At 46.1% G+C, this 142168-nt stretch overlaps 5 protein-coding genes, 1 long non-coding RNA gene and 2 pseudogenes across 10 annotated transcripts; 5 read left to right on the top strand and 3 right to left on the bottom strand.

The window, feature by feature from the left end:
* Nucleotides 1-6235: 6235 nt before the first annotated feature.
* On the top strand, nucleotides 6236-12023 carry PDZK1IP1 (PDZK1 interacting protein 1). Its single transcript, XM_033113965.1, has 5 exons — nucleotides 6236-6260; nucleotides 6412-6587; nucleotides 8976-9084; nucleotides 10976-11071; nucleotides 11621-12023. The coding sequence occupies exons 2-5, from the start codon at nucleotides 6521-6523 to the stop codon at nucleotides 11691-11693; spliced, it is 345 nt and encodes a 114-aa protein (XP_032969856.1). The 5' UTR covers nucleotides 6236-6260; nucleotides 6412-6520; the 3' UTR covers nucleotides 11694-12023.
* Nucleotides 12024-24723: 12700 nt separating this feature from the next.
* LOC117026837 (cytochrome P450 4X1) lies at nucleotides 24724-63401 on the bottom strand. Its single transcript, XM_033113962.1, is given in 12 exon segments — nucleotides 24724-25463; nucleotides 26287-26369; nucleotides 27793-27857; nucleotides 30019-30152; nucleotides 33134-33324; nucleotides 34628-34731; nucleotides 55771-55925; nucleotides 56006-56133; nucleotides 58113-58240; nucleotides 59625-59669; nucleotides 60807-60948; nucleotides 63071-63401. Coding segments are annotated over 12 exon segments (1518 nt in total). The 5' UTR covers nucleotides 63245-63401; the 3' UTR covers nucleotides 24724-25294.
* Nucleotides 63402-64348: 947 nt separating this feature from the next.
* On the top strand, nucleotides 64349-64522 carry LOC117027899 (uncharacterized; annotated as a pseudogene).
* Nucleotides 64523-70320: 5798 nt separating this feature from the next.
* LOC117027066 (cytochrome P450 4A11-like) lies at nucleotides 70321-77229 on the top strand (annotated as a pseudogene).
* Nucleotides 77230-78888: 1659 nt separating this feature from the next.
* LOC117026841 (uncharacterized) lies at nucleotides 78889-80029 on the top strand. The gene is made up of 2 exons (XR_004423829.1): nucleotides 78889-79334; nucleotides 79592-80029. It is a non-coding gene; the product is annotated as an uncharacterized LOC117026841 (long non-coding RNA).
* Nucleotides 80030-82543: 2514 nt separating this feature from the next.
* On the bottom strand, nucleotides 82544-90774 carry LOC117026838 (cytochrome P450 4B1-like). Its single transcript, XM_033113964.1, has 11 exons — nucleotides 90486-90774; nucleotides 90258-90302; nucleotides 89582-89709; nucleotides 88658-88782; nucleotides 88207-88358; nucleotides 87948-88054; nucleotides 86970-87160; nucleotides 85115-85248; nucleotides 83545-83609; nucleotides 83362-83444; nucleotides 82544-82931 (listed from the first exon to the last, which is right to left on the bottom strand). The coding sequence occupies exons 1-11, from the start codon at nucleotides 90625-90627 to the stop codon at nucleotides 82748-82750; spliced, it is 1356 nt and encodes a 451-aa protein (XP_032969855.1). The 5' UTR covers nucleotides 90628-90774; the 3' UTR covers nucleotides 82544-82747.
* Nucleotides 90775-94508: 3734 nt separating this feature from the next.
* Nucleotides 94509-108263, top strand: LOC117026835 (cytochrome P450 4A11-like). 5 transcript variants are annotated; one of them, XM_033113960.1, is made up of 13 exons: nucleotides 94509-94774; nucleotides 99067-99208; nucleotides 99909-99953; nucleotides 100433-100560; nucleotides 101543-101667; nucleotides 101990-102144; nucleotides 102609-102715; nucleotides 102800-102987; nucleotides 103086-103219; nucleotides 104504-104568; nucleotides 104713-104789; nucleotides 107247-107436; nucleotides 108243-108263. In XM_033113960.1, the coding sequence occupies exons 1-12, from the start codon at nucleotides 94580-94582 to the stop codon at nucleotides 107422-107424; spliced, it is 1539 nt and encodes a 512-aa protein (XP_032969851.1). In that variant the 5' UTR covers nucleotides 94509-94579; the 3' UTR covers nucleotides 107425-107436; nucleotides 108243-108263. The 5 variants fall into 5 exon arrangements, with proteins under 5 accessions (XP_032969851.1, XP_032969850.1, XP_032969849.1 ...); XM_033113959.1 differs by lacking the exon at nucleotides 108243-108263 and adding an exon at nucleotides 107681-108131; XM_033113958.1 differs by lacking the exon at nucleotides 108243-108263 and adding an exon at nucleotides 107694-108131 and having other exon boundaries at nucleotides 94510-94774.
* A 2379-nt stretch (nucleotides 108264-110642) lies between these two features.
* On the bottom strand, nucleotides 110643-128101 carry LOC117026840 (cytochrome P450 4B1). Its single transcript, XM_033113966.1, has 12 exons — nucleotides 127867-128101; nucleotides 118617-118758; nucleotides 118389-118433; nucleotides 117713-117840; nucleotides 116789-116913; nucleotides 116339-116490; nucleotides 116079-116185; nucleotides 115092-115282; nucleotides 113215-113348; nucleotides 111645-111709; nucleotides 111462-111544; nucleotides 110643-111030 (listed from the first exon to the last, which is right to left on the bottom strand). The coding sequence occupies exons 1-12, from the start codon at nucleotides 128044-128046 to the stop codon at nucleotides 110847-110849; spliced, it is 1536 nt and encodes a 511-aa protein (XP_032969857.1). The 5' UTR covers nucleotides 128047-128101; the 3' UTR covers nucleotides 110643-110846.
* Between the last annotated feature and the right edge of the window lie 14067 nt (nucleotides 128102-142168).

Below are 142168 nucleotides of genomic sequence, written 5' to 3'. Positions count from 1 at the left end.
AGACCATGAATCCCCAGTTCCACGGCTGCCACCCGGACCTGAGCCATGGTCACTTCTTACTGGGACTATTGCAGTAGCCTCCTAACCAGTCCCCCGCTTCTGCTCTTCTTGCTCTCTGTGGTCTCCTCGCAACACAGCAGCCAGATCATGGCTTTTGTGCTCCAAGCCCTCCAATAGTTTCTCTTCTCAGTCTGATTAGAAGCCAAAGTCCTTACAGTCGCTCACAAGGCCTGAAATGAGTGGGCCTCACACAGCGTTTCAAACCTCCTCTCCTGCCCTCTGTCTCTGCCTCACTGACACTCCCGCCAGGCTCCTTCCTCAGGGTCTTTGCACTTACTCTTTGTTCTCCTTGCCCATGATCCTCTCCTCTCTGACAGTTGAACATGTTGATTCCTTACTTTCAGCTCTCTGCTGCCCAGATGTTGCCTCTTAGAGGAGCCTTCACTGACATATCTATGTAAAACAGCACGCCCTGGCCTGCCAACACCCCATTCTCCCGATCCTGTCTTGTCCTTCCCATATCGCCACATGACCTATTTCATCTATTTATGTGTTTGTTTCCTGGCTGAGCCCTCTAGAATGTAAGTTCTGTGATGGCAGCGGCTTTGTTTTGTTCATTGCGGTACCCCTAGCATCTCAAACTGTGCCTGGTCCACAGGAGGCATTTAATAAATATTTGTTGAATGATTTAATAAATATTTGTTGAACTTTGACTATTACCTTTTCTGGATTTCCTAGACTAGATGGCATCTCCATTCATATACTTTCAGCACCCTTCCATCTCCTTTGAAACATTTGGTACAATTAGGTAATTGTACAACGTAAGCTTCGTGTTGTTCACTCCTGTATTTCCAGTCCCTTGGTAGACACCAAACATGTGTTGAATAAATGAATGAAAGCAAGCCAGAATGCTATTTGGGTAACTGCCAACAAGTAGGTGCTTGTCCGAGGGACTGAGCCCTTGGCTAGACATAGAGATGCCTGGGGTTTAGCTTTATCTCTCCTACTAACTTATTGTATGACCTTCAGTTAGTGACAGTCTCTTTTTGGGTCACAGTTCCCCTGGCTGGAAAATGAGGAGCAAGATACTGTAGTCAGGATGAGCCTTTAGGCCAGGAGACACTGTGATTCTAGAAACCAGCACCCCAGCGGGCCTGTAGTCCTGGGCAGAGAGCAGGACTGTGCTGGAACCATTAGAAGATGTGGGACTTCTGCTGGCAGGTTATGCCCTTGGTACAGGGCCAGCCCTTTAGTTCCTTGGCTGAGTGAGTGGGCAGCAGGAGGAGGTGACTGATCTTCCTCCACTGAGCGGTCCTGGCCATAAATCTCACCACCTAGTGGGGTCGCCCAGGACCTAGGAGTCAGAGCCTGTACATTCCTTGGTTTGGCTGGCTCTGAGGGGTACTTTCTGCCCTTTCCAGTGCCCAGGCACAGGGCTCCCTATGAGGGTAAGCCCTCATTCCATCTGAGCATAGCTCCCGGCTCTGAGTCCCAGAAAACCTCTGTTCAGAGAGTGCCCATCTTTCTTCAGGTCTGACCTTGCAATCACGTGGCATTGCTTTCAGCAGACCTGCCAGGCTCCCGGTGAGTCAGGACTTCTAAACCCTTTTTGTGATTTGGGCAGTCTGGGGAAGCCTATGGACCCTTTCTAATGTTTTTAAATGCACACAATAAGATGTGTAGCATTGCAAAGGAAACCAATTATATTGAAATACAGTTATCAAAATATTAAAAACATAAGTTTGCAATATAGTAAGTTATGTGTATCTTTATAAGGTATTAAGTATCAAGATCTAGTGGAAGGTCCAGTGACTGTCATGCTTCCGTAATGATGAGCATAAATGACATCTCCAGGTATCTGCCACAATTGTATGTTGACATGAAAATATCAGAGGCACTATGGTTTGTTGCCTTCATACCTAAGGGAAGAAAACGGTAAATTTCAGTTAGTGGTTAGTGAGATACAGATGTAATGTATTCCCCATACAAGTTCGTGAACCCCTGAGCTTTGCCCATGGACCCTTGTGAAGGGAATGCTGAGTGAAGAGGAGTCAGGTGAGTGAAATCCTCAGCCTGAGAAGAGACACAGTCCTCACCAGTCTATTTCCTCAGAACCTGATGAAAATATGAAAATCTATTATCATTTGCTAACAGAGTCACAGAATCACAGGCTTCTAGAGCTGTAAGGGCCGGAACCCCTTCCGCAGACTCCCATGTTGAATGACCTGGCTCTTGACTTCTGCTTGCACACCTCTACGGATGGGGAGCTCACTCTCATTCCAGGGCTGGACAGCTCCCACCACTCTGAGGCGTGGTGACTCACAGAGGTGAATCAGACCCAGGCTCTGTCTCCACAGCTAGAAGATAGAGAAAGAGAAGGACCCAACTAGAGCTAAAATGCTTTATCGATTTACAATCATTTTCTGAGCTTCTGCTCTCTAGCAGGCCCAGTTTGGCACTGGATATACTGAGACCTACTTTCATAAAATATTTGCTGGGTATGTGCTCAGCCATGGTGCTCAGTACTAGGTGCTATGGGTGACAGGACATGATGCTTTCCCTCTGGGAGAGACAGGCATTAAATGAGTAAACACATAAATCAATATGTAGTTGAAATTTGTGATAATGGCTGTGAAGAGAAGGGGTGTGGGGGGGACTCACAGAAGGAGTGACTTCAGATGGAGGAGAGGGGAGGTGAAAGAAAGCCCCATAGACAATGTGACATTTAAGGCAAGACTTAGAGAATCTGTTAACATCCTCCAGATAAATGGGACAGGAAGAGCAGTTTGGGCAGAGGAAAGAGCAAGTGTGGAGGAGGGCCTGATGTGGGCAAGAGCTTAGCTACTGGTAGGGTTGGCAGGTGGCCCTGGGGCCAGATGAGGCTGGAGAGGAGGGTAAGGGCATATGGTGGGGTCTTCAAGACCATGCTGAGAAGTCTGCATATTGTCTTAAGAGCTACTGGAAGCCCTGAAGGGGTTTAAACAGGATCTGTTTGAATGAATACAACAAAGTTTCCAGGAGCTCTTAGGCTTGCAGCAAAGATATTAACGAGATGAAATATTGTAAGAAGGGTAAAAAAAGCTTTTATTTCTGTGCTCTAAATACCCTTCTTGAGTCTATCTCTCTGCTTTTCCTCAGGCTGAGCTCTCTGCCTGGATGGGTTCCCGGAGCTGTCTTTCTGCTCCACTGGTCAGTCCAACAGTTCAGCTAAATTTTTCCTTAGCATCACCTCCTCCAGGATGCCTTCCTTAACAATTTAGTCGTCCATGCTTCCCTACAGTGCAGCCCTGAGCATGCCATGTGCACTGAGTGCTTACTTGTCGGTGCCTACTCTCCCTTCTTCCAAACCACCCCTGGAAGCGGGCGGAAGTAGGGGGCTGAAGGGAGGGGAAGTTGCAGAATCTTTAGCTGTAAACTGGCCTCCTCTCTGCCCTCTCCAACCAATCTGGGATTGGAGCTGTACTCTGCCACCTGTTGGCAATAACTGGAATGGCAGGTGGGATGGAGTTGGGAGAAAGACTCCTGGAGAGAGTGCAAGCTCACTTGTGCTTTGCTGAAGGGTAATCACACAAGGTCTAGCTAAAAGGAAGGCCAATTTAAGGGAGCCCAATGATTCAGGGTGGCAGAGCTGGACTGGGAAGTAGAGGCAGGAACTGAGCATTGATGGAATAGGGACTTAGAAATGAGGACACAGGGTCCAGCCCCTGGGGCTGCTGAGGCCTGAGTCCAGATCTTGGGTCCAAGCCAGACCTTCAGGGGGCCCACCTTGTTGCCATGGAGACCCAGGGTTGTGTCCATACAGCTGGGGAGATGACCCCCTCAGCTGGATGAGGACACCCAGAGAGCAGGGACCAGCCTCAAAGTCAGTGTCCACCCACACCCCCCTTTTCCTGAACAACTTGTTTTTCTCTAAAGCTTGGGACTTTGACCTGGGAGGTGTGTTTCCCTCCTGTTGGTCACCTGATGTCCTTCCTGCTCATCCCCCTCCCCCACCACCCCCAAAGCATGGCCCAGGGAGCCCTTGTCCTTCCCCAGGTTCTTTAGGAAAGGTGGTAGTGGCGGGGTGAGGGGAGCTGTTTGAATGGGGGAGGCAAGACCTGGAACTTAGGGACTGATAGGAGAGGCTGGGGTGCTCTTGGGGGGGTCACTGGCTCGAGGGGAGGTCACATCAGTGACTTCTCTGTCCATGTCTTCTTGGGTCTCTACTTCCTGGGTTTCTGGGACACCCCCTCTTCTGGAGTTTCTTTCTCCAGCTCCATCCTGACTCTTTTTCTGTGAAAGATGCAGGGCTATGTCCTGGCCCCTGCCTGCTTCTCTCCTTTCCCCTGCTCTCCTCTCAACACACACACACACACACACACACACACACACACACGTCCTGGGGGGGGACCATGTGCTCTCATGCCTCAGTTACCAATGCTGTGCCACAGATGGCTCCTAGATCTAGATCTCTACACCAGGGGTCCTGCTGCCTTCTGGATGTTTCCCTCTGGCAGGTCCACAAGCACCACAAGCACAATACGTCTAAGCCTGTAGCTCACTGTTTCTCCTCACATCCTGAAACTTGCTCCAGCCCCTTCTTAGACACTACCGTCCACTAGCTGCCGAAGCCAGAAACCGTGAGTCACCCTCACTCCTCCCCGTCCCTCAGCACCCACTCCCAGCTAGTGACTGTGTTCTAGCAATCACGTCCTGTCTAGTCTACCCCTAAATCGGGCTCACATGCATTCCTACTGCCACCCCTCTGGTGCAGGCTGCAGCCCTGTTTCTGTGGCTATTGTAGTAGCTTCCCCATGGTCTCCCTTTCTCCAGCCTTTGCACTCCTCTTTCATTCTCCACTCTCTGTCCAGAGATGTTTTCTCCAATGCCAATCTGACCATGTGACTCCCTGCTTAAAACCCTTGAAGAAGGTATTATGGATGTTTGTTAAATTCAACCCGTTCCTTGCATTCCAGTTAGTAATTCTGTGGCTATTCATTAACACGCATAATGTCTACTCTAGCTAAACTTTGTGCCAGAAGATTCTGAGAACACTGAGTTGGGAGAGGGAGGGAAAACAGGACATACATGTATGGGAGGTGCCACTCGACTCCAAGCCAATTTCCCCTAGATCACCTTGAAACACCCCATCTTTGGATGATAATGGGCCCACTGCACTGGCATATGCACACACGTGCGCGCGCACACACGAAACAGGGATGAGGTGTGACGTCAGAATACTGCTCCTGGAAGGCCTGTCCTGCAGTATAAAGAGCTGCCCAGGAGGTCCTGTGAGCAGCAATTTGGTGGCTTCTGGCCAGGGAGGCTGTGGAGGGGCTTCCAGCTCACACCCTAGCTTCTGGGAACCCTCCATCTCTGAGACTTTGCCTTGGTCTTCTGTCTTCTTTCTTGGTGTCTATGGAGCTGTACTGTCAGCATCTCTGGCTTCCTGTACTGCTGGGGAGGAGTGGGGCAAGGAGAACCAGCATGACCCTTTGCCCCCGGCCTCAACAGGTATTTGGGTCATTCTCAGTTCCTGAGCTGGAGGGCCCAGTGGAGTCCATGTGATCCTGGGGGTTGTGGGCCCAGGGGTTCAGGGTCCCACATAGGACCTTGCCACCTGAGGGTGTCTTCCTTTGCCCTGCGCAGCAAGGCTGTGTCCCTCCCACTTCTCTTCCTGTAATGGGTGGAGATAGATCAGAGGTATGTGTAGAGACTTCTGACCAAGCCCAGATCTTGCTCTAGGAACCATATCTGAGGGCAAGGGGAAGAGCTGAACTAAACCAGCTCAGCCGGGGTGGGTAGGGAAGGCTGGAGACTGGGAACCTCAGGATTCTGACCCCCATGGGAGAGGGTGGATTAGAGAGCTACTGAGCTGGGCTGAGAGTAAAGGAACAGAAGCCAGGGCTGTGTCCCAGGGCTGTGTCCCACAACTGGGACTTGGCTGAGGAGGGACACGTGAAGGGAGAACAGGAAATAGGCTAGGATTTGTGGGAGGGGGCAGCTTTGACCTTTCCCTAGCCCCTGGGGTTTTCCCCACTCTCCCCCAAGCCAGCCAGTAAATTTGTTAATCTCACTGTCAGCCTTCCAAGAGGTCCTGCCTATTCGAGACAGGAACAATAATGCGTCACTTCACTCCACTTCCCAGAGCCCAGCCCCACTGCCAGGAAGGGGGAGCTGAAGGAAAACCTTTGGGGAGGCCTGGGCCTTACAGGTGAAGCCCCAACACTCCCTACATCCACCTGGTCCAAAGACCCACTTCCTTAGACAGCGTCTGAAAGGTGACCTTAAATACCAACTCGAGGGCGCTGGGCACCGGCCAGGGAGGCCAGTCCTGGCAGCTCATTACCATGGGAGGGAGGGCAGTTTCTCTCCACCTTCCCTCCTCCTTCCTCCCTCGCCTTCTTCCTTACTGGCTCCTTTCCTCCACAGCCAGGCTGAGCTCGGGCTGATCTCAGCACACACCACACACCAACAGACCTCACAGCTGCTTCAGGAGCCGAGAGCAGCCAGAGGGAAGGTCCAGAAGCTGCTTCCAGCCATGCCACCTCTCATGCTGGTCCTTCTGGGTGTGCTCATGGCAGCGCCACCTGCCAGCTGTCAACAAGGTAGCATAGAAATAGGCCTGCAAGGCTGAGGTGAGGAGGGTGGGCTGGGTGCTGGCAACCCAGGCGTGGGTGGGTGGCTGTCTCCTCGCCTCCCTCACCACCCTTTGTGGGGGGGGGTGTCAGGGACTTGGGAGGAACAACCAAAGGCAGAGACCTCAGTCTGTGATTTGTTTTCCACGAGTGAGAAATGGGGACAGCAGGGGAAACGTGGTGCCTAGGCTTGGGGAGAGGAGTTGAGACCCAAGCTGTAGGAGCAGGAATTTCCCTGGAGATAGGTGGGTCCTGAGAATAGGGGTCGAGGGCTACAAGGAGGGTGGGAGTGGGGCTTGAACCACTTGCGCCGGGGGAGAGGCAGAGCTGTCACTGGTTTACCTATGGCTTTGGCTTAAATCCTTGTTTCAGTTTCCTGGGTTTTGGTAGGGGACAATGCCCCCGTGTGGCCCTTACCACGTACCTGAGCTCTTTGTCCAATTCTGCCTCTGTCATGCTGTGTGGCCTTGAGCAAATCACTACCCCTCTTTGAGACTCAGTTTTCTCATCCATAAAATGAGGACAATGAACCTGCCCTGCCTGCCTCCCAGGACGGCTGCCATGTCAAGGGTGTGGAAGGGCTTGACACCACACCCTAAAATCTGGTATCTGCCCTGCATTGTGAGGCCACATCTGCAGCCAAAGTCTGGGGACTCTGCAGGAGGGATTTGGGTTCAGAGGGGGCTGGAAAAGATGCTTCTAGAGCACCCCCTCCTTTGCAGGTGTCCTGAGCTCTCATGCACAGCTCTCATCAGCTTCAACTCTGTTTCCCAGGTCTTGGAAGCCTTCTTGGAAACTGAAGATCAGAGGGGTTGAGTAACTTGTGTGGGTCACACAGCAGAGCATTAAGTGACAAGGCTCAGATCACCTCTCTTCTACTCCACACTCTGTCCCTTGCATTGTGTGCTCTCCCTAGAGCCACATGGAAGGAGAGGGACCGTGGTCACTGGTGTCTTTGGAGGGAGTTGGCTGCAGGGTTTGGAGGAAGCAGGGAGGGATCTCCCAGGGCTTGAGCCCTAACTCCTGATCCTTGAGCAATCACTGACGTGAGGAAACAATGGGTCTGAACCATTGTTTCTTGGGAAAACGGTGAGTCAAAACATTGCTTTTGGGCAAGCATGGAACTCAGGGTAACCACAATGTGTATCTTCTGTTACCCAAGGAGAGAAGCAAGATCTGACCTGGCCATAGGCCAGAGAGTTCTGAGATCCCTCCCTCCTTCCCAATACCTGCTAGGCTCAGAGAGAGCTCAGAGAAAAGGCAGGGCCTTCACTGCAGCAGGAGAGCTTTAGGGTAGACTCAAGGACTTCTGAGTGGGAGTGAGGCAGAATGAGGTTTTTGATGCCTAGCTGGGCCCCTCAAAATACAGATAGCACTAGGGATGCAGGTGTATTCACCTGGAGGCAGGACTTCTCTGAAGTTTCCTGTTGGCCTCTGTTCCCTCCTGAGACCTGTACTTGCTGCTGCTTGCATGTCCTCTGTAGGGCTGAGCTCTCGGGCTCATGGGGGCACAGTGATACCCTGGGAAAGAAGAGTGCTTTGGGGCTGTCAGTGGCTGAGGGCAGAGACATCTGGGAAACTGAGGGTTAGAGGTGGCATCAAGGGTTAAGTGTCAAAAGGCAGAGACGGTGCATGAATGGGGCCTCTCCCTCTAGGGTCTCTGGCCTAGCCCCCTGGCACCCAGCTGGAGGAGCCGAAAGGGCCCACGTTTTGAAACTTCCTTTCTGGCCCCCAAGACCCAGAGTAGAATCCCTCTGTGTTGCCTTTCAAAGAAGTCCTGTCCCATCCTTCTCTGTGGGCACCCTGGCACCCCTAGCTGAGCAGCCCAACCTACTCTACCTGTCACCAGAGAAACCTCTTGTTACAGAACAGGATCTTCCAGATGCCAATCCAGTCAGATCAGCTCTGCGCTGCCCCAGCTTGCTGAGCGCCAGAGAGGAGGGGAACCACCCCCTGTTGGCAGGACCTAGGCCGGCTGTCCAGGGGGCTGCCCTTTGCCCAGACACTCCCTGTGGGGCCCTGCAGTGACCCATGATGAGATGGGGGTGAGAGCTCAGGCTGTTTGGACCTCAGACACAGCATTCTGAGGCTTGTCCCTTCCTCTGTTCCTCATTCCTTATTTGAATGCCTGTCTTCTTTCCTCCAAACCATCATCCCTTTCTTGAGCTCAGTGGGGTTCCGATGGGTCGTCCTTCCCACCCCTGCCACCCCAGAATGTCTCCTCTGGTTCTGGCAGCTGGCTGACGGCCTCTAACACAGTGCCAGCCCTTGGGGTTTGAGGCCGTCCTTCTCCTTTCTGTGCTTGCCGCCCCCACTCTGGCCCAGCCCGCTGTAGTACTCCCTTGCTCCCCTTTCCAGGCCTGGGGAACCTGCAGCCCTGGATGCAAGGCCTTATCGCCATGGCCGTGTTCCTGGTCCTCGTTGCAATTGTCTTTGCTGTCAACCGCTTCTGGTGCCAAGAAGAGCCGTGAGTACTACCTGGGGCCCTGGGGGCTGGGCCAGCACTGGGGGCCCCAGGGCAGGGCAGCCCCAGGACCACTGCTGCTGCTACAGCAGCAGTGAGGAGAGTCTAAGGAGGAGAGTCTAAGAAACCCTGAGTCCAGTCCTCTCACTGTGTGGAAGGGACACTGAGGCCTGATGTCTTGGAGACTAGGGTGCCAGCTTGTTGGCTCCCAGGGCTGCCTCTGATGGCCCTATAGCTCTGGTGCTCACTCACTGTGAGGTTGGGGAAATGTCTTCTCTTCTTGGAGTCTCAGTGTTTCTATCTGCATAGTTGGGACAGCTGCCAAGTCTGTGATGGGGGCTGTGAAAACCTCTGTGAAAATGACAGTCCCCATCCTTCCTCTGGGTCAGCTGCTGTGCCACATGTAGGGGTCCAGAGGGGGACAGACACAATCCCTGCACTTATACACGACCTCCCAGACCAGAAGGGAAGGCTGACATGGAGGCAGCCATCCCAAGTGCAAGCACTTACGCTAAAGGGGAGTACAGAATACAGTGCAGGCCTGATCCGCTGGGGCCGTGGTGCTGTGGGTGGCTGCGGTCTGAGAAGGCCTCCCATTGTACTTTTTTCCTGAGGCCTGAAGAATGAGGAGGAGCCAGTCTCAGGATAGGATGGTGCTGGAAGGGCACTGCAGTCAGGGAAGAGCACACCTGAGTTAGGGGTCCTGAGTTAGGGGCAGGGCACTGAGGTACGAGAGGGGGTGGGCTGAAATCTGGCCCACTCTGCACTTGCCGACCCTGGGGCAAGGCTGCAGCTGCCCCCAGATCTTACACAGGTAGCCTGGTGCCTAGGTGCAAGTAGCAGCCCTGCATGGCCCACTGAGGGGACACGAGCATCTCATAGGTGGAGAGAGGGATGGAGAAGTCCCAGATAAGCTGATGAGGAAGGCAGGTCCTAGGCCAAGCAGACCCTTGTGCACCGATGCCCCAAACTGTGGGCTTTTTCCTTAGTGCAGGAGGAATCCAGTGAAACTCTGTAAGCGGGAATGAGGTGCACCTAGCAGAATCATGCTGGCGGCCCCATGGCAGATGTGTGGGTTAGGGGACAGTCTGCAAGTGAGGACAGCGATGAGGAGGCTGAGCGTGAGGTCAGCAGAGAGTCTGGACAGTGGAGGCAGCAGAGGGGATGGAAAGAGGGGACAGATCTAAGCTGTGTAGGAGGCCGACCCCCTGAGAGTTGGGGGAGGGGGCAGCAGAGGGCAGGAGGGACAAGGACAGAGAAATGTCCAGGCTTCTGACGGGGCACTCCCTGAGACACAGAACACAAGAGGCAGATCTGGGACAACTGCTGAGTTTAACTTGGGACAGATTAAGTCTGAGAAGCTTGTGGGATGTGCAAGGAAAGATGAGGAGCCATAAGGGTCCCTGTGTTTTCCAGGGAGGTGGCGGCAGAGGCCACGCTCAGTGGGTTTAAACCTAAATAAGAGGTCAGGAGCTTTTTGTTGGAAATGCTTCCTTTCTCCACTGACCCCAGCTTTGTCTTCAGTGGCTGTTGACCACAGCTGCTCCTACTGCGTGGTAAAAGCCCTGTGGAAATCTGAGGCACACACTGAGTCCTGCTGGGTTCGCGCCGGAGACTGAGCTGAGGGCAGAAAGAAAACAGCAGAGGGTGGCTGGGAGGTTCCCAGTGTAAGGCCTCGGATGGGCCTTGAGGTCCCCACTTTGGAGCAGGGAGAAGCCTGTGAGGGCCCATGGGGAGGGGCCGGAATGAGGTTCTAACAGGGGCCCTGCAAGGGAGAGGGGCTTCTGACTTGTGAGAACCAGAGCCCAGAACAGGGCCTGACTGGACGATGGGGAGGAGGGGGAGCAAAAGGGGAGGGGACCCAGAGAGCCCTCCTGATGAGACCTGTCCACAGGGAGCCTATGAACACGGTGGTGACCATGGGAAACAAGGCAGATGGGATCCTAGCAGGAACAGAAGGAAAGTACTCCTCGATGGCTGCCAGCTTCAGGTGAGGTGCTGGTCAGTACAGGACTGACTGCCATGTGCTTCAGGGACCCATGGGGACCTCAGGACCAGGTGCTTCTGAGGGGGGTGAGGGTGGGGAAGGGCTCAGTGAAGAGAGAGGGTCTATTGAGGGAGGGGCTGGTGAGTGACGGGGGATTTGTGAGGACTGCAGGGCTCTATGAGGACATGAAGCCTCAGTTTGGGGAGAGGACCCAGGAACGGGATGGGGACATGGTGGGGGGAGTGGCTCAGTGGGTGGATTGGGACTCACAGGGAGGGGTGCTGTGGGGAAAAAGGGCTTAAGGAGGGAAGGGGACTCTGATGGGATGAGAGGAGGGACTCAGTAGGAGGAGAGGGATCGGTGGGGGGAGAGAGGTGGGATTTGGGGGGGTGGTGCTGAGAGGCCTCCAGTCTCAGGTGCACAAGACCAGATGTGGTCGGGAATCCCCTTCTGGGATTCAAGTTTATTCTGAAAGATACTGTCCTCACAAGTATGGGGCAGAGAGAAGGGGATGTGATAGAAGGTGCCAGGACCGCTGTCATCCTCTTTCAGGTCCAATGAGCATGAGAACGCCTATGAGAATGTTGCCGAGGAGGAGGGCAAGGTCCGGAGCACCCCCATGTAACCCCCCTTGCCTGTGGCCTGCAGTGTCGATCCAGGGCACTTGTGATCAATGCTACTCCTTCTCTGTGCAAGAATCTTCAGTAAGGGGCCAACTCCTCCAACTCCACACTACCCTACCCTCACTTGAATTGTCCCAGCCAAGGTCAGAACTCAAGCTCTGTCTAGGTTGGGGTTCGGCTGTGGCCCTGGGGTCTCCCACCTAATTCAATTCAGAAGGCCCTTCTGAAGGAGACAGTCAGAGCAGCACCTCCCATCCTGCCTCACATTTCCTCCCCCCAACTGTGGAAATGGCCCTTATTTCTGTGAAATAAAGACGTTTTATACTTCTGTGGCTGAGGCTCCTGGGGCTCAGACACAGGCCCCCAGGCTCCCATGCAGCCCCGCCTTGCTTTCTGAATCAGGAGAATCACCTTCCAAAGCTGTTGTCATGGTGGCTTTGGAGGCTTGTCCAAGAAGCCCTCTCTGGGAGTCCCTAGGGGCCAGGGACTCTCACCCACTCCACCCTTCTTGCAGGCAGCACCCACCTCCTCTCCTCTTGCCTCCATACTGCTTGGCACTGCGGTAGGTTCATTCAGTTCTTATCCATCCAGGGCGATCACCCTCCCATTGGCTTCTCTGGGCTTTTGGGCACAGGAAGCACCAGGAGAGGCTCTTGGGCTAGGATTCAGGAAGCCCAGATTTGACTTGCTGTGTGACTTTGGTAGAGTCACCATCCTCTCTGAGTTCAGCTCACCCCAGAGCTGGTGTAGGATCGTCCTCACCAACACCACTGACTCCCAGTCCTGCGTGGGGGTGGAGTCAGTGAACTGGGTCCCAGGGGGAATGAAGCAGGAAGGAGAGGAGAGAAGAAGCATGACTTAGGGGCTGGCTGACCCTGGAGGCCCGTCACCTCTGTGACTATTGTTCTTACAGGTACAGCTTCTGTCTCAGGGGTGACAACAGAGCACTGCCAGATGCAGAGGAGTGGGGTAGAGGGTAGGAGGCCGTCCACCTTGCCCCCAACATCTTCTGCCACCTATTCCAGCCTGTCACAGCACTCCCACTTCATTACAACCATTCTTTTGCTGTTCTAAGGCTTTTTACTAAAATACCCCTCGGGGAGACCGATCAGCAATCCCAATAATCCCTTCCCTCCTCCCTGGGTCTAGTGAGCAGTCTGCAGCGGGGGAAGAGCCCTGAGCAGAGGGATGGCAGGCTCTTTGCTTCAGGCCGACCCCGGCCTTGCTGTGTGACATGGGGCAAGTGTCCTCCCCTCTCTGAGCTTCAGCTCAGTGCATGGTGGCTGTAGCTCTTGTGATTGCCACTGTAGGCCGTTGCTCACATGGGCTGATGCCTTCCTTCTCACCCACCTCTGCTAGTTTAAACTCTGCAAACTTCTTTTTCTTGGCCCAGCCAAGGTTCCTCTTCCTCTAGAAAGTCCTCCTTGATTAGACGAGAGGGCAGAGCCAGGGGACCGGCCAGCCCAGCCTCTCACTTATTGAAGGAAAGATGGAGGTTCCTAAAGGGCCTCTGCTAAAGTACAAATACCCCTTTCTTCCTCTCCAGCCTCCTGGTCTGGACCTTTTGGCTTCCTGGCTCTAGTTCTTCTTGCACCAAGCTGTATTCCTTCCTACTGCTGCCCCCATCTGTCCCTGAGGCGTGGGGGCAGGTTCGGGTCCGGCCCCTCGTCAGCCTGCCTGCTTGATGGCAGAGCCACCCCCGTCCCTCTGTCTTCCTGCAGCGAGTGAAGCCAGTCCTCCTCACCTGTGAGGTTTCCCCAGGAGGCGCCGGCAGCAGCTGCTGTCCTACCCTGGGTCCTGGGGCCGGTCCCCCAGCACCCTGCCTGGGCCTCCTCAGCCCCCACCCCATGCTGTCAGGACCAAGATGGTGGGAACTCTGGGGGATCCTGGCAGGTGCTGGGCTGGCACTGACCTTCCTCCCCCCACCATGTTCCTGCCCCGACTGGGGGCAGGGGGCATGAAGCTGCCGGCCCCAGAATCGCCCAAGCCCGCAATCCTTATCGCTAGTTCCCACCTGCCGGTCTGGTCAGATGAGGGAGGGAAAGGAGGCTGGGCCAGGGCCAGGGCCAGGGCGGCGCTTAATGACCCACCCGGGGCCTAATCTCAGACTGGCAGCCGCTGAGTGGCTTAGGTTCTCTGCTGGAGGAGGCTGATAACGCACCAGCTGGACCCCTCACCATCTATCGGGGCTGCACAGCCAGTCCCGAGGGGGCGGCTCTCGAGTGCCTGGGGAGCCGGAGCCTCTGGGCTGGGGCCGCGCGGGAGGTGAGCTCTCCACCCGCGGCCGGGATGGGGTGGGGGCAGGGGCGACTCTGAGCTCCTAGAGTGACAGATGAGGGGGAGGGCCCCGGCCCGGGGCGAGGGGAGCTGGGCCCGCAGGAACTCCCAAATGGTCGGTGCTCCTTCACGCCTTCCGGCTCCCTCCCCACACTTTGTCCCCATTTAGGACCTCCCAGCCCAATCCTGGTCTGCTCTCAGGCTCTCCCATCCATCTCCGACCTCAGTCACTCTTTCTGTCTCCGAGTGCCTCTCTTGGCCTCTGCTTTTATCTCCATCTCCTTGTCTCTGTCCCCGCTCCCTCTTTTCTCCACGTGAGCCGAGTTTTCACCGTCCCCTTTCATCTTACATCCTTTCTCTATTTCCACCTGGTTCTCCCCGCTGGCCTTTCACCTGCTCTCCGCACCTGTCCAAACTGCCCTGACGCCAGCCTTGGCCAGGAAAGTCCGCATCCCTCCACCTGCTCAGGTTGCCCAGGCCTTGGCTCTAGGACCAAGAGGTTTTCTTACTGCTATAGGACATGCGTGCTCCTTTTTTCCCCCTCTCCTACGCAAAACGTGTGAATTTCACAGGGTTACATCGCAGGTCACACCCAAACTCAGGGACTAAAGGCTCCACCCAGGAACTGCAGAGCCGAAGACAGTTTGTAGTACAACTTACTTCAGTTAGACTTGAAGAGGAACTTCCAGCCTGGAGTTGATTTCAAAAAAAGGCTGTGGAGTTCTATCTTGAGTGTCACCTGTTAAAGGACAGAGTGTCAGGTGATCAAGATGATTTTCATGATTACTTCACTCATTCTCAGTATTATGAGCAGAAATGCTGCTTACTTATTGTGCTTCAAGGAGCCATCAGATAGCGACTACTGCTGGGCAGAATTTCCTCCAGCTCAGGGTAGAGGTGGGGTGGAGGGTGCAGAATGTCATTGGGACGGGGGTGTGACCCAAGTCACACACACTTTGCCCTGTCCCCGTCACAGGTGAGTCAGATGGCTGGAGCCATCAGATTTGCTGAGACTAGGACAGGAGGCAACTGCCTCCCTTCCAGATCTGGCCCAGGGCCTGAATCCCTCAGCTCAGCTCTCCTCCCAGTTTTCAGTTCCTGGAAGTACACACATTGGCCAAGAATTTGATCTTGAGAATCGTGCAAACTGGTTCAAATTCTAGCTGTGTTCCTCATTGTTTGTGGGACCATTCAGATACTCCATTCGCTTGTCAGTAAAATTGGTTGTCGTGTCTTCCCTGTAGGGCTGCTGGGAGGAAAGAGGTAATATATGTTATAATTGCACCTGGCCGGAAGGCCCTGTAGGCTCAACTTAGATGTCACTCCCTCCTGGAAACTCCTCCCCTGGGAAGCTCCTCCCCCACCGGGTTAGGTGCTTCTCTGAGCTAGTCTAGTCATTTCTGCATTCATCTCACCTTGTTGTCTGTTTACTTGTCTGTGTCCAGCTCCAGCCCAGGCCTGGAAACTCCTCAAGGGCAGGCGTGGGGCCACTTCCCTCTCTGTGTCACCGGCCCACAGGAGAGGGTGGACTCAGGGGAAGGGACACCCTCGAGGTGGTGAAGAGACCTAAGGGAAGGGACTTAACTTCAGTCACCTGTCCAGCTGTAAGTCTGTCTTCACCCTTCAGCCCCACACAGGCAGACGCACACATGGGCATATCTACATACATGCACTCAGATTCTCTCGCTGGTTGACGGTCCTGGGATCAGTGACAAACCCTCCTGAACATCACTGCCCACAGCATGTGGCCTTCAGTTTTTGTTTTGTTGTTGTTTTTGAAGGGTGGGACATGGGAGGGGAGGGTGCTGCTCTCCCTCTGCCTATAACATTGGCTGCCATTTGGTGGCTGCACACCCAGCAGGAGGAGCAGATTCACTAGAGACTTTGAACTTGAGTGTTAAGTGTGGTTCTTGCTCCTTAAGTACTGGGACCAGAGGCCTTCCCATGGCATGTCCCTTGGGACCCCCACAGGTTGTGCCAGCTCCTTGCTCAGAGTTCCTGTGGGCTTCAAGGGCAGCCAGGCCTCCCGTGCCCCCTCCTTGTGGCCCCAGAGGCCAAGGCCATGAACATCTCAGGTTCCATGCATGGTGGGGCCAGGCTCTTGGGCGTTTAGTCATCCTGGTCCTGATGACACACCTCCTTTCTCTCAGAAATGGTCTGGGAACCCAGTGGCTTTTACCCTGGGGCATTATTTCAGAGGATTAGGAATGACCATTTCTGGGACCATGTTCTCTGGAGAACTTAGCCCCCTGGAGAAGTGAGAGAGAGAGAGAGAGAGAGGTCAAGGATGAGTCCCAGTGTGGTCCTGAGCAATGTGGAGGATGGTGGACTCAGGGACACTGCACTAGGCTGTGCAGACGGCGCCTCCCCCAGGCCCTACCAGCTGGCGTGGGCCTGTGACGGCCTGCAGGGAAGGGCACGTTTTTCTGATTCTTACATAGCCGAGTGAGTGGCATTGAGAATGGCAGTTGCCAGGGGACAAACAGGGGTATGTGTGGGATGATGATGCATCTATGTAGACATGTGGCATTTAGGAGCCTGTGGGACATCTACAGGGGGTGGAGGAGGACATTTGGGTGCACAGTTCAGGTCTGAAGTTCAGTTGGGCTGTTAGTAGTGGAGCCAGGTTTTTTTGCCTTCAGGTTGGATGCACATTGGGAGGTTAAGAGCCCAGGTCTGGATCAGGCAGCCCAGATACAGCACCACTCTGCCCTGATACTTAGTATCTGTGACCTTGGATATATCAACTCCACTCGAGTAACTCCGGTTTACTCATCTGTAAATTGAGGGAAGTAAAGGTATCTAATAAAAGATGTTAAGATTAAAAGAAGCAATACACATAACACACAGCCCAGTGCCTAGCACACAGTGTACAATAAATTTAGCTATTTTTAAAATTCCTATTATTATTATAGGATAAATTGAATTGGATGCCAGACCACAGTGTGTCAGAGCTAGCAAAATCCTTAAGCCCAGTTTACTAATATGGCATTGTGGAATCTGAATCCCAAGCAGGAGATGGCACCTGACCAAGTCATGTAACAATTTGGGGTGAGAGGCAGGCTAAATGCTCTGCACGGCTGGTGGGCACAGAACATGCTAGACCCTACTGCTCTCCTGGACCTCTAGAGGCACCACCACAATGGGGCTAGTTACACAGGTTCCTTCTGCATTACTGAGGCAGGTACAATTCTGTACGTGGATTTTGCATCTGAATAACTTGGCTCTTGACTGGTTTTAGCTGTGAGCTTGGGGCTGAGGACAGGTGATGGCAAAGGGGGGAGGGCAAAGGGAGCTCCAGTGAGAAGAGAGGAAAGAGAGAAAGAGGGGTGGGAGAAACTGATGGAAGAATCTTCCAGGACCCAAGGGCTAAATAGCTGAAACAAGAGACTGGGGAGGGCTTTTCCTCAAACCCAAGCACAGTGACGGTGGTGGTAGTAGGTTTTACACGTAAGCTGGTATGGTTTATGGGATGCTTTCTGATTCAAGTCTCATTCTGTAGCTCCTGTCAGGTTGTATAACTGGGCCCATTGTCTTGAGGAGAAAATGCAAACTCAGAGGGAGGTGACTTGCTCAAACTCACATAGCCAGTTAGTGGCACTGGACACTGGTCTTTTGACTTTAAATCCATGGCTGATTACACTCCAGCACAGGGTTTTCTGGAGGGGGGGAGGTGGGGGAGAGAGAGAGAGAGAAATGGGAAGAAGAATAGAGAAAGCTTGCCATTGCAGTCAAGTGCCTACAGTCCATTTGGAAAGATACGTGTGGGAAAGTGGAGAGGGGTCCCTTCAGGTATCTAAGAGAAGTGGTTGATATTTGCTGTGTCTGCCACCATCCTTCCCATTCACCCCTCAATGTTTTTCAACCCCAGTACTCTGCAGACACTGCTCCATAGTCCCAACTTCGTGTGTCAAGATACAATGGCTTATGTGATCCTTCTGCTCTCTACATAATGGGTAATAGCTGTTTTCTTTGAGGAGCGGTTCCTGACCACCTACCCTCAGCTCACCAGGCTTGCGTGGTGGTCATGGCATTGCTCTCTGAACAACCCTGTGACTTGGAACTCCGTGAGACGCAGACCACATCTGTCTTGTTTATCGTAGAGTGTCTTGCACAAGTCAGGAATACGGGAGGTCCCCAGTAAATGTTTGTTGAAGGAATGGCATGGGCACTTTATCCACTCCATTCTTTACATCACTTCCTTTGAAGTATCAACTTCCAAATCAGCACCTTCAGCTCCATTCCCTGAAGTTGCCTCTTGCACAAACCCTCACACACCTTGGGTCCATAATGGACTTCCCGATCTTTCACCAACCTGAGTCCCTTGTTCCTGTTAGTGGCACCACCACCCATCCACCCAGGCCAGAGGTGGGGTTCATACTGAATCAGCCTCCGTTACCCCCACTCCCAGGTCCCTTGCTTCGGGTCTCCATCTTACATGGAGATGTTTTATTTTCACTCTTGCTGCACACTCAAACCATCCTCCACACTGCCACTAGACAGACCTTTCCCAAACACAGACCCAACCAGGATCCAGCCCTTCACACCTGCAAGGCAAACCTCACTCCTCCAGGCAAGTGTAGCTTAGTGGCTGTGGGCAGGGGCTTGAAGCTAGACTTCCCCGGGGAAATCCCGCCTTGCCAATTTCATATTAGTGTAATGTCGGGTAAGTTAGTAACAAAGGTGCTTCAGCGCCTGAGTCTGAAAACTAAGGGTGAAATGATGCCAGTCATCTAAGTTTGTGGTGAAGAGTAAGTGAGTTAATGTATGTACAGAAAGCATATAGTATGTGCTCAGTTAGTGTTAGCGAGAGCCACCATACTTTGCCTTTCTGCTTTGCCTGCAATATCTTGAGCAGCCACTAGACCGCCGCCACACTGGAGGCTTTCTGCGACTCTGTGCCTACTCCCACCTCCCCTCCCTCGCCTCCCACGCTGTTTCACATCTCAGTGCTGTTCTTGTTCAGGGCCCAGAATGTTTCCTCTGCCAGACACACCTCCTTCAGGATGGCTCTCTGCCTCCTCTTTCCCTCCATGTGCTCACTGGGTGGGCTATGCTCTATGTCTGGAAACTTCTGGAGGGCAGAACATCCCCAGGACGTCTGGCATAGTCCCTGCACAGAATAAGTTCTTGGTGTTTGTTGAATGAATACATATGTGTCAGCCAGTCCCAGCTCAGCCACTTAAATCAGTTGTGTGACCTTGAGCAAATCACTTAACTTCTCTGGGTCTCGGTTTTGTTTTCCTTAAATGAACATTAAAAAGAGGGTCTACTTCATATTTGTGGTAAGAGTCCAGGGTAAAGCCCTGGCATGAGACCTGGCATACTGCAGACCCGAGGCCACCATACACAGCCACCTGCCTAGCAACAATGGCCCATTCCCAGTGTTCGCCGCTATTGCCCACCGTAGACCCGCTCCTGTCACCTGGCCCCGTCGAGGGTATTAAAAATGGTTTCATTTCTTCCCGAAGTTCCTTCTTTACCAAGTAGGGTCTGGAATTAGTCTGCAAGCCAGCTGGGCTGGGTGACACTAGGCTTGCTTGATGGATCAGCTAAGCCCCGTGGGCTCCCATTCGCCTGGAAGGCACTGCCTCAGCCTCCATCCCTGAAGCCCTCCTGGGTGACTACACTCCTGATGCTTCTTTTCTCCATACACCGCAGTTCCTGATGTCCCAGCTCAGTCTGGGGTCAGGGTGAAGGTCTGTGTAAATTGTGTGTGTATGTGTGTGCGCACGTATGTGTGTGTGTGGGCGTGTCAGTGGATTCCTATTTGTTTCGAGGCCAAACACTTTCTAAAAGGTCATTCATGAAGTATAGGGTTATCTTTTTTTGACAACCGTCTGTGCCTATTCTTTACCCTTTCTCTCTATTGCTTGCAATATCTTGAATGTCCACCAGATGACAGATCTTGCACAGTTCTGGGAAGATCCATGCAGGACCAGCAGCAACTCCGTTTCCAGGGCAGAGAGGAGAGACTGTCCAGGTTGGGAGTCTGAGTGTAGTGGCCATATTTGAGATCCCTGGGGAGATGGGGGAGGTGACCTTTGTAGAGAGAGCCCTGGCTGGAAGTTAGGTGTGTGGCATTCTAAAACTGGTCCTGCTCGGTCTCCTTTTAATATAATATAAGACCGGGTCTTAATATAATATGATATATGATATGATATGATATGATATATGATATGATATAATATAATATACCGGGTCTTATATTAATTTTTGCTCCAAAAGATGCATTAGAGCTGATGGTCTGGCTAGATCTTATTCTTGGGGAAATACGGTAACATTTATTTCTTGAGGACAACTTGTATGCTACATTTTGTCCAACCACCACAGAGGACTCATCCATCACCAGGGTTTGTATCTTAGGCAACTGGTTGTTTTACGGACGTCTCAGGCAATGCAAAACCCAAGACAAACCTGGGTGCTCATGGGCCACCAGGCAATATTTATTAAAATGGATGTTCTGATGGCTAAGTTTGTAAACCAGATCATCGTGATGCAGGAAAGTGTGCTGACCAGGGAGGATGAGTTTGGTTTTGTTAAACTCTGCTTCCAGGCAGGATGTGGAGGTATCAGAAGACAAGAAGTGGAACAGCACTCTCATGGATGAAATGGCTCAGGGTGAATGACTTTACTCCTTGTCCTTTAGTCACTGTCCTGTTCACCTGGGCACTACCCTGGTGACTGAAGGCACACTTCTTAATGGTGTCCAAGGTCATTGGGAAAAGTGTTCAAAGAATTTCAGATATGGGTTCTGGGTAATACGTCTCTCCCATTTGTCTTGGAAAGAAAACTGAGGATCACATCCTACATACGCTCATCTCTATTGGTCCCTTTCTCTACATGTCCCTGACCCTCAAACCTTTGTAGGTGCCTTTAGAGCTTTTTGGGCTCCATAGTAGGGAGCAATGGTTCAAAATACTTGGACATTATTATTATAACTACTATAAAGCAAAGCAACCTGCAAACCCCTGAAAGGAAATGCTGTGTCTAAATTGCCTACTTCCCCTCAATTGTCTCACGAGGCTCTGCCAGTATTCCACGTGACTGCCAGAAGATAAATCAACCCTCTTTAAGATAACACAGACACAGTTAGCTTAGTTGGTTAGAGCGCGGTGCTCTTAACAACAAGGTTGCCGGTTCGATCCCCACGTGTGCCACTGTGAGCTGCGCCCTCCACAACTAGATTGAAACAACTGCTTGACTTGGAGCTGATGGGTCCTGGAAAGACACTTAAAATAAATAAAAGCTAAAGAAAAAAAAAAGATAACACAAACTAGAGCCTCTACAACTTATTAAACACCACTTTCACCATTTAATAAAAACTCAGCCGACATGCCAAGAAACAGTCCAATTGACCAAAAAGCAAAAGAAAACAAGAAAAAGACAATAGAAATAATCCTGCAGGTGATCCAAATTTGAGAAGCCAGGCAGAGACACTAAAATAACTATAATTAGTGTGTTTTAGAATATAGAGAAAAACTTGGAAAATTTCATCAAATAGTTTGATCTATAAAAAAGAGAGAAATGGGAGTTATAGAATTATTTAGCAAAGTTTTATAGTTTGGGTCTATAGGCTTGAACATGTTTCTGTAAACTTTATTCCTACATATTTTATGCATTTGGGGGCTATTGTAAATGGAGTTGTGTTTATAATTTTATTACAACGAAGTCATTAGGCACAGCCCTTACCTAAGGAGTGGAGAGTTATATTTCCCTTCCTTGAGGACAGAGTATCTACATAAATTATTTGGAATTCTTCTGCAAGGGAGATCTGTCTCTTTCTCCCATTTATTAATTTATTCACCCATTTATGTATGTCAGTATGCACTCATTTGGAATTTATTTTATACTTTGGGTTATAATGCAATACAACCTTATTTATCTTGTTCAACTTGTTCTGGCTTTGGCTATTGAGAACTCTTTCAGCTGTCTCATGTGTTACTTTGATATGAGTCTGTCAGTGCTTGTTTTGTTTTTGTTTAACTTATTTTCTGGCACAAGATATACCAGGCTTATCTCGTATATTTTCTGCCCCAATTCTGGAGTCAGCCATTTCTTCAGGGATCTTTGGTTCCATTTATTGGAGAAGGGTATTGGAAAGCAATATCTGAGCACTAGGTGTGATCATTGCTACTGGGATGTCATTTCTTTTGGGCCCCATTAGCTGACAGAGCAAAGATATATATGTCTGTATGCTAACCTAGGTATATACTCATATCTATAAATTCCTATATGTAACTGTCTATATTAAATTAAACATGAGTTCATACTGGTATTTCCAACTCTACCCCATTATTATATGGATCACGCCATGTAATATATAACACATGGTATATATAGAGAGAACATTTTGTTTATCCATTTATCCATTGAAGGACATTTGGGTTGTTTCCACCTCTTGGCTACGGTTAATAAAATTTCTATAAATATGGATGTGCAAATATCTACTTTCAAGTCTTTCAGATATGTACCCAGAAGTGGGATTGCTGGGACATATGGTAATTCTATTTTTAATTTTTTGAGGAAACATCATTCTGTTTTCCATAGTGGCTGTACCATTTTACATTCCCACCAACAGTGCACAAGTGTTCCAATTTCTCCACATCCTCATTAACACTTGTTCTTTTCTGTTTGATGTTTGTTTGTTTTTATAGTAACTATGCCAATGGGTGTGAGGTATCCTTATGATAGTTAATGGTACATTTTGCATGTGTCAAAAGTAGAGTTACATGCTCCTTTCATTCCTTTTCTCTTTTGACCTATAGTGAAGCTCCTTGAAATATTAGCTGAAAAAAATGTGTCCATTGGAGATCAATGAGGGTCTAGCTGGAGATCAGTGAGGGTCTAGCTGGGGTTGTCATATACGGATTGCTAATCCAGGAGAGTTGCTGGCGTGCTGGACCTGGTTGTTGGGATTGTTCATTGTATAAACTGTAATTTAGGACTGCAGTTGCACGGACGAATAGGGTCTGGACACACAATACCTTTTGCTATTGATTTCTGACTTAACTGCACTGTTGTCTGAATATGGTTTGTAATAAATTAATTCTTTCAAATACTTTGAGAATTATTATATGGTGTTGTATGTGCTCAATTTTTGTAAATGTCCATTGTATTTTCATAAGTATGAATTCTTTCTAATGTTTAGATGCTGAGTTCTGTATATTCATTAAATCAAAAATGCTAGTTAGAATCTTCTATGTCTTTACTATATTACAATTATAAATATTATAAGTCTATTAATATTTGAGCTAGTATATTGAGAGGTCCCATCAAAATTATGGGTTTGTTAATATGTCCCTGTAGTTTTATAAATTTTTTGACATATATGTTGAGGTTTTTAAATTTTGCTTCCATGTTTAGACTTGTTATAGCTTCCTATTGTGTTGAATATTTTTCTTTTTAGTATAATGCCTCTTTTATTCCCAGATAATGGTTTTATTTTACTTAATCTATTTTGTAATATTAATATAGCCACTCCAATTTCCTGGCTTATATACACCATCCTTTTATTTTCAATAATTCTGTGGCATAATGATTTAGGAATGTCTTATATTCTAAAAATCTACTCTGACAACCTCTGTCTTTACTCATGAGTTCCTTCTATTCACACTCATTGATTATTGATATATTTGCACATGTTCCTATCATCTTACTTTGTGGTTTCAGTTTATCCCTCCTTTCCTATGCTTTTTCCTCCTTTCTTGTATTTTTTTTGGGGGGAAATATGTTGAATTTTTTTATATTCTATTTTTTTTCCTGTTCCATACTTTCTTCTACAGATTTAGAATTTATACATTTTATTTCTGTTGTTTAGTGTCTAAGTTTGAAATTTTTATCTTGCATGCTTAAAAGTCTAAAATTATTTGGTATTTTAATCCTCCTGCCCTCAAAAAATACATATATTTTAGCACACTTTAAGCCCAATCACTTCCTCCTGGCTTTAATAATGACAGTTTTTGTTCTTCCTTTCAAATATGTGTGTCTCTTCATTTTCTTTTCTTAAAATCTTTGATGGTATCCAGAACAGCCTTGCCACAGTCTGGATGGACTATTGGGGGCATGCTTTGAAGTAGTCACTGATAACTACAAAGGCCACAGGTTTCTAGGGTTCTAAATTATAAAACTTAGAAAAATTATTACAATCACCAGCTCCTAAAGTATTTTGAAATCAAGATTAAATGTTGATTCTTATCCAGTGTGTTCCAGCATATATTAATATCATCTTTTGTGTTTTATGTGTCAATCTGCTAATTAATTTTGAACAATTATTGCATTCCTGGGATAAAATATAATTCATAATGATGTATGTGTCTGTGTGTGTGTGTATACATGTGTGGGTGTATACATGTGTGGGTGTATCTGTGTGTATATACATCTGTATCCATAAATGAAATAGGCATATTGGTATGTAATAATCTACATCTGTAATTACAAGTGAAATTGGTATAAAAGACATTGTTTAAAGCAAACAAAATGTTTAACAATATATGGTAAGATAGGATACCATTCAGTTATTTAAATATTTTAATGAATAATTAGTAGCTCCCAGTTGATTCGGGTGTTGTGGAAATTAAGAAAAAGACAACTCCATAGAAAAGAAAAATAGATGATGTGCAAGTCATAGAGAACAAAACAAAGATAAACACAAATAGCCAATAAGCATGTTTTTAAAACTACAAATAACTTAAATATCCCATAATGGCAAACGAATTAAGTTATAGTACATCCATGTTACAGAATATCATTCGGAATGAGATGTATTTTTATTGAGTGAAAAAGGCAAGAACAATATGGATTTGATCCCATCTATAAGAATACATACATACATATGAAGTGTACAGGAAAAAGTCTGAAAGAATGCACACCAAACTATTCTGTGTTTAGGAAAAGCCGTAGGATTGGTCAGGGAAGTAGGGGTATACTACCTGAAATGAGATTTTTACTTTTTATTCTACATGTTTTTCTACTGTTGGAAATACATTCATCTATTACTGCGTAATTCTGAAAAGTTATTTTTAAAAACAACAGAACATATATGAATGTCATCTAGCAAACTTCTTGGTATATAGCATTAATAGTAGCCGAAATCAAACAGAAAAGTCCTGAAAATCTCCCAAAGTCACACAGAAACAGATCTAGGTGATACAGAGTGTCACCCAAAAATGTTTTCGAATAATATGCAGGTCCACAGAGACCCCCCATACCACCTACCCCTAACCTTCCCACCATACTTTGATTCCTCTCCATTTTCTTGGACCATTAGTTGTAAATTTAACATTAAAACAAAATATATATAACCATTGTACCCTGGGCTCTAACATTAAGAAAGTTTTTTCAGGTATAAGTGGACCCCATTCTTGGATCGGAGAACAACCTGGGGCACGACAGAAAGAGGCCTGGTGGGATCTGGAGTCAACTGGAAGCACAGCAGAATCAAAGCAACGGCCACTTTTAACTCCATTATGGCAAACTGTTGCCCGACGCAGTTCCTGTAGACACCAAGAGAAAATAAGAGACACTTGAAGAAATGGTGTTCCTTCTGAGTCTTTTACAAGATACCAGAATAACAAATCTAATGTTCACAGTAAAGCAACATTTTCTTTCTCTGTGCCATACAAGCTTTTGTATTTTGGGTTTACATTGTTCCCTGCAAGAATGTGAGCTGGAAGTCCCCAATGTGATGCCCTTGCTAAACAAGGTGGCACCTGGAGTCGCTCATAGAATTGTTTCTCCCGTGAGGACCTGAGGTAAAACCCATGACTATGTTGATAACACTGTATTGTATAATTGTAATTTGCTAAGGAAGTAGAACTTAAATCTCTCACAAAAACAAAGACAAATGTGTGAGGGGAAGGATGTGTTAATTAACTTTGGGGAGAAATTTGTTTACAATGTACATGTATATCAGACCATCACGATGTATACTTTAAAGATCTTAACAATTTTACTTGTCAATTATACCTCAATAAAGCTGAAATTTAAAAACATAATAATTTTTTTCCTAGTTTTAGAGAACAAATAAATGCAGCCGGCCTGTGTTGGGGAGGACTGCATTGAGCCTAGGAGCAACAGCCTGCATCATGGGATAGTATTCTGAGGCATGGCTACACAGAATGTGATAGAGAAGGACACTGTCCTTTGTGAAACTAACTGGCCCTCTCAGAGGCTCGGATAAGCAGTAAGTTCTACCTCATGGTCACGTGAGAAGGTGGGGTTCCATGGAAGACTTTATAGAATTGAGGGGCTAAAGGAAAAGAGCTGTCCCCAAGTACACATTTTCGTGTATTTTCAACAAGTTCAAGTTGTCCTCACCTCGGTCCAGCTGAGAATGGTAAGAAGGAGTGGGAGTGTCTCTGATTACAATTCTCCGGAGAGAACCTCAAGGGGTCAAAGACCTGAAATGAGAGGGCAATACCCCCAAACACCATTAATACATTTCTTAAGCCACTGCTTAGCACCGATCAACAGATAAACATTGTGAACCATACATGTAATTTTAAATGTTCTGGTAATCACATTTTTAAAAGGTGAAATGAATTTTAATAATACAATTTATTTAATTGAAAATATCATTCCAATATCTACCAAATATAAATGATAGTTAAGAAAATATTTCATTTTTTTACTACATCTTCAAAACCCAGTGTGTATTTTATATTTCTAGTACATCTCAATTCTGACTAGCCACATCTCAAGGGCTCAATAGTCACATGTGACTAATGGCTGCCATCTTGGGCCGTGCAACTCTACACCTGTGACCTTGGCTGGATTCTCAATTGACTAATCCGTTATCCAGACTAAGTAAAAGGAAGCAGAAATACTATGGCCAGTGGTACTATTTTCACTTTGGAGGTAAGAGTGCACCTATTTAGAAGTCAAGCCCAAATGATTCCATGATCAGTTGTTACTGAGACATGCAGTCCAACTTCCTTTTACAAGTTACAGATGTTAAACCCTAGCAGCTCATGTAAAAGGAAGCATTTGTACATGTTGTGTTTAGAGTTTAGAGGACACTGAATCAAGGAACTCAGGTATGTTCCGTAACTTCTTTGTGCCTCTCCAGATCCTCTTTCCTCCCTTCTAAATCGCTCTGCTCTGGACTCCAAGAAGCTGACCCACATGTTGTTCTGTTGGGTTTGACCAAGAAAAGGCATTGATAGGAGATCTGGAGGGTGGGAGGAGAGAGCATTTGGGGTATTTATTCCCTGAGCCCCTCCCTACCAGGCCATCTCAGGTTGGCTGCATGTTCTACTAATGGTCACAATTCCTGTCTCATGGCCTTTCCTGGAAGCTCTCTCTCCAGGTTTCTAGCCCTCTCTCCATTGTCCCATCAGGCCTAGAAGTGGTACGCACTTCCATAGTGATTTGCTCCATGTTGCTTTTCCAAAACCCTAACCCATACTTTTGTCAATAGTTCCTTCATAACATCTCAAATTGCTTGACTCCCGTGTGTCATTGACTTCCCGCCAGAACGCTGATTGTTACATCCAGCAGAAGGGAGTTTGAGTTACCTGAATTACTACTGACATTCTACAATCTTGCAGATATCTAGGTAGTGCTTGGTAGAGCTTCTTAAGTAAATGACTATGGCAATTTAGAGCAGATTGTGTGGCATTATGCCAGTTTATTCATTCAAACAAAGATAAAGTAGGAATAGGGGCAAAGGACAGTTTTTCGTTAGTGGAAAAGTCCTACATTTTTGGTTTCTATATTTATTTTTGTTGGCTGTATCATTTGCTACTTCCAAGCACAGCTAAAAAAAAAAGTAAATTGCACAGCATTAGTTCTTTTAAGTATTTCTGTGTAAGACAGTCATACCTTTGGGTTTTCCCAGACAGCAGGATTGTGATGAAGACCCCAAATACTGAGAACCACTGTTATTCCTGAGAAAGGAAAGAAACATAGGAGATTGCAGGAGAAAGAACAAGCAGTAGGCTACTGTGATACCACTATTCAGAAAGATTTCTCTTCTGAAGGGAAAGAGCTAGCTGCTGGCAGACCTCTGTGTGCTGTAGCTGAAGACAGCAGTGAAGGACCCATGGGAGGATGCAGTCTGATGTCTCCTTAGTTTTCAAAGCAGTGATCTATTGAATCCATGATTCTATCATAAAGAGCTATTGGTATCGTGTCAAAATGATAACCCATGCTTATGTTTTCTGCTACCTCTGGAAATTATTTATACAGTAGTCCCTCCTTATCCATAAAGGATACATTCCAAGACCTCTAGTGGATGCCTGAAACCATGCATAGTACCAAACCATATATCTACTATGTTTTTTCCTGTACATACATACCTATGATAAAGTTCAATTTATAAATTAGGCACAGTAAGAGATTAACACCAGCTAATAATAAAATAGAACAATTATATAATAATATACTGTAATAAAAGTTACGTGACTGTAGTCTCTCAAAATATCTTATTGTACTGTGCTCACACTTCTTGTGATGATGTGAGATCATAAAATACCAAACTTATTCCTGAATCTGTATAACCATTCCTGACTGCAGTAAATGCCTTGGTGTAACTCATTTTAGGGGATCCCTAGCTGAAGTCTTCATGTAGGCTCAATGCTTTCTGGTACAACATGTTGCTGTCCGTCAGAATGTGTTTTCTGTTCATGTCTTCTACCCACAAATTTAATGTCTTTTTTCCATCTTAAGTAAGCACTTATCACGCATTGTGGTGATAACTTTCGCAGTTTGAGGTGTGAAATGAGCACAAATTTCTTTTCCTTCTTCATAATTTCACGGATAGAAGATTCATTCTTACCACAGATCTTAGCAAACTCAGCATAAGATTTTTTTCTCTTTCCTTCTAAGTTGAGAACTTCTACCTTTTCTCTTTTAGAAAGCTCTTCACAGCTTCTTGTTGGCACATCCAAATCGCCAGCATGACTACTCTTGTGCTTTGAGGTCATTATTAAGTAAAAAAAGGACTTTGGACCTCGGGTGACTATGGGTAACAGAAAGCATAGAAAGCAAAACCGTGGATAAGGGGGGCACTACTCTACATCTATTAATTCACTATGAAGCACCCACTCCAAATAGTTTGGGTGCATAAGAACAGAACCATAAGTCCATTGTGTAAATTGAATGACAAGTTTCTGCTGGTGCTGTTTATTCATAGAGGGCAGGGAATTTTGGTAAATAGCCATGTAGTTTGGGGATTTTTAAAAAAGACAGAGGAGAGACAATTTGAAATGATTTGTTTACCAGAAATAATTCTTGGTCTGTCAACAAAGTCCCAGTAAGAGACATGTTGTTGGTATTTGCCACAAGCAATCCTGTCAGCTTGTTTCCAATGGCAAGAGTTAATAGAACACTGAAGCAGATAAGTGAAGGTGTCTCACGTGACCCCTCTGCATCCCACTCACCCTGCTCAGAAACCTGTGTTGTTCTGAAGAGCACTGGGTTCCGGCATGGGACCTCCGAGTGAGGTCTAGCTCTGCTCACTGCACACTGCATACTGGAGTCCCCCACGTGGGTTTTTGGCTACACCAAAAGTATTTGAAAGTGTTTTGTAAACTGCAAAGCACTATATAAGTATCTGCTAAAATCATGTTGCAGGGGGAAAATTGAGCTCATATGTTGGAAGGCTCTGTGTAAACTATTACGTGCTGCACACTTATTAGGGTGATATTATTATGATAATGAAGCCAAAGACATTCCTGGGTCTTCTAGATAAACATAATAGTGCTTACCTCCCATGAAGTCTCACATGAGTTTGACACTCAGGCAAACAAAGATTATCTTAGAAATAATGTCCCACACGGGAAGAAACCCTGTATTCTGATTCCGGCGACACAGGTTCTGGGGATAGCTTTGCTGCAAATGGCTATGTGCCTTTAGGAAAGTCTCTGAAACCCAGATCCGATCAAGGCATCACCTACTGAGCTTTTACTTAATAGGTACCCACTCTTAAGCCCGATGTCCTAAGGATTGCCTTTTGACTTCTCCAAGACTTGAGAAATCCCCTGGCCTTTTTACTCTCCCCAGGATCCCACAGTCTCTAGAAACTGCTTAGCAAAAGAAATCAAAGACCTGCAGGCAAGGAGCGTCCATCTGGGAAGGTAATGGGCTTGCTGAGTTCTCTGGAAACAGAAAAGGCGGTAGGCATCAATCGGAGAGACTCCTTGATACACATTGTGGCGTATGACATCTCTCTCAGCTGGTCCCTGTAAGCACAAGAGAGAGAGGACAGGGAACTAAGCTCCATATCCAGTCTGCAAACATTGATATGTGTTTTTTTTTTTTTTCTATTTGATGTTTGTTCCTGGTAGGTATCATCCTCAGGTTAAAGCTATTTTTCCAATTGGTTTATGTAACAGAACATTCCAATGGGACTCTTTCTGCCTCGGGCTCAGCTGAGGTCTCAAAGGAAGAGGACCCAAACAGGTGCCAAAACCCTCATTATAAAGTAAGGTGCTACAGTAAAGGATTTGCTAAGAAGATTTCTGAAAACCAATTTTGCAACCCTTAGCTCATCACTTAAATCAAGAAAAAACACGGAATGTCTAAGGATTGAAGAAAGGAGGCTTAAGAGTTTTGAGAGAGAGAAAAAAAAAATCCTTTAAAGAGCATTGCTGGAATGCTATGGAGAATGGAGGAAGGTGCCCCCTGCCATGTTAAGCAAAGAGGGGCTTCAAGAGGATCATGTAGGTGATCTGACATGTGCTCCCTGGGGTTTGGGAAGCATAGGACTGATAAGAAAAACTGTGAATCAGAACAGTCGGAGAGGCAGGAAAGAGCAACAGGGACAAGGCAAGAATGGTCCCGTGTGTCCTATGGGCCAATGAACCAGAAAGAGAGAGAGCTCTGAACCAGCTTGAAGGGAACTCTAAGGACAAGAATTCCCTTGCCTCATGAATCACCACTGCAAAGTCCCAGTGAGGGAATCTCCAAGAAACCCACAGATGTACCCACTGAAAGTAAAAGGAAGCATTGAATAACTGCCAAGGTCAGTGGGCAAGATCATAATAGTACCAACGGCTTCTTTCTCCTTATCCTTTGTCCCGCCTGGGACCATTTTTGGAAAGTCAAAAACAGCACGGTAGGGGAGAAACTGGTCAGCAGGAAGAAGCCAACCACAGCCCTTTACCTACCATGGGCTTCCAGACCAAAGAAGTACTGAGCTGGGATGGAGGGAGATGTTCCAAGTGAATAAGAATTGGAAGTTTTGAATATTACACTGGATCATACAGTTTAATTACTGAAATGAAACTGCTCTTGTAATTTAAATGGATGGGAACACTGTGGGATTCACTCAAGATCTCAGCCCCACATAGCAAGTTTGAAGTGTTGGCAGGAAAAGAATAAGGTTTTCATTTGCATCCCAGCTAGTCAGGTTGATTCAATAAAATGATTGCGCATAGTATTTAGTCTATTTGCTTTATTGTATTTCTATTTGCTTTTCTGAGTATTTATTTTGAATGCAGACTTTGGCCATTCAGTAATGTGAAATTTTAATTTTGAGCCCAGAATAAAAAGACTCATTGTGCTTAGTCTGGCACTTTGCATATTTAAGAAAAACAGTGTTGTCCATCTCAGCCCTGGTGCAGAAAGATGAGAGGAATTTTAAACCAATGGAGAAATGGGCTGACAAGGAGCTAAATGGAGACACTGAACAACTTTCCAGGTTTTCCAGAAATTGCTCTTTGCAGTATAGTTTTATTATCTGTCTAAAAATATTATCAATTCTCAGACTGCTATATACAAATATTATTAAATGTAACTACACGGCCATATTATAGAATAAAAACATATTTTATTCCCTACAACATGATTGCCATTTCTCTCATTAAAATAAACGAGTAGTTAAGAGATCCTCTGGACTTTGTTTTCTCACCTGGCAAAGATTTCTTTTTTGTTCTCACATTTCACATAAGCCAAACAAGAACAAGAAAGGTTAATATTTGAGTTATATATATATATCTACCCTAATCAAGGTTAAAATATCAAATTAATTTGGAGAGGTAGTATACAGTGTTTCCAAATTCAATTAATGAATAAAAAATGACCAATCAACACTGCATTTTGTGCTGTATTGATTAGACACTTAATTTATGGTAGGAAGTGACTATTATTTTCTTATAAAAAGTGAGATCTCTACTACACCCATATAAATTTAAATTTTCCTTTGCAAATGTTCTAATTGAGTTGCCCTATGCATTTGAAATATGATGTTTTCCCCCTAGACATGGGATTGGGTTGCCCTTAGCATTTTTACCTTTCTGTCCACTTTGACCAGCAAAACAATGATATGTGAAATATCTAGCTAGGGTGAGGAGTGTGGTTTATATCAAGGATATGTGTGGTCTTTCCAAATAGCATGTCTAAGGGGAAAATTCATAACCTGGCCTTCAGTAACAGCAAGATAGGCTCAAAGTCTAGCAAAATGGAGTTGAAGTTTCCTACCTGGCTAACTCCTACATATCCTATAAGGAGCAGCTTAGGCGTATAATATCCCAGGAAGTCTCCTTGAAGCCCCCATGCCAGGTTAGGCACCTGTCGTTTAGTCTCTGTGGTAGCCAGTACATATCTCTCCCTTAGCATGTTATTCTCTAATTATCTGTATGGGGACCTATCTCCTGTACAAGGGGCGAAGTCGTTGAGGGCAAAATCCACACATAATCTTGCATATATATTTAGTGCCTTATTACTTAAAATGTCCTCAGCTATATTTGTTAAACTCAACTTCAGTGTGTATCCTTTTGTACTATGTTCAAAGTCCAAAGCCAATCCTGAAGAGTGAACACGGGGATGGGAGAGAATGTCTATAAGGAGGCTTACATGATGCAGATGCTCTCTCAGAAGAAGAGTCCCACTTGAGCACTACCATTCAAGCTCTAAATGCAAGTCTAGGGAGCAAGTCCCCATTTCCAATGCATTAGAGCCTGGGTGAAAGAAAGAGATAGGACAATTTACACACCACTGATTAGAAAAACAACGAAACATAATTTATGGATGAGTGAACTTCTTTTGCAAAAGGCAAAGGGATAATTTTGGGCCCTCTAGAAAAAGAGCAGAATGGTAGCCTGCCTCTTCTGCTTCCATATATACATATCTTGAAGCACTATAGTCACCAAGGTACCAGAAGAAAGAATAAAGCAAAATCCCATGAGAAGTAGGATGAAATGTTTCGGGATGCAGATCTTACCAGGTGATAGATGACCCATCTCCCAGGACGCCTCTGATCTCTTCCCGGCATCTCTCCTGATGCTCAGGGTTCTGAGCCAGGTGGTAGAGGATCCAGGAAATGCTCCCTCCCACAGTGTCTTGCCCTGTCACCAGGAAACTGTTCACCTCGGACCGTAGGTCAGTATCTGAGAAGTTGTTACCATTTTCGTCCTAGAAAGCACAGTAGAGATATTTTTAGGCAATGTCAGTTTATAGACATTTGCAGCCCCAACGAAATAATGGTTTTAGGGAAGAAATTAGAGTTTTCAATGAGAGGTTCAATTTTTAATTCAGTTCAACAAATGTGTACTCTGAGCCACATTTTGCCCAAATCATTAAGGAGGACTAAAGTTCAATAAGGAAATCAAGCCTTGTAAAGACTGCCTCCAATCATCCTGCCAGCTTTGTCCAGATTTTTCTAGCACTGTCTCAACATCATCTCATCAGCTTACCCTATGACCCATTCTCCTGTGTTTTCCTGAACTACCATATATCTTTATGATAGTCACCGATGCTGTCAAATCAGTAAAAAATTTAGCCTTATCTGACTCTCTAGTGACAGAGTTGCAGAGTTTTATCTTTACTTCAAAACCTATGCAGCCACACAGAAACTGTGGTACCTTTATACAATGGAGTATTAGCCATAAAGAAGAATGAAATCTTACCATTTGCAACAACATGGATGGACCTAGAGAACATTATGTTAAGTGAAATAAGTCAGACAGAGAAAGACAAATACCATATGATCCCACTTATATGTGGAATCTAAAAAACAGAATAAATGAGCAGACTAAACAGAAATAGTCTCAGAGATACAGAAAAAAAAACTGATGGTTGCTAGATGGGAGGGTGGGTGGGGATGAGGGAGAAGGTGAAGGGATTAGAAAACACAAATTGGTAGCGACAATATTGTCACAGGGATATGAAAGACATTTGGGGGAATATAATCAGTAATGTTGTAAAGATTTTGTAGGATGTCAGATAGGCACTGGTCTTATTAGGGAGACCACTTCATGGATGGTGTACATGCCTGACCACTGAGCTATACACCTGAAGCTGAAGCTGAATAATATTGAATGTCAACTGTAATATTACATATATATATATATATATATATATATATATATATATATATATATATATATATATAAAACAACAGGATGTGGAGTACAACATAGGGAATAGAGTCAATGGAATTGTAACAGCTATACATGATGTCAGAGGGGTAGTAGATTGTGGGAGGGGGGTTATCACTATATGAGGGGTGTAAATGTCTATTACATTGTTGTGTACACCTGAAACTAAAAAAAATAAATAAACAAAAACAAAAACAAATCTATGAAGCCAACCCATTAATTCAAAAATATAGTTAAATGTAGTTGACCAATACTGCTTTTATCTCCTATCCTGCCCACTCACCCACCTACCTTCACGATTAGATATATGAGCAGGTTCAGAAACTTAAAAGATTTACCTGGGCAGAAAGAACAATATCCAGAAAATCCTGGTACTTCTTTTGAGTGTTACCCTGCTTCCTCTCAGTCTTGAGGGACTTCTTTCTTTCCTGGATTATCTGGTCTAGGGTAGAATAATAATTCCCCATTACCAAAGTGACAGCAAAGTAAACTAATTACAGAGAAAGCCATGGCCCATAAATAGCTTTAAATCTTGCCTAATTTCCTGAGATCAAAGTAAGTATATCATGTTTAAACAGATTTAATTTTTGGAGACATTTATTTTCCCATCCAATGACAACCTTTGATCAAAGTTCCAAAGACAAACACAACAGCCCAAAAATATGCTTTATATAATTAGGCAGATAATATAATTAAGATGATTTCAAATATATGTGCAAGTGACCAATCATTCTTTTCTTCCTCAGGCTAATATCATATTTCCATGGAAAAATTAACAAATGAAATGGAAGACAAGGAAAGAAATGTCAACATGTGTGTAACTGAAGGGTCTAAAAAAAAAAATGAAACAGAATACTTAAAATCATAATCCAAGAAAACTTTCAGGAAATAAGAGAAAATTTAAATTTACATATTGAAGGGCCCACCCTATGCCTGGAAAAATTGGAACAGAATAACCAATTCCAATATATAGCTTAGTAAAACTATTCAACATAAAAGACAGAGAAAAGAAAATACTCAGAGAATCCAGACAAAAAGCCCAAATGACTTTTAAAGGTAAGAAAATTAGGCCAGCATCATACTTCTCTAGAACAATAATGAAATCAAGGGAAGTTTAGAGCATTTTTAAGAAACTCAGGGAAACAAAGTGTGAGATAAATATGTTTTTTTCCCCAGGGGAAATAGAACTAGCCGGGTTTTACTTAACTTGAGAACCAAGAAAGAAACCGTAAAAATGACCTCTTAAAAAGAAGTGGAACTCTGATTCACTTTCTCACTGCATTAAAGACAGAGACCCAGTTAGGGTGCTTGCACTGTTTGCTGTGGATCCTTGCATCTCTTCAGGAGGGGCACAGAAGACACTTGAGCTCATGAGAGAAAGCAGCTGGTTGCTGGTGAGACTGGAGGAGGACCTGAAGCAGCTCCTTTGTCACTAGAAATCTGACCCTTGAGATAAAGATTTTATATTCAGCAAAATTGTCCTTCAAGTCTATGAAAAAAGTTACAAACCTGCACGAACTCAGAAAATACTGTGCCCGTGAGCCCAGTTTGAGGAATCTATAGTAGATGAGCTTCATCCAACCAAGAGATGACTGGGAAAACGTCATTTAAAGAACTGAGGTGGACATTTCATAGAGTTAATTCTAGATCTCAGACTAAAATAAGGATAGGGACATGGGCAGAAGAATAACACATAAACCTTAAAAGTGAAAATAATGCAACTAAAAATAGAAGGAGTAGGGAGAGAGAAAGGAGAAAGTACAATAAGATCACTGATAGTTGTATAGGTAATAAATAAAAGCCAAAGGAAACCATGAAATACTGACAAAACATACCCAGTCACAAGAGGACAAATACTGTATGATTCCACATATGAGGTACCTAGAGCAGTCAGATTCCTAGAGACAAAAAGTAGAATGATGGCTGCCAGGGGCTGAGGAAGACATGAAATGAGGAGTTCTTATTTAATGGGTAAGGAGTCTCAGTATTTTAAGCTGAAAAGAGTCCTGGAGATGGACGGTGCTGATGATTGCACAACAATAATAGCACTGAACTGTGCTTTAAAAAGGTGAAGATGACAAATGTTATGTTGTGTGTATTTTCCCACAATGAAAAATACTGACAGACCAGTTAGCAGACATTTGAATAAGGGAAAGGAGATTAAGCATCTATGAAAGAACTAAATACTGTGGTAGCCATAGAACAAAAAATATAAACCTTCTTAAATATAAAAAGATTTATATTTTAAAAAAGCAAAGAAGACATACTACAGAGGAAAAAAACCCAGTATACTGGGTTGAATGATGTCCCCCCAAAATTCATGTCTACCCAGAACCAGTGTATTTAGCCTTATTTGGAAATAAGGTCTTTACAGATGTAATCAAGTTGAGACATCCTATCGAATTAGGGTGGGCTCTAATACAATGACTGGTATGCTTATAAGAAGAGGGAAATTTGGACACAGATTCTGCTATAGACTGAATGTTTGTGTACCCCCCAAATTCATACGTTGAAACCTAATCTCCGATGTGATGGTGTTTGGAATTGGGAACTTTGGGAGGTGATTAGGTTACAGGGGTGAAGCCCTCATAAATAGGATTAGTGCCTTCTTTGGACCCAAGAGAGCCCCTTCATCCCTTCTACCATGTGAAAATACAGTGAGATGACAGCCATCTATGAACTGGAAGCAGGCCCTCAACAGACACAAAATCTACTGACCACTTGATCCTGGACTTCCCAGCCTCCAGAACTGTGAGAAAGAAATGTCTGTTGTTTATTAACCACCCAGTCTATGGGATTCTGTTATAGCAGCTCAACAGGAACAAGATTGATATGCAGAGGAAAGACAACCATGTGAAGACAGACAGAAATTAGAATGATATAGTTGTAAGCCAGGGAATGCCAAGGATTACTGGCAACAACCAGAAAGGAGGAAGAAGCAAGGAAGGATTCTTCCCTAGAAGAAGGCTTGAAGAAGTTTTCGAGAGGGATCATGGACCTGCCAACACGTTGACTTTGGACTTCTAGACTCCAGAGAGAGTAAATTTGTGTTGTTTTAAGTCTCCCAGTCTGTGACTATTTGTTATTGCAACCCTAGGAAACTAATACACACAGTAATTCTAATATGCACAGTAAAACAATAATATGACAGTATTGAGACCAAACATATCTGTCATTTCAATAAATAAGAATGGGAATGACTTGCTTATTAAAATAAAAGAGATTTTTTAGATTAGTTCATTAACCAAACTCAACTATGTGCTGCATGAAAGAAAAACACATAAAACAAAGTAATTCAAAATGGCTAAAAATAAAGGGATGGACAAGAATATACCAGACAAATGGAAATGATAAGAAATCAATCCAGACACCAGATAAAGTATATTTGATAAAAAATTCTGGAAGTTATGATATCACAAGATATAAGAGTTATACACATATACACACACCAAATAACACAGCAGCACACATTTAAAGCAGAAACTACAGGAGATGCAAGGAAAAATAGGCAGAATCACATTAGTAATAGGAGTCTTTAGCATGACATTCTCAGTATAGGACAGATCCAGTAGACAAATATAAGATATAGAAGATCTAAACATAATAGTAAGGTAAAACATATAAAGGGAAATATCAAGCACCACACCTAAAAATAGAGAATGTATCTTCCTTTCAAGAGCACATGGAACATTTATAAAAATTGAGCATATATTAAATGAAAGAAAACATTAAGTTCCATAAAGTAGAAATATTAATCTCTAATATGCCAATACAAGAAAACTAGAATTTAAAAAATCAAATTAAAAACCCTTTCCACCTATAAATTTATGAACCTTCTATTAAACAGATTTTGGATGAAAGGGAAATACAAACAGAAATTACAGAATTTCTGGAAAAAAAAGATAATGAAAGCATTACTTATCAAAATACTTGAGATATATTTAATCAGTGAACAAAGGAAAATCTATAGCCTTAAAAACAAATAGCAATAAGAAATAGAAAAATCCATTCTAAAATTTATATGGTATCTCAAGGGACGCTAAAGAGCCAAAACAATCTTGAAGAAGAAAATCAAAACGGGAAGACTCACACCCTCTAATTTCAAACTTACTACAAAGCTACAGAAATCAAAACAGTGTGGTATTGGCACAGAGATAGATATATTATATATGAATAGAATAGACACCCGGAAATAAACCCTCACATATATGGTCAAATGACTTTTGAACAAGGGTGCCAAGATCATTTAATGGGGAAAGGACAGTCTTTTCAACAAACAGTACTGGGAAGCTAGACATCCACATGCAAAAGAATGATGTTGGACCTTACCTAATACCATACACAAAAATTTACTAAAAATGGATCAAGGACCTAAATGTAAGACCTAAAACGATAAACATCTTAGAAGAAAACATACGATAAAAGCTTCATGACGTTGGATTTGCCAAGGATTTCTTGACTATGACACCTAAGGCACACATAACAAAAGAAAAAGCAGACAAATTGAACTTCATGAAAATTTAAAAACTTTCTGCATCCAAAGAGTAAAAAGGCAACCCACAGAATGGGAGAAAATATTTGCAAATCATATATCTGATAAGAGATCAATACCCAGAATATATAGAAAACTCTTAAAACTCAAGAAAAAATGAATAATCCAATTCAAAAATGGGCAAAGGACTTAGACATTTTTCCAAAGAAGATATACAAATGGCTAGTAAGCACATGAAAAGATGCTCAACATCACTGATCATTAGGGAAATGCAAATCAAAACTATGAAATACCACCTCATACCCGTTAGGATGGCTACTATCAAAAACCCTGAAAATAATAAGCATTGGCAAGGATGTGGAGAAATTAGAACCCTTGCGCACTGTCAGTGAAAATGTGAAATGGTAGAGCTGCTGTGGAAAACAGAATGGTGGGTCCTCAAAAAATTAAAATTATCATATGATCCAGCAATTCTACCTTTGGGTATATACCCAAAAGAATTGAAAGCAGGATCTCAAGAAATATTTGTACACCAAGTTGATAGCAGCATTATTCACAATAGCTAAAATATGGAAGCAACCCAAGTGTCCACTGATGGATGAATAGATAAACAAAATGCGGTATACACATACAATGGAATATATTCAGACTTAAAAAGGGAAGGAAGTTCTGACATATGCTACAACATGGAGAAAACTTGAGGACATGCTAAGGGAATTCAGCCAGGCAAAAAAAGACAACTACTGTATAATTCCATTTATATGAAGTACTTAGAATAGCCCAAATAATAAAGACAGAAAGTATAATGGTGGTTGCCAGGGACCAAGGGGAGGGGAGAATGGGAAGTTATTGTTTAATAGACATAGAATTTCAGCTTTGCAAGATGAAAAAACACATGGGAATTGATGGTGGTGATGGTGGCACAACAATGTGAAAGTATTTAACACCACTGAATAGTACTCTTAAAAATAGCTAAGAGGGTAAATTATATGTTATGTGTATTTTATGTCAATTAAAAAAACCCTAAACAATTTCCAGTCAAGATGGCAGAGTGCTCACCTCTTCAGACCACATCAATTACAACTAAAGTACAGAACAACCATCATTGAGAATCACCTGAAGTCTAACTGAACCAAAACCTACAACTACAGATATACAGAAGAAGCCACCTCAAGACTGGTAGGAGGGTCAGAGACATGAAACAGGCTGGTCTCACGCCTGCATGTGACCATTAAAAATTGGGAGGGATATCTCGGCTGTGGAGGTCCTCTCTGGAGGAGTGAGGGGTCCCAGCCCAACACCAGGCTCCCCATTCCAAGGTTTCAGTGCCACAGAGAGAAGTCCCCATAACTTCTGGCTGTGAAAACCAGCGGAGATTGAGCTGAGCAAGCTGGAGAGTGGCTGAAGTAGTAGGTGCTCCTTTTAAAGGACCTGTGCATGGACTTAATTGCGGATGGACTCACTGGCTCTGAGCTCCAGCACTTGGGCAGCAGCTCAGAAGGCACCAGGGGCTAATGCAGAGGAACTGAATTGTCTAGCCTCAGGGTAAGGGCTGGAGGGGCAGTTTTCTCCTGGAGGGACAAGCTGGCAGAAGCCATTGCTTCTTTGTTGAGCCCTCCCTTTCCTTGCATGTAGACAGATGCAGGCAGATGCCATATCTGAGTTGCCATCAAGCTGGCTATCACCTTTCATCTGCTCTACCCTAGTGATCCCCTGAGACCACATCCCACCCAACTTTCAGGCAGACCCAAGCCACTAACAGTGGCTTTTTTGTGGAGTTACATAAAATCTCTCAAAGGTTCACAAAACCCAAACAAGCAGTATCTGTCTTCAGCGTGTCCTGTACCTCTGGCTGAGCAGCCCTAAGTCTGCACTAGTGCAGCCTGCCTCAGTTAGCAAATTGTCCTCTCAAGGTACCTCCAAGCCCAGTGCCAGTGGTGGCCATCTGTGGATTGCTTTGTGTCTCATACCAGGTGGCCTGGGCAGGGCACAGGCTGCAGCTAAACTTGGCCTGAGTGGGTTCCCTCCCAGGAGGCCCCAAGGTTGGCATGCCTGGTGGCCAGCTTTGAACCAAGTTTGAGCATCACCTGGCTGCTTCCAAGGGTGACACACCCAAAGGGCAAACTTGGCAGGTACCAGAGCCATGCTAAAGTGAACTCTGCTTTGTAGGGTCAGCTTTTACACCACAGCTCCTCCACTGTAGTCACAGCCCGTCTCCACAATCAATTAGCCTGAGGGTCAATCCCTCCTATTGACAAGCAAATTGTAATCAAGGCTCAACTACAACAGGAGGGCACACACAACCCACACAACAGACATACCTGGAGCACTTGTCTCTGCTGACCAGAGAGACTGCACCACTGGGTCCCACAGAACACCTACTACATAAGGCCACTCTACTAAGACCAGGAGACATAGCAGCTCTACTTAATGCACAGAAACAAACACAGGGAGACAGCCAAAATGGGGAGACAAAGAAACGTGTCCCAAATAAAAGAACAGAACAAAGCTCCAGAAAAAAAACTAAACAAAATGGAGACAAGCAAATTACCAGACACAGAGTTCCAAACACTGGTTATAGGGATGCTTAATGATCTCAGGGAGAACTTCAACAAAGAGATAGGAAGCATAAAAATGGAGATAGAAAACATAAAAAAGTTATAAATAAAGAATACTGAAATGAAGAATACATTAGAGAGAATCAACAAGAGATTAGATGAAGCAGAGGACTGAATCAGCAATTTAAAAGATACAATAGCAGAAAACACCTAATTGGAAAAGGAAAAGGAATCCAAAAAATGAGGGTAGTGTAAGGGGTCTCTGGGACAACATCAAGTGTAACAATATTTGCATCATAGGGGTACCAGAAGGAGAAGAGAGAGAGCAAGGAATTGAAAACCTATTTGAAGAAATAATGACTAAAAACCTCCCTAACTTGGCAAAGGAAATAGATATACAAGCCCAGGAAGTGAAAAGAGTCCCAAACAAGATGAATCCAAAGAGGCCCACACCAAGACACACCATAATTAAAATGCCAAAGGTTAAAGACGAAGAGAGAATCTTAAAAGCAGCAAGAGAAAAGCAGTTAGTTACCTCCAAGAAAGTTCCCATAAGATTGTCAGCTGATTTCTCAACAGAAACTTTGCAGGCCAGAAGGGATTGGCATGAAATAGTCAAAGTGATGAAGAGCAAGGACCTACAACCAAGATTAATCAACCAAGCAAAGATATCATTTAGAATCAAAGAACAGATAAAGAACTTCCGAGACAAGAAGAATTAAAGGAGTTCAGCACAACCAAATCAGTATTACAAGGAATCTTAGAGGGAATTTTTAAGACAAAAAGGTAGAAAAATATGAATAATAAAATAGCAATAACTACTTATCTATCAACAATGACTTTTAATGTAAGTGGATTAAATGCTCCAATCAAAAAATAGAGTGACTGAATGGGTAAGGAAACAAGACCCTTACATATGCTGCCTACAAGAAACTTCAGATGAAAAGGCACACAGAGACTGAACTTTTAGTCTCTGTGTGCCTTTCCATCTGAAGGGAATTTTTCTTCACGGATGGGAAAATGATATTCATGAAAATGAAAACAAACAAACAAACAACAAACAAAGGTAACACTATTTATACCAAACAAATCATAATTTAAAACAAAGGCTGTAAGAAGAGACAAAGAAGGACCCAGTAATCCCCCTTCTGGGTATTCACTTCCCGAAGAAACCTAAAATGCTACTTCAAGGGGTCATATGTATCCATATGCTCATTGCAGCATTGTTTATAATGGCCAAGATGTGGAGGCAGCCTGGGTGTCCATCAGTGGATGAATGGATAAAGAGGATGTGGTACATATATATACAATGGAATATTGCTCGGCCATGGAAGGGAATGGGTTCTTGCCCTCTGTGATGGCATGGATGGACTTGGAGGGTATTATGCTGAGTGGAGTGTCAGACATAAAAAGACAGATGCAACGTGATTTCACTTATATGTGGAATCTAAAGAACAATATAAACAAACAAAACAGAAACAAATCCATAGATACAGAGAATATTTTGATAATTGCCAGATGAAAGGGGGATTTAGGGGGTGCGTGGAAAAGAAGAAGGTATTAAGAAATACAAATTTGTTGTTACAAAGTAGTAATGGTCATGTAGGGTAGAGCATAAGGAATATAGTCAATAATATTGTAATAACTATGCATGGTGTCAGATGGGTACTAGATTTATTGTGGTGATAGATTGGAGGGGAGTTGGGGGGTGAGCTGAAAAAGATGAGGGGATTAAGAAGTACAAATTGATAGTTACAAAATACTCAGGAAGATGTAAAAAATAGAGAATATAATCAATAATATGGTAATAACTGTGCATAGTGCCAGGTTATTACACCAGGGTACTAGACTAGTCAGGGGGATCACTTCTTCTTCTTCTTCTTCTTCTTCTTTTTTTTTTTTTTTACCCATTAGGAGAAATTTTTTTTTTTAATTTATTGGGGAGACAATTGTCAGTAAAATTACATAGATTTCAGGTGTGCAACTCTGCCACATCATCCATAAATCACACTGTGTGTTCACCACCCAGAGTCAGCTCCCTGGGGGATCACTTCTTAAATTACATAAATGTCTAACTACCTGCTGTACACCTGAAGTTAATATAAAATAATATTAAATGTCAAAATAAATAAATTAAAAATAAATAAATAAACTGTAAACACATACACATGTAGATTACCAAAGGGCGGGGGGGACCCACTAGCTATAATAATGAAAATAAATACATGAAATCCTGACTAAAAAACTAGAGAAAAACAATAAAATAAACCAAAGGAGGGTACAAAGAAGAAAAAAATTAATAAGGTAAAGAACAGAAAAACAATAGACCAAATTAATAAATCAAAATCCTGGCTCTTAAAAAAATCCATAACAGGCACATACTAGCTAACTTAATCATGAAAAGAAAAGAGAGAAAGGACAAATGTATAAGTAAGAAATGAGAATGGGCAGTGGTTGGTTCAGTTGGTTAGAGCACAGTGCTCATAACACCAAGGTCACTGGTTCAATTCCCACACGGGACAGTGAACTACACCTTCCACAACTAGACTGAAAACAACAACTTGACTTGGAACTGAGTTGCGCCCTCCACAACTAGATTGAAAACAATGACTTGAAGCTGATGAGTCCTGGAAAAACACACTGTTACCCAATATTCCCCAATAAATAAAAAAAATTAAGAAATGACAGGGGGAAAATAATTATTGACACATAGAAATTTTTTAAAAATCATGAGACTACTTACTTCTATCCAAATAAATTTTAAAACTTAGATAAAACAGAAAATTCAGTGTACCAAAACTGACCCCAGGAGAGAGAGAAAACTTAGTCTAATTTTATAGCTGAAATAAAGAAAATCATCAAGGAACTATCCCCACCAGAAAAATAAAAATAAAAATAAAGGACCAAGGAGAAGAAAAAGAAGGAAACAGAAGAAATATTTGAAACAATAAAAGACTGATATCTTTCCAAAATTAATGATAGACATCAAACCACAGATACAGGAAAATTAGAGAACAATCGGCAGGAAAGCTCTCCAAAATCTATACCTATGCACATCATACTCAAACTGAAACAAATAAAGCAAAAAGAAAATCTTAAACACACACACACACACACACACACACACACACAGAGAGAGAGAGAGAGAGAGAGAGAGACAGAGAGAGAGAGAGAGAGAGAGAGAGAGAGAGAGAGAGAGAGAACAACTTAAAGTGGCAAAAATAAGAATTACATTGAACTTCTCTTCAGAAACCATGCAAACAAGAAGAGAGTAGAGTAAAATATTTAAAGTGTTGATAGAAAACTCCATTAACTTAGGATTCTGTGAAATTACCCTTTGAAAGGAAGGACAAATAAAGACTTTCTCAGACAAACAAAAATTGAGGGAATTTGTCACCATTAAACCTGCTCTGCAAGAAACAGTGCAAGTTTTTTAGAAAGAAGAAAAATGATATAGGTCAGAAGCTCAGATCTATATAAAGAAAAGAAAAGCAGTAGAGAAGGAATAAATGAAGGTAAAAAATATTTTGTTTTTCCTATTTTAATTGATCTAATAGATTGTTCAAATAATAATAACTTATTCAGCGATTACAGCTTAAGGATAATTGAAAAAATAACAGCAATGTTATAAGGTATAGGAGAAAAATTGGGAATTGTAAATACTTTGTTACAAGGGAATTCCAAGTATTACTTGAAAGTGGGCTTGGAATATATATATATATATATATATATATATATATATATATATATATATATATATACATACACACACAGAAATATATACATATATGAAATTCAAGGGCAACCACTAAAGAAAACTAAAAAGAAGTATAATTTACATGTTAATAGAGGAGTAAAACTGAATCATATAAAATACTCAAATATAACCAGAGAAGACAGAAAAAGAGTGCAAGACAAACAAACAACTATATCAGCAATCACTTTAACATCAATGGTTCTAATACACCCATTCAAAGATAAGACTGTCAGAATGGATTAAAAAGCAAGACCCAACTATATTTTGTTTATAAAAAATCCACTTTGAATCTATAAAGATACATATAGATTAAAAGCAAAAGAGGAGGAGGGGATCAAGACAGCACAGTAGGAAGACACTGAGATCACCTCCTCCCATGGTCAAAAACTACAAATACATATAGAACAACTATCATTGAGAACAACCTGAAGACTAGCAGAACAGATTTTCTACAACAAAGGATATAAAGAAAAGCCACATTGAGATGGGTACGAGAAGCAGAAATGTGGTCTAGTCAGGTCCCACACCCCAGTGTAGTGACCCACAAGTGGGAGGGATTTAACAACCACAGAGGTTCCCCCAAGGAACAAGGGGTATGAGCCCCACATCATGCTCCCCAGCCTTGGGGACCTGCACCAGGAAGAGGAGCCCCTAACATCTGGCTTTGACAAGCAGCAGAGCTTACATATGGGAGAGTCAATGGGCTGTAGGAAACTAAGAAGCCACTGTTAAAGAGCTTGCATATAAACTCACTGGATCTAAGACCCAGGGCAGAGGCAGCAGTTTGAAAAAAGCCTGACTCATACATGAAGGAGATACATTGAATAATTTTAGGGCAAGTGCCAGAGAGAAAGGGATCTGTTGGAACTTTGGGGACAAAAGGGCTGGTGGGTGACACTTTTTTTAACTCTCCTTCCACCCAGCTGGCCCAGCACTGGCAGGCACCATTTCTTTCTCCCTCCCTCCCTTCTTTCCTTTCTTTCTCTCTCTCTCTCTCTCTTTCTTTCTTCTTTCCTTTTAATTTCTGACATTCTCCATTCCAACACCATTTGCTCCACCTGGTATTTCCCTGTGGACACTCCCACCCAACCTACTTCCCCAGACAGAGCCCCTTCCAAGCATATGAAAAGATGTTCAACACCACTAGCTATTAAGGAAATACAAATCACAACTACATGAGATATCACCTCACATCTGTTAGAATGGCTAGTATAAAAAAGACAAGAAATAACAAATGTTGGTGAGAATGTGGAGAAAACAGAACCCTGGTGGGATTGTAAATTGGTGTAGCTACTATCGAAAACAGTATGGAGGTTCCTTTAAATTAAGACTAGAACTACCATACGATCAAGCAATTCCTCTTCTGGGTATTTACCCCCAAAATATGAAAATACTAATTTGTAAAGATATATGTTCATTGCAACATTATTTATAATAGCCAAGACATAGAAACAATGTAAGTGTCCAATGATGAGCGAATGGATAAAGAAGTGGAATATTGGTATAAATGACAAAAACCATATAATTTAACTCATTACGTGAAATATAAATTTAAAAAAAGTAACAAATGACCTAACAAAACAAACACTAACTCACAGATACAGGCAACAGAATGATGCTTACCAGAGGAGAAAGGGCGTGACGGTGAGGGCAAATTGAGTAAAGGCAGTCAAAAATATGGTAACAAAAGGAAACTTGACTTTGGGTGATAAGTAAACAATAATGTCGAATTATAATGCTGTCGAGTACACCTGAAGTTTATACAATATAATTAACCAATGTCACCTCAATAAATTTAATTTTAAATAAACGGGCAGAAGACTTGAATAGACATTTCTTCAAAGAAGACATAGAAATGGCCAACAGACGCATGCAAACATGTTCAACTAATCACTAATCCTTAGGGAAATGCAAATCAAAATCACAATAAGATATTATCTCACATTGTCAAATAGCTATTATCAAAAAGACAAATAACAAATAACAAGTGTTGGTGAGGATGTGAAGAAAAGGGAACCCCTGTGTACTGTTGGAGGGACTCTACATGGATGCAGCCACTATAGAAAACAATACGGAGGTTTCTCAAAAATTTAAAAGTAGAAGTATCATACGACCTAGAAATTCTTCTTCTGGGCACTTATCTGAAAAAATAAAAAGCACTCACTTGAAAAATATATGCATCTCTGTTCATTGCAACATTATTTACAATAGCCAAGATATGGAAGCAACCTAGATGTCCATCAACGAATGAATGGATAAAGAAGGTGTGATAGGGTGTCCGGTTGTCTCAGTTGGTTAGAGTACAGTGCTCATAACACCAAGGCCGCTGGTTCACTTCCCACATGGGCCAGTGAGCTGCACCCTCCACAACTAGATTGAAAACAATGACTTGACTTGGAGCTGGTGGGTCCTGGAAAAACACACTGTTCCCCAATATTCCCCAATTAAAAAAAAATTAAAAAGAAGGTGTCTCACACACACACACACACACACACACACACACAGGAATATTACTCAGCCATAAAAAGACTGAAATCTCGTCATTTGTGATAACATGGATAGGCCTAGACGGTATTACCTAAGTGAAATAAATCAGACAGAGAAAGACAACTACTATATGATTTCACTTATATGTAGAATCTGAGGTCAAAACAAATGAGCAAGCAAAACAAAGTAGACGCAGACTCAGAAACAGACAACAAACTGATGACTGCCAGAGGGGAGGAGTGTGGAAGATGGGAAAAAAGTGAAGAAGATTAGGAGGTACGAGTTTTCCATTATAAAATAACTAACGGGAAGGTGGCCGGATGGCTCAGGTGGTTAGAGCGGGAGCTCTGAACAACAGGGTTGCCCTTTGGATTTCCACATGGGCCAGTGAGCTGAGCCCTCCACAACTAGATTGAAGACAATGAGCTGCCACTGAACTTCCGGAGGGGTGGCTGGATGGCTCAGTTTATTAGAGCGCGAACTCTCCACAACAAGGTTGCCGGTTCAATTCCCTCATGGGATGGTGGGCTGTATCCCCTGCAACTAAAGATTGAAAATGGCAACTGGACTGTGCCCTCCATAACTAGATTGAAGGACAATGACTTGGAGTTGATATAAAGAAAAGCCCTGGAGAAACACACTCTTCCCCAATATAATTTATAAAATAAATAAATAAATAAGGGGATTTTATTTACATCATAGGGAATATAGTCAATAATATCATAATAACTGTGCATGACAGAAAGTTACTAGAATTTTTATGGTGATCATCTCATAAGGTATATAGATGTGAAGCACTGTCGTACACCTGAAACTAATATATTATAATATTGTATGCCAACATTACTTTACTTTTTACAAAGTAAAACAATAGAGAAAGATATGCTAATTAACCATAAGCAAGCTGAAGTAGCTATATTAATTTCATACTGAACAGATTTCAGAGCAAGAGAAATTATTAGGGATAAAGAATGGCATTATATAATGATAAAAAAGGTCAAGTATTCAAGAAGACAACAATCTTTAACATGAATGCCCCTAACAACAGAATGTCAAAATACATGAGGCAAAAACTAATAGGACTACAAGAAAAAACAGACAAATCTACTATTATAGTTGGAGACTTCAACACACCTCTATTAGTAATGGACAAATCCAGCAGGCAGAAAACCAGCAAGGACATAGTTGAACTGAGCAATATCAATCAACTAGATCTATTTGACATGTGTAGAATACCTCATCTAACAACAGCAGAATACACCTCCTTCTCAAGTGCACACAGAACATTCATCAAGACCGTCGCCATTCTGGGCCATAAAACACATCCCTAAAATTTAAAAGAACTGAAATCATACAAAGTATAGTATCAGGCTAAAATGGAATAGAAATCAATAACAGAAAGATAATTGGAAAACCCCAAAATGCTTGGAGAATAAACCACACATTTCTAACACAGGGGCCAAGGAAAAAGTCACAAGAGCATTTGAAAAAATATTTTGAACTAAGTGAAAATAAAATACAACTAATCAAAATTGGATAGTTGATCAAAATGGCGGCATGAGGTGAGCCTCTGTAAAGCTCCCCTGGAATTTACAACTAATCGAACAACAGTAACTCCACAAAGGACTCCCTGCACAGCAGACAGGCAAGACGAAGAGGCCCACTACTGAATTCACCTAAAGGTGGGCGAATCGCACAAGTGGGTGAGGAGGGAAGGGAGAAGTGTGGTGACGGAGCCCCGCGGGCACAGGATGCAGACCTAGCTCGGTGCTCCAAGCTCGCTGCATCCCGGAACTACTGCAGCTGCGGGAGAGGGAAGAACTCGGACTGCTAGGGCTCCACTTATGGCCCACAGGGCCGAGGGGGCAGCACATAACATGGCTGAACCCAACGCTCGCAGCAGAGACCTCGGAGAAAAGACTGAGGGAAGAAGGCTGAAAATGGTGGTTTAAGCCTTCACTGTTGAGCAGAGAACGGAAGCCTTAGGCACTGAGACTAACCGCCCCCTCTCTACCCTCCCAGAGCTCACCCCGCCCCCACCTGCCAGGTGCTAGAAGCGGAACAGTAGCAGTGTCAGATCAAAAGAACAGAATATTTGCTGTTCTGAGAACTGTGGACCGCAGACACAGATTCCCAGCCCAACTAGTTCCAGCAAAGGGGAAGGAGCTGTGGAAGCAGGATCGGCTGTGGTGGTGGTCGCCGCCATTGCTCTGGGCCACCTCTCACAAGTCACCCGGCCCCTGGCCCCACCTATCTGGGCGGATCCCTGCAGGAGTAAATAGAACTGCTGAAACATACGGGCTCTGAATCTGGTGCAGGAAGAGCTTTGGAACTTCAAAAGCTCTCCGCATACCCACAGGGAAACTGCGCCCTGTGACCCAGGCGAACTATTCACAGAGGAGAAGCCCGTCTCCCAGGGGATCCCCCCATTGTGTGAGAAGCTGGAATAGTGCATAGAAAACATAGCACTACCGTGTGAGAGAGAAAAAAACGGCTGCAGTCAGAGAGAAAATAAAACATTCTACCAACAAGTACTGGAAAACAAAAGAAAGACCTCTTCCTATCAACCTGTTGCAGAAGCCACTCCTGTAGATGTCTAGGAAGAGACATAATAAATCAGTAATTGCCATGAATAACCAAGGCAACAAAACAGCTCAGAAAGAAAGTGAAAAGTCTCCAGAAAAGAAACTTAAAGATATGGAAATATGTGACTTAAATGACAGAGAATTCAAGATTGCAGTTCTGGAAAAACTCAACGAGATGCAAGAAAACACAGAAAGGCAGTTTAAAGAACTCAGAAACACAATCGAAGAACAACATGAGCATTTTACGAAAGAGATTGAAATTTTAAAAAAGAACCAAATAGAATTTCTGGAGATTAAGAAATCAATAGAAGAAATTAAGAATGAAATAACCAGCTTAGATAGTAGAATTGACCAGATGGAGGAAAGAATCAGTGACATTGAAGATAGAAACCTGGAAATTACACAGATGGAAGAAGAAAGAGACTTGAGACTTAAAAGAAATGAAAGAACTCTACAAGAACTTTCTGACTCCATCAGAAAGAGCAATATAAGAATAATGAGCATACCAGAAAGAGAAGAAAGAGAGAAGGGAACAGAGAATATATTCAAACAAATTGTCAATGAGAACTTCCCAAACTTGTGGACAGAACTGGATCCTCGAATCCAAGAAGCAAATAGAACACCTAATTACCTCAATCCCAACAGGCCTTCTCCAAGGCACATTGTATTGAAGCTGTCTAAAATCAACGACAAAGAAAGAATCCTCAAGGCAGCCAGGGAAAAGAAGACGGTAACCTACAAAGGAAAGCCCATTAGATTATCATCAGATTTTTCAGCAGAAACTCTACAAGCCAGGAGGGAGTGGAACCAAATATTCAAACTATTGAAAGAGAGAAATTATGAGCCAAAAATATATATCCAGCAAAGATATCCTTTAGATATGAAGGAGGAATGAAGACCTTTCCAGACATACAGAAGCTGAGGGAATTTTCTAATACACGACCTGCACTACAAGAAATACTAAAGAAAGCTATTCGACCACCATCAACAGGGACAATTTGTGGCAACCAAAACATAAAAAGGGGAAAGTAAAGGCCTGAACTGGAATATGGGAATGGAGAAAGTAAGTGTGCTGAAGAAAATGGAATACTCTAAATATCAAACTTTCTTTTACATAAACTTAAGGGTAACCACTCAAGAAAAATCCAGAACTGAAATATATACTGTAATAAAAGAAGAAACAGAGGAAACATCATAGAATACCACCACACAGAAATAATAGACAACAACAAAAAGGCAAAGAAACAATGGAGACACAGCCTTACCAGAAAACTAAAGATAGAATGACAGGAAATCCTCACATATCAATAATCACCCTAAATGGAAATGGACTGAACTCACCAATAAAAAGGCACAGAGTAGCAGATTGGATCAAAAAACTAAACCCAACCATATGCTGTCTCCAAGAGACACATCTCAGCTACAAGGACAAGCATAGACTCAAAGTGAAAGGGTGGAAATTGACGCTCCAAGCTAATGGTACCCAGAGAAAATCAGGTGTAGCCATAATGATATCAGATGAAACAGACTTCAGGGTGAAAAAGATAACAAGAGACAAAGATGGACATTTCATAATGGTAAAGGGGACTATACAACAAGAAGACATAACAGTCATCAATATTTATGCCCCCAATCAGGGAGCACCGAAATATACCAAGCAACTACTAACACAACTAAAGGGAGAAATTGACCAAAACACAATTATGCTAGGGGACCTAAATACATCACTGACAGCTATGGATAGATCATCCAAACAGAAAATAAATAACGAAATAGTAGCCCTAAATGACACATTAGATGAAATGGACATAATTGACATATATAGAGCACTTCATCCTAAAGCATCAGACTATACATTCTTTTCTAGTGTACATGGAACATTCTCAAGGATAGAACATATATTGGGACATAAAATCAGCCTCAGCAAATTTAAGAAGATTGAAATCATACCAAGCATATTTTCTGATCACAAGGCTTTGAAACTGGATATCAACTGCAAAAAGAAAGCAGGAAAAAACACAAATACATGGAGATTAAACAACATACTTTTAAAGAACGACTGGGTTAAACAAGAAATTAGAGGAGAGATCAAAAGATACATAGAAACAAATGACAATGAAAATACATCCTACCAAAATTTTTGGGATGCAGTGAAAGCAGTTTTAAGAGGGAAATTTATATCATTACAGGCCTATCTCAAGAAACAAGAAAAATCCCAAATAAATAACTTCATGTTACACCTTAAAGAACTAGAAAAAGAAGAACAAGTGAAACCCAAGGTCAGCAGAAGAAAGGAAATAACAAAAATCAGAGCAGAACTAAATGAAATAGAGAACAAAAAGACAATAGAAAAAATTAATGTGACAAAGAGCTGGTTCTTTGAAAAGATTAACAAAATTGACAAACTGTTGGCTAGACTCACTAAGATAAAAAGAGAGAAGACACTAACTAACAAAATCAGAAATGAAAAAGGGGACGTTATCACGGACACCACAGAAATACAAAGGGTCATCCAAGAATACTATGAAGGACTATATGCCACAAAATTCAATAACCTAGAAGAAATGGACAAGTTCTTAGAAACATATAGCCTTCCAAGGCTGAACCATGAAGAACTGGAAAATCTAAACAGACCGATCACCAGTAACGAAATTGAATCAGTCATCCAAACCTTCCCAAAAGCAAAAGACCGGGACCAGATGGCTTCACTAGTGAATTCTACCAAACCTTCAAAGAGGATCTAATACCAATCCTGCTCAAACTCTTCCAAAAAATTGAAGAAGAGACAGTACTCCCTAACTCATTTTATGAGGCCAACATTACCCTGATACCAAAACCTGGTAAGGACAATACAAAAAAAGAAAACTACAGACCAATATCTCTGATGAATACAGATGCAAAAATCCTAAACAAAATTCTAGCAAGTCGAATACAACAATGCATTAAAAAGATTATTCATCACGACCAAGTGGGGTTCATCCCCGGGGCACAAGGATGGTTCAACATCCGCAAATCCATCAATGTGATACATCACACAAACAAAATAAAGGACAAAAATCATATGATTATATCAATTGATACAGAAAAAGCATTTGACAAGATACAACATCCATTTATGATTAAAACACTTAATAAAATAGGTATAGAAGGAAAATACCTTAACATAATAAAGGCCATATATGACAAGCCCTCAGCTAATCTCATAATTAATGGTGAAAAACTGAAGCCCTTTGCTCTATGTTCAGGAACATGACAGGGCTGCCCCTATCACCTCTGCTTTTCAACATAGTGTTGGAAGTCCTTGCCAGAGCAATCAGGCAAGAGAAAGAAATAAAAGGCATCCAAATTGGGAATGAAGAAGTTAAATTATCACTCTTTGCAGATGACATGATGCTATATACAGAAAACCCTAAAGACTCCACCAAAAAGCTATTAGAAACAATCAACGAATACAGTAAAGTTGCTGGCTACAAAATCAACGTACAAAAGTCCATTGCATTCCTATATATACTAACAATGAAATCTCAGAAAAAGAAATACAAAAAACAATTCCTTTTGCAATTGCAGCAAAAAGAATAAAATACCTAGGAATAAACTTAAGCAAGGATGTGAAGGACCTATATGCTGAAAACTATAAGACATTTTTGAAAGAAATTGAAGAAGACACAAAGAAATGGAAAGACATTCCGTGCTCATGGATTGGAAGAATCAACATAGTTAAGATGGCCATATTACCCAAAGCAATATACAGATTTAATGCAATCCCCATCAAAATCCCAATGGCATTTTTTAAAGCAATAGAACAAAAAAATCATCAGATTTGTTTGGAACCACAAAAGACCCCGAATAGCCAAAGTAATCTTAAGAAAAAAGAAGAATACTGGAGACATCACACTCCCTGACTTTAGCTTGTACTACAGGGCTACAGTAATCAAAACAGCATGGTATTGGCCGAAAACAGACACATAGACCAAAGGAATAGAATTGAGAACCCAGAAATAAAACCACATAAATATGGACAGATAGTTTTTGACAAAGAAGCTAAAAACATACAATGGAGGAAAGACAGCCTCTTCAATAAATGGTGCTGGGAGAATTGGATAGCCACGTGCAAAAGAATGAAACTGGACTGCTGTCTGTCACCATGTACCAACATTTATTCAAAATGGATCAAAGACTTAAGCATAAGACCTAACACTATAAACTGCATAGAAGAAAACATAGGTACTAAACTTATGGACCTTGGGTTCAAAGAGCATTTTATGAATTTGACTCCAAAGGCAAGGGAAGTAAAAGCAATAAATGAATGGGACTATATGAAACTTAAAAGCTTCTGCACAGCAAAAGAAACCATCGACAAAATAAAGAGGCAACCAACTGAATGGGAGAAGATTTTTGCAAACAGTGCCTCCAATAAGGGGCTAATATCCAAAACATACAAGGAACTCATGAAACTCAACAACAAAAAAACAAACAGACCAATTGAAAAATGGGCAGAGGACTTGAAGAGACATTTCTCCAAAAAGGACATACAAATGGCAAATAGACATATGAAAAAATGCTCAACATCACTAATCATCAGAGAAATGCAAATAAAAACCACAATGAGATATCACCTCCCCCCAGTCAGAATGGCTATCATCAACAAGACAAATAGTAACAAGTGTTGGAGAGGTTACGGAGAAAAAGGAACCCTCATACACTGTTGGTGGGAATGCAGACTGGCGCAGCCGTTATGAAAGGCAGTGTGGAGGTTCCTCAAAAAATTACGAATAGAATTACCATATGACCCAGCAATCCCTCTTCTGGGTATCTACCCAAAAAATCTGAAAACATCTACACATAAAGACACATGTGCTCCAATGTTCATTGCAGCTTTGTTTACGGTGGCCAAGACATGGAAACAACCAAAATGTCCTTCGATAGATGAATGGATAAAGAAGTTGTGGTATATATACACAATGGAATATTATTCGGCAGTAAGAAAAGATGATATAGGAACATTTGTAAAACTATTTATTTTTGAACCAAACTGCTTTTACTTTATTTTTTTATTCTGGTAAGAACACTTAGCCTGAGATTTACCCACTTAACAAATTTTTAAGTGCACAACACAACACAGTATTGTTAACTGTGGCACTATGTTGTATAGCAGATCTCTAGAACTTATTCATCTTCCATAATTAAAATTTTATACTCGTTGGACAACTTCCCCCTTCTTTTGAATGTATGTCTGTGTCTCCTCTGTTTCCCTATTGATTCCTAGGTTGCATGAATAATTTTTGCTTGTCATTATTACTGCAATCATGGCATGAAAAGCCATATGCCATGTATACTTTGAAATATTAAATGCCCCCTTGTGTTATATGTCTATTAACAAAAAATTGTACATAATAAAAACTGTGTAACATATAGAAAACTTCTCATAAGACTACTACTATGAATGTAGCAAATTCTTCACAAGGACCTGTATTTCATTTGCGCAGTGTGCATATAAAGGCTCCATTAAGAACAAGAATTCTTCCTCATTTCACATTGAGGCCTATTCTTCTACACAGACACAAACTGTTATGCACTCAAGCAACCCAAACCCAAGAAATACCTGTGTACTGATGCAGAATTTTGCTTAATTCCAGTAAGCGGCGGCCCACAGGGGTGAATTTGAAAATTATGTCATAGTGAAGTAAAAAGTTGTACAAGCGGTTAAAGATGATTTTGGAGATTTCAGACATCGCTTTTACATAACGATCATGGGTTCTAGAGAGAAAGTGGGGCGATGTCAATAAATGGCTTAGGCAATGGCAAACAAATGTCTTTTTTGCCCTCCCGTCACTGACCTGTTTATCTGGCAGTTGGTGTCCATGCTGAAAGTACATTTCATGAGTACGTCCAGGGACATAAAGCTGATGTGTTTAGAAACTTCCACAACTGTGTTCTGAGTGCCGCAAATCTTCTCCCACTTACCCTGGCACAAGAGGTCAAGCTCAAGAACATCACCATCAGCAAAGTGCCTTTCTCTCCAAGCTCCTCCCAGACCCTGCCACTAATGATGTAAGGGAGACAACCCTGACCGAGCAGGAGCCATAAGTCACACAAGTAAATGAGCCAAGTGTTTACTTGGCATGAGGAAGGCGGAAACATGCACCCTGCTGGGGGAGGAACAGCATGGAGCAAGCAAAGGTATCCAGTAAATGATCGAATTAAGTGTCTTTGGTCTTTCAATTATTACCATAACTCTGCTTTAAAGCAGACCAGAGTTCCAGTAAAACAGACAATCTCTGATACCCATAATTATAAGGGGTCTCCCCAGGGCTTCCTCCATCTTCAGTCCCCAAACTGCTAGACACCCCCACCCCATCACTACTCTCAATCACCATGACCAGAACTTAAAATAAACTTGGAACATTTAACATGACACTTTTGATTCAGACGTGGGGGATAGGGAGAAGCCATGAACAGGAACCCCTACAGGGAGGTGGCTCTCAGCCAAACGCTGCCTGTGTCCACTTTATTTCCCCCTCAAATGAGATACTCACACTGCCTTAAACTGCCACAAAGTAGTACCCTGTTGGAAACATATTCATCACAATAAGCATTCTTTGTGTAAAAATACAAATAAATCTAAGTGTGTAAGCTCAGATCAACTGACATTTGTTGAGCACCTATGCCTATAGCGAGGAGCTAAGAATTTGGAGGCCACGGGAAAAAGGCAAAGAGATCTTTTTAAGGCCTTTTATTTCGGGCAATTGTTTAGTCAATTGCTTTTATCCTGAATTGTGTTGAGTTTTACTGAGCACAAAAAGTGAGTTTAGAAGAAATGAGAGCAAAGCTGGAGGCATTTTGGCACAATTCAGCAGGGGGAGGGGCTGTGAGAGGAATCTCAGGGAAATGTGGGTCTAGAAGTGAGGGAGATAGAAATGGTTTATTGTAATGGAGATAAACTCAAATACCACCATTGGCCTGATATGCAATTGTGCGTGAAGCTGCAGAGCACCAGAAGCAGAAGAGTATGGCCCATCTCACTCTAACTGTACCTCCAGCCCTCTGCCTCGAGAACTCACACGGGTACTTTACCACAATCCAGCAGACTTTACGTTAAATCCGCTTCTGTGAACTTGCTGAGAACCCAGTCAATCAGCTAGTAACAGTGGTTCTCTCTTGGGAAAAGGGATGGGCTTCCAGATGAAGGTGGAGGAAAACTTTGGCTTTGTGGTGTTAGAAGTGTTTATGATGAAAGTGTATTAGTGAATTACTTGTCTGATTTAAAATAAGTACAATTTAAAAATTAAAAATATGTCATGTTCCAGTGGAGTTTTGGAATAGAACTCATTTATAAATCCGGGACTGCTCATAGGAACATTTCCTCTGCAACCTCCTCCTGCTCTTTGGAAAGGTGCAGGTCTGCTCCTAATGTCCCTCTGCTGTCTACAGGAGGAAAGTCACGTTCTGTGACTTGAATGTAGACACTGACCATTTGCTAGGTCATTTATGGTCATCAGGCAAGTGCATTCCAACCTCCCTACCTTTGCTCGAGCTAACTCGGTCTATCTAGATTCACTTATCCATGGTATCCACACATTCAAGCCCAGGTCATATTTCCTAGTAAATAGGAGTCTCCTCAGGATCTGAAGCTATTATAGCTGTTCCAGATGTCCTTACCTGTCTGTCACTTACAGCACTTACCATTTGAATGTACTACTCGGTATTTGGTTTACTGTCAGAGGATCTCAAAATATATCTAAGGCAGACAACCAGATCTTCATCTTTTTTTATTACCCAAGAACCATAGCAAAGGCTTACATAAACACCTATTGCTCAGTGGGTAATTTCTAGAAATCATCCCCCTTTCACTTTCACTACCCACTAAACATACTCGTATGTCTAATTCATTCTCTGTTGGAAGAATTTTGCAACATACAAGAACACTTTTGTCCCTTCACTTACCAGCATTATGTTCACAGAATGAACCACCACCTCGACGTATGATTTCATGATGTTAAAATGGAATACAGGAGTTATTAGGCATCAATGCTGGAACCACTTGGGTCCATTCAGATTCAGTAGTCCTTCTCCTTGAGAAATAAAAGACACAAAACCTCATGACATTTTATTGGATGAGTCGAGGCAGGAGAGGTGAGGAACACAGACACCACGGACTGTGAAGCATAGGTCACCTGACACAGTGGAATAGCAAAGTGTGTCATGTATTAATATCGAGGTGAGTTTTGATGCTTACGTCTGGGATGGATGTGTTTAGCATTGTAAGAACCCATGTTTTGAAGCCTGATCTGATAAGAGTAGTGCCAATCTTGCAATCATCAGTTACTACCTGTGTAATAATTGAGTGAATCACTTAACCTTCCTGAGGCTTGGTTTTCTCAATGATAAAGTGTGGTAATAAATATCTACTTCACTGTGTCGCTATGCAGATTAAATGAAAGTGTATATAAGGCACCTAGTCTGGTCTCTAGCTCACAGTAGAAACACAACAAATATTCATTTTCTCTCACTCCAAACCAATCCATAAACTATACTGTGAATACAAAATTCACAAGGAACTAGACAAGAGTGTCCTCTCTGTCCCTACATATCCCCTCCTTGAGCCCTAGTCTGTGATACAAAGTGAAAACACTCATCATGGTTAATGCCTCACAATTTTCTGTTACCGGGGAGGTCATTAAACATTTGGCTTTAAAAGAACCTTAAAGTTTATCAACATATAACTGCCATCATTCACTGAGGGCTTACAACATACCAGGCTTGTCATGCATGGTCCAGCACTGGTACAATGCCAGCCATTGCACTAAGCGCTGAAAATAAGTGTTTCATTTAATCCTCACAACAACCCAGAGATTTTCAAAGATGAGGAAAAAGAGGATTAGAGAGATTGACTTTCCCAAGATCACACTCAGCAAGTCAATGGGGGACAGGATTCATATCCACGTAGCTCTGAATCAAAAACCTGTATTCTTTCATTTATTTCCTTCCTTATCTAATATAAATATCAATTATATGACTAAAAGGCTTAGTTTATGTACTCACAGAATATTTCCAAAGTATACGTCAGAGCAAAATTTTACTGATTTGTATATGGAAACAGAGGAACTCCAAGAAGAAAGGGAAGGAACCAATAAAACAAAAAAGAAGAAAGGATAAAATAAAGAATATGGATCGTGAGGCTACAATTTTAAAGACAGAGATGGGACTGATTTATACATATGGTTGCTTGAGAATGAGACTTCGGGGAGAGAAATGGACAAGGAGGGTTCCTGCGAAGTTGTGCTGTGTTGACCTTAGCACTCCCTCGTGACCTACCCTGCTAGAAAACTTGCCATGTAGATCTACCATACTCTTAATGCTTTTGAATTCCTATTTAAGTTGCTTTGGAATGTTCTGCCATAGAAAGGGGACTTCTAGTGAGAGAGTGGATTATATCTTTCATTTGTACATACATACCAACAGATGGAACCAAGAACTTGTATAGGTAGTTGGATTTGGGATCTGCAGAGTCAAGCAGGGGAAACAAAAGACAGCATTAGAGGAAAATTATCAGTCAAAGTTAGTGAGGATTCTCTTCATTTGCCTACTCTAACCATAAATAGTCAGCAAAAGGAAGCCCGGGCTCATTCCTTGCAGCCCTTGGCAGGTGTCAGGTGGGGTGGCATAAACCCACCAGGCGAACAGGTCCACAAACTGAGATTCTTTCCTTATTTACACTTTCTCCACAGAAACAGAGGCTGCCCTCAGGTCACAAAGTTTCCAAAATGGAAGTTGTGACCACATGACAACATATCATATCCTTTTTGGAAAGCAAATTAAATCTCAGATCAGGGGCCGGGAAAACACCAGAAAGTGAGGCACAAATGCTTCTTGGGGTTCTTGTGAACTCTAATGTGGAGGTGTGTTACAGCTCTTGTCCTTTAAGAGGTGAACATGAGACCACTCAGAGAGAACTGGGGAAATGGGAAATGCAGGAAAGGTTGTTATCTTTCCTTAGGTTTTGCTAAGAGTAATGGAGAAAATGGCACAGGGAAGAAACACCAGAATATCAGATCTTAGTTTACAATATGATGGAGCAAAAACTGGACATTTTAATTTTGTGCTATAAGATAATTTACCATGGAAGCCTTGAAAAAGAATTGGAGGGGGGAGCTGTACCCTCAACAGGAACACAGTCGAGAAAGGTGCAGAAAACAAAAACAAAATTTGGGCCACAATGAAGAGGTTAGACTGGGTAAAGTAACAATCTAGCATTCAAGTTTACATACTGAACCAGCACAGGAAGAGCTACTTCTGAATTTCCCTGAAGACTTGCTCAAGAAACGGGCTGGGGTGGGGGCTATGGCTGACACGAAGTCACAAAACCAGAAGAGGCAAAGAAAGCCCCTGGTGATCGGATGGTGCCAGCTGGGCTTTAAGATACAGTGACCTCAAAGGGCCCATGGGCGTCTAAACTAAACAAGGACTGGGGACATGGGAGCGCCCTTCAGGATGGGTGAGAAACCTCTCCACACTTCCTCCAGTGTTTCTCAAAGGCCTAATACTAATCTTTGCTCAAAATTCCTTTAGAATCCTGCTTCTGGGTTGTGCGTATCACTCCTAGGAGGCTGAGTTCCTGAGATTCATCCCTTTTCTTACCTGTTCTGCTCAGAAATGTCTTTGCATAGTCCAGGTCATAGATATAGAAAAATGCCTGAAAGGGCCCAATCCAAAAAGGAAAGGCACAAGGGTATTTTTCGACAATCTCCTCAAGTTTCTCAAAATTCTCACCCTCAAGTAACTGCAGTGAAAAAAGTGAAGGAAATTAGAGATGCCATGCAGTCTAGACTTATCCCCTCTTACAGACACACACAAGCCAAGTTCAGGGCCTGGAGAAGGTCACACAGGCAGAGGGGCCCGACCCTATTTCTGGAAGTGGGTGAACGTGCTTTTCTTAGGATTTCTAAGCTTGGGGTATGATATTCTAAACAAGGTTAGTGTATTTATCTTCTCAGTATAAATATGTTATTTCCCCAACCAAGTCACTATCGAATGACATAGACTGTGAGCTGTTTTCCCAACTGAGAGGGTAGAGAGAGCCAAGTCACACACCCTGCCTCACCTGCTAACTCACACATTTAGATTAGGAATGGCGTCTCAAAGCTGAAAAGAATTTTTTTCCTATGTGGGAAGCTAACTGTTAGTAGGTTGAGCATGACCCACCGTGCACCTCACCATTCCCTCTCCCTCTTCCTTTCTCTAATTATTGATAAGTGATTCTTTCTCATGCCTTAATAATAAATGCTTCTTCATTCGAAAAACTGCCAACTCCATCTACAAAGAAAATCCAATTCTTTTCCCTTATAACAGTAAAAGACTCATTTATGCAGGTGGATGAACCCTGAAGCAAACTCATATACAAAACTCTCAGCTACTAACATTTATAAATCAGAATACAAATACTGCCATCAGAAATGAACTTTTTGCCTGATAAGCAGATTGCTAACGGTTCAGGTAACATTTCCACTAAATGAGTGACAATAAGATTAATTTATATCTGCTTTTTGTAAAGTGTAGCGGTGGGGGATACCTGTATGTATCCCCCACCTAGCTACACATTTGAGCATGACCATAGGAATCGTGACCTGCAAAACACCCTAAGACTGGCAAGAACTCCCTTGTATGACCAATCACACAGAATTTGCCATGTGATTGTATGTTCTTACCCTCAGGAGAGGTGGAAACTTTGCCTCCTAATTTCCTCTGCTACAAGCTAGCATCTCTAACCCATGAAGTGCTTCCTGGATCATTTAGGGTCCCTAAAAAGCTGAGGGACCCTAAGCTTTGAAATCTAGTCCCTGAAATACTGCTGACTCTTTTTGCTAACATCCCCACAATCAAGCCACTGATGACACAAGTGATGTTTACCAACAATGATAATATTTACTCATTTATTCATCTGCAAACAATAAACAAATGACTATTAAGTGACTATTACATATGCCAGGTGATAGAGATGCAGAAAAATATAAGACAGGCAAGTATTTGCCCTCATGGAAATTATAGGCTAGTATGAGGATTATTTCTTTAGGTTAGAAATTGTCATGGACACCGTCAGCCACAAGCATTTGGTTATACTTTTAGTAACTCCTGTCTAGAGCACAAGGACAGAAAGTTATTGTGAATCATGTAATATATTAATTTATCTTGTTTCATCCACAGCAGCCTTAAATACATTTGAAAATACATATGACACATATTCAGGACACAGTGTTCAGAAATAGTTGGAAACTGCTTAATCCCCAGAGAAATAGTAATAGCGTTTACCAAGCCCTACTATGCGTTGGATGCTTCCAAATGCTTTCCATGTTTTATATTCTTTAATCTTTATGTCAGGAACCCTATGAAACAAATACAATTGCAATCTCCATTTTGCAGATGAGGAAATTGCGCCTTAGAGAGGTTAAGTAATGTGTCTAAGGTCATACAGCTGCAACCAGTAGTAAGGATTCAAACCCAGGTTGAACTCAGTTTAGCATAAACTCAGCAATTAATAAACTCAGCAATTAATATTAAGATAATACTTTCTTCTTCTTATTTTTTTTTAGCAATCCATGTGGAAGGCATTTTAAAATGCAGCACATAAATGCAAGACATCGGTGAAGCAGAGAACAGACCTGAGTTACACCAAGCTTTCTTTTTCCGGATTCAGTCTCTGGAAATAGCCCCCTCCCAACCCCCAAAGCTTCCTTTCCCTGTAGGGCTGCGAGGGAGCAAATCTAGAGTATTGAAAAGAGGCGGAGAGCCACAACTGGGCCAGAGTGGTCTGTGTATGATAGAGGGATGGGAGGAAGGGAAGAAAACAGCCGCCTCTCTGCCCGCCAGGTTTCCAGCACTCTCCTTCGCCCCTCCCTTCCACCTACCTTCTGGTGCCCGGGGAACAAGGACGCGGCGGGCCCGGGGAAGGCGCGCAGATCTCTCAGCAGCCTCTGCCTCCTCACGTAGAGCTTGATGGTCAGTAGCAGCCCCAGGGCCAGGCAGAATACAAACGCCAGGTGAAAGGGCCGCGCCCAGTGCGTCTCCAGCCAGGACTCCATCGCTCTGCGCTGAGGATGGCCGGCCGTCTCTGGGGGCCCGGGAGACGGTGAGCTTTCTGAAGACCGCGCTTGGGGTGAATCGCCCAGCCCACTGCGTATCTGTGCCCTCCAGGAAGCTTCCTGCTTCCCGGGGAAGGAGGAAGAGCGGTGGGAAAGGCAGCTCAGGCTTGGCCAGAGGAGGCAGGCGCGAGCTCCCCCTGGATTTCTCACCCTTTACCAATGGATGTAAACCTTCATTCAGGAGGACTTCTTATACCCTCCTGGAGTGTCGTATTTCAAGCATGACAGTTTTCAATCACAGGGGTTTGAATTTCGGTTTTGAAATTCTGCCAAGGTTGAGGTCATCAATTTTCTTCATTGCCACAGATAAATAGCAAACTGCTAGGCAAAAAGACCTTCTTTCCCTGTTCTGAAATTCTATCAAAACCCAGAGGGGTCTGTGGGCTGGTGGTGGACGTGCATGATCATTATATTTATATAGTGTGGCCTGTCCAGTGGTATGCTGATAAATGTTTTACAACTGGTGCTCACTCTGATTTCTAGTGTTTCTCCACCATGTCCTATTTCAAGCTGCCAACAGAGGACCCGAAGTCCTGAATTAGGGGAAGAGGTACTAAGCAGTTTACCATTGTATAGTAGTTCCACCATACAGATAACAATCAGGGCCATATAATTTGCGGATCCCGGTGCAAAATTAAAATGTGGGGCCCCTTGTTAAAAATGTACTAACGATTTCAAGATGACGACAGCAGATCATTAAACCAAGCACATGCCTTTCTTGGTGCAAGGCTGAGTGTGACTGCTCAGGTCCCATGCCCATGAAGCCAGCCCTGGACAAAAGAGACACAAATAACCTCAAGAGCATAGGTAATAGAAAATGCAATAAAATCATTAGAAAGTAATGAGTTCTTTTATTACCTCTCAGGTGGTGAAGTGGGATCCAAGAGACCAGACTTCTCAAGTTGCTGTCCCCAACTCCCAGCATTTTTTATAGGCATTGTCCACAATTCATGTATTCATTCATCCATTGATGCTACAGTAGGCACGTGTAAGGTGCTGGGTTTACAGCCGTAAACAATAAACCCAATCTCTGTTACAACTTCCAGCTTTGCGCAGTGGCAGTATCGTAGCCAATGAGGTTTATCTGAGGCGCGATTATTGCTAATTGAAAAAAAAAAAAAAACAACTTCCTGATCTCCTACCTGTCACAGCTCCCCACTCCTCAAGTCCCCACCCCAGTCCCTGGAGCCAGATTTTATTTGTCAGGTTAATGGTTACGACTGACTCCAGTGATGATGACTTCATCTGGACCAAGTATGGCCCTAGAATATTCCATTTTGTGCCACACATTGTTTCAGCTCCGTCTTCCCCAAACCTTCCCAACTCCTACCTACCTTCATCCCGTATTTATAATAGAAGTTGTCATTTGACAGTGTCTCAGAATCTTCTGGTTTATACAGTTTCTTCTGGGAACCTCATGGCATTTTGGTTTTTCAGATTCTTCCTCTCTGCCCTGCTCCTTACCCAAATCGTGATGGGTGTATGCTGGCCCTCATCTAACTACATCGTGGTGATCTGGCTGAAGACCTCAGATATCCTGGCTAGGCTCAGTTTTGTGAGATCTAGTTTGGTCTGATCCTTGGGTCTTTTGTGCTGAGTGACAAATAGTAGAATGTAGTTGGTGAACTTCTAGTTAGTTCTCTCAGCAGAGGGCGGGCCTGAGGACTCCTTAGCTGACCCAGTCCCACTCAGGCTCTTGCTGGAGGTGTTAATCTCTCTGAGACCTGGCCAGTCCATCTCTGCATTCCATGTCCTTCCTTGGAAAACAAAGGAACTTTGGGATTCTTGCACTATACCCAGGAGCCTAAGAGAGGCTTGAGGGTGTTAGCTCAGGCCTCACTGCTTCCCTGCCATTTTCACTCAGATTCCTCCCCAGATGGAAGCAAGGCAAAAGCCCCTGTGCTCGCAGCTTTTCCCTCAATCTATCCAAATCCCCAATCCCAGGATTTCAGCCCAGAGAGTAAAAAGCAGATATTCTCCTGATCATTGGCTTTCTGACCTCTGCCAATTCTTGCCTGAGTCCATCAGGCTGAAAGAGGAGGACTTTTCCACAAGCTCCATTTCATGCAGTAGAAACTTTCCTTATCATATTGCCTGTGTTTCCTCTATCTCTGATTGAGAGTGAAGATCTACAACCTACTCCAACAGGACATACTAACAGGAGATATAGGAATTTAGAAAATTATTTATTCTGGCCAAAGACTGGCTTTCAATACTTAAAGCAGCTCAATAATCCAAAAGCAGAGCAGCGATCCCTTCCTTCTCTTGTCATTCCTGTGCAAGTGTCCACTGAATTGAATTTCCTTGGCTGTAGTACAGCGGATAAGGGACTGTGAGAAAGCCCCAGCACTATATATAATGGTAGGCCCAGGCAAGGAGTTCAGCCTTTACGTAAGGCCATGGGAATCCACTGAAGGGATTTAGGAAGGAAAGTGACATGGTTAGATGGTAAATCACTCTGACAGCTATTTGGAAGACAATAATAGCAGATAAAGTACCAAGTACTATTTTATAGTTATTTACATATAGTAAGTTATTTAACCCTCATAGTAAATATTTGAGGTAGATATTACCATTATCCTTGTTTTATGTATATGGAAACTGAGACACAGAAAGATTAGACAATTTGCCTATCAGAGGGTAAGACAGGACATCAGACAGGACATGAGAGAGTAAGAAGTAGAATCAACCTTTGAATCCAGGCAGTCTGGGGGAATCCAGGTCCCAGGATCTTAACATTTATGAAAACATTTATCTATAAGGGGTGTAAGATTGGAATTAGGAGAACAGTTTTCATACTGTTGCAATATTTAGATAAGATCTGGTTGTGGCCTGAACAGAGAGAGTAGGGAGCCATGGGACAGAGAGTTTGGGTAGTGATCACCTAGTTCTGCTGTTAATTAACACAGTAGTTGTAATTTTGGAGGAGCAACATGTTAGGAGCATAAGAGGCAGGATAGGGGAAGGAAATGGACAGTTTTGTCTCTGATGCCAGCCAGATAACCTCAATTTTCTTAGAGGATTCTGAGGCATATTTTGCCCTGACAGGGGCTGGGAGGAGTGCGTGCCTGAGCAGAGTGGGGATTTGGAACAACTTCTACAGTTAATGCTGAGGCTATTTGCGAGCAAGTTGAAATATTGAGAAGCCAGTAAAATTTACATGCAGAGACAAGGGCACATGGTTCCATCATTTTCTTCCTCAACAGCCTGGGGGTAACAGAATGGAAATGTTCAGGAAGGAGGCAAGGAGCCAGTCTTCACCCTCACTGCTACCTCTTGTACACCAGCCAGTACTGGGCAATGCCAGGAAAAAAAGAAGGACCAAGGGTAAGATTTTCCTTGGGACAGTTCGCAGTCTGGTGGAGGGGACAGATAGATAAGCAAAGAGATACAATACGATGGATAAATGCCACCATTGGAAGGATTCATATGGATTAACTAGCCCTTGTTCTGTCTTATGAATAAGGAAATTAAATCCAAAAAAGAAAAGCAACTTGCGCTAAGCCCCATCTCTCCAGACAGAGAATTCCAAGGTCCTTTCTCCTTTCCTCCTTGTCACCTGTGTGCCACACCCATTGTGCTGCTCTCCCCAGTTCCTTTGGATGACATAACCAGTGAATCAGGGAAACCTGTGAATGTGACTAATTGTGTTGGTCTTCCATCAGAGGAAACAAAGCAAGCAGAGAAGTCTGAGAGAAAGCAGGAGCACCAAGTGTTGTGGAATCCAAGCAGAGAATGTTGTCGCTTGAAATGAAAGATGAATGTCGAGTGCTCCTGAGACAACAAGGATCAAGTTTAAAATGTGTTTATTGGAATTAGTGTCAAGGAAGTGATTTGTAACCATAGGAAGAGCTGTTGAAATGATAGATATAGAAGCCAAAATAAAGTAGGCTGAGAAGTGAACATGATGGTAATTAATTGAGACTGTGGGTAAAGTATTAACAACTTTGAAATGTTTGACTATGAAGAAGAGTTAGGATGTTATCCTGATGGGCATTTGAGAGTAGGAGGAAGTTCAGGACTCTCTTCTCCGCCCTTCCTCCCTCCTTCCATTTCTCACAGAGTGAAAGAGGTTGGGGATTTGTAATGCAAAAACTGAGCTTGAAGAAGGAAAGGTTGGGGCAGATGTAGAGTTTCACATTTTGGAGCATTTTTATATCATAACAGAGAATAGAACAAAAAGAAAATCCTATTAAAAATCTCCAGATAATAGAGTTTTGAATTATATTAACTCAATTTTACAACTTCAAGACCTAGTCTCTCTTTTCTTTTTTAAATTAAATGTACCACCTCAAAATAGTTGAAGTTAAGAGTATTTTTCCACATTACGACTGGTTCCTATTTCCTTAAGTGACTTAAACTCCTGAAGCTTAGAGCAGAGTTACCGACTCCAACTAAAGTGAATTCTGGACCTTATTCAAAATTAGAAAAATATATCCAAGTCCCTATCTTTTGTAAAACAGGACCCAAACTCCTTTATGGACAACAAAAGAGTTTATTTTTCCATATGTAAATACCACATAACTTTATTAATAAAATGGTATCCATTTGATAAACGGAAACCCTACAAAACAAATATGGATTCTTAAAACTTTAAAGAAAAACTTGACAAAGCATGAAGTCAAGGAAATGCTTTGTCTTTACAAGCTTATTTAAAATTTAAAAATAAACTGAAGATATTCTTTTCTGTGATTTGACATTAGCAAAATTATAAATAAGTGTTACTACTTCTATTTTTTTCAATTGCTTTAGCTTCCACGTTTAATAGTACTAGCTCTATTAACTATGTATCCCATTGTGTTACTTAAATAATTTTTAATTTTTAATATGGAGAAAGACATTCTACTATAGAGACAAAGATGGCAATTGTCAAAATAAAATTAGTGAAGAACTTATTTTACAAAGCTTGCATATATATTATATTTGTGATGATCTCAGCAGATTTTCAGAAGTATTAATTTTTTCCATTTTATTTTTACTGATTTTATTCAAAGAATTAACTGAATTGGTAATAGTTCTGATGGGTCGCTTAATTTTCTTGTTTGCAACCTTTATATTTCTTGTAAATGTAAAGATATAGATTTTCATCCACTTGAAATAGCTGGGGTGGAGGAAGAACTGCAAATATGTCAGCATCTGTAGTTTGGTTCTTGAAATGTTATAATTGCTAAGTAACCTCTGTCAATTGAATAATAAAAATGATGTTTTATAACACTTTTGCCTAAAAATCTCTCAGATTTGGAAGCATATCAATCTGGATATGTTCAGCCAGTGAGAAAATTGGCCTTTCTGCCTTGACTGCCCTTCATTAAACTTTCCCCAGGACAAGAAATCATTGAGCCAAATGTAAATGAGAACAGGGAAGAGGGAAATGAGGATTAATGTCTACAAAAATTATCCTGCTCTGTCCCGGATCTACTTACAAATCAAACTGCTGGCCAGCTTCCTGCAATATACTTCCTCTATGGATAGAACATAGCTCCTAATTCATATGGGTTTTAAGCAAGTGGCAACCTCTCTAAGCCCCATTTTCTCCAATTGTAAAAAATGGGAATGACAATAGCATGTACCACCATCAGTTACTGTGAGAATTAAATGAGGTAATGAGTGAATGCCAAATACTGATCATTGTGCTGGAGCGGTGAGCCCAGATACGTCTTTCAATATTGTAATTATCAGAGAAACAAGGGCCCCAGCAGGGAGACGCAGGGAAGGGAAGTAAGGGGTATGTCGTTAATCCATTCAGTCATTAAACAAATGTACATTAAATAGATAATATTATACTAAACAAATACGGATGTCCATCAAGAAACAAATATGCAAAGAGCTAGAGACATTGTCATGCAGTTTACTATCCACCACATATTTTCCACCTAGTAAATGCTTATTAAGCGAATGATTAACCATGGTTCAAACGCTCTTCTTAAATGTTTTAATCCCTGCATTTTCAAAAACTCTGAAGGGTTCAGCTACAATAGCCCACCATTGAGAAAATGGTGGGGTGGCCTTTCCCCTAGAAAGGTGAAAGCAGGAAATTATTTTATGTGCTCCTAAAGAACTGAAAAACATAGCCAAAAGCTTTGAAACAGAAAGAAGGATGTTCACATGTGCAGAAATGAGTTAAGTAACAAGATTAAGTAAAGGACTTTAAGTACTTTTTGCTCCAGATGAAGTGACTTACTTTGGAGAGAAATCGACTTTGAGACGCTTTGTAATTAAAAACAAAATCCACACCTGGAACATAAGGAAGTGAAAATAATAAGAGCTGACAGAAATGTCACTTTCAGAAATATTCCCTCGCTTGATCCTCCCAACCACTCCGTGAAATGTAGGGCAACATAAGATTCATTTCACAGGTAAGGATACAGAGAGCCCCCAGGGTGAGCAAATGTGAAAGTGAGACGAAATCTGGGTCCCTAGTTTTGGCTTCAGCTCTTTTTTATATTATTTTTATTTTTTTAATTGAAGTTTATTGGGGTGAAGTAAAGTTACATTTTAAAGTTACAATTGTTAGTAAAGTGACATAGATTGCAGGTGTACAATTCTTCATAGCTGTTACAAAGGGACCAGCTTGTGTAGTATAATAATTAATAAACAGAAACCTCATTGAAAATGAAGTCGGGAGGCCAGAAGGGGGAGCTCTCACGTCCTACATGGATCACAGAGCCCAACAGGAAGAACTCTTTTCATAAATAATAGCTCCCATAATAGATGCCAATACCTTGCTACAAAACCATCATAGGTTTTAAATAGGTATTGCCTATAAAAAGTCCTCTTTCTCATAAAAGGAGGAATAATAGCTTCCTCCTTTTCTCCATAAAAGAGGTTCCTCTCCATTGTTTCTTGGGACTTCACCCTTGCACTGCATATCCAAAATTGCAATTATTTGTTGTTTCTGAATAAATCCATTTTGCTTGTGAAATATCTGGCTTTCTATTTGTTTAAGATGAACAGTATTGTTTCACACTTGTGCCAGCCCTTTGTGGCCAGAATTTTCTCAGAACTGGTTGGAGGGCATGCACGAGCTGCCAAGAAAGGAGGATGTAAAGAAGGATGCAGTAGAGTCAGTCAGTCTAAAATGCGCTGAGCTATCAGAAAAAATTCAATGACTGGGATAGGGCCTAAATTACATAAGTCAGAGAGACCCACCTGAGGATCTACAAAGGATACTAATATCTGTGCCCATATGAAAAAGTCACGTTCAGGATGTGGATCAAGACCAATGCAGAAAGTTAGGGCGTAGTGATGAAGATAGTATCAAATCTCACAGATTCCAGAGTGGAATAGGCACCCAATCTCCACGTTTCAAAGGCTCTTCATTATCCCATAGTTTGAAAGTAAGGATAGAAGCCCCTAAGTCGAATCTCTTTATTTTGGGGCTCAGAAAAACCTTTGTCCTCAATCCACCCCATCTTAGTATGGATGCTTCCTATATGTGCTTGGTATGTGTAAAGAAACTTAGACTCTTCACGAGGTCCCACATAGACTTCATAATGAGTCTAGTGGTACCCTGTGAAGTTAACTGACACTATAGTCCCTGAAGGCTTACTGGTGACTTCTCTGAAGTGTTGGCAGGTCCTTTCTCTTCCTGTCCTGCCTAATAAACTGCTGCCTTTACCTTTGAGACATATTTCACATCTGATCCCGTGTGGGGACAGAGCCCCAAAAAGCAGTTTCCAGGCTCTCGGCCTCATATAGAAAGGTGCTGGCTCAGGTAGTAAATGGCCATCGACTGTGATCAAATGGCCATCAGCTGTGGCTAGTTGGCCGTCAGCTGTAACCAGTGAGCCATTGGGCACTAATATAACTGCCGTGTCTAGGCTAGCAGCAAAAGGGGGCTAGCAAGAAGACGGTGGCTGAGCCTGCAAGCGGCGCAGTGAGGGTTGAGAATTGTGTGGCTCCTGTTTCCTGTGTCTCCAACCCAGCTGCCAGTGAGAGTATAGTGGTGTGACTCCCCTACCTATGGCTCCGTGGGTGTTCCTTTTTGGCCTAGCTATACCCTGTGTTCTTATGTGGGGAGCGGGAGCAGAGACCCCGCCGGATGCCCCGCATGACATCCCGTCTCTCAAGTCATGCTGCTGCCGTGGTTATAGGTCAGACCTTCTTCTAGTCGGTCCCTCTGCCACCAGGAAATCTTTCACTCAATGGCCTGGGATGCCAATACCTTGCTACAAAACCATCATGGGTTTTAAATAGGTATTGCCTATAAAAAGTCCTCTTTCTCATTATGGAATGCAAGGCCCATCAGAAGTTACACGCTGTCATGCAGGGTCTCAGGTCCCGCTCCCCGCACAAGAACGCAGGATATGGTGAGGCCAAAAAGGAACACCCACGGAGCCATACATAGGGGGTTCATACCACTCTATTCTCGCTGGCGGCTGGGTTGGAGACACAGGAAGCAGGAGCCACACGATCCGCAAACTGCCGTCCGCTTCTCTGCCAACCAACCAACAAACCTCCTAGCATAGCGTCAGCAGTTATATTAGTGTCTAATGGCTAACTGGTTACAGCTGACGGCCAACTAGTCACAGCTGATGGCCATCTACTACCTGAGCCAGCACTTTTCCACATGAGGTCAAGAGCCTGGAAACTGCTCTCTGGGACTCCGTGCCACACACACCTACTCTTACTTCCATCTTTGCTTTCCACCGCTCACCCATTTTTTACCCTTCACTTGCACTGAACTCCTCACCATTCCCTAAAGCACTACGCCTTCATGTCTTTGTCTTGGAATTTCCTTCCTTCCTTAGATCAAGCCTTGGCAAAGAGCAAGAATCGGATCAGAGCCTGGCTCCTCAGAAACAGTTCCAAATTCCTAATCATCACTGATTGACCCAGACTATCTCCTGTGGCCTTCCTACCCTTAACTACCACTCCAAGTCCTGGACCTAAAGAGAAAAGTTTTATTGCTTTGTCTTTCCCTTGGTTACAGTTCCAAAAGGAGCAGGAGCTACAAGAGCTTCAGAAAAGGGTAGAGGAATTCCCGTGTGCCTGTCCTCACTGACCGTGGGGAAGTAAGGTCAGGCTCATGGTTCATGATCCTGACTACATGAAGGTGATCCTGGGAAGATCAGGTGAGAGCAAAACCTGCATTGTGGCTGGAGCAGCACTTCCCTCTTGGATACGTGCCCTTTGGTTGTGAAATTCTAAAGAGCCTTTTGTTCTGCCATCATTACCTTAACCCTTTACCCAGCACCTTCCCTATTAGCAAAGAAGCCTGAGGCCCACATATTTACTTAAACTGAATGCTGAAAAAGCTCTGGGAAGCCAAATTTCTCCTTTCCTTTTTTCTTTTCCTTTCCTTTCCATTCCATTTTTTTCCTTCCCTATTTCTTCCTTCTTTCCTTCCTTCCTTTTTTTCCCCTTCTCTCTCTCTTTAAACCAGATTGAGATGATCTGTTATGTAAATTGCCTCAGATCGGAAAGACATTTGCTATCTACACTGACTTGGCTTTCGCACCTCTAATTGTTGCCTGTTCTGGGTCATGGGAAAACTAACCCCCCAGAAATTACAGGAAAACCATAGGCTTCAGGCTTATTCTCTGGCACTCAGAATAGAGCCTCCGTTTCTAGCTGATTCAACGTCCTAGTTGTAGAACACCTGGTGGATGTTCTGCTGCTGGGACACTGAGTCTGCCTTTGTGAGCCCACAGTGACTATCAGGACAGAGAGACTTGGGAATGAGAGGCGAGTGGGAGGTCGCTTGAGAAAAACTGCCAGCTGACAATCATCAGGAAGGAATGGTAGCCCACGGTCTGCACCACAGCTGTCTCGTGGGGACTGCCTTCCTTGTTTGGTCCCCTCCAGTTTCTTGCAATCCCTTCCTTACCTTTCAGACCCTAAGTTTCATGGTTTCTACTGACAAGGAGAAAATTCTGAGATGTCCTCAATTGATTGCAGCAAGCCAGAGGGTGAAAAGCAGAGATAGAGAGGTTAAACAGTTAACAACTGCAGGGAAAAACCAACAAAGACTGCTTACATTACTGAGTGTATGTTGAAACTTTGAATTAACCTCCAAGGGGCTATTTCCGCAATTATCTTAAAGAGAATAGCTAGGCACCACTGATCCCCAGGAGCCTACACTTCTTGCTTATGCATTAACTTTCCAGGGTGTTGCCCACAACCAATCCAAAACAGCAAACATTTCTTCCTAACAGAGTCTGCACCTATTTCAGAACGAGCCCCGCTTCACCTTCTCCCATCCCCTTTATCTATAGGCAATTTAAACTCTTTCAAAACAACTTACATCTTTCTTCCCTTACCTGATGTATAAAAAAATGCCTGTCAACTCCAGGATGGCAAACATGTTGGCTTTTCCACCTAGCACTGCTGCTGGTGGTTTAGACTTCATTCTCCATAACCTGGTCCTTTCTGGTTAGCATTAGATGTACTTACCAATCCAGGCTCCCTGGGTTGGTAACTATGTCTACGCAGGACGGTGGTCCACTTGCCAGGTATGTTTATCAACAGCCATCTCTTTGGATCACAGAGAACAACAGATGACTGGCACCACGTCACCACCCTCATCTCTGAATTATCCACATTTCTCTTCTAATACAACCCTCACCCCTTCTGGATGGTGATGAGAGCCTCCTGAAGCTCAGCTTCTTCCACATCACTTCTCAGTGTTTGCTACTGTTTTCGGAGTGACATTTACTTCAGTGTGACTATGACCTGTACCTCTACTCCATTTCAGCCTATGTCTCACAATTATCATAATGACATCGTGTACCTGCTATTTTGGGAAAATCACATTCATGAAATGTACTGGCCTTTCTGGCCATTTCCCATGATGTACCTTCTTCTGACACCCTTGATTCCTCCCAAATTGTCCCCAGTCATCCCTCTGATTCCATCTCTGTTCCCCAAACACCTCATCTGTGGTCCAGGGTATGGTTTGCTCCTGTTGGATGGGCAGAGACGGTTCCAGCACCGGCGGATGCTGACGCCAGCCTTCCACTATGACATCCTGAAGCCCTACGTGGGTCTCATGGCTGACTTTGTGTGAGTGATGCTGGTGAGTGATGCTGGTCCATCCCTCTCTCACCTGCACATACCCCTGACAGCACAACTCACAAAGGCCACTGTCAGACACGTGTATCCTTCAGACATCCATCAGACACAGCCACCCAGAATAACGTGCTCAGAACTTACTATAAGACAGTGCTGTGACAAATGAAAAATTCTGAGATGTCTGAAATTAAATTACAGATGCCCAGAGGGTAGAAGAAAGAGACAAGGGATGTTAGTCAACTAATAGCTGGAGACTGAAATCAACAGGAGACTGCTCGGTCCTGAATATATGTTGAAACTTAAATCAACTTCCTGGTGTCTATTGCAGTTGGAAGGAATAGCTAACCAATAGATACCTCTGCATCCTGCTTACAAATGAACTTTCTGGACTGTTGCCCACAATCAATCCAGAAGCATCAAATACTTCTTCTTTACAGACTATTCACCTATCCCAGATCTTTCCCTGCTTCACCTTTTCTCACTCTTTATCTATAACCAATGTAAATTCTTTTGAAACAACTTACATCTTTCTTCTCCAAACTCATTGTTTAAAGTGCCCTGTCAACACCAGGATGGCAGACATGTTTCTCTTCTCCATCTACCCCTGCTGTTGCTGGTGGTTTAGAATACATACCCCAGGACCTGGCCATTTTTCTGGCTATCATATGGCTCAACAAACCCTTTTGTTCAGGAAAACATTTAGTCCCAAAAGTAGATGGGACAGGAGGTACCAGCATAGACCCACACTGTGGTCATTGCCAAACGCAAGGAGGTCCATAGTGGATACAGGGTCTGCTCTCCTCCCACCTCCATGTCATCAGCACTCAGGGGTCATTCCTCTGAACAATAGGACAAACTGACCTTGGTTTTCCTGGACATTGGCAGCTTCAGTGGAAGGGTAGACATCCCAGGATGTCACTTAGGTGGGCTCTGGCCTGGGGAGCAGGGCTTCTGCATGGAATCGAGCCACTCCAGGGAACAAAATGGAGAATAAGTTGTACTATCAGAGCTGGATCCTGCTGTCACATCACCTACCATCAAGTCTATGACTCACCAACTGTGAGCAGCTAACATTTGATGAATGAAAGGAATTAAAGTCCCTGATGTCCCTTCCTTAGGAGCCCCATTATTAGACCCTTAGGTTTCCTCTGGCCTTGACACGTTTGTTCCCTAATGTTGGCATTTGCCTGTCCCTTAGGTCTAGCTCCACCCCAGGACAGAGAAGATTCTCCCTTATCCCCTGAGAAACAATGTTTTCTGGTCTGCTACAAGGTCGTGGTCATCAAAACTTACTCCTACATTTCAAAACTATTTCAAACTGTTATGAAAAAACATGTTTAATTGTGTAATAAAAGTTTCTGAGAATACGGGTCTCACTTTACAGAATTTGCTTTGGAGATTTCATATGCCATAACGCATCTGTACTGGAAAGTGGGAGATTCCAAACAGGACATCTGGAGAGACACAGAGAGAGTGTAGCCTTGTCAGCAGAGGCCCTCTGGGGGACTAGACTAGGGTCAATGTCCTCTCCCACCACAGGATAAATGGGAAGAGCTCATCAGCCAGGACTCACATCTGGACATCTATGGACACATCTCCTTGATGATCTCATGAAGTGTGCCTTCAGCCAGCAGGACAGCAAGCAGACAGACAGGTCAGTGATAGTCTTTCAGCTAAAGACTTTTTGTTTTCACCGACTGGGATGGACTTACCTGAGAGGCAGTTCAGGCAGCTTGGATGGTTACCAGCCCAAAGAGCAAGATTCTGTCGAGAATGACCACAGATAAATCCCAGTCCAGACCAACCCTGACTCAGCCACAGATCCCTGACCCCTGGCACAGGGAGAAGTCTAGTTGAGCACATCCGTTTAAAGGATTAAGGTCTCAAGAGCTGTAAGACAAAAGTGACGAATGCCTCAGTGTTTCTGTTGCCACTGTTTGGGAAAATTTCCTCCTGCAACCCACTCTATCTCCAGCTCAGAGACCTCCCAACACTCCAGTCTCTTTTGCACCTTCTCCCCGCCCTACGTCCAAGCCATTGAAGAATAGAACAGTTTTTTGTTTGTTTGTTTTTTAAGGCAAAAAATGTCTACTACCAGAAGGACAGGCCTTCCAGCTCTCCCATTAGCAGAGGTCCCAGGAGGAGATCCAGTGCCTCCTGGGGGATGGCACCTCCATCACCAGGTGAGTGCTCACGAGATGGGAGAGCTCTGCCCACTCAGCTAGACAAGAGCCCTTGGCCTATCTGGTCCCTGCCTGCCCTCATGTTGAGTTTGTTTCAGGAACCACCTGGATCAGATGCCCTACACCACCATGTGCATCAAGGAGGCGCTGCGACTCTACCCGCCAGTCCCAGTAGTTGGCAGAGAGCTCAGCAAGCCCATCACCTTCCCTGATGGTCGCTCCTTACCCAAAGGTCTGAACTTCACCACACTCACTAACCTACGCGCTCTGCAAGAACACAGGGAGGATAGATCCACGTGTCCTAGGGTAGTTCTGAACCTTTCTGGTCTTGTTTCTTCATCATTAAGTGGATGCTGACTTCGTGTTTGGATGAAAAATATGAAATGCCTGGCACAGTACTTGAACATAGCAAAAGCTCAATAAACAAATGCTAGCCTTTGAATGTGGCCTTGTGATTTAGTCTTAAACTTCTATTTTCCCAAGATATGAGGGCTGCAGAGACATTCAGTCAGGGGCAGGACAGAAAGGGTTCTTCCTTATGGGGTCTATGCAAATGAGGGAGATCAGGAAATCCACGGTCATGGTTCAGATGGTCCAGTCTCTGAGGAGCCCTCAGGTTGATGGCAGAGAGCAGCTGATGACCAGATCTGAGACCCCTGTCATGGTTGAGGCCACCCCTTGGCTCACCTCTGGTCTGAATCCCTGTCCTGCCACATCCTAGCTGTGTGATCAAAGGCACGTCAGTCAGCCTCTCTGAGGCTCAGGTGCCTCATCTAAACAATGGGGATATGAGTGTCCTGCTTGGAGGATTATTGTGAGGATTGAATGAGTTAATGCATAATCCCCAAGGGCTCATGGATGGCACATGAATAATGTGAGTTGTCACTTGTGTTGCTCCAAATAGAAAGCCTCCAATTCTTTCTTGCTTCACAATTCTAGAAACACATTTTCTAAATCGATAATTCTGTAAATTCTTCTAATAGTGAATCAACTTTCACAGAACAGTCTTTAAACAAATAGTTCTTCCAGAAATTGGCTCTTGAATTTGGATTCTCCCAAGATTGAGTCCTTCCTCATAGACTTGACTGCAAGTTATATGCCTGCCATTGGAGGACAGTAGAGTACTAGGCCGCTCAATTCCTAGGTCAGAACTTGTGGTTACTTTTGTTTTATTCCATTCTTTTTTCAATTCAATTCACTTCAACCAAATACATAGTACCACTGTCTCTGTGCAAAGTCCTGCGCTAGGAGATGGGAACACAGCGATGAAAGATACTGTTCCTGCTTCCAAGAGTTCACAGTCAAGAAACAAATACCTCTACTATAGACAGACATCATTTATTCATCCTTTCACACATTCATTCACTCATCGAGCAGATTGTTCAATTCCATGTTCTTTGAACTGTCCTGGGCCATACGTGGTGATATGCTCTTGAGTGAAACACTAGTTGTGCCTCAGGTTCTTGGGAGAAAGAGATATAGTTGACTATGACAGTGAGGGCAGGCTGTCATTGAACATGGCCTTGAGCATGTGGCAGACAGGTCAGAGGGAGGGCAGTCTTTATGATTTCAACAAGAGCTGAGTTAGGGAATACTGTGTTTCCCTGAAAATAAGCCCTAGCTGGACAATCAGCTCTAATGCACCTTTTGGAGCCAAAATTAATATAAGACCCAGTCTTATTTTACTATAAGACGGGTCTTATCTAACATAATGTATAACCTGGTCTTATATTAATTTTTGCTCCAAAAGATGCATTAGAACTGATTGTCCAGCTAGGTCTTATTTTCGGGGAAACACGGTTATGTGTGGACAGGTAAAAGTTAAGGAAGCAACAACCCATAGAGGGCTTTTACGTCAGCTGAGACATTTGGACATGTCTACCTGTGATGGGGGCCCTAGGAGAGTCTGAGCTGGGCCGTGGCCTCAGTGGAGAGGGAGGGGAGGCAGGGAGACAGGAAAGTCCAGGTGAAGAGACTGACAGATGGCAAAGAGGGACATTTCTGGAGTGGACTAGGAAGGCTACAGAAGCTGCTTGACTGAGGGGATGAGGGAGAGGCAGAAGTCTGGACCATTCATCAGAGGCAGGCGTTACAGTAGATGGAGAGTCTCTACCCTGTGGCCCCTCCTGGAAGCTTCCCTGTCGCCATTCTGACTTCCTTACACAACCCCATCTTTCCTTCTCTGTGAACCTTTTCTGTCTGAGGATCGTGGTCCCTCTGTGTCCCCTTGACGGAGAGAGCCTGACAGGGCGAACCACCACGGTACATACGAGGCCTTGACCTGGCCTCCACATTGTGAAACCAGAAACTGCTTCTGGAAGGAGTGAACACGCTAATAATGAACTCAGTGGCTTAGAGCTCTGACCCTTCCCTAACAGGATGTATGCCTGCTGAGAACAAAAGTAGGAGTTAGGAGCCTCTTCTGGAGGAGAGACAGGATCTGTCAAAGGTCAGAGGGAGAGTGTGAAGCAAGGCTTGGGGTAGAGGTGTGTGTGGGTGTGACCTAAAAGGAAGAACTTTGAGTTGATCAACATAACAAAGAGCCCTGAATGTCCCGTCCTGACGAGGGTTCAGAGGTCAATGCCTACTGCACTCAAAAGAGGGTTTGAGACATTTCTCATGTCATTCTCCCTCCCTGACCCAGGAACTGCATTGGGAAGCGGTTTGCCATGAATGAGCTGCAGGTGGCTGTGGCCTTGACCCTGCTCCGCTTTGAGCTGGCACCAGATCCTTCCAGAGTTCCCATTCCAGTACAAGAAGTTGTGTTGAGTTCCAAGAATGGGATCCACCTACAGCTCAGGAAGATCTGTAACCCTTGCTGACACAAAGACAAGGTCTGAAGAAATCTTTGCGGCCAGCCTGTCTTCCAGTTTCCCACCCTCATTCCCTGCCTATCTTCCAAATTCTTGCTTTCTATCTGCCCACCTGCCATTCTACCTGATCTCTTGCCTCCGGTCCTCTGACTGTCTGCCCTTCTCTCTGTCTTTTTCATTTTCTTCCTGCTTGTCATTCCGTGTATTCGTTTCTTTTAGCTGCTTTGATAATTTACCACAGCCTTAATGACTTAAAACAACACAGTTTTTACTCTTAGGGTTCTGGAGTCAGGAGTCTGAAATGGGTTTCACTGGACCACAACCAAGGTGTTGGCAGGACCACCCTACCTCCAGGGCTCTGGGAGAGAATCCCACTCTTTGCCTTTTCAGCATCTGGAGCTACATTTCTTATATTCCTTGGCTCCTGGAGCCTCCCTGCCTCCATATTCAATCCAGCAGCACCTGCAAATGTCTCTGCTTCTATATTCACGTTACTTTCTCTTTTGTGGGGACATTTGTGATTACACGGGCCCACTCAGATTAAACAGGACATAGCCACAGCTTGTAGGGATTAGATCGGGAAATCTTGGGCAGCCATAATTCTAATAAGCCCCGATGTGACTACCATCAGTCTCTTCTGTGTGTTACCTGTCTACCCGTTTGTCATTCCCTCACCCGCTCCTTCTTTCCTCCCTGGAATAAAGTTCACAACGTCATATGAGTATCTCTCTTTTCTTGGGAGGAGATAGATGGAAGAGAAAAAAGAGGAAAGGGCAGGGAAGACAGAGGAGAAAAGAAGGGAGATGATATCTGCTCTGTGCTGCCAGGACCCCAGCAGGGCCAGACATGGCCCATCATCCCAGACACCACGAAGCGGTGGAGACAACGTGGGCAGATGCGTGTGGCCAGTGGGAGAAGATGTCAGGCACGAAGCAGCAAACAGCAGTGGTGCCTTCCCCACGGGGCAGCCTCTGGGTATTCGCCTGCATCTCTGGTCGGCTACCTTGAAGGAGAAGAGGCTTCTTCAACCCCGACACATTGGTGACTGGGCAGGTGCTGGTCCTGCTGACCCTGGGCCCTGTTCCTTTTGTGCTCCTGCACCAGCCTCTCTCAGCCCAGGCCTGTTCTCTTGCTGGTTCTGAGCACTGGTCCTCTTCCCATCCTTTCCCTTCCCTGCCATGCCTAACCCAGGGCCCTGGGTGCCATTGACAGAGCTTCCGGTAGACTTGTCCCTGTGGTGGGATGCCTCACTCTGCCTCCCTGAAGGCTTCTCCCCAGCCGGTGCCAGCAGCCACCCTCCCAGTCCCCTGGCTTCCAAGGTCACTGGGCCAGTTCAGCCCCGCTCTGAGAAGGGGCAAGGTGGACACTCAGTGTTGACTGAGGTACAGAGCAAGAAAATGAGTTGGGTGCATGCATCCTGGGCAGGAAGTTTGGCGAGTCCCCTCACATCACGTGATGCAGAAGATTCTGGGGCCATACTCAGAGAACACAGGACGATGGGAACTTGGAATTCTGAATCATCAGCCATGGACATGTGCTCCAATCACATGATTCCACAGGGGGTGAGGAGCGTGACCAAGAAGTGACACTGCTGGCTTCAGGCAACGGGACAGACCTAGGCTGAGTTTACGCTTACACGTTTAACCCGTGACACATACATAGTGACACTCCTGTACAGCCACACCTCTGTGTGCCCCTCTCATACAACACTACCCACACACGTGCACACAAGCACCTGGGATCAGAAATGGCAGCAGGTGTGTTGGAGAGCTGGAAGGATGAAGTGGAATTCATCTTTGGTGCCCGTGGTTCCCTCACCGCTCTCCTCCCCTCCCACAAGGAACCTCCTCCTTCCATCTGGCCCCAGAGCTCTCGACTCTATTTCCTACCAACACATGCCTTCAAAGAGAGAGTCAACACTCCCTATGGAGTCTTGGTCAAGAAGCCCAGAGTCAGAAGGCTTAGCTCAAGCCCTCCTTGTCAGGTTCCTTCCCTTAATACTGAAGTGGGATAATGGCCTCCCGCAGTCCTGCCTCACAGGCCTCCTGAGACTCCATAGAGATAAGAAAAGGAGACATGTCTTGAACTTCACCACCACCCATGGGTCAGGGTTGGTGATGACCACTGGGCTCAGCTCCCAGGTGATGGCTATAGAAACCGTATTTTCACATGTGCACAGAAACGTTGGCTCAGGGCCAGGACAGAGGGGGACATCGATGGCATGGGCCTCACCCTAGCTAACGCTTCTCCATCCCAGCCTTAGCTGGGCAGGGAGGTCTACGTCTTGACAGGTCTTCACATGAGCAAGCAGGTGGCCCATGGCCAACCTTCCAGCGCTGTGGCCTTCTCCTCAGAGGGCAAGCATACAGAACAGGAAGGATGTGTCTGCAGATGGTACATCTCCTGGGCAACATAGAGACATCCCCAACTCCCAGGGCTAGAACTCCCCTCTCTTGTGTCACTCCCACAGTTCGCAGGGCCGTTGCTTCCATGCCGGTCTTATTCCTGGACCTGAGTTCACTAATGGCCTCAGATCTTGAACACTACAGGTGTATGTACCCCAGCCAACAGGCAGCTGTTGCAGGCAATAATGGAGAAGGATCTCTGACACTTCATGTGGCCCTAGCACGAGACCGTCCCCAAAATTCTTTCTCTGTACCTCATACCTCACCTTGCCTGAAGGCCTGATTTAAGCACCGTCTCTTCCAGGAAGCCCTCCTCTAATGTCATTCTGTCACCTACCCCAGCATAGCCCGAATACTCAGAGCACCGGGTGATGTGACACAGACATTGACAGTGGAGCAGTGCCACAGAAACCTATCTCAGGAGGGCAGAAGACATACCTATGTAACCATATTCCCTATTCCTTGACCTTGGCAGGGGATGCTTGGGAGTTTACATTAGAATGTCATTGTTCTGTGTATTTGGACTTCAGTTAATTTTCGTTAGGTTATATTCTAAACACACTTACACAACGTTAAACAAAGAGACCAATCTCAGTCAAGGCATGAGCCCTGAAAGCCATCCCTCTGCCTTATGCAACGGGTGATTCCTGGTCATAACCGTGAATCCCAGGGCACAGCTTCCATTGCATTCACTTTGTCGCTCAGACTGGAATGGAAGTCTATGCTACATCTTAGAAAGATTGCCAATTATGGGAGAAAAATGAGGAACCTAGGAACAAGTAGGTGCTCACACGTGTTTGTTGAATGAATGAGTCAGCTCTAGAATACATGCAGAGTAAGCATTTATGGACACACATGGTTACATCACATCATCTTTGGGGTGATTGTCTATGCGGGTACCTGCTCCCCTTCTAAACTACAAGCCTCCCAAAGGCAGGGAATCACAGCTGTTCCACAATCCAGCCTGGGGATGGGGGTGCCCAGGACAGGCCACAACCTGGGTTATCTGGGGTCTGACTCTTGGCAAAGCTACTTGCCGGAGTTGGGGCCCAGTGGCTTCAGCTGGAGGTGGATGCCATTCTTGGACTTCAGGATTAGCTGGAGACTCTTGATGGGAGGCCGTGAGGGGTCCAGGGCAAACTCAAAGCGGAGCAAGCAGAGGCCCGTGACCACCTTCACCTCGTTCATGGCAAACTGCTGCCCGATGCAGTTCCTGCAGAGACCAGCACAAGGCGCATCAGGCTATGGCGCGTGCGGAGCGATCAAATCCAGCGCTCTCAGTGGCCAACGAAAGTCAATAATGATTTTTGCATGAATAATTGGCTGATTGATTGATCGAGTTGCACTTAAGAAACAGATCTTGAAAGCATGGTAGGGTCGCAGAGTGAGTATATTCCCATTGGTGGTTCTGACTGGGGGGGGGGGACGGGTCTTTCTGGGAATGATTCACCCACCCCACCTGCCAGGACATGAATATGCTAATGGCAAAATGAAGGTCCCTGGACTCTACCCTCCATTAGGATCACCACAAACCCAGCTGGTGCCCTCACCGCAGAGTTCCTCAAAAGGATGCCCGACCCACGCCATCCTCCACTCTAACCACCGCTGTCCTGAGGGTCTACAGATGTTGGGCTTCTCCTTACCTGGGCCCGGCAGAGAAGGGCATGAAGGCAAAGGGGTGGCGTCCGGTCACATTCTCCGAGGAAAAGCGTAGTGGGTCAAAGACCTGAGAGAACAGCCCTGGCTTCAATAGCTGCCAGGTCCAGAGGGAGGGTGAGCCCCACAGCCTCCCACCCATCTGACTTCTGGGTTCAGGAATGGGGTACCTCAGGGTCGGGCCACACTGAGCTGTTCCTATGCAGGGCATAGATGTGCAGAGAGATCAGGCTACCTGTTGACAGAGCAGAGGCCGGGGTACTGGGTGCCCCTGGGACAGCCAGGCACACCTCCTCACAGGGCCAGAATTCCCTATGTCCTCCAAGCTGGGCAGCAGCCCCTGCCTCAGCGCTGGCAGGAACACAGAGTCCATGACCATGCTCAACATATAAAAGTACCTTTAACTATTATCACACATACGAGTACTGACGATTAAGTTCATGAACTTGGTGCAACGATGTTGCTGACCTTTTTTGAAATCAGAGGAATTTGTACCAACTGCACAAACGGTTAACAAAGTCTACTATGTGGGAGTGCTGAAAAGGCTGTGTGTAAAAGTTAGACGATCTGAACTTTTCGCCAACAATTCATGTCTCTTGCATCACGACAATGCACCAGGTCACATGGCACTGTCTGTGAGGAAGTTTTTAGCCAGTGAAAAATAACTATATTGGAACGTCCTCCTACTCACCTGATCTGGCCCCCAATGACTTCTTTCTTTACCCAAAGATAAAGTAAGTATTGAAAGTGGAACATTTTGATGACATTCAGGATATCAAGGGCAATATGACGACAGCTCTGATGGCCATTCCAGAAAAAGAGTTCCAAAATTGCTTTGAAGAGTGGACTAGGTGCCGGCATTGGTGCATCGCTTCTCAAGGGGAGTACTTCAGAGGTGACCATAGTGATTCAGCAATGAGGTGTGTAGCACTTTTACTAGGATGAGTTCAGGAAATTAATTGTCCGACCTCCTATTTCCTGTAGCCCCATCACTGGGCACAGCACCGTACACAGACATCGTGAAACACAGAAAACAGGAGGGCACAACCCTGGCCACTGCAGCCCAGGACAGGTAAAGATTATTACCAACTTTCTGTTTTCAATTGACTGCTTCGCAAGGCAAGTTACAGTACTTCCCCGAAAATAAGACCTAGCCGGACCATAAGCTCTAAGGCGTCTTTATGAACAAAAATTAATATAAAACCGGGGCTTATTTTACTATAAGGCTGGGTCTTTAATATAATACAATACAATACAATAAAATGCAATGTAATACTGAGTTTTACATTAATTTTTGCTCTAAAAGACGCATTAGAGCTGATTGTCCAGCTAGGGCTTATTTTCGGGGAATCAGGGTGTTTATAACATGCTGTCCATAGTAACAGCTACCACTCAGAGGGTGTACACCGCACAACATCACAGTCTCTGGGAATGATGCCTTCCGAAGTTGCTCAGGGCGTAACCTGCAGAACGGTACATGACAGCCCTGACGAACATTGTCTCTTGAATCCTGATCACCGCCTTGTAAGGCAGTTACTCTTCTCATCCCCATTTTACAGAAGAGCAAACAGAGCCTTAGGGATAGAGGGATTTACTCATTTGTTGTAGAGCCAGCATGGACCCAGTCCTAGACAAAGCATGAGCTCTTCGCCATTGGAGCCAAGTTTGGCCGAAGGCACAGAGTCGTCAGGAAGCACCCTCAAGGACTCCAGTGCCACCCCCAAATCCGCCCCATCCCACCTGCAGGTAGAGAGCGGCCGTCCACAAAGTTCACAGGCTTGCTGAGCTGGCGGTACACCTGGGGCACAGGTGGGTAGAGGCGGAAGCTCTCCTTGATACACATGGTCAAGTAGGTCATCTTGCTGAGATCATCCCTGCCAACAACCAACCAGTCATTTCTGGGGGTGGGAAACAATGGAGTCCTGTGGAAAGGCAGGCCCCAGCCCCACCTTGCCGCCTTCACCACCCTCACACACCCGAGAGTCAGCGGGACACAAGTGCTCCAAGAGTTCACACCAGACGCACATGGGGTGGTCGCTCAGACACTGGGGTTCTGACTCCACTTTTCTCCATCCCTCCCTCATCTACACTGCCAGGAAGGGAAGGTAGAGGACCCTAGAGGTATATGTGCACCCAGCATCAAAGACAAGGCCACTGCTGTGTCTCTCAGAGCCACACAGAAGCTCCATGAGGGACAGTTCTTTATGTTCTGCTTAGTTTCCCCTATGGAGCTGGAATCGAAGGATCGGGGGCGGATAGTCATTGGTTGAATTAGGTAACAAATGTGTGAACGACAAGCTCAGGTACAAAATATGTTTTTGTTTTATTTTGCTGATAGGATCTCAGCCCCAAATGTGAGGTGCAAGTGTAACTACTGTGCAACACCTTATTACAGAGCCCTAAGCCCTAGTGTACCCCACCCTCTGCGTCCTCGTTTCTCATTTCTGTTTTACTATTTTAGTGAATATGTACCTTTTAAGTGGCTTCAAATTCTAGACAGAACGAAAGGAAAATTAAACAATTATTTCAACTCCCTGCCTTCAGGCTGTGTTCACACTGTTACGCAACCTAAAATGCCTGACTCTGTCTCCCTTTGCCCACCTGAGTTTTCTGCTCCTTAGAAAACCACCTGAGCCCCTCTTCTGATTCTTCTGCCCAAAACTTGTGCCCACTCATCCTTACTCCAACCTGCAGTTTTCTTCAGCTGTTTTGTTGTTTGTCTTTGTCTCTCTAAAAACTCCCAAGGGCAGCAATTTGATTCTCTTCGTCCTAATCCCACCCCGCAAACACCTGACGTATGGCTGGACACCTGGTAGATTACCAACCTCCAACCAATGAAAATCAATAATGGAGACTTCATCCTCCAAATCTTAGATCCTGTAATTATGTGTCAGTCTCCCTCAAATGAATCTCAAGTGTGTCCCATCAACTGGGCATTTTTCGCACCATTGCTGTGTGCCCAGCCCTATGCTGGAGGTCAGGTGCATGACAGGAGGGAAGAGACAAGGAGAGAGGGATGAGAAGCAGATGTGGGAGATGAGCCTGTGGAAGCGTCCCAGACAGCCTGCTGCAAAGAGATGTCAGCCTCCATCTGTGTCGTGTTAGTGAGTTCAACTTGTACCAAGAAACAGAGAACAACAAAAAGTTTTTGAAGGATACAGTTTGGGAAACAGCCTTTTCTCCTTCACCAGAGGATGCTGGAGCGGCATGTAACCACCTAAAGGCAGGTAGGAAGGAGTCAGCTCCGTGGATGTCCCAACTATGTTCATCCCCAGTGTCTACCTCTTTCTCTCCCAGCACCCCCAGGTCTATCATGGAACCCAGAAGGGTAGTCAGGTTTTGCCATCAGAGTCAGCACACAAAAACTCGGCCTCCTGTTGACAAACTTCTCTGTTACTCACATCTGAAAGACTCTGTGGTGGGAGAATGGGCTCAACGGTGCGCCCACCCACTGGAGCTAACAGGACAGCGGCTGCCACCCTCACCTGGTTTCCAGGATGGGCCTGTGTCATCTGCGATGACACCACACAGTATGGGCACAGCCCCTCCCTGGAGCTGAGCAGGACAGACGGGGCTCACCCGCAGCCTCACTCACCACTGGAAGGAGTCCCGGTCCCCGAGGATCTCACGGACCTCCTCCCGACAGCGATCCTGGTGCTCTGGGTACCAAGCCATGCAGTACAGAAACCAGGAGATGGTACTCGTGGTAGTGTCATGGCCTTCGAATATGAACGTATCCACCTCAGCCCGGAGCTCTGAATCTGACAGCTTGATCTCATTTTCATCCTGGGTTAGGGAAGGCATAATGGAGCAAGCCGAGTCACTTGAGGTAGGGACCGAGAAGGACTCTTCACAGGGGCTATCCGATGAAAGTCCAAGAGAGGCAGTGAAGCCTCTCTTTCACACTGAAGGTTAGGACCTTCCCCCAATTCCTACCTGTTCTCCCAAGCCCAGCTTGGAGGCCTCCTACTCCAGGAAGCCTTCCCTCATCCCTCTGGCCAAGAGACCTATGACCTTACCCAGCCTGAACTGTCTGTTCTTCTCACTTGACACACAGAATGCCACCTGGCACAGGAAGAGATCTTTGTCAACATCCGCCTCCCGTCTTCTCCACTAGATTATAAGTGTCTGGAGGGCAGTGCCAGATCTTTCCATCATCTGTGTCTCTACTCAGCAACTAACTCAGGGTATGGCTCAGTGAGTTTGTGGAGTGGATGAGTAAAGGAATGAATGAATGAATGAATGAATGAAGTCTAAGATTCTAAGATTCTAGGGTACTGAGATTCTTAAGTGTCTTAGAAGTCATTGTTGGTCTTCAGGCCTCCTGTATGTGAGCCAGCCTCACTACTACATGTCTCCCCAGTGCGACAGCCAGCCACACCCTGCCCCTTCCCACCTCTGAGCTTTTGATGCTAAGTGCCATGGGACAAGGAACAGCTCATATTTGCTGGGGACAGAGGAAGAAAATCCTTACGAGTCCTTGCTGCTGTCCAGTGAGCCCTTTCCCGGGAGGATGGTCTGGAGAGCCCTGTGGGACCAGTTTTCAGGTGGAGGTGGGCAGCCGTTCACTGACCTGAGTCCCCAGGAGAATGTCCAGGAAGTCCAGGTGCCTTCGGTTCTGGATCTTCGCCTGCTCTTTCGCATCCTGCAGAGCTGCTTTCCGTTCCCTGATGACCTGGTCTGGGCCAAGAGCACAGGGCGTTACTGCCTGGGGACTCATCCTCTGCCCACAGGGGAACTGAAGTGCTGCAATGGGAAGGATCCCAGAGGGGCTGGGAGGAGGCAGACTAGAACCCAGGCTTCCTGTGGGTGGGCCCTGTGGATAGGCCCACCTGTGTGGTCATGTGCCACCTGGCAGGCACGCAGGAAACGGCGGCCATGCGGGGTGAGCCAGTAGATGAAGTCATTATGGTACAGGAACTCCTGGAGGTGCTGTTGTGTCATCACGGTGAGATTGTAAACGGCATGATAGTAGCTACTTTCCCTGCAAGGCAGAGGGAGGGGGAGGGGGGCGATCAGCCACTGGCCACAGCAGAGCGCCAGGCTGCTCCATCCCAGGTCTCCAGCCCCAACTGCACTGCTTTCTCCCTCCCTCTCCCTGCCGTTGGGCCTCCCCACTCAAGCCAGAATCTGTCTCCCTGCCATGGACAAAATCTGCTCCCCCTAAGTGGGTATCCGTAGGGCCAGATCCAGTCCTCTCTGAGCATGGCCCAGGAGTCCTGCCAACTGTCCCCTCTGAGCTTGCGTGGGTTGATCCTGTGGTCGCCCCAAGTGCCCTCTGACCTGTGGCCCAGGCCACCGTCTTGTTTGCCAAATGTGCACTTCATGAGTGAGTCCAGCGCCATGTGGCCCACATCGCAGAAGATGTCAAAGCTCTTATGCTCACGAGCCTTTTCCTCCCACTTGTCCTGGAGCCCAGAGAGGGAAGGTAATGTGGGGGACCAGCCGGGATGGACGTCCCACCCTTGCACCCAGGACCCACAGCGTGTTCTGCCTGCCAGGCCTGTCCCTGGCAGCCCCTGGCCTGTCTTCCACCCCGCTGGACCGTGGCTTGGGGCGGGGAGGGGCTTCAGGCTCAGAGGGCAGGACCAGGACGCAGGCCATGCACAGCACACAAGATGCTTCCTTCCATTCAGGGCAGACTATATATAAGGGAAGCGGAGGGCAGGGAGGTGTTGAGCCCCCCAGCACGGTCTGTGTGTAAGTCAGGCCTGCAGTAAAGCTGGGGGAAGTTTTCTGCAGGGGGAAAGTCTACCCTGAGCAACCTCGGGATTATCAGCCCTGAGATACTGAGCCTTGTCCCTGATGTTGACCCACGATCCCTCGCGTGCCTTTTAGGGATGAGACGCTAATGGCATAGAGAATGAGGAGGTCCTTTTTAGATGTGAAAAGCCTTCCTGATATTCTCAAATATGGGCATCCCTCAGATCTGCTACAGTCGGAGCCGCCTTGGGGCCTCACAGAGGCCCTTTGGTCTGTGAGGGAGCGCTGGGTCTCCTGGTGGTGACGAGGGCCATGGCTGCTTGGCCACTCGGAGCTTCAGCACCCAGTCAGCACCCAGCACACAGCAGGTGACAGGAAACACAAGGCTCAGCATCGCCACCTCCGGGCCTCAGTGACTCTCCTCACTGCCCTCCCCCGGGAAAACTGGGGTGGATTCGGTCGACAGCAGCCAAAGCTTCCAGGAGCGGGACACCCGGAGCTCACCAGCATTGCACGTGTGGAGCTGGCAAACACGGCCACATAGGGCTTCAGCACATCATAATGGAAGGCGGGTGTGAGCAGCTTGCGGTGCTGGAACCACTTGGGTCCGTGAAGGACCAACAGGCCATTCCCTGGGGAGGGAGGAAAGCGGGAGTATGGTCAGTCCAGACACACCTGCCCCACCCCTGGCAGCCTGGGCCTAGGCGAGCCCCATGCTATCCCACCCCGGCCCAGTTCTGCCAGCAGAGCCTCATATCCCACCTGAGCTCTGCCTTACAGCCACCGAGGCTCCCAGCCTCTGGTGACATCAGCCTTGGGCACACCTCCCTACCTTCCCGCAAGCCCTTACCCTGACCAGGACCGCCTGTAATATATCCTAGGGTCAACTCCAGTGCCACCTCCTCCAGGAGGCTGTTCCCCATACTCACACATTTTCCCGAGCCCTTGCACTGCCTTCCAGGGAAGAAGACACACCCAGCAGGAGAAGGTACCTGGGTCCTACTTTCCTGAACAACCAGGTGTTTTCCTGCCTCCTCCCTAGTCTCCTCACTCAGCACATGAGCTTAGGAGGGGCACATGGGCCCAGGTGGTCTGGTGGGTGAATAACTGACTGAGGATGGACAGATCAGGGAAGGATTCTGGTCACCCAGCACTAAGGGCAGGGAAAGTGCCCACTCACCAATCCATGGGAGGATGAAGTCATACGGATCCAGGGCTTTGGGGTCTGCAGCCGGCAGAGAAGGTGGGATCTAGTGAGGACTGGGGAACTCCCAGAGGAGGTTTACTGACAAATAGGATGTGGACATCAGCTTCCCAGACTTCAGCCTTGGGCCCAGGATTCCTTCCCCACCTGATGTCCTCAGTCCTTGGCTCTCAGGAAGCCCCGCCCTCTCCTGAGAACTCTCACCCCCTCGGTTGTACACAGCTTTGGCATAATCCGGCTCGTAGATGTTCAGGAAGCCCAGAAATGGTCCGATCCACAGTTGGTGGGCATAAGGAAACTGGTGGGTCCAGGATACCACCTTGTCCAGGCTCCCTGTCTGCTGCATCTGTAATAGTGATAGAAGGCCCGGCCATTTAGGGATCCAACATCATCACTCAGGCCCTAAGTTCCTGATCAGGGAAGAGAGGAGGCTGGCCAGACAGGCCCTGGGAATGTCTCTCCCGCCTGTTGCACCCTCCCTTCCAGCTAGTCACTGAGTCCAATCCCTGTCTGGGCTCAGTTCCCTCTCTAGCCCCAGTGCCGCTGTTTTATGTCAAAGCCATGGTGTTATTGCACCTGTCTTTGCCTAAAACTCCAAACTGATTACCCTGCTTCCATTTGCTGCCTGCCAAACTCTCTATCTACACTACCAAAGAGATTTCTTATCAGCATTGTTGGTTTATTAGAAAGATAATACCAGCTTCTTGTGCAATAAAAAAATCACCTAATTCCACCTCTGTTAAGTCATTTAACACGTTTTTGTTGAAGACCTACTATACGCAGAGCACTGTCTAGATGTCTCAAAGGAATGAGAAAGACATGGTCCTGCCCTGTCATTCTATGGGAAGACTGATAAGAAAGAATACATATTATTAGGAAATAATATGTAAAATGCAGACAGTGGTTAAGTGCTAAGAAGGAAATAAACACAGTGCTACGAGAGACACTGACAGGGAAGACCTGCTTCGATACAGTGATCTGGGATTGCCTCTTGTTGGAGATGGCATTTAAGGTGAAACCTGAAGAGTGAAAAGGAGCTAATGATGTGAAGAGTATGGGAATAGCACCCAGGTAGAGGGAACAGCAAGCCCAGAGGCTCTGAGGTCGGAAAAGTGTGGTGCTTTCCAGGAGCTGCCTCTTGGTGGGACAGTGGCCTGAGATGAGGTTGAAGAGAACATCCAGTTGGTGGTGTGTGCTGTATGCCAGGATATTATAACAATGAAAGTAGACAATATATGAAAGCACTTGGCACCATGTCAGCACATAGGAAGTATTATGGAAAATAAGTAATACTGAGTTGTCAGAAACCTGGACTAGAAATTTCAGGTGATGATCTTAATTCTAACACTTACTTGCTTTGGGACCTTGTAAAAGTCAATTAACATCTCTGGGTCTTAATTCTATTGTCTATAGAATAAGGTTGTAATGCCTGGTGAATTGACGAGTAATGTAGTTATGCTTTATAAAATGGAAGTGCTACATAGATATTAAGGAGACATTTTTGGAAGCTTTGCTGCATGCCAGCACTGTGCAGAGTAATGAGTAATTTTCTCACAATCCTTCCTGTTTCTCATTCCAGGTAGGAGGTGGTGATACAGAATGTTCCCAGCCGGTAATAAACAACATAGTTCTGTGCTTGCATTTGATGGGAAAAGCAAGTAAGCAAATACGTGAGTTTAAAAAGCTTCTGCCTCGTAGGTGTCATCTTTGTAGAGGAGTAAAGGTAAACAAGATATGAGAAATTGCATCAGCATTAAACCCAGTTTTACCAGACCCAGAGCACAGGAAGTTCCTGGGGCAATCGACCCACAGGAGTCATAATACTTCAAGCCATTGCTTTGGGGATTAACTGTACACCTCCCACCTCTGCCCGTCTGTTGTATATAAGCTGAAACAAGAAACACCCAGGAATAAAAATAGTAATTTCCTTTTTAAGATGTGGCACCTGAACTGAATCTAATCTGTTTAAGATGGCGATCTAACCCCGCCCGAGGTTTCCCTTGTCCCCCATTTCATTCATTCATCAAATCAGGAAGTATTTATTGGGCATCATCCGTAGGCACAGTCGTCTGTTCCATGCAATGGGAAGCATAAGGACATACAATGCTAGTTACACATTTTGTGGAGGCTTGGGTTGGAGTGTCTGGATACCAAATGAATGAAAAAGGTATTTACCAGTTAATCAATATTGACGAATGCAAGCACAACTTACTAAGAGGTGAGCTTTTTTTTTTTTTTTTTTGCAGAGCATTGTACATTCTGTTTTGATCACTTGGTTATAAGCTTTTCTCATATCATTAAAAATTCTCCATAAATATCATTTTCAATGAATGCTACATCTAGCCACATGGTTTGCCCAACACTTTCTCACAGAAGCTGCCCTGGATAGTGAGGCTTGCGTTCACACCAATACATGGAGTTGATGAAACCCTCGTCTGCTACTTGGAAACAGTGGGTAAAACAGAGTAAACATGACACGCTTCCTGGGAAGTTTTGGGATCGCCATGTGTAGCCTGAGTCTCAACCCCAAAATCATCTCTTTACTTTGATGGTTAACAGCAAAGTCTTTGAAGCCAGACTGCTTGGGTGTGAATCCTGGCTCCATCCCTTACCAGCTGGATGACCTTGGGCAAGTAGCTAACCTCTCCGTGCCTTAGTTTTCTCACCTAGAATTGTGGGGTTTTAAAAAATCTGTTTTGTGGGGTTGTTGTGGGAGAAAACATACAAATTCTTTGCTTAGTGCCAGAACATAGTAAGTGCTCACTAAATGTTAGCTCTTACCAAGCATTATGAGCTCAAGTATAAAGAAGAAACTGAGGACTCAGGCAGAAAAAGAAAGAGTTACAACCAAAATTCAAACCCAGGCTTTCTGACTCCAAAGTCTCTCCACTACTGCCCTTCATGCTGAGGGTGCAAAACTAGTGCCAAGTAAGGGAGAGTTAGAGTTCAAGATTCCCTGGGGTTGGAGACAGAAGGATGGAAAATAACCACAGAACTGGGGGAAGCTTGGGAGGAATGGATACATGCCGCTGCCCTGGGGTTTGGACAGGAGCCCAGGATTTACGGGACAAAGAAAAGAACTCTGGTTGTGTGACGAATCACCTGTCACGAGATAGGGCAAAGGATGAGGGTATTCAGAGTAAGAGTTTAGATGGGTGGGTAAGCAGGTCAGGAGCAAATGGTGCCTCCTGGAAGGCTGCCTGCCAATGACTCTTCTTGAAATGTATCGTGTTTTACTCTGAATTATGGGCCCTGGATTTGATATTGGGGAGAGAATCATTAAAACAGTGAGGGCGACAGATTAACTTGCCCCTGTTCCTTGCTCTTTTGTGAAATCAGTCATGATTTCCATGAATTTTTCACCCCTGTACCTAGCACACTCCACCAGCTGCACTCCTATTCATCCTTCAGGATCCTTTCCCTTTCTTTTAGTTTTCTGAAACTAAAACCCAGCCCACTATTCAGTCCTCCAGTAAGGCCTTATCATATTTTATTGTACTAAGTTAGTTTTCTGACTTTACCTACTAAACTGTGCACTCATGAAACATTTGCTGAGTGAATGAAAAAATGAATGAATGAATGAATGAATGAATGAATGAATGAATGAAGATTCCCGGGAAGGGGGGATCTTAGGAAAGGGATTATTATTCCACCTACAAAAGGAGAAACTGAGTTTCAGAGAGTATCCATTGCTGCCTTTATATGTAGTGAGCCAGACCTGGGGCCGAACCTCCTGAGCCCAAGGCCAGTGCTCTGTCCACCCTGACCCACAACTAAACAGCGGACTAGGACAAGCCCTGGGGAAAATTGCAGAGGCAGCTAGGCAGGCAGTTTTGGAGAGAACAGAGAAGGACTGTAACCCCAACTCGCACTCTCAATGCCTATTTTCCGCTGGCGACTTCACTTTACCTATCTGTAACTAGTTTCTATTACTGAAATGGGGATAATAATAAAACAACACCTCCTGAACATTTGGTCAACAAGACTGGAGTTTTGAGAAGTCAGAGTCTGTGTCTGTTTTACTTGCAACTAGGTCCCGGCACATAGTAGGTGCTCATGAAATGTTTGTTAGGAAACCGAGGAATGGAAAGTTAAAATGTACAGAACTGTTGTCACCATTAGCTGAACCAGCTTTTCTCCCTGTTTTTCAAGGTGGATTATTTACAATGAATCAACTCTGGTGACTGAGCCCTAAGCTCTGCCCTCATCTTTCATCCTGCCAAAAGGTGGGTGGGACAATCCTTCCAGACTGGCCTGTAGTGGTCAGAGACAGTCAGCAATCCAGAAGATACCGCACCATGAGTGTCTCTGTGCTGAGCCCTACCAGCCCCCTGGGCGGTATCTCTGGGCTCCTGCAAGTGGCTGCCCTGCTCGGCCTGGCTCTGCTGCTGCTCAAGGCAGCCCAGCTCTACCTGCACAGGCAGTGGCTGCTCAAGGCCCTCCAGCAGTTCCCGTCCCCTCCTCCCCACTGGCTGTTCGGGCACAACCAGGAGGTAAAAAGGAGCGGCACTGGAGAGTGGGAGGGCAGAGGGTGCCGGGGCTCTTAGATCACGGGCATGGTCAGCAAGTCTATCGGACAAAGCCTTGTGGTGTGCGGAGCTCGTGGCCCTGGGGCAAAGCCCAGGTCTCGGCTCCTATCTCAGTCTGGGAGCTCACTCCCTCCCAGGAAGCCTGTGCTGGTGTTCTCAGTCCGTCGGACCCTCCTTCCTTAGGTAGATCTACAGGCTATTTGGCAGCCCAGCACTTTGGGGACAATGGCCGCTCCCAGCGCCACACTGGGACAGAACAGTGTGTCCCACTTCTAGATGCTTCCCTGCCCCAGTCCACTCCATCCCATCCTCTCTGCCTGGCCCTGAGCTTGCATGGGAATGCAGACAGCAGTCTCATGGACCTGTGGGGTTTCCAGTCTGTGGAGATAATGGCCAGGAATTTAAAAAAGGTATCAGGTCAGAAGAATGGCTCACCCATAGGGCAGGCGAGAGTAATGTCAGGTGTAGGGGACCAACTAAGCTCAGCTGGCCGGAGACCGTGGGATTTTTCCAGACTGGTGATTGCAGTGCTAAAACCCTGACCGGTTATGGGCACATATAAGCAAGAAGGCTTCCAGGATGGCCCCAGGTAAGGCGTATTGACATTTGAGTTGCACCACTAAAGAGAATCTCTTTACCTCTCAGCTCTTCTTCCCTAAACCCCTGCACTGAGCTGTTCGGTGCTGAGGACATCATCCTCCTTCCTGTACCCCAGTACCCAGCACAGAGCCTGACAAAGGGATGTGTACTGACAGGGGAAGGAGCACCTTGCAGGTTGGGTGAGACAGTGCTACCCAGCCAGCTCTGTTAGTGCTAGTCCCTGAGGCGGAGGGTGCAGAGCAAGGTGAGGGCACCGCTTGGAGCAGGGTTCACCAAGGGTCTGTGGATTAAACGAGCCTTAGGAGGTGGGGTGTTGCAGACACCTGAGCCTTCTCTATTTCAGAGAAGGAGGCCAAGTGATTATCAGCACAGTGGAGCCATAGATAGGGACTATTTATAGTACCAGCTGCCAAGAGACAGCGAAAGTCCAGTTTGTTCATGCAAATTGGGTTAATATTGACTTCCAGTTTATTTGCTCATTGGGAGAAATTGTGACCTTTTTTGATGCAGTTGTCACTGTTCTGAGATAGGATTTAACAGAAAGAACCACTGAGAATTCCTCTAGTTACTTGCCCATTGCACGGATGGCGTCAGATGATGTGTAAACTCCCTAAGTGGATCATTCTATTTACATGACTAATATTAGGCATAACGTGGCTTGTCGGTCAACTTTGGTGGTGGAGAGATTCTGCAGCCACAGTTTTCTAGCTTTTATAGTATGTCTGAGATTTTCATTTCTTTAATATGTCTGTCATTGGCTAAGTCGGGAATTGAGTGCCACCTATTACATCCAGACTGAAGCTACTCTTTCAGGCCAGATGACAAGTGACAAGGTGGGCAGAAAAGCATATAAGTTCTGTTGCTGAGCTACCTAGATTCATATCCCAGCTCTGCCATGTGCTTTGAATACCCACTCTATGACTTGGTTTCCTCATTTGTAAGTTAGGGATGGTGATGATCAATATAGCACTCGAGTGAGCTATTATAATGTGAGAATTAAGGTTGGCAGAGACCCAGGGCCACAGTGACACTCTAGTTTGTATGAATATAAAATAATATTAATATGAAAGACAACCATGTTGAAGGTACAGATTCAGTGCATTAAATTGGGGTGAAAGCCAACATGGACTGTGGAAAGGGGAACTCACATCTTTGGGATTCAAATAAACCAAACAGCCCCGTTTCCCGCGATGCCCACCTCCAAATCAGGCGTACCTGTCATGTTAGCACAGCCCACATCGATGATTGCCTGTGGGGGACATTATTACCTGTCCACCCACTCTCTTTCTATTTCCCTTTGGGCAAATTTGTTTGTGGTTGCAGTTCTTAGCAGCAACCAGGTGAGGACAACCCCATTAGAGCACTGCTACCCTGAGTGGCTGAAGCCTGGAGGCCAGATGGGCACTGGATATTTGCCTACATGGCTGTTATCACTGTCACCATGGGCACCATCCCTTCTGCTGGCTCTGGCTACACATGCTCAGAGACATAGGGCAGCCCCAACCATTTAACTGGAGGGCTGACAGACCAGTGGATGCCAGAATGGCCTAGAGAGAAGAATGGAAAGGCAGAACACAGTTAAGCTCCTTTGGGTCCCCAAATGGCACTAATGACAGGAGCAGAATTTGAGGGAAGCTGACTGGCTTGGGCACTAAGCAATCAAGAAGGAGACATGCTACTGTGCCGAAGCAGGGTCCCTCGGGCCCCTGCCAGGCCAGTGTGAGGGATCCTAAAGGATCAGGTAACATAGCGGGGTGGTAAGAGTCTCCCACTCGTCAGTACCCACATTGGATCAAAGGAGAAGGGCAGCACCGATGATGAACATGACCTGGGAGCACAGAGCCTCCTCCTTATGTCCTTCAGCAGGACACCTCTCAGGTCATGGCAGGATTGTCTGCCCACCCACACCCCCCACTAGAACATGAGCTCCATGTTGGCAGGGACTTCTGTTATTCACTGCTGGGTCCCCAACAACTAGGAAGGCAATTGACCCAAAGTAAGTGCTCATACACACGTATCAAATACATATATGAGGGACTCCATCTACTCATTTATGTATTTGCTCATTCACTGTAGTGGAAACACTGGGATGTCAGCCCCGCTCACCTGCTCTGAGAACACTTTCCTTACACAGGGTGGGCACCTGAGTGCCCGATTCAACCCCAGCCACAGGGGATTATAGCAGGTGAACACCTTGGCCATGATATTTCAATCAGATTCTCACATAAGGTGTACAGTGCCACTCAGACAAGATGTGGAGTAGAATGGTGATGTGCCAGTCCCGGAAGGACCCAAGTGTTCTTCTTCACCCTGTGGACCCAGCTGCATGAGGTCAGGGACTGTTGTCTATTTATATGTAACCATATTGCCAGATTCTAGGAAGCATCCGATACAAGGTAGAGCCTCCATAAACATTCAATGAGAGAATGAACACGTGTACATACAGAGAATAAGAATGAGACACTGTCCAGGCAGCTCTCCAGTCCCTGTTCTGCTTCCTGCCCTTGGGCTCTGTGAGACACCCTTGGGCCCCCAGCCTTCTCTTTGTCCCTTTTCTCTTTCTTACATTAGCTCAAGAGTCTATCTGTCATCTGCAATGAGAATTTTAATCAAGACTGATTCCTTCACTCTCCTACCTATATGCATTCGTTCCTTCTCACACTTGTTTTAAAAATAAGGCATAACTCCTCTGAGCCATATCCTCTATGCTGGCTCTAAGAACACAGACATTATCGGTATTGAAGGTAAGTTTGCAAACAGGGGCACAGCAGTTAGAACGTTGAGTTGAAATATGGTAACAGAGACACCCAGGGAGCTGTGGGAAATCCGGGGTCAGCAGGCTTGGGTGTAATGCAGCTCACTTGGGCGTATCCTTTAACACGGGTTTCCTCATTCTTCAGTAAAACATGATAGGGTAATAATCTGTCCCTAAACATCCGTGTACCTTGAGCATTACACAATTGTATTACTTTGTTAGAGTTGCATAACAACAGAAATTTGTTGTCTCACGTTCCTTCTGGAAACTAGAAGTCAGGCTCTGAAGGAACCATCTGTTCCTGGTCTCACTCCTCGGCTAGTAAACCATTGTCTTCTCCATGTGTCTCTTCATATCATCTTCCCTCTATGAGTGACTGTTTCTGTGTCCAAATTTCCCCCTTTTATAAAGACACAGGGCTATTGGATTACAGCCCACTCTAATGATTTCACTTTTACTTGATTATCCCTGTAAAGACCCTGCCTCCAAATAAAGTCAGATTCTGATGTACTGGGGCTAAGGTCTTCAATGTATGAATTTGAGGGGGACACAATTCAACTAATAACTCTTATGAAAGTCTATGGAAAAGGGTTTTAACTCATGCAGTTCATTACTGAACATTTCTCGAGCATGTACTCTGCGTAACATTCTAAAGGCTGTTCTGAGTCAGGGCCCATAGATGGCCCAACCAGAAGCCAGAATCTGACCTTAGACCAAGTCTTAATCAAGAGCAAGAATCAGATCAGAGCCCAGCTCATCAGAAACAACTCCAAAATCCTAATCTCCTCTCAGGTGATAGATCCAGAGCTATTTCCCTGTGGCAGTCCTACCCTTCACTACCACCACAAGCACTGGACATAAAGAGAAAGGTTTTATTGCTTTGTCTTTTTCTTTGTTACAGTTCCAAAAGGACCAGGAGCTACAACAGCTTAAGAAAAGGGTAGAGGAATTCCCGTGTGCCTGTCCTCAGTGGCTATGGGGGAGCCAGGCCAGGCTCGTGGTTTATGACCCTGACTACATGAAAGTGATCCTGGGAAGATCAGGTGAGAGTGAAACCCGTATCATGGCTAGAGCAGCTCTTACCTCATGGATACATGCCCTTGGGTTGTGAAATTCTAGAAGAGATTTGGAATTCTGCCATCATTAGCTGAAATTTCTACAAACTACCCTCTCATTTCACAACATGCCCAAGGTCCACAGTTTCCCCCCCACTTTTTTCCTTCCGTCCTTCCTTCCTTCTCTCTCCCCCCCCCCCCGCCCATTCTGAATTGATACGATCTATTATGTAAATTGCCACAGACATGAAAGGCATTTCCTATTCACATCGACTTGGGCTTGGCACCTCTAATTGTTGCCCCTCCTGGGTCATGGGATGACTAAGCCCCACAAATTGTAGGAACACCACAGGCCCCTGTGTTTGCTCTGGCACTGAAGATAAAGCCTATATTTTATGCTATTCCACCATCCTCTTGTGGGTGTTCTGTTCTGCTGCTGGGACACTGAGTCTGCCTTTGTGAACCCACAGTGACTATCAGGACAAAGAGACTTGAGGATGGGTGGCAATTTGGGAGGTCACTTGAGGCCAGCTGCCAGGTGACAATTATCAGGAAGTGATGGTGGTACATGGACCAAACTAGGCAGGTGGTCCCCAGGATGCATCTCAGTGCCAGAGCTGCATTCTGGGGGCCACCTACCTAGTTCGGTCTCCTACAGTTTCCTGTATTACCCTTCTTTACCTTTCAGATCCAAAGTCTCTTGGTTCATACAGATTGCTGGCTCCCTGGATTGGTAAGTCAATCTAACCAGTATTATAAGTCCACGTGCCAGGTAGGTTTACCAAGAACTATTCTTTGGCTTACAGAGAACAATAGATAACCAGCACCATGTCACCATCCACAACTATGCATTAAGCCACATTTTTCTTCTTCTGATAAAACCTCACCCCTACCCGAATGGTCATGAGAGCCCTCTTGACGCTTATCTTCTTCCACATCACTTCTCAGTGCTCGCCAATGTTTTCAGAGTGACAATTATTTAAGTCTTTCAATGACCTTCCCCCAACTCTATTTCATCTTTCATCTCGTAGCTGTCAAAATGACATCCTATGAACCTGTCACATTGGGAAATTTACATTCCTAAAATGTACTGGCCTTTCCTGTCTTTGCCCATGATGTACCTTCTTCTAACACCCTTGGTTCCTCCCAAATTGTCCCCAGTCATCCCTCTGATTCCATCTCCCCTTCCCCACACATCTGTCTGTCATCCAGGGTACGGTTTGCTCCTGTTGGACGGGCAGAGGTGGTTCCAGCACCGGCGGATGCTGACGCCAGCCTTCCACTATGACATCCTGAAGCCCTACGTGGGTCTCATGGCCAACTCTGTCCGAGTGATGCTGGTGAGTCCATCCCTCTCTCACCTGCACATACCCCTGACAGCACAACTCACAAAGGCCACTGTCAGACACGTGTGTCCTTCAGACATCCATCAGACACAGCCACCCAGAATAACGTGCTCAGAACTTACTGTGTGACAGAGCTTACCAAAAGTAGACAGGACAGGAGAGCACTCAGGCACCAGCTTGGAACCACATTTTGGTCATTGCTATGAGAACGTGGAACTGTGGTGAATTTCGGGTCTGCTCTCCACCCATCTCCACATCTTTAGCACAGTGGGCTATACAGAGCAAGAGTCATGCCTCTGGACAGCAGCATATGTTGCTGCTGGCTGGCCTGGGCATTGGCAGCTTCTGGATGCCACTCAGGTGGGCTCTGGCCTGGACCGCAGGGCTTCTGCATGGAATCGAGCCACTCCAGGGAAGCAAATGGAGAACACACTGCACCCCCAGAGCTGGATCCTGCCATCACATCACCTCCCATCAGGTCTCTGACTCACCAACTGTGATCAGCTAATATTTGATGAATGAAAGGAATTAAAGTCCCTGATGTCCCTTCCTTGGAAGCCCCAGTACTGACCCCTTAGATTCCCTCTTGCTTGACACGTTTGCTCCCTAACACTGGCGTTTGCCTGTCCCTTAGGTGTAGCTCCACTGCAGGACAGAGAAGATTCCCCTTTAGTCCCCTGAGAAACAATGTTTGCTGGTCGGCTACCAGGTTGTGATCATCATAACTTACTCCTACATTTCAAAACTATTTCAAACTGTTATGAAAGAACATGTTTAATTGTGTAACAAAAGTTTCTGAGGATACGGGCCTCACTTTACAGAATTTGCTTTGAAGATTTCATATGCCATAACGCATCTGTACTGGAAAGTGGGGGATTCCAAACAGGACATCTGGAGAGACACAGAGAGAGTGTAGCCTTGTCAGCAGAGGCCCTCCGGGGGACTAGACTAGGGTCAATGTCCCCTCCCACCGCAGGATAAATGGGAAGAGCTCATCAGCCAGGACTCACATCTGGACATCTATGGACACATCTCCTTGATGACCCTGGACACCATCATGAAGTGTGCCTTCAGCCAGCAGGACAGCAAGCAGACAGACAGGTCAGTGATAGCCTTTCAGCTAAAGGCTTTTTGTTTTCACCAACTGGGATGGACTTACCGGAGAGGCAGTTCAGGCAGCTTGGATGGTTACCAGCCCAAAGAGCAAGATTCTGTCGAGAATGACCACAAACAAATCCCAGTCCAGGGAGAAGCCTGTGCATGTCCCTTATTAAGGATGGAGGGCTCCAGGACTGTAACACAGAGTGACAAATGCCACAGTGTCACTTGTCTTTACTGTTGAAACTCCCATCTAGAACCCCACTGCACCTCCATGTCAGAGGCCGCCCAAAACTCCAGTCTTTTCTGTATCTCGTCCCTTTAGGAACTTACAATCCTACATCCAGGCCATTGGGGATGTAAAAAATCTTTTTTATTTCCGAGTACGGAATTTCTTCTACCAGAACGACATCATCTACAATCTGACTCCCGATGGCCGCAAGAACCACCGAGCCTGCCAGCTCGCCCATCAATACACAGGTTGGACTCTACCTCCTGGGCTGCTCCCCTTCTTCATCAGGTACATCTCAAAGGGACTGGCCCTGACCCTCAGGAAGAGCCTGGCTGCTTGCTGCCCGTTCAGGAACTGGGACCCACCCACACCGAGTACTTCCCTGGTGTAGGGTTTGGGCACCGAGATGTTAGGGTGGGAGGGACTGTGCGGGGTTTACATGTGTCACCCCTTTGATGATGGTGAATAAGACCCCCTCTGAGCAGCATTCGAGCTGAGCCTACTCCAGGGGCTGTGCTATTGAGGGGAAGCCTGACCTGCAAACAGATGTTACTGGAGCTCCCACCCCTGATGTGCACACCCACTCCCATACTTACCCTATTCACTGACACCCATATTGAAGGAAGGTGGGGGCAGATGGGGCTACTGTGGTTTGCTGTCTGTGGGCACGCAGAGCTCTCCACTCTGAGTGTGAACCACTGTTCTGGGACAGACCGAGTGATCAAGCAGAGAAAGGTGCTTCTGCGGGAAGACAGAGAGCTGGAGAAGGTCAAAGGGAGGAGGCACTTGGATTTCCTGGACATCCTCCTCTTTGCCAGAGTGAGTGTGTGTAGGAGAGGCCGAGGCTTTGCCCAGAACGACAGAGGAAGGGGCAAACCCTGCATTCTTGCCTTGCTTTCCCAGATGGAGAATGGGAGCAGCTTGTCTGACAAGGACCTCCGTGCAGAAGTGGACACATTCATGTTTGAGGGCCATGACACCACAGCCTCCGGCATCTCCTGGATCCTCTATGCTCTGGCTACGCACCCTGAGCATCAGCAGAGGTGCCGAGAGGAGATCCAGAGACTCCTGGGGGATGGCACCATCACCTGGTGAGTGCTCACGAGATGGGAGAGCCCTGCCCACTCAGCTAGACAAGAGCCCTTGGCCTATCTGGTCCCTGCCTGCCCTCATGTTGAGTTTGTTTCAGGAACCACCTGGATCAGATGCCCTACACCACCATGTGCATCAAGGAGGCGCTGCGACTCTACCCGCCAGTCCCAGTAGTTGGCAGAGAGCTCAGCAAGCCCATCACCTTCCCTGATGGTCGCTCCTTACCCAAAGGTCTGAACTTCACCACACTCACTAACCTACGCGCTCTGCAAGAACACAGGGAGGATAGATCCACGTGTCCTAGGGTAGTTCTGAACCTTTCTGGTCTTGTTTCTTCATCATTAAATGGATGCTGACTTCGTGTTTGGATGAAAAATATGAAATGCCTGGCACAGAGTCAGACCACATCAGAAGGTCAATAAGTGTTATTTCCACGTCCCACTCATAAGGAAATTTTCCATTTTGGTACATTCACCTCAATAACCTGTAACCATCTCAATTCTGACATCTCACACAAACAAAATCCTAAGCTTCTATCATTCCTGGAGACTAGCATTCCATCACATCTACAATCCATGGTTTTTTAACGCTACACTCATTCTGTTTGATGATATTAACGTTCTAGGTTTCTATTAATAATACTCCAAGTTCCAATCCCAACTCCAGATAACAGGGACCATTCTGTCTTCGTTGCCACATCTATTTGAATATTCTCTGTGTTTGATGTAATCTGTCATAACTCCTTTCTGACAAATGCAAGGAACTATGGGCATGCCAGTTAATTTAACAATGACTCATCCCTGGAATCTTCTCTGTAAGCAGATGTGGGACTCTGGATGCAATTTCAGGAATTCACCCCTAAAATTCTCATTCTCTAAGATGTAAGGTTTGTAGTGACAATCACACCAAGTTAGGGGAGATGTGGTTTCTTCCTTATGGGGTCTATGTAAATGAGGGAGATCAGGAAATCCACGGTCATGGTTTAGATGGTCCAGTCTCTGAGGAGCCCTCAGGTTGATGGCAGAGAGCAGCTGATGACCAGATCTGAGACCCCTGTCATGGTTGAGGCCACCCCTTGGCTCACCTCTGGTCTGAATCCCTGTCCTGCCGCATCCTAGCTGTGTGATCAAAGGCAAGTCAGTCAGCCTCTCTGAGGCTCAGGTGCCTCATCTGAACGGTGAGGATATGAGTGCCCTGCTTGGAGGGTTGTTGTGAGGATTGAATGAGTTAATGCATAATCCCCAAGGGCTCATGGATGGCACATGAATAATGTGAGTTGTCACTTGTGTTGCTCCAAATAGGAAGCCTCCAATTCTTCTTAGTTCTGAATCACGTTATCTACTGATGTGTGCACATGTGCTTTGCCATGTCCTCCCCACCTCTCTTGCAACATGATGATGTCCACTTAGAGGGATGGGGAGTGGTTCTCATTGCGGCTTCCAGGTCTTTTGTGCATGCATCTACCCTCTGCTGGCATATGTATGATCAGCCTTCTCTCTTCTCCCTGCCCCACAGGAATCATGGTCTCCCTTTCTTTTTATGGCCTTCACCATAACCCGAAGGTGTGGCCCAACCCAGAGGTATGATGGCTATGGGAGGGGGGATGGGCTGATCTCTCTAGACCAAAACCTTCCTCTGTTCCCACCTCTGGGAGTCCTGTGCCCTCTTTAATTGGAAGAAGAGCCTTAACCCTACCTGTCCTGACCCTGATGCTGTTTCTGCAGGTGTTTGACCCTTCCCGGTTTGCATTGGGTACAACTTCACACAGCCATGCTTTCCTGCCCTTCTCAGGAGGATCAAGGTGAGACGTCCTATACCGAGGGGCCGGGGTCAGTGGGAGGCTACCCTGATGTTTGTCACCTCCTACATTTGTATGTGGTGCCTGCAGTTATGCCCTTGTTTGTTGGTGTGTTGGCAAGGAGTCATTTGTCTATATTTACAAAAGAAATGTTTCATTTCAGGGCATGACACGTGCACTTTTACCCACTGACTTTCTCAGTGGCCAGCCAAATTCAGTGTCAGTGGCTGTTCCAAAGTTAATTTATTCTGCTGCTTTCCTCACTTTAGAAGTACGACATGGCAGAATTAGAATTTCTCATGTGAATTAAACTTCAGATGTTTCCTTTCCTCAATCACCAGTTGTCTTAAAAGGGGTTGTTTTCCTCTTTCCACATGCTCAGTCCAGTCAGTGACTTTTGTACTTAATTCATCGATCTGCCACTCACTGTGATGTTTGCGTGTTGGGATTTCCAGCTGCCTTTCTTGTCCTAAGTGTTCCAGCCATACACAGGGACAGTACAGTAGCCATTTAAAGACAGTTAACACCAATATGTGTCTATTTTTGCAGTCTATACCTACAAATGTTTGCCTGCACATGGATAGTTAGATGACCATGACAAACTTTCCAGGTGGCAAAATTCTTTATATGAGTGGAATTTACACACTATAGTCCGACAGTCTATATAGTCCAATGTTGGCAAAAGTATGAAATAAAAACAATCAACAGCTTTTCAAGAAAATCCACTACTGTGTATATGACATATAGCATTTGGAAGGTTCCTGGTGTGTAGAATATAAAACATACTTGAAACAGCCATTGAGCTCGACCAGAGCACTCCAGAATCGTTTTGAAAATCTGCAAAGACTACAGAAATCCTCCTGTGAAATAGAAACCTCCACACACTTTGTACTTGGTTTCTAGAAACATGCTTTTTCTGAACCGATAATTCTGTGAATTCTTCAAATGGTGAATCTACTTTCACAGAACAGGCTTTAAAGAAACAGTTCTTCCAGAGAGCGAGATTGGCTCTAGCATTTGGTTTCTCCCAGGGTTGAGTCCTGCTTCATACACGTTGGCTGCAATCATGTGGCTGCCAGTAGAGCACAGGACAGGACTAGGCTGCTCATCCCTAAGTCAGAACTCATGTTTACTTTTTTTTTGTCCAATTTTTATTTACTTTTTCAATTCAATTAACTTCATTCGTTCAAATATAAAAGTATTTGTTAAGCCTGTCTCTGTGTGTCAAGTCCTGTCCTAGAAGGTGGAAAAAAGCGATAAAAGAAACTGTCCTGCCTCCAGGCATTCACAGTCAAAAAGAAACACCTCTACTCAGGACAGACATCATTCATTTCTTCCTTCCTTCACTCACTCACTCACTCACTCACTCACTCACTCAACAGAACAGATTGTTGAATGTGCCATGTTCCTTGCACTGTCCTGGGCACTGTACAGTGATGTGCCCTTGAATAAAACAGTAATGGTGCTCTGGGGGTCTGAGAGGAGGAAGAGGTACAGCCGGCACAGGCTGTGAGAGCAGCGTGTCACTAGAATTAGCTTTGAGCTTGTGGCAGGCAGATTGGAGGGAGGGCATTCTCCATGATCTCAACAACATGAGCTGAGTTAGGAAGTAGAGCCGGACATGTAAGAGGTGAGGAGGCAACAATCCATAGAGGGCTTTTACGTCAGCTGAGAAATTTGGACATGTCCACCTGTGATGGGGGCCCTAGGAGGGTCTGAGCTGGGCCGTGGCCTCAGTGGAGAGGGAGGGGAGGCAGGGAGACAGGAAAGTCCAGGTGAAGAGACTGACAGATGGCAAAGAGGGACATTTCTGGAGTGGACTAGGAAGGCTACAGAAGCTGCTTGACTGAGGGGATGAGGGAGAGGCAGAAATCTGGACCATTCATCAGAGGCAGGCGTTACAGTAGATGGAGAGTCTCTACCCTGTGGCCCCTCCTGGAAGCTTCCCTGTCGCCATTCTGACTTCTTACACAACCCCATCTTTCCTTCTCTGTGAACCTTTTCTGTCTGAGGATCGTGGTCCCTCTGTGTCCCCCTCGACGGAGAGAGCCTGACAGGGCGAACCACCACGGTACATATGAGGCCTTGACCTGGCCTCCACATTGTGAAACCAGAAACTGCTTCTGGAAGGAGTGAACACACTAACAATGAACTCCATTTACTCAGTGGCTTAGAGCTCTGACCCTTCCCTAACAGGATGTATGCCTGCTGAGAACAAAAGTAGGAGTTAGGAGCCTCTTCTGGAGGAGAGACAGGATCTGTCAAAGGTCAGAGGGAGAGTGTGAAGCAAGGCTTGGGGTAGAGGTGTGTGTGTGTGACCTAAAAGGAAGAACTTTGAGTTGATCAACATAACAAAGAGCCCTGAATGTCCCATCCTGACGAGGGTTCAGAGGTCAATGCCTACTGCACTCAAAAGAGGGTTTGAGACATTTCTCATGTCATTCTCCCTCCCTGACCCAGGAACTGCATTGGGAAGCGGTTTGCCATGAATGAGCTGCAGGTGGCTGTGGCCTTGACCCTGCTCCGCTTTGAGCTGGCACCAGATCCTTCCAGAGTTCCCATTCCAGTACAAGAAGTTGTGTTGAGTTCCAAGAATGGGATCCACCTGCAGCTCAGGAAGATCTGTAACCCTCGCTGACACAAAGACAAGGTCTGAAGAAATCTTTGCTGCCAGGCTGTCTTCCAGTTTCCCACCCTCATTCCCTGCCTATCTTCCAAATTCTTGCTTTCTATCTGCCCACCTGCCATTCTACCTGATCTCTTGCCTCCGGTCCTCTGACTGTCTGCCCTTCTCTCTGTCTTTTTCATTTTCTTCCTGCTTGTCATTCCGTGTATTCGTTTCTTTTAGCTGCTTTGATAATTTACCACAGCCTTAATGACTTAAAACAACACAGTTTTTACTCTTAGGGTTCTGGAGTCAGGAGTCTGAAATGGGTTTCACTGGACCACAACCAAGGTGTTGGCAGGACCACCCTACCTCCAGGGCTCTGGGAGAGAATCCCACTCTTTGCCTTTTCAGCATCTGGAGCTGCATTTCTTATATTCCTCGACTCCTGGAGCCTCCCTGCCTCCATATTCAATCCAGCAGCACCTGCAAATGTCTCTGCTTCTATATTCACGTTACTTTCTCTTTTGTGGGGACATTTGTGATTACACGGGCCCACTCAGATTAAACAGGACATAGCCACAGCTTGTAGGGATTAGATCGGGAAATCTTGGGCAGCCATAATTCTAATAAGCCCCGATGTGACTACCATCAGTCTCTTCTGTGTGTTACCTGTCTACCCGTTTGTCATTCCCTCACCCGCTCCTTCTTTCCTCCCTGGAATAAAGTTCACAACGTCATATGAGTATCTCTCTTTCCTTGGGAGGAGATAGATGGAAGAGAAAAAAGAGGAAAGGGCAGGGAAGAGAGAGGAGAAAAGAAGGGAGATGATATCTGCTCTGTGCTGCCAGGACCCCAGCAGGGCCAGACATGGCCCATCATCCCAGACACCACGAAGCGGTGGAGACGAGGTGGGCAGATGCATGTGGCAGTGGGAGAGGATGCCAGGCACGAAGCAGCAAACAGCAGTGGTGCCTTCCCCAGGGGGCGGCCTCTGGGTATTCGCCTGCATCTCTGGTCGGCTACCTTGAAGGAGAAGAGGCTTCTTCAACCCCGACACATTGGTGACTGGGCAGGTGCTGGTCCTGCTGACCCTGGGCCCTGTTCCTTTTGTGCTCCTGCACCAGCCTCTCTCAGCCCAGGCCTGTTCTCTTGCTCGTTCTGAACACTGGTCTTCCTCCCATCCTTTCCCTTCCCTGCCATGCCTAACCCAGGGCCCTGGGTGCCATTGTCAGAGCTTCCGGTAGACTTTTCCCTGTGGTGGGATGCCTCACTCTGCCTCCCTGAAGGCTACTCCCCAGCCGGTGCCAGCAGCCACCCTCCCAGTCCCCTGGCTTCCAAGGTCACTGGGCCAATTCAGCCCCGCTCTGAGAAGGGGCAAGGTGGACACACAGTGTTGACTGAGGTACAGAGCAAGAAAATGAGCTGGGTGCATGCATCCTGGGCAGGAATTTGGCGAGTCCCCTCACATCACGTGATGCAGAAGAGTTCTGGGGCCATACTCAGAGAACACAGGACGATGGGAACTTGGAATTCTGAATCATCAGCCATGGACATGTGCTCCAATCACACGATTCCACAGGGGGTGAGGAGCGTGACCAAGAAGTGACACTGCTGGCTTCAGGCAACGGGACAGACCTAGGCTGAGTTTACGCTTACGCGTTTAACCCATGACACATACATAGTGACACTCCTGTACAGCCACACCTCTGTGTACCCCTCTCATACAACACTACCCACACACGTGCACACAAGCACCTGGGATCAGAAGTGGCAGCAGGTGTGTTGGAGAGCTGGAAGGATGAAGTGGAATTCATCTTTGGTGCCCGTGGTTCCCTCACCACTCTCCTCCCCTCCCACAAGGAACCTCCTCCTTCCGTCTGGCCCCAGAGCTCTCGGCTCTTTTTCCTACCAACACATGCCTTCAAAGAGAGTCAACACTCCCTATGGAGTCTTGGTCAAGAAGCCCAGAGTCAGAAGGCTTAGCTCAAGCCCTCCTTGTCAGGTTCCTTCCCTTAATACTGAAGTGGGATAATGGCCTCCCGCAGTCCTGCCTCACAGGCCTCCTGAGACTCCATAGAGATAAGGAAAGGAGACATGTCTTAAACTTCACCACCACCCATGGGTCAGGGTTGGTTATGACCACTGGGCTCAGCTCCCAGGGGATGGCTATAGAAACCGTATCTTCACATGTGCACAGAAACGTTGGCTCAGGGCCAGGACAGAGGGGGACATCGATGGCATGGGCCTCACCCTAGCTAAGGCTTCAACATCCCAGCCTTAGGCGGGCAGGGAGGTCTACGTCTTGACAGGTCTTCACATGAGCGAGCAGGTGGCCCATGGCCAACCTTCCAGCGCTGTGGCCTTCTCCTCAGAGGGCAAGCATACAGAACAGGAAGGATGTGTCTGCAGATGGTACATCTCCTGGGCAACATAGAGACATCCCCAACTCCCAGGGCTAGAACTCCCCTCTCTTGTCTCACTCCCGCAGTTCGCAGGGCCGTTGCTTCCATGCCGGTCTTATTCCTGGACCTGAGTTCACTAATGGCCTTAGATCTTAAACACTACAGGTATATGTACCCCGGCCAACAGGCAGCTGTTGCAGGCAATAATGGAGAAGGATCTCTGACACTTCATGTGGCCCTAGCACGAGACCGTCCCCAAAATTCTTTCTCTGTACCTCATACCTCACCTTGCCTGAAGGCCTGATTTAAGCACCATCTCTTCCAGGAAGCCCTCCTCTAATGTCATTCTGTCACCTACCCCAGCATAGCCCGAATACTCAGAGCACCGGGTGATGTGACACAGACATTGACAGTGGAGCAGTGCCACAGAAACCTATCTCAGGAGGGCAGAAGACATACCTATGTAACCATATTCCCTATTCCTTGACCTTGGCAGGGGATGCTTGGGAGTTTACATTAGAATGTCATTGTTCTGTGTATTTGGGCTTCAGTTAATTTTCGTTAGGTTATATTCTAAACACACTTACACAACGTTAAACAAAGAGACCAATCTCAGTCAAGGCATGAGCCCTGAAAGCCATCCCTCTGCCTTATGGAACGGGTGATTCCTGGTCATAACCGTGAATCCCAGGGCACAGCTTCCATTGCATTCACTTTGTCGCTCAGACTGGAATGGAAGGCTATGCTACATCTTAGAAAGATTGCCAATTATGGGAGAAAAATGAGGAACCTAGGAACAAGTAGGTGCTCACACGTGTTTGTTGAATGAATGAGTCAGCTCTAGAATACATGCAGAGTAAGCATTTATGGACACACATGGTTACATCACGTCATCTTTGGGCTGATTGTCTATGCGGGTACCTGCTCCCCTTCTAAACTACAAGCCTCCCAAAGGCAGGGAATCACAGCTGTTCCACAATCCAGCCTGGGGATGGGGGTGCCCAGGACAGGCCACAACCTGGGTTATCTGGGGTCTGACTCTTGGCAAAGCTACTTGCCGGAGTTGGGGCCCAGTGGCTTCAGCTGGAGGTGGATGCCATTCTTGGACTTCAGGATTAGCTGGAGACTCTTGATGGGAGGCCGTGAGGGGTCCAGGGCAAACTCAAAGCGGAGCAAGCAGAGGCCCGTGACCACCTTCACCTCGTTCATGGCAAACTGCTGCCCGATGCAGTTCCTGCAGAGACCAGCACAAGGCGCATCAGGCTATGGCGCGTGCGGAGCGATCAAATCCAGCGCTCTCAGTGGCCAACGAAAGTCAATAATGATTTTTGCATGAATAATTGGCTGATTGATTGATCGAGTTGCACTTAAGAAACAGATCTTGAAAGCATGGTAGGGTCGCAGAGTGAGTATATTCCCATTGGTGGTTCTGACTGGGGGGGGGGTGCGGGTCTTTCTGGGAATGATTCACCCACCCCACCTGCCGGGACATGAATATGCTAATGGCAAAATGAAGGTCCCTGGAATCTACCCTCCATTAGGATCACCACAAACCCAGCGCGGTGCCCTCACCGCAGAGTTCCTCAAAAGGATGCCCGACCCACGCCATCCTCGACTCTAATCACCGCTGTCCTGAGGGTCTGCAGATGTTGGGCTTCTCCTTACCTGGGCCCGGCAGAGAAGGGCATGAAGGCAAAGGGGTGGCGTCCGGTCACATTCTCAGAGGAAAAGCGTAGTGGGTCAAAGACCTGAGAGAACAGCCCTTGCTTCAATAGCTGCCAGGTCCGGAGGGAGGGTGAGCCCCACAGCCTCCCACCCATCTGACTTCTGGGTTCAGGAATGGGGTACCTCAGGGTCGGGCCACACTGAGCTGTTCCTATGCAGGGCATAGATGTGCAGAGAGATCAGGCTACCTGTTGACAGAGCAGAGGCCGGGGTACTGGGTGCCCCTGGGACAGCCAGGCACACCTCCTCACAGGGCCAGAATTCCCTATGTCCTCCAAGCTGGGCAGCAGCCCCTGCCTCAGCGCTGGCAGGAACACAGAGTCCATGACCATGCTCAACATATAAAAGTACCTTTAACTATTATCACACATACGAGTACTGACGATTAAGTTCATGAACTTGGTGCAACGATGTTGCTGACCTTTTTTGAAATCAGAGGAATTTGTACCAACTGCACAAACAGTTAACAAAGTCTACTATGTGGGAGTGCTGAAAAGGCTGTGTGTAAAAGTTAGACGATCTGAACTTTTCGCCAACAATTCATGTCTCTTGCATCACGACAATGCACCAGGTCACATGGCACTGTCTGTGAGGAAGTTTTTAGCCAGTAAAAAATAACTATATTGGAACGTCCTCCTACTCACCTGATCTGGCCCCCAATGACTTCTTTCTTTACCCAAAGATAAAGTAAATATTGAAAGTGGAACATTTTGATGACATTCAGGACATCAAGGGCAATATGACGACAGCTCTGATGGCCATTCCAGAAAAAGAGTTCCAAAATTGCTTTGAAGAGTGGACTAGGTGCCGGCATTGGTGCATCGCTTCTCAAGGGGAGTACTTCAGAGGTGACCATAGTGATTCAGCAATGAGGTGTGTAGCACTTTTACTAGGATGAGTTCAGGAAATTAATTGTCCGACCTCCTATTTCCTGTAGCCCCATCACTGGGCACAGCACCGTACACAGACATCGTGAAACACAGAAAACAGGAGGGCACAACCCTGGCCACTACAGCCCAGGACAGGTAAGGATTATTACCAACTTTCTGTTTTCAATTGACTGCTTCGCAAGGCAAGTTACAGTACTTCCCCGAAAATAAGACCTAGCCGGACCATAAGCTCTAAGGCGTCTTTATGAACAAAAATTAATATAAAACCGGGGCTTATTTTACTATCAGACTGGGTCTTTAATATAATACAATACAATACAATAAAATGCAATATAATACTGAGTTTTACATTAATTTTTGCTCTAAAAGACGCATTAGAGCTGATTGTCCAGCTAGGGCTTATTTTCGGGGAATCAGGGTGTTTATAACATGCTATCCATAGTAACAGCTACCACTCAGAGGGTGTACACCGCACAACATCACAGTCTCTGGGAATGATGCCTTCCGAAGTTGCTCAGGGCGTAACCTGCAGAACGGTACATGACAGCCCTGACGAACATTGTCTCTTGAATCCTGATCACCGCCTTGTAAGGCAGTTACTCTTCTCATCCCCATTTTACAGAAGAGCAAACAGACCCTTAGGGATAGAGGGATTTACTCATTTGTTGTAGAGCCAGCATGGACCCAGTCCTAGACAAAGCATGAGCTCTTCGCCATTGGTGCCAAGTTTGGCCAAAGGCACAGAGTGGTCAGGAAGCACCCTCAAGAACTCCAGTGCCACCCCCAAATCCGCCCCATCCCACCTGCAGGTAGAGAGCGGCCGTCCACAAAGTTCACAGGCTTGCTGAGCTGGCGGTACACCTGGGGCACAGGTGGGTAGAGGCGGAAGCTCTCCTTGATACACATGGTCAAGTAGGTCATCTTGCTGAGATCATCCCTGCCAACAACCAAACAGTCATTTCTGGGGGTGGGAAACAATGGAGTCCTGTGGAAAGGCAGGCCCCAGCCCCACCTTGCCGCCTTCACCACCCTCACACACCCGAGAGTCAGCGGGACACAAGTGCTCCAAGAGTTCACACCAGACGCACATGGGGTGGTCGCTCAGACACTGGGGTTCTGACTCCACTTTTCTCCATCCCTCCCTCATCTACACTGCCAGGAAGGGAAGGCAGAGGACCCTAGAGGTATATGTGCACCCAGCATCAAAGACAAGGTCACTCCTGTGTCTCTCAGAGCCACACAGAAGCTCCATGAGGGACAGTTCTTTATGTTCTGCTTAGTTTCCCCTATGGAGCTGGAATCGAAGGATCAGGGGCGGATAGTCATTGGTTGAATTAGGTAACAAATGTGTGAACGACAAGCTCAGGAACAAAATATGTTTTTGTTTTCCCTTTTGCCGATAGGTTCTCAGCCCCAAATGTGAGGTGCAAGTGTAACTACTGTGCAACACCTTATCACAGAGCCCTAAGCCCTAGTGTACCCCACCCTCTGCGTCCTCGTTTCTCATTTCTGTTTTACTATTTTAGCGAATATGTACCTTTTAAGTGGCTTCAAATTCTAGACAGAACGAAAGGCAAATTAAACAATTATTTCAACTCCCTGCCTTCAGGCTGTGTTCACACTGTTACGCAACCTAAAATGCCTGACTCTGTCTCCCTTTGCCCACCTGAGTTTTCTGCTCCTTAGAAAACCACCTGAGCCCCCCCTTCTGATTCTTCTGCCCGAAACTTGTGCCCACTCAACCTTACTCCAACCTGCAGTTTTCTTCAGCTGTTTTTTTTCGTTGTTTGTCTTTGTCTCTCTAAAAACTCCCAAGGGCCCCAACTTGGATTCTCCTCCTCCTCTCCCCATGCATCTGAACCCCCCACCAACTGGCAAGCACCTGACAAATGGCTGGACACCTTGGTAGATGTCGAACATCCAACCTATAAATAAGAAGTAATGAAGATTTTGTGCTTGAAATCTTAGATCCTGTAATTATGTGTCAGTCTCCCTGACATGAATCTAAAGTGTCTCTCATCAACTGAGCATTTTTGCACCCTTGCTGTGTGCTTGACCCTGTGCTAGAGGTGAGGTGGGTGACAAAAGGGAGGAGGCAGGGAGAGGGAAGTGAGAACAGAGGAGGGAGGGAAGCCTGTGCACCGTTCCCAGACAGCCTGCAGGGAAGAGATCAGCATCAATCTGTGTCTTGTTAATGAGTTCAACTTGAAGCAAGAAACAGATCATTGAAAGTTTTAAGGGATGAGATTTGGAAACAGCCTTTTCTCCTTCACCAGAGGATTCTGGAGCGGCATGTAACCACCTAAAGACAGGTGGGAAGGAGTCAGCTCCGTGGATGTCCCAACTATGTTCATCCCCAGTTTCTACCTCTTTCTCTCCCAGCACCCCCAGGTCTATCATGGAACCCAGAAGGGTAGTCAGGTTCTCCCATCAGAGTCAGCACACAAAAACTCGGCCTCCTATTGACAAACTTCTCTGTTACTCACATCTGAAAGATTCTGTGGTGGGAGAATGGGCTCAACAGTGCGCCCACCCACTGGAGCTAACAGGACAGCGGCTGCCACCCTCACCTGGTTTCCAGGATGGGCCTGTGTCATCTGCGATGACACCACACAGTATGGGCACAGCCCCTCCCTGGAGCTGAGCAGGACAGACGGGGCTCACCCGCAGCCTCACTCACCACTGGAAGGAGTCCCGGTCCCCGAGGATCTCACGGACCTCCTCCCGACAGCGATCCTGGTGCTCTGGGTACCGAGCCATGCAGTACAGAAACCAGGAGATGGCACTCGTGGTAGTGTCATGGCCTTCGAACATGAACGTATCCACCTCAGCCCGGAGCTCTGCATCTGACAGCTTGATCTCATTTTCATCCTGGGTTAGGGAAGGCATAATGGAGCAAGCCGAGTCACTTGAGGTAGGGACCGAGAAGGACTCTTCACAGGGGCTATCCGATGAAAGTCCAAGAGAGGCAGTGAAGCCTCTCTTTCACACTGAAGGTTAGGACCTTCCCCCAATTCCTACCTGTTCTCCCAAGCCCAGCTTGGAGGCCTCCTACTCCAGGAAGCCTTCCCTGATCCCTCTGGCCAAGAGACCTATGACCTTACCCAGCCTGAACCGTCTGTTTTTCTCACTTGACACACAGAATGCCACCTGGCACAGGAAGAGATCTTTGTCAACATCCGCCTCCCGTCTTCTCCACTAGATTATAAGTGTCTGGAGCGCAGTGCCAGATCTTTCTCATCATCTGTGTCTCTACTCAGCAACTAACTCAGGGTATGGCTCAGTGAGTTTGTGGAGTGGATGAGTAAAGGAATGAATGAATGAATGAATGAATGAATGAATGAAGTCTGAGATTCTAAGTATCTAGGGTGCTGAGATTCTTAAGTGTCTTAGAAGTCATTGTTGGTCTTCAGGCCTCCTGTATGTGAGCCAGCCTCACTACTACATGTCTCCCCAGTGCGACAGCCAGCCACACCCTGCCCCTTCCCACCTCTGAGCTTTTGATGCTAAGTGCCATGGGACAAGGAACAGCTCATATTTGCTGGGGACAGAGGAAGAAAATCCTTACGAGTCCTTGCTGCTGTCCAGTGAGCCCTTTCCCGGGAGGATGGTCTGGAGAGCCCTGTGGGACCAGTTTTCAGGTGGAGGTGGGCAGCCGTTCACTGACCTGAGTCCCCAGGAGAATGTCCAGGAAGTCCAGGTGCCTTCGGTTCTGGATCTTCGCCTGCTCTTTCGCATCCTGCAGAGCTGCTTTCCGTTCCCTGATGACCTGGTCTGGGCCAAGAGCACAGGGCGTTACTGCCTGGGGACTCATCCTCTGCCCACAGGGGAACTGAAGTGCTGCAATGGGAAGGATCCCAGAGGGGCTGGGAGGAGGCAGACTAGAACCCAGGCTTCCTGTGGGTGGGCCCTGTGGCATAGGCCCACCTGTGTGGTCATGTGCCACCTGGCAGGCACGCAGGAAACGGCGGCCATGCGGGGTGAGCCAGTAGATGAAGTCATTATGGTACAGGAACTCCTGGAGGCGCTGTTGTGTCAACACTGTGAGATTGTAAACTGCATGATAGTAGCTACTTTCCCTGCAAGGCAGAGGGAGGGGGAGGGGGTGATCAGCCACTGGCCACAGCAGAGCGCCAGGCTGCTCCATCCCAGGTCTCCAGCCCCAACTGCACTGCTTTCTCCCTCCCTCTCCCTGCCGTTGGGCCTCCCCACTCAAGCCAGAATCTGTCTCCCTGCCATGGACAAAATCTGCTCCCCCTAAGTGGGTATCCGTAGGGCCAGATCCAGTCCTCTCTGAGCATGGCCCAGGAGTCCTGCCAACTGTCCCCTCTGAGCTTGCGTGGGTTGATCCTGTGGTCGCTCCAAGTGCCCTCTGACCTGTGGCCCAGGCCACCGTCTTGTTTGCCAAATGTGCACTTCATGAGTGAGTCCAGCGCCATGTGGCCCACATCGCAGAAGATGTCAAAGCTCTTATGCTCACGAGCCTTTTCCTCCCACTTGTCCTGGAGCCCAGAGAGGGAAGGTAATGTGGGGGACCAGCCGGGATGGACGTCCCACCCTTGCACCCAGGACCCACAGCGTGTTCTGCCTGCCAGGCCTGTCCCTGGCAGCCCCTGGCCTGTCTTCCACCCCGCTGGACCGTGGCTTGGGGCGGGGAGGGGCTTCAGGCTCAGAGGGCAGGACCAGGACGCAGGCCATGCACAGCACACAAGATGCTTCCTTCCATTCAGGGCAGACTATATATAAGGGAAGCGGAGGGCAGAGAGGTGTTGAGCCCCCCAGCACGGTCTGTGTGTAAGTCAGGCCTGCAGTAAAGCTGGGGGAAGTTTTCTGCAGGGGGAAAGTCTACCCTGAGCAACCTCGGGATTATCAGCCCTGAGATGCTGAGCCTTGTCCCTGATATTGACCCTCGATCCCTCGCGTGCCTTTTAGGGATGAGACGCTAATGGCATAGAGAATGAGGAGGTCCTTTTTAGATGTGAAAAGCCTTCCTGATATTCTCAAATATGGGCATCCCTCAGATCTGCTACAGTCGGAGCCGCCTTGGGGCCTCACAGAGGCCCTTTGGTCTGTGAGGGAGCGCTGGGTCTCCTGGTGGTGACGAGGGCCATGGCTGCTTGGCCACTCAGAGCTTCAGCACCCAGTCAGCACCCAGCACACAGCAGGTGACAGGAAACACAAGGCTCAGCATCGCCACCTCCGGGCCTCAGTGACTCTCCTCACTGCCCTCCCCCGGGAAAACTGGGGTGGATTCGGTCGACAGCAGCCAAAGCTTCCAGGAGCGGGACACCCGGAGCTCACCAGCATTGCACGTGTGGAGCTGGCAAACACGGCCACATAGGGCTTCAGCACATCATAATGGAAGGCGGGTGTGAGCAGCTTGCGGTGCTGGAACCACTTGGGTCCGTGAAGGACCAACAGGCCATTCCCTGGGGAGGGAGGAAAGCGGGAGTATGGTCAGTCCAGACACACCTGCCCCACCCCTGGCAGCCTGGGCCTAGGCGAGCCCCATGCCATCCCACCCCGGCCCAGTTCTGCCAGCAGAGCCTCATATCCCACCTGAGCTCTGCCTTACAGCCACCGAGGCTCCCAGCCTCTGGTGACACCAGCCTTGGGCACACCTCCCTACCTTCCCGCAAGCCCTTATCCTGACCAGGACCGCCTGTAATATATCCTAGGGTCAACTCTAGTGCCACCTCCTCCAGGAGGCTGTTCCCCATACTCACACATTTTCCCGAGCCCTTGCACTGCCTTCCAGGGAAGAAGACACACCCAGCAGGAGAAGGTACCTGGGTCCTACTTTCCTGAACAACCAGGTGTTCTCCTGCCTCCTCCCTAGTCTCCTCACTCAGCACATGAGCTTAGGAGGGGCACATGGGCCCAGGTGGTCTGGTGGGTGAATAACTGACTGAGGATGGACAGATCAGGGAAGGATCCTGGTCACCCAGCACTAAGGGCAGGGAAAGTGCCCACTCACCAATCCATGGGAGGATGAAGTCATACGGATCCGGGGCTTTGGGGTCTGCAGCAGACAGAGAAGGTGGGATCTAGTGAGGACTGGGGAACTCCCAGAGGAGGTTTACTGACAAATAGGATGTGGACATCAGCTTCCCAGACTTCAGCCGTGGGCCCAGGATTCCTCCCCCGCCTGATGTCCTCAGTCCTTGGCTCTCAGGAAGCCCCGCCCTCTCCTGAGAACTCTCACCCCCTCGGCTGTACACAGCTTTGGCATAATCCGGCTCGTAGATGTTCAGGAAGCCCAGAAATGGTCCGATCCACAGTTGGTGGGCATAAGGAAACTGGTGGGTCCAGGATACCACCTTGTCCAGGCTCCCTGTCTGCTGCATCTGTAATAGTGATAGAAGGCCCGGCCATTTAGGGATCCAAAATCATCACTCAGGTCCTAAGTTCCTGATCAGGGAAGACAGGAGGCTGGCCAGACAGGCCCTGGGAATGTCTCTCCCTCCTGTTGCACCCTCCCTTCCAGCTAGTCACTGAGTCCAATCCCTGTCTGGGCTCACTCTCCTCTCTAGCCCCAGTGCCACTGTTTTAAATCAAAGCCACCCTGTTATTGTACCTGTCTTTGCCTAAAACTCCAAACTGATCAACCTAATTCCTTCAATCTGCTTCTTGCCACCAACCCTCTATCTACACTACAGCCATCGGGATTTCTTTTCAGCATTGAAGGTTTTTCATTACAACATTACCAGCTTGTTGTGCACTGAAGAAATCACCTCGGTTTCCACCTCTGTTAAGTCATTTAACACGTTTTTATCAAGGACCTACTATACGCAGGGCACTGTCTAGATGTCTCAAAGGAATGAGAAAGACATGGTCCTGCCCTGTCATTCTGTGGGTAGACTCATTAGAAAGAAGGAAATAATTATGTAAAATGATTGTGGACAGTAGTAAGTGCTAAGAAGGAAATAAACACAGTGCTACGAGAGACACTGACAGGGAAGACCTGCTTTGATACAGTGATCTGGGATTGCCTCTTGTTGGAGATGGCATTTAAGGTGAAACCTGAAGGATGAAAAGGAGCTAATGATGTGAAGGGTATGGGAATAGCACCCAGGTAGAGGGAACAGCAAGCCCAGAGGCTCTGAGGTCGGAAAAGTGTGGTGCTTTCCAGGAGCTGCCTCTTGGTGGGACAGTGGCCTGAGATGAGGTTGAAGAGATCATCTAGATGAGTTTGTGTGCCCTTTGGGGGTTTTTCTAGCCGCATCTACTTACCCAGAGTTATTCTATGCAAAAATAGAGTATATAATAAATACTTTCCATAACCTGCCTTCTTTCATTTAAAATGTCTTGTCCTTCTTTTGGAACTAGTTCATTTAGCTGTCCCTCACTATTTTTCACAATTGTTTAGTATTCCACTATAGGGATGTAGCCTTATGTACTTATTCATTTTTCCCTATTTTGAGGGACTCTTTCAGAGGTACACTTAAAACCCTTCAGTGACCTGCCCGTGGGCCTCATAATAGAGTCTGAGCTCTATAATTTGTGAGGAGGTATGTCTAATTTTTATTGAGTACTGCTATTGGCCAGGCTTTCTTCTAAGCATCTTGCATTTTGACTTCTTTCAATCCTCACAACAACTCTATGAGTCCCTGTTTTAGCGAAAAAAAACCTACTTTGAATATGGAGTTCCCATATTTTTTAGATGTCAGACCTCGGCAATTATTTAGGCTCTCTGAAATTTACTTTCCTCGCCTATAAAATGGGGGTAGTACTTAGCTCATAGGATTGCTTCGAACTTAGTACATCACACAGATCACGTGTGGTATTAGTTGAGGTCATGTGACATTCGAGGCTCTTCACTGATCTAAGGCATGTCCTAGCCGGCCCAAACCTGCCCACTCTGGCTAATGTCCAGATTTGCTGCTCATTTCCCCATTCTATATCTTGACATGGGAAATGGAAGGGAACAGAGATGTACTGAGTATCTCCTATATGTCAGGTATCATGTGTGTGAATTCATAGGTTGCCTCACAGAGAATGGATAATTACTCCCGTTTTACACATGAGAAGACTGAGGCTCAGAAAGTGAACTGATTTCCCATCGCTTGCAATGTAGTACTACTCTAACTCAGGTGAGAGCCCCCACATTCTCTTTTGCACATTGAAGCCTGTCAGGGCTGCTGTGTTCAGTTGCACAAATTGTGCAGTGCACAGGCCTAGGCTGTGACATTCGTGTTGAGGTCTGTGCAAGTGCTGGCCCTTCTTTTTCTTCCTGTAAAGTTCCCTTTCATAGTCCTCACCCACTCACCTAATCCATGTTGTATCTTCCAGGAAACAACCTTGAAGAAGGACAGTGACCACATGCTAATGTGGCACCCGGGGACTCTTGTCTGACCTAAGCCACCCCCCCCAAGGGCCCTGGCTACTGGGCCTGGTTACTTTGGTGTCCGACCAGCCATCTTTTGCCTTCTCTGGAGCTCCTCTCCTTGCACCCTCTGCACAGTCCAGTCTAATTTCCCCCACGGATCTCTTCCCTTGCTGCCTCGGAACTCAACATCCTGAGTTCTACCCATGGGAGTTGTAAGAGTTTTCACTGCCCTGGTGCACACAAAAGGTTTATCACTACACTAACCGACAAACATCGTCTCCATCCGCTGGTATGAAGGAACTTCTTGTGTCCTTGGAGCCCTATATTGCCTCCTATCTTGGATGGTGTTCCTGGAAATGTCCCCTTCCTCCTGTGTCTCTCTTTTATTCCCATTTGCTGTCCAGGGTTTTCTTTGCCAACTTTATGATCACCATGGCTGCTCCCTTCTATTCATCTCTCCCAGGTCCACGGATCTCAACTGGACAGGGGGCAGGGAGAGGCTTAAGTCACAGAGATGCTAGACTCACAGGATAACAGGGGTGGAAGAGGCCCTTGGCTGATCTAGTTCATCTGAGCTACATGCCCCTCCTCATCGGCCATGCGTGTGCCTCTCTGCAGCTACCCCACCTAGGACAGGAGACCCTGACCTCACGCTGACCCCATCCGCAGGCTGATCCAGCTCCTGCTTCCCTATGCCCAGTTTTCTCCTTTGTGCCCTTGATTGCCCCAGGAACCTGGTAGAAGTGAGGCCAGCTCTGGACACTGGGCCCCACCAATGGACCTGCACCCCCATCAAAAGTGCTGGGGTTTCCTCTCTCTGGGGGTTACATGGCTGCCTGGCCAGCTCTTCTAAATAGCACATCTAGATGCCTCAGACCCTTCCTCAGATGCTCCAAATTGGGACACCTACAGAGATCTGAGGTCGGGGCCAGACTGTTTCTCCCCAGAAAGAAAGAAGCAGGGAGAGAGCAAGGCATGGCGATAATTCACTGACCCCAGCTCCCCGGCCATAATCCCCCCTCCCATGTTTGCACTCTTTGTTTACCTCACCGAGAATAACCAACAGGAAGGACAGGGAGGAGCAAGCATAAGTTACTACTCTCCTCTGCTTTTCCACAGTCTAAGTTCTGCTCTGAGGATCAGATCTGAAAGGGACTTCAACAACTCCTAGTCAAACCATACCCCCTTTTATAAGTGGGAGCAGTGCACCCCAAAGACCAAAGAACTGTCCCACATGAGTCCGGCACACTGGGAACCCTGAATAAAGTTCTATCTGCTTTCCCTCCTGTTGAGACAGATTAGCTAGCATGTTGTTATGTAAAGAGGAAAGTCCCTGGTAGAATAAAGAGACAGCTACATCTTGGAACTCCAGGTTCTGAAATGACTCATTCACTCCAAGGAAAAAATGTAATTGGCTCTGGGAATAAATGGGTTATATCGTAAACACCCTTAGGATGGATAAACAGAGCAAATCTGATAGACAGAATCCATTCAGAAGGCACCATCTCCCTTCCCCAAGCATACAAGAAAAAATATAAAATGAGAGCCTTTTGCCTTAGCCAGTGGACGTCTCAGTGTCGGGTAGCACGTCTCTTTAGAGACCTGTACTTTCGCTTTCATGAAAATATTTGCTCCTTGATCTCTCCTTCTGAGTCTGCTTTCTCATTCATCGGGTACGTGTGACCAAGATTTCCTGGCACCAGACACCAGAATCTTATATCATTTGCAGGACTGGACTGTTAGCAAGCCTGCCCAAGCCATTAGTCATTGACCTGAAGTTCATTTCGTGGGTGATCAAGAAACAAGCTGTCTGCTTAGGGAGTCTGCTGTACCCACAGCTCTCCCAGGGGGGCTGCTTGAGAACAAAAACAAATCTCATAAAATGGGGTAGCAGTTCAGAAAAACAAGCAGTTAGGGAGGGGCGGGGAAAGGGCTTTCCTCTTCCCCGCATGTTAGGTTCTGATGATGCAGACTGTGCTGATTAATCTCAGATTCCCAGTACCCAAAGTTGCCTGGCCCAGTTCCTTCACCATGCGCAAAACCTGCCCCAAGAATTCAAACATCTCTAGCAATACGAAACTTAGTACTTTTCAAAGCAACCCTAATATCTTTGGACTGTCCTAATTCTTACAAAGACTTCTTAGTCACCAAACTGAAAGCCACCTGCCTGTGTCCTTCCCACGAGTCTCTGCTCTGCTCTTTGGGCCTATACAAGCTCCCATTCCCAGGGAGATTCTGCAGGGCCTGGGAGTTGGGGGCCAGATCCTCCTGGGTCTGATCTCCTCCAGGACGGACATTCTCAGATGCCCTTGGGTGATCTACTTTCAGTCATTTCCTCCCGTGGGCACTGCTACACACACACACACACACACACACACACACACAAGATTGGTCCGCACCCGGCATGTGTGTGAACTCCAGCCAGTGTCAAGGAGAGCAAAGGTATGTATCCAAAGCTAAAGGGTTAGGAGCGTCTGCCAAGAAAAACCAACTATAACTGAGAAGAGGTGGCACCTCTGAAATAACGATAAAAATCAGTGAAAAAAATGGCTTCAATTTATACAAATTCTTTGAGGATTCTACTGTGGGATTGAATAGAAAGCCATGAGGAGGCTGGGGGGGGATCTAATGGGTAATGCTGCAAGAAGCAGAGAATTACCTCCCCCCCACACACCTACTCTAGTGACGAGTAGGTGAGTTCATCCTCCACCCATCCTTCCAGAGACAAGTATACTGCTACACATGTACATGTGAACACGTGTGAACACACAACACAGACAGAAGGAAACTCTGGATCAATAAAGACAGCAGAGGGATTTTGGGTGAGATTGACATGAGTCACCACAACTCCCCTAGACACCACATATTGGCTAGGATGTAATGGTGGCCTTGACAAAAGTCACACAATTTTTGATTTCAGGTCTTTCTGTTCCCAAGTGTCTTCTCTGCCCGACGCACCTCTCTGTCTTCAACTTCAAAGATGAACTCCAGCGCCAGGAATGACCAAACAAATGCCTAAGAAGAGAGGAGGGCAAAGGCCCAAGAAGTGCCCCACTCCAGGGCTTGCAGACATTGGTCGTCACCCAGGTCAGTGGCTTTGCTACCAAGTTAGGCCTCCCAGAGATTCATTCACACATTCCACAAATGGGCATGGAGCACCCACTCTCAATGCCAGGTATGGTGCTAGTTCCTGGGGACACAGTGTGAATAAGACAAAGCCATACCCAAGTTTACATTGCAAGTGGGGAGAAAGGAAATAAGAATCAAATACATTAGTAATATAATTCCAGGTAGCGATAACTCTAGGATGAAAACAAAGCAGGATAAGAGTCAGGACCGCTACTGTAGACAAGGTTTGGGTGGCTCAGTGAAGCCTTCTCTGAGGTGACATGTGAGCAGAGATCGGCAGAAACACTTCTAGAAAGCTCCATAGTATTGGCCACAGTCTGCTCCTCAAAAACTTCTTTTTCTTCAACTGTCCCCTCCACCCTTCTGTTCCTTCCTCTCAGCAAATTAGCTTTGCTCCTCTTCACAGAGAAAATAGAAGTCGTCACACAAAAAAATCTCTACAAGTCAGCCACCAGACCTGAGGAATCACATGCCCTGTACCCAGCCTCCCCAACTTCCCTTCTGTTCCAATGGAGGAAGCCTCCAAGGTTGTGCAAGGCTAATCCGTTTGGATTCCTCCCCTCCCCTCAGGAGCCTCACCCATCAAACAGGCCTCTCCCAAATCACAGACCCCAAGCTCTACTTGTTCCTTCCCCATCTGCATTTGTTGATCAAACAATGCTAGTTGCTAGGAAAGAGGAATCTTATCGGGCTCCCAAAGACTGAGTTGATTTGGAAGAGGGAAAAGGAATCAAATGCCTCAGGGTGTTTTGCTGCAACAATCTCTTTACTTGCGTTAACACCTGCCGACCAGTTTGCAAAGTACCTGTACTTGAACTCTTTTGATCCTCCTCTAACCCAGCAAAGTGAGGATTGATGCCTGTGTGCATGTTATTGACAATGAAAGAAAGGGAAGCACAGAGAGGAAGCACAATGAAGGCCCAAGATCCATGTCTGCTGAATGAAGATGGGCAGGAGCTCCACACCAGGGCTACTCAGTGCACAACGCAAGGGAACAGCCCCAGTAGTGAGGACGGCCAGGGAAGAGGACTATGCAGTCTCAGGGGACTACCTTTCCTGCGTGGGAGCTGGGTTTCCCTGCCTCCACCCCAAAACACAGGTTAGATTTGTGGGTCCCTCCCTGGGGCCCCAACCTTAGGCCAACAATATGGCTGAGTACCCACTATACGCAAAATTGTTCCTGGGCCCGAGAATGGAATGGGCAGGACTCTAATAGAATAGGACATAATCCCTTCTCAAGGGGACATATTCTGAGAATTGAGTTATCAAACACTGGCCCACAGCATGGCTCTCCCCAGCTCCATCCCAGAAATCCAGCCCCAACTGCACTGCTTTCTCCCTCCCTCTCCTTGCCCTTCAGCCTCCCCACTCAAGCCAGAATCTGTCTCCCTGCCATGAACAAAACCTGCTCCCGCCAACGGGATATCCCTTAGGGGCAGACCCTATCTTCTCTCAGTATGGCCCAAGAGTCTACCAACTGTCCCCTCTGAACTTGTGTGGGTTCATCCTGGTAACCCCAGGTGACCTCTGACCTGACCCCAGGCCACCATCTCCTTTGCCAAATGTGTGCTTCATGAGTGCGTCCAGCGCCAAGTGGCCCAGAGATTAATCAAGCTGTCCAAACACCCCTAAAAAAGGGAGAAAATACCCTAACCGGAGTAAGCTGGTTACTGACACATGCGCAAACTGCTGAAACCTGTCTGTTATTACAACAATAATACAATTAAAATAAAGTGAACATTAAGGCTTGCACCCCACCCTGTGGGTTTTTCTCTATGCATCCTGGGTAAGAGCAAGCGCAGAAAGAAACTAGTTATATAACCAACATATGTCAATCAAATGACCTCAGTCTATAAGTCTCACCTCCTGCTGTAAGGAAATTTACCTGCTCTTGCCTATATAAGAAAAAGCTAACCTAAAGTTAGGTGCAGTTTTCTGTCCCCAGCAACCTGGATACAAGTGCCTTTCCTCTTGAATAAACTTTCTAACTTCAATGCCTTCTGAGGATGTGAATTCTTTCACCTTTTACCAATAACCAGCGGGTAATTCCAATGGCAAAACACTGATTACGTGCTGCACGAAAAGGCAGGGGACCTGGGCTCAGCCTTGACTCAATTTCTGAGCTATTACATGCACATAGGAAAATTCCTTGCTCTTTCTGAACCTCAATTTTCTTGTCTTTATATTAGAAAAAATAATCCCTACACAGCTCTCCCTATTTCTCAGTTCAGCTGTGGACCTGACCAGAGCACAGCTGCCAAGCCCTAGGGAATGCAGAGGTGTTGGGCTTGCCATGGGTTCCCTAGGGAACCTTTGTAGCGCTAGAGAGAAACCACTCCTTCCCCACCCTTCCTGGTGCCAAAGTCTTTCACATAACTTGTGTTAGAGCCAAGAAGCCAGAGCTAAGCCATGTTCCAGGCCCTCTGTCCACTCTCAAAGTGGGTTGCGAGGGGTGGGGGACGGTAGGGGAGGGTGGTTGGAGGGAAAATGTAGCTAGCTCTGACATGAGGAAAGGGGGGCAAGGTCCCTGTCCTAGAGAATCCCGTGGGCTAAGGGAAAAGCCAGCTTTGATGCTTTCACGGAGGCAAGAGGAAATAGAGGGGATGCAATAGAAAAGGGAATGAAGGTCTCCCAAATACTTCTCATACCACCAGGAGTGTCAGACCTCAACCTTCCCATGGCCTCCTTCTGTACTTAGCACAGCCTCATCCAATCCATTCTCGGTCCCTTTACTTGTCTTTTCTATCACTCTGTCTCCTCTTTTGAGAGCCCTTCCTACTCTCCAACATTCACTGCTTGTTCCTCCAGTGATGCCAGCTGTGTGGTAGACTTAGTGCTGGACCCTGAGGACACAGGGATGCATCAGACCTGATCTCTAGCTAGAGGGGAAGATGAACAAGTAAACACAAGATAACAACCCAATGAGATAATTACTAACAGAGCATGGGGTTGATGCAAACTCCTGGTTGGGCGCCCGCCCTGGCCTGAGACAGGGAAAGCTCTGGTGTCTGTTTTTCCATCTAAATAGTGAGCTTCTTGACAGCAGGGCGTGGGTCTAATTCATCTCCCCAGTGGACCCTTTCCTTTCCTGGGTGTCTCCAGCATGCCTGAGAAGGTCATTATTTGCAGGGTCAAGAAGAAGCATGGGCAATCCTCACCTGAAGACAATTCCCCAGACTGGGACTAGAAGAATTAAGCCTCTCTCTGACCCTTAATCTCTGGCATCTATATCTGGCTTCCCAGCCTGGCCACAGAGCAAAACACTTGGGACATTTTTAAATTCACGCTCTTAGTTTCACTATGCGAATTAGGATGTCCAGGGGCAGGGAGCCCAGGATTCTACACCCAGTTGATTCCAAAGCAGATGTTCATTGCTCTGTGTTAGGAAACCTCTGGTGTAGACCCCCAAAAAGGTAGGGACCTAAGGAGGGTTCCTGACAATGGATGGTAAAGTGGTCTCCCCCACGATGAGGGGGAGGACAAGTCAGGATCTGAATCCTGGAAGATGCCACAGCTCCTGAGCCAGCCCTAGGCGTGGATGGGAGAACCCCACCTTTGGGGACACCAACCCCTTAGACGCTCCAGGAGGTCTCTCAGGTGACAGCACTCATCTCTGCCTTCACTTTAATTTTCTCCCTTAGAAATTGAAATATTTACACGCACAGTACAAAGAGGACCCTGGTTAAGATTTAAAAGGTATTTTCTTATTTTATTAAACTGCACGGGGTTTAATAAACCCCAATGCTATATCGCCCAGCCCATAGCAGAGCTGTGTCTGAACCTTGGACCTGAGAATTATGGGAAGGAGTCCGTGGTCTGCTTGGGCTCCAACTTTAAAGTGCCCTCCACCCAGTCAGGCTCAGAAGGCAGGAGTGAGAGGGAGAACCAGTCGGAAAGCTGAGTGGGAACCATGACTCCCAGGGATTGCGCTGGATGCTCTGGAGAAAAAGAGACTGTTTTGTTTCTCCACCCCTCCCTCCTTGTACCCACTGAGTACCTCGAGAGCATGCCCGAAGAGCCAGTGGGTGGGTGGTCCTGTGAAGCTGTCCATAGCCCTGGCCAGTGACTGCCTCCGCACCAGCAGACAAATAAGTTTGAGGAAGCCTAAGGCCAAGATCAGTCCAGAAGCCCACAGGCCCAAACGGGAGAGGCTCATGGAGAACAAGATAGGCACCATGGCTGGAGAGGTAGGCTCCTGCCTCCTGCTGCCTCTAGGTTGCTTTATGTTCTGGATCCAGGAACCCTGCCAGGTCCCTCCCCCAGCCAAGCCCTGTAGCCAGCAGCAGCCCAGAGTGGGCTGAGCTTCACAGGGCAGAGAAAACAGCCACAAAAGTCACAAACAACAGAGGAGACAGCTTGGCTGACCACTTCCAAAACTCAGCTGGAGAGAAATCATGTGCTGAGCTTCAAAGAAACCAGGCAATCAGTACCCTGCCTTGGTTTCTTGGAGGATTAAAAAAGGCAATACTTGGTATAATCGTTGGTATAAGAACTGCCTTTTCATATAAGCTCCTAGGATGTTTCAGGTGCTTTTTACACACTACCGGTATGTCATTTAACCCAAACAAGGAGGTCATAGGTACTCACTCTATATACCCATTTTCCAGGTAGTTAAACTGAGGCTCAGCTTAACCTGTGTTTTCACTGACTCTTTTAATATGGGCCACTTGGAGGGCTTGCATTCGTGCCAGACCCATGCTACTTCGAGTCCTTTCTTAGAAGGCACTTTCAGGGACAAGGTTGTAGCCCCAGGAAGGAGATCCTGTGTCAGAAAAAGAGCAACTCCACCCTCAAGACCATAGTACAAACTTGACACTAAGGAACATAGAACATTACTTTCAGGGAGATGACAGATCATCAAATTCAATTCCTTTTACATTGATGGAATGAGCCACTTGGGTCAAGAGAGGGCAGGGAATTATCCAAAGCCTGACAGTAAGGCAGGGCAGCTCTCAATTGCCCAGCCCAGGGTTCTGTTGAAGAACAAGCTTGGCCAGGCCCCAGTCTTGCCTAGGGAGAGAGTGCTATTTCTCCCCTGTCAGGGTCCCACAGGAACAGAATAGGAACAGAATTCACTGCAGATGTTTGAGATGAAGATGAGACAGGTTAGTTAGCATGTTGTTAGGTAGACAGGAAGGTCCCTGGTGGAATAAACAAAGACAGCCACATCCTGAAACTCCAGGTTCTGAAATGGCTCATTCACTCCTGCACAAAATGTAATGGCGCCTTGAGGTTAATAAGTTATCTCGTAAATCCCTTTTGGCCAGACAAAGGGAGCACATCTGATACTGGATAGAAATGGGTTGTTTTGGGAATCCCTTCAGGGTGGGCAAACAGAACAAACCTAGTAGATGGATTCCATTAGAAGGTGCCAGCTCCCTTCTCCAATCAGGCAAGGGAAGGTATAAACATAAGAGCTTTCGCATCCCAGTCGGGACCCCCCTTTCGCTCGAGAGCTGTGACTCTACTTTTAATAAACTATCCTCTTTTGCAACTTCTCACCTCTCCCTGGTCCGTGCTTCCATTCTTCAGTTTCCGGAAACCATGTTCCCGATACAGAAATTTCCTACATCAAAGAGACGTGGCTGCAGGACTCCTTTCAGAGGGGTAGGCAGAGTTAAGGAATCAAACAAGGTTGATGTAGTTCTAGAGCTCAGCATCAGTGGGAAACCCATCAACATCCCGAGGCTGGAGGAACAAGGGGAGGAAATAGCGTTTCTGGACCCTGGTAGAGGCAGCTATTGCCAGAGAAATGATGCCAGAGCAGAGAAGGAGAGAAGCAATGTCCCAGCATCTTTTCTCTCCCGCCTTCTATTCTCCTTGTGGTATCTCCTACCAGCAAAACCTCACCAGAAGTGAGATGGTAAAAGAGCCTGAGGAAGTCAGCATGCAGAAGTCTGTTTCCCAGCATGGCAGAGAAGAGCAAAGGCTGGGACTGGCATGGAGGTGGTAGGGGGCAAACCAGTGAACAGGTGAGCCTGGAACTCTGATCTCAGGACTCATGTCACAGGTATTGACTCAGAGAATGGTAAAATGCCACAATGGTGTCCATCTCCTGCACTGGAAGCATACCCTGTCCTGCCCTACCCATAGAGAGAGAAGGCAAGATGGCAACACAATAAAAGGAAATCCAAGAGAGCTCCTGAAAGTTCTGCAGTTGTACTCCATTTCATTAGATCAACACACTGAGTGCCCTATTTAAATGCAAGTCATTCAGGTCAGACAGTAAGGGGCATGAAGATCTATCAGCAGCCTTCCATAGTCTATGGTGAATTCATTTATCAGTGTGGTCTCAGCCTGATGGTGTAATAGAGTGTTTGGGGAGAGCCTGAGGAAGCTCCCACATGATGAAGGAGCCATGGCTCCTGACAAGGACCATTTAGGACTCCCATGGGAAGTGAATAGGGCTAGTCTAGAAGGTCGTAAGTGGGTGTAGTGGTTGAAAGAGTTGGTTGAATCACTCCCAGCATCCATTCCCAGCTTCTGCCTTGTAACCAGTACCATGAATTTGTTGGTTTGAGGGTACACTGGGATTGACCTCATTCTCGACTGCAGCATGGGCCCATATTTCTTAAGAAAGTCTGCTTTCACCTTGTCCATGGTGATCGACTGTTTCGAGGATAGGCACTGACCAAAGTCAGTCAATTGTGGCTAAAGAAACTCGTGTTTGGTCTTCAAATTTAGCTCTCTGTAAATAGACTATACTATTGTATTTGAACCGGAAAACGTGTGCTCTCCGGAGTCATGAATGTGGGGTGGGCCCCACAAGAAGGTAATCAATGCCGAAGGAAGTGAACTGAACAGAGAGAAACTGAGTACCAGTCATATTGTTTGAACTCTTGACTCAAGCTTCACCTGGAGGTAGTCGAGCCTTTGGATCTTTTCATTAGGAGCCAATAAATCCACACTATTGTTTAAGTTTCATTTGAGTTGGGTTTTTTTAAGTTACTTGAAACCAAAGGACTCCTGAGTTGTATACTGGGGGAAGCCCAGGTAAGTGGGAAAGGCTTGATTAAGTTGGGCTGAAATGTATTTAGGGGTCTAACCTGTGACAAACTGAATGGAATAACCTGGGAAGGGACAAGTGGGATTAACCTGATATACTAGGAGTAGTGGGGCTAGGCTGGGACGTACTGAGAGGGCTCATAGAGTAATTCTAAGTGAGGTTAGCCTGGCAAAGCTCTCATAAGAGGGAGCAAGAGATAATCTGATTATGGTGAAATTGAAGGGCATGGCGTAGAGGAGAAGCAAACATCCAAAGTATGAGTTATGAAGCAGAAACCACAAGGGAAGGAGCATGTCAGGAAACTGCAGTACGGAGAGCAGAATTAGCATGGAGCCTCTAATGGAGAAGTAAGGAGATTGGCCTTTGTCTTCTGTGCTGCAGGTGGCCATGGAGAGGTCTTAAACAAAGGAACAAGGGGTGTGTTCCAGGATAACGTCCTCTGCGTGTGTGCAGTGGCTCTGAGGTTGCCTGATGTTGAAGGGGCTAGAGCCTGGGTTGGCAATGAGGAAGGGAAAGTCAGAGGGACAACCAGCAGGGTAGATGTTGATTACGGCCTTTGAGGTCCTGCATACCTTCACCTGCCAGCCACATGGCGCAACTTATAATCTATTCACCTCTGAACACCCTGCTCTCCAATCACTTACTGAAATGTGGCAGCCATACATACTTCTAGATCCAAAGGCAGGTCATTGTGTGGCCAGAATCAGAGACTGGGCAGTAGCCCACTCTCAGGCCCTAATCCTACCAGCTACCCATGTCTCCCCCTTGGCAGTGTGATTCTTAGAAGTCGAAATGTGATTCTTAGAAGTCGAAATCCTCCCTGGATCTTGCACCTATTGCTCTTAGTTCTGCCCTCGAGGGCACAGTAGAAAACGTCACCCATTACCACCTCATCAGACATACTAGCTGCCTGGAACAGCCAGGAACTTCAGTTAAGAACCTCATCTTGGGTTTCTGACTGGCCTGAGATGTACATCCAACTTTGGGCAAATCTCTTTACCTCTCTAAATCTCAGGATGCTAATCAGTAAAACAAAGTTTATAACAGTGTCCACCTCATAAGGTTGTTGGAAGGATTAAATAAGAGAATACATGTAAAGTACCCAGCTTTCACCTGGAGTGTTCAGTACATTTAAGTTTAGTATTCTCACAGCTGTTTTTGGATGGATGGTGATCAATAAAAGGAGAATGGATGACACAATCTCTAGCCTGGATTCTGGGGTTTCTTTGTGTTCTGGACAGCTTGTCCTACTGAGATAGAGTTGTTTCAGAGTAATCCCAGTTGCCCCTTGTTGCTGCCAATCCTAGGCAAGTGTAAGATGAGGGAGAGGGAGAGGACTGTGGATTGTGGATAGGGCAGGGCAGGATCAGGAATGCTGGAAGGCCTCCATGTTCCATTCAGGTCTCACCCAGTAAGGCAAGTCAGGATTCTGCCTCTGCAGTGGCCTGAGGACCTTTGGCTGAGGGACCAGGATCAGGTCCCTGGAAGAAGTATTTGGGATGTGCAAGGCTTTGATCCATTTGGAATTTTGTGCATGATGTCAGATAGAAGTCTAATTTTCCCATTTCCATGTGGACGGTCAGTAATCATAGCCCCATGTGAGTATTTCATTTATTCCTACTCATTTGTAATTGTGCTTTTTTTCATATATGGTGTTTCAATATCATTGTGAAACACAAAAAGCAGTACTACATCTTAAAACTGTAAAACATATCTGGAAACATGCTTATTTGGGGTCAGACTTTAGTGGAGAGAGGAGGGGAAGAGGGGTGACCAAGGTAGAGTTTTAGCTGTATGTAGCATTTAATTGTTTGTAAAAGAGAAAGAGGCATCTGAAACAAATATGGCAAAATAATCACATCTGTTAAATCTGGGAGGTAGGTTCATAGGTTCTGTTATATTACTGTCTATATCTTCAGTCTGCTTAAACTTTAGTCTCATGATTTAAAATCTAAATTTAAAACATCGCTTGGAAAAGGTGACATGTCCCAGCTCTGTGGTAGGGGAGGGAGTCGTGTGGGAGCAGCCTGAGGCATGATGCTATGGCAGGTTTCCACAGCGGCAGCGGCAGTGAAGTGAAGAGGTGGTCCAGGAGGACCCATCTGAATTAATCACGGCCAGAAGTGGTCCTTTGACCCAGCAAGCTAATGGGGATTTCCTGAGATGATCATAGTAGCAGAAAACTCAAGAAGGAGCAAAGGGCATTCTCAGACTGGAGGGGGCCCGGGGTGTGCGTGGCGGGGGAACAGGAATCCAGCATCCCCGTGGAATATTAAGAGGAGGTATAAAGAAAACAGTGCCACTTCTACTTTTCTTTTTGAATGGAAATTGCTAGAAGATACTCTTCCTGGCTTTAGGACCCCAGGCTGAGAACCATTTTCTCAGGCTGATATGACCCAGAGGGTCCTGGGCAGAGCTGAGAGTAGAGGTCACATTTCTGGCTTCTGGCTGACCTACTGCTACCAGCTCTGCAAACACCAGCAGCACGCAGGCCCCAGAATCAGGGAAGTTCCGCTTTGGCAATGGGGTGGGAGGATTGCCTAGAGTTGCGAGGTATAGCATTGAGGAACGAAGGCACCTCTCTCTGCCTTGAAGCCCCTGAAGCTTTCTTCCAAATCTGAGACCCCTCCCTCAAATGTGCTGTGTCTCCTGTAGCACACAGGAAAATACCCGCAGCTTCACACCCCAGTTCTTTGGCGATGGTCAATTTATCAGTTTCCTGCCATCAGAACTACAGAGCTCAGAGCTGGGAGCCTTAGTGATAAATCCTCATTTATAGACAAATCCTAGAGAAGAGAAGGACTTAACCAACAAGTGACTAAAAGAGCTGGGAAGAGACCTTTCCCCTCTAGATTTGAGGAATATCTAGGTCTGGAAGCCCCAAGGGAAAATGCACATGGAAGAGGGTGTGAAGTCTTAGCTATTCCAGGGATGGAGCCCAGAGTGGGGAAACAGGGCTCACTGGACAGGGTCCTTGGCAACCGAGAGCAGCCAGAGGGTCCTGAGTTCTGTGGCTCAGAGGGCAGGACCTTCTCTAATTCTCTAGTCTGCTGAGAGAGTACAACCTAGAGCCAAAGGGGAAAAGCAAGCCTCCAGCTCCAACAAAGCAATGGGGAAGTGAGGACAGTGGGAAAGTGAGGACAGAGTACAAGTTCACATGGCCAGTGCCACAAAGCCGACAGGAGACTGAGTGAATCACAGCTGAGAGTCTGGTAGGGATGGTCACAGTGGCTGGCCACTCCCTTGGTTGTATCTTTACGTTGAGCTCTATCCATGGTACCCTGATGTGATAGCAGAAAATCGCCCTGTATTAGTCAGAGTTCTCCAGAGAGAACTCATCTATGGCTTCCTGATAGGTCGACCGATAAAGGAACGTGCACGGTCAGTCAAGTTAAGAAAATTTATTAAGAGAAAGTCTATTTTATTAAGAGAGAGTCTATTTGGCTGAGCAATGACGGCTACAGCCCAGTCTGAGTCTAAAAGAGACTACAGCCCCGAGAGAGGGGGTGAGGAGGGTTATAAAGGGGCAGTGCTGACAGTTTTGTCTGAACAGAAAATGCTGACTGACTAAGCCAGTAGCTGTTTTGTGGCGTTTTCTGTTATCGCAAGTTTGGCTCTTTCTGCAAGTGCAGGCCAATAGACATTTTGTTATTTTCTTGGAGACATGGGACTGTCTATTGTCAAGCTCTCTGAGACCTAACATTCAGAAACCTAACATTCCAGCCTTGTTTGTTATTAAAAAGGAGAGGGGCCGGCGTGTCTCTCCTCTATAGGTGCTTCAGGCTGAATACGGGTGGTGAGAGGAAGGGGACATTGTGGAAGGAGCTGGAATGTTGTTGCAGGAGAAGCATTTCATGGACAGTTCCATTTGTAAATTCCCGGAGTCGGCTCTGCAGGAATTGGATGAAAAGGCAGAGGAGGCAGAGACCGAAAGCCAGGACCAAAAAGATAATGATTAGAGGCCCTACGAGGGGGAGAAGTCAAGGGCCCGAGCCACCCATAAACCAGGAGCTCCACTGCTTCCTGTGGCCGTCTCTGTTTTTCTGGGCCTGGGCGGGGTCCTGTGACAGGGCCTGAAAGCGTGTAAGGAGACTCCGAGCCCTGCTGACCCTGTCGCTACCCCCAGAGATGCCCAGCGACACTAGGAGTGGAATAAGGGAGACGGCCCGTTTTCAGCGCATGAGAGTGTATAAGGGGACATGTAGAGATTGATTATTGGGGGCGATCTGAATATCTGGAGAAAGTAAAACTAGGGTGTAAGTGCCTGTCCAGTTGGGGGGAGGCAGGTGTATGTGGAGGTTCTGCAGAGGAAGAAGAGGCCAGAGGGAACAAGGCAGGGGAAGATGTCGAGGGAGAACAAAGGGGCTGGGGTTCCCACATATTTCTTGGGGGAGACTTCCTTGTCCCAAATACCGAACATGCCCGACACTGTGGCCCCCGTGAGGGGCTGTACGGGAGTGTCGGGTGTAGAGTTCTGATGTCTAAAGAGATGAAATTTGAGTGTATTGAGGTAAAACTTAGTTGAGTCAGATGGAATAGGTAGCTGGAGACAGTTGGATCCCTTTTTGCTGGTATGGGGGAACCAGAGGGAGTCTTATTGGGGTTTGAGGCCTCCCCTGACAGTATAGTGTGTTGACATTAGTTGTTCTGGTGGCGCGGAGGCTGGAATGTGAGGAGAAGAAGAGGGGTTGTTGGAAGAAGGAACCTGTGGAGGAGATGGACTGAGTAAGAGAGGGTGAGATAGTGATGGTGATGTTATAGATTGGGGTCTAAGGTGCCCAAGGGGCTGCGGGTGTCCTGTGAGCGGGAGATGCACAGGGGTCTCCAGTGCGGATGTGGGTAGAGGTATTAGGGGGCCTACGATGGACCCGAATTTGTCTAGCGCCTTGTCTAGAGCATCGGTGAAGGTTTTTAGGTATTGTGTTGCTCTGAGCTGGTATTGGCCCAGGAAGGAGTTGTGACGAGTGGTGGATTTAGAGTGGAAGGCAGGTCCACGTCAGACTTTGTAGAAGAGCAAGGCAGAGGTATTATTAGTCCATATTTGAGCCGTTATGGGGATGGCAGTGAAGAGTTGAGTAGAGGTGGATAGGCAGCTCCAACAGTAAGGGGGATGACTGGTGTAAACATGATGAGTTAGGTTGAGGGTCCGGAGGAAATCAGAGGGTAATGGTAGGGAAAGTGTTATGAGAGGGAAGAGTAATATTATGAAGACGACCATGGGGGCTTATATACCCTCTGGGGTTGAGAAGACGGGTGATGGAATCATCGAATAGGAGTTCTAAAATGGACCTGCAGAGGTCAAGGGGAAAGGTGGAAATAACTGAGAGGATTTGGAGGGGGAAGGAAGGAGCTGGGAGTGAGGTTGGGGGTGTCTGGTTCGTGCAGCAAGGACAGGGCCTGGGGTAGGGGTCAGTGTTCATGAGTTTTCCGGTTTTTCCTCAGGGATCTTGTGAAGTTGTAGCTGGGTGGGGCTCAGGACTGAGCAGTGATATGGTGGTCTTGTCGAGTGGTAGGACAGACAGTTCAGCCCTTTTTTTTCAGCCTAGAGAAGTGAACCCGGGAGGGGGGTGATCCAGCAGCTTGGCTGCAGTGGGGGTGGTGAGAAGGACCCGAAAGGGCCCTTTCCACCGTGGTTGTAAGTCTGAGCGGTTGAGGTCTTTGAGAAGGACCCAGTCTCCTGGGTCCGGGGGGTGGGGGGGAGAGACAGAGAGAGAGAAAGAGGGAGAGAGAGAGTGAGAGAGAGAGAGAGAGGAAGTGTCGGGGAAGAATGCGGTCTGCATGTTCCCTAAGGGTCTACGAATGAGGCTAAGGGGTGGGAGGTAATCTCCCATTGGTGAGCTATTAGGAGAGAGGTTGTCTAGTAGAAAAAGTCTGCCAAACATGAGCTCAAAAGGACTGAGATAGGTTGGGGCCTGAAGGGCGGCATGGCTACCACAGAAGATGAGGGATAGGAAAGTCGTGTAATGTTGTTGAACCTCTAGGGAGAGAGTTTGGTGAGGTGCGATTTAATGATGGAGTTGGCTTTTTTACTTTACGTGAGGATTGGGGTTGTAGGGGATCAGGAGTTTCCAGTGTATACCGAGGGCTTGTGAGACTTGCTGTGTGATCTGGGAGATGAAAACTGGGCCATTATGAGATTGAATGGACATAGGGAGGCCAAATCGAGGAATTATTTGTGTGAGGAGGATGTTAGTAACCTCAGAAGATTTTTTTTTGATGTAATGGGGAATACACTACCTACCCTGAGAAAGTATTGACTAAGATGAGGAGGTATTTGGTTCTCCTGATCGGGGGCATATGAGTAAAGCCTATCTGCCAGTTTTGTCTGGGAGTTGGCCTGGTGGGTGGGAAAGGAGGGGGGCCGTAAAGCGCCCTGGGGAGAAACTGATGAAGAAATGTGGAAAGTGTTAGTGATGTCCGGAAGAAGGGAAGGATAGTTTTGACAGGTGAGGAGGGGTCGTAGGAGATGACCTAGGACCCTAAAGCCTATATGGAAGGATTGGGGAATGTCTCTTGACTGGTTATTGGAGAGGATGTAGCATCTCTCTGAAAGAAGCCACTTGGGTTGGGGTTGAGCTCCCTGAGAGAGAAGAGATTGTCTCTCATTAGGTGTATTATTGGGATCCATAGAGGGGATAGTAATGAATTGGTTGGCAACCAAGGGAACGTAGGAGCCTGTTTCATCCTTTTCGTCTGCTTTGCAATTGCCCTTCATGACAACCTCAGATTCCATCTGGTGGCCCTTATGTGGATGACTCCAGCTTCAATAAGAAGGCAGATACCTTTGAGGAGTTGAAGTATTAGTGGGGCATTGGAGATGGGAGAGCCTTTTGTTGTGAGAAGCCCCGATTCTTGCCAGATGGAGGCATGAGCATGGAGGATATGGTAAGCATATTTGGAGTCTGGGTAGATATTTACAATCTTTCCCTTGGCCAATGTTAGGGCCGGGGTGAGTGCAAAGAGTTCTGCCTTTTGTGAGGTCGTCCCCAATCGGAGGGGACATGCCTCTCTGGTAGTGGTGGGTGTGACAATGGCATAGCCAGCTATACAGGAACCCTCAGAAAGGGTGGGGTTGCCATCGACGAACCAGGTGTGTTCCGAATTGGGGAGAGAATCGGGGGTTATATTGGAGAAGTGAGGCTTGATGAAGTCTAGGACTCCAGTAAGAGTGGGTGGAGGTATGTGTGGTTGTGGGTAGGAGTATAGCATGGTTGAGGTTTAGCGTGGGGTCTAGTGGTTCCTCTGGGGGCCTCTAGCTACTTCATATAGAAGGCAAGCTAGAAGGCCAAAGTTGGGGATCCAGATACAGAGGAAACCAGTGAGACCCAAGAAGGAGAGGATTTCATTTTTTGTGGGGGGTGGGGTATGGTATTCATAAGGGAGATACAGTCAGCTGTGATGGCCCAGTGGGTGGGAGTGAGTTGAACTCCCATTGATAACCAAGAAGGTGAAGAGTTGTGCCTTGTGTGGGGATACCCTGTAGCCCTTGCTACCAAGGAAGTTAAGAAAGGTAGTGGTATGGTGGAGAGAGACTGAGTGAGACAGACTGCATAAAAGGAGATCATCCACATACTGTAGGAGTGTGTTGGGAGTGAGGTCGAGAGAAGTTAGGTCACCCGCTAAAGCTTGGCTGAAGAAATGGGGTCTATCCCTGAACCCTTGGGGAAGGACTGTCCATGTTAGTTGTCTGGAACATAGGGTGTTAGGGTTAGTCCAGGTAAAGGCGAAGAGGTTTTGGGAGTGAGGATGTAAGGGAATGGTAAAGAAGGAGTCTTTGAGGTACAGGACAGTGAAGTGAGTGGTATCAGGAGAGATGTACGAAAGAAGGGTATAGGAATTGAGAACGACGGGATGTGTTAGGAGAACAGCTTAATTGATTACTTTAAGATCTTGAACGAGTCTATAGGATCCATTGGGTTTTTTGACGGGCAAGATAGGCGTGTTATATGGGGAGTGTGTAGGCTTGCGAAAACCCCTAGCTAGGAGTCGGTCGATGATGGGATGTAGGCACTTTTGATGAGTAAGAGAGATGGGGTATTGGGGTTGGCTCAGAAACGAGGGTGGATCGTCCAGCTTGATCTTGACAGGACAGTGGTGTGCAGTGATAGAAAGGGTGGAAGTGTCACAAACAATAGGATCGACGAGGGACGAAGGTAAGGAATGGGATCTGTATCGGTGTGTCGGAAGGGGAGAGCACGAGGAAAATGATGGGTTCAGGGTCAGGTGGATGAAATTGAAAGGAGACTGAATTTGAAGAGAATGTCTTGCCCTAATATAGGAGTGGGACACCAGGGGAGGACTAGAAACGAGTGGCAAAAACCCGAGTTATGAAGTGATCAAGTCAGGGCAGGGATAGTTACAGGCTGTGAGATAAGGCTGTCAGCCCAGGCAATGGAGATATGGGAGGGATGTGTAGGCCCTGAAAATTCGGGGAGGGCAGAATAGGTGGCCCCCATGTCTATTAAGTAGGAGATCGGCTTACCTGCCATGTGAAGTGTTACCCTGGCTCTGCTGTTGTGATGCAGGAGGGGGCCAGGGGCTCTGGGCTCCATCAGTTCTCTGGGACTAAGCCAAGAAGGCTGGGATGGTTGAGGTCTGATCCTCCTAGGAATGAGAGAGGGTGGCTGGAACCCGCCCTTGAGGAGGCTGGTCACAATCCACCTTCCAGTGTCCCTTTTTCCCACAACGTGGACAGGGCCCTGGAGGAGGTTGGGGGTTGGGGCATGCCCGTGCCCAATGGCTCGCCGTGCCACACTTAAAACAAGGTCCGGGAGGTGCTCTTGAAGCAGGGCGGTTACCTTGTCCCTGGTCCCTGGTGCCTGTTTGTGTGTCCTTGATTGTGGCAGCCAGCAACTGGTATCTCGTCTGACCTCTTCATGTCTGGTCAAGTTTAGCCCGCTCATCGTACTGTTAAAGACCTTGAAGGCCATAGCGAGGAGATCTCTTTGAGGGGTTTTAGGGTCCTCTTTGGCCTTTTTCAGTTTTTTCCACATATCTGGGGCTGACTGAGAGATGAAGTAAATATTGAGGACACTTGTGCCTTCATTTGAGGCAGGGTCGATTTTGGTGTATTTCTGAAGGGTCTCGGTAAGACGCAAGAGAAATTGGGCCTGGCTCTCATCCAGTCCTTGGGAGAATTCTCTGAGTTTGTCATAGTTTACAGCCTTATGGGCGGCCTTTTGCAGCCCAGCAATAAGACAGGTGAGCATACGGTTTGGCTGAGTTTGGCTTGGCTGATTGCCTTGGTAATCCCAGCCAGGGTCATCACGTGGTACAGCTGCCACTCACACCAGCCTCTGATCATTCTGTCTGTGTAAATCATCTGCGTGTCCCAGTGCCACGACCCAGACCTGCTCCTTCTCCTCAGGAAGTAGAGTGGAGGAGAGGATGATAGAGATATCATGTCAAGTGAGATCATAGGATTGGGCTAGATATTTGAATTCTTTACTGAACGTATTTGGATCGGAGGAAAAGGATCCTAGCTAGTTTCCCATTGGGGAGAAGTCTGATATAGAGAAGGGGGTGTGCACTCGAACTATGTCCTCCATACCGGCAACTGCCTGGAGAAGACCTAGCAGGACAGGTGCTAGGTGAGTGAGATAAGTGAGAGGTGCTTGTTAGGTGCTTGTTAAGAGCCTGTTTCATCCTTTTCGTCTGCTTTGCAATTGCCCTTCATGACAACCTCAGATTCCATCTGGTGGCCCTATGGGCTATCCCAGTGAAGATATACATTAAAGCCTTCAACAAAGGAGCGAGCCTAGAGCAGTAATAACGTTTTGAAAGCTGTATCAGTTCAGAAATTAGCGGAATTGACAGAGCTCTCAGGATCCAGATAACAAGAACGCATGGTCAGGCTCATCAGGACACTGCTGCCAGGAGGAATCATGTCAAATTCAGATGCTCAGCGCACACCCGACTGGTCTAACTGGAGTCACGTGCTCACCCCTTCAAGGGAGCATTGGCATCAAGGTGAATGGTTCCACCAGGATTATATCCAACCAAAGAAGGAGTGATGCATACAGAAAACCAGAAGAAGTAGGTCGGGAACAGCCAGGAATGTCTCCTTCAGGAACTATCACCGTGTGTGGTGACTGAAGCTGTGTAGGTGGACAAGATCCCATGAATTGTGTAGGCAGAGTGCCAAGATACAGGCAGAGGAGGAGCAGAAAAGGTTTATTTCCTGAAGTGTCCTGAGCTCACAAGAGGTCACTTGCCCTCAGAGCTTTCTCAGACGCTGGGACTTACAGCCTCACAGCCAGTTTCTTCATAGGAGCTGAAGCAGGCACTGAGAATCGCATCTGTGGTTTCTTCCTCAGAAGAGTCTAGTTTTTATCAATCATTTTGTACCACACAGTATTTTCTGTGAAGTTGCCCACAAGCCTGGACCCTAATTTTATCCCATATCCAGTGGCCTGGGTGACCTTCCCTTTCAGGTAACTGGTTAGCGTCCAGGAGATGTCAAGGTCCCTTTTAGTCACCCCAGCCATCACCAGTCACACACACATGCACACACACACACACTCATCCAACCTGAAGAGCATTTATACCTACATTGTTTTGCCCCACATTGTACTTTATGGGGAAGACACATCCAGTCAAGGAGGGCACAGTTTTTATGGGCAGGCACTTTATGGATGGCAAACCAGTCCCACTAGGTCTCCAGCAAGTGAAGGAAGAGATGCAGTGAGAGACAAAATAGCTTGAACCCTTAGCTTAGTGGGTTTAGCTCTTCTCTCTGGCCTTTCATGGCTTCTTTGTGGCTTTGTGAAGCCATTGTTCTATCATTCTCTGCTCAGGGCACCCAGTTCTTTCTGATGCAAACATAGCCTCGAAGCCCCTCATCCTCTCTGGCTTATTAGCTTTCCTGAGCTCACTCTGCTCTATCCCATTGTCATCACTTCAAATGGACCTTGTTCACACAATCAGGACTGGGCTCTGGGGTCCACCCTCCGTTTGATCCCAAAATCAGACAAAGACACCACAAAAAAAAGAAAACTACAGGCCGATATCTCTAATGAACATAGATGCAAAAATCCTCAACAAAATATTAGCGAACAGAATTCAGCAATACATTAAAAAGATCATACACCATGATCAAGTGGGATTCATCCCTGGTATGCAAGGGCGGTTCAACATCCGCAAATCAATTAATGTGATACACCACATTAACAAAATGAAAAATAAAAATCACATGATCATATCAATAGATGCAGAAAAAGCATTTGATAAAATCAACAGCCGTTTATGATAAAAACCTTTACAAAAGTGGGAATAGAGGGATCATATCTCAACA

The sequence above is a fragment of the Rhinolophus ferrumequinum genome, chromosome 9 (assembly GCF_004115265.2).
Source record: "Rhinolophus ferrumequinum isolate MPI-CBG mRhiFer1 chromosome 9, mRhiFer1_v1.p, whole genome shotgun sequence".
Lineage (NCBI taxonomy): Eukaryota > Metazoa > Chordata > Mammalia > Chiroptera > Rhinolophidae > Rhinolophus > Rhinolophus ferrumequinum.
This window is presented reverse-complemented; position numbering and strand designations above follow the sequence as displayed.

What these genes read in the sequence shown, in the direction of transcription:
- PDZK1IP1 (XM_033113965.1), top strand. Translation starts at nt 6,521, where the DNA reads ATGCCACCTCTCATGCTGGTCCTTCTGGGTGTGCTCATGGCAGCGCCA. An exon ending in ACCTGCCAGCTGTCAACAAG is followed by an intron (nt 6,588 to 8,975) that starts GTAGCATAGAAA and finishes TCCCCTTTCCAG; the next exon opens with GCCTGGGGAACCTGCAGCCC. An exon ending in TCGATGGCTGCCAGCTTCAG is followed by an intron (nt 11,072 to 11,620) that starts GTGAGGTGCTGG and finishes ATCCTCTTTCAG; the next exon opens with GTCCAATGAGCATGAGAACG.
- LOC117026838 (XM_033113964.1), bottom strand. Translation starts at nt 90,627, where the DNA reads ATGCAGCAGACAGGGAGCCTGGACAAGGTGGTATCCTGGACCCACCAG. An exon ending in CGGCCGCTCTCTACCTGCAG is followed by an intron (nt 83,610 to 85,114) that starts GTGGGATGGGGC and finishes CTCTGTCAACAG; the next exon opens with GTAGCCTGATCTCTCTGCAC. An exon ending in CCCTTCTCTGCCGGGCCCAG is followed by an intron (nt 82,932 to 83,361) that starts GTAAGGAGAAGC and finishes TGGTCTCTGCAG; the next exon opens with GAACTGCATCGGGCAGCAGT.
- LOC117026835 (XM_033113960.1), top strand. Translation starts at nt 94,580, where the DNA reads ATGAGTGTCTCTGTGCTGAGCCCTACCAGCCCCCTGGGCGGTATCTCT. An exon ending in TGTTCGGGCACAACCAGGAG is followed by an intron (nt 94,775 to 99,066) that starts GTAAAAAGGAGC and finishes TCTTTGTTACAG; the next exon opens with TTCCAAAAGGACCAGGAGCT. An exon ending in GGGGATGGCACCATCACCTG is followed by an intron (nt 102,988 to 103,085) that starts GTGAGTGCTCAC and finishes AGTTTGTTTCAG; the next exon opens with GAACCACCTGGATCAGATGC.
- LOC117026840 (XM_033113966.1), bottom strand. Translation starts at nt 128,046, where the DNA reads ATGGTGCCTATCTTGTTCTCCATGAGCCTCTCCCGTTTGGGCCTGTGG. An exon ending in GACGGTGGCCTGGGCCACAG is followed by an intron (nt 116,491 to 116,788) that starts GTCAGAGGGCAC and finishes TCTGCCTTGCAG; the next exon opens with GGAAAGTAGCTACTATCATG. An exon ending in GGTGGCACATGACCACACAG is followed by an intron (nt 116,186 to 116,338) that starts GTGGGCCTATGC and finishes CTCTTGGCCCAG; the next exon opens with ACCAGGTCATCAGGGAACGG.